Source organism: Corvus hawaiiensis, chromosome 12 (assembly GCF_020740725.1).
Source record: "Corvus hawaiiensis isolate bCorHaw1 chromosome 12, bCorHaw1.pri.cur, whole genome shotgun sequence".
Classification (NCBI taxonomy): domain Eukaryota; kingdom Metazoa; phylum Chordata; class Aves; order Passeriformes; family Corvidae; genus Corvus; species Corvus hawaiiensis.
In genome coordinates, this window is record NC_063224.1 from 5,710,746 (window position 1) to 5,854,924 (window position 144,179).

At 42.9% G+C, this 144,179-nt stretch overlaps 1 protein-coding gene across 2 annotated transcripts; it reads left to right on the forward strand.

Moving 5' to 3' along the window:
- Window positions 1–50,121: 50,121 nt before the first annotated feature.
- On the forward strand, window positions 50,122–112,206 carry MAF (MAF bZIP transcription factor). 2 transcript variants are annotated; one of them, XM_048317081.1, is made up of 3 exons: window positions 50,122–51,727; window positions 62,101–62,167; window positions 111,408–112,206. In XM_048317081.1, exons 1-2 carry the CDS (start codon window positions 50,640–50,642, stop codon window positions 62,132–62,134), a joined length of 1,122 nt encoding a protein of 373 aa, XP_048173038.1. In that variant the 5' UTR covers window positions 50,122–50,639; the 3' UTR covers window positions 62,135–62,167; window positions 111,408–112,206. The 2 variants fall into 2 exon arrangements, with proteins under 2 accessions (XP_048173038.1, XP_048173039.1); XM_048317082.1 differs by having other exon boundaries at window positions 62,101–62,164; window positions 111,406–112,206.
- The last annotated feature ends 31,973 nt before the right edge of the window (window positions 112,207–144,179 follow it).

The window sequence follows — 144,179 nt, forward strand, 5'->3', positions numbered from 1 at the left end:
CTCTCTTGGCTTTTTGCACATCTTGGACTGCACAGAACTGAGTTCAGGGACCTGATTCAAATACAAGAGAGCTAGAGTGAGGAATATTTTAAAGCTCTGATTTCTAAAACCATCAAGTTTGGAAGTTTCACCTCGTGGGTAATGTCCACACAGACACATGCAGATTTCTTTTCTTCCTTTATATGAACCCAAAGACAGTAAGACTCACAAAACTCAAGTCACCTTAAATTCACATGCTGAACAAATTCACATGCTGATTAAACAAAAAAATACAGCCATTCTACTTATCCAAAAGGCTGATGGATCTTGACAAACCTTTCAATGAACTCATTGTGGCTTGTCATTTGTAGGAGCCACAGAAACCAGGTGGATTTTGTTGTAAGAAATTTTCCATAGTTCTGCTTATCAGTCATGTGAGCACGGGTAATTATTTTCACATCATGTTTGCTAGTACTGATTTACTTTGAATTTGACTGGTCTTAAAAAAAGAAAATCTTTAATCTAAACCAAACAATCCTTAATGCAACCAAATGTTTGGGTGAAGAAAGGGCAAATGTCTTTGTGTTTGTGAAAGCAGCACCAATAAAAATAACACAGACACCATCTAAGATTGTAATGCCATCAGGCAATGCAGAATAACTAAAAGGGCCAGTTGTAACTTTGCAAGGTTGAAAGAAGTTCCACTGTCTCTTCAGGATACTGGCTTTAACTGGAGAAGATCTTTACAAACTTTACAAGCAGTTTCTCCAAAAGGTTTGCAAATCTGACTGCTTCTTTTTCTGTCTTCCATTTTTAGAAAGAACAACTTTTTAGAAATTTCTGCATGACAAATGTTTTCTCAGCTGCTAAAGCTAATTAGGAGACACAAGGATTAGTTTTGTTATATTTTCCTCTGAATAGAAGTGAAGTTATTTCATGCAATTTTTTACCCAACTCTGCTGTGTGATGGGCTGCATACAGAGCAGTTTATTTATACCACTTTATCTCACACCTGTTTGGATACTGGCTGTTTTATGGTATTTAAACATACTATTTCTTGCCAATTGCTTTATCTCCACAGTTCCTGCTTTTGCTGCAAATGTTTCTTATTAACTCTAGAAGAAACATCAATTGCTCCCTGCGCATTATTAGTGAGGACAAAAATAACACAATTGTTAGTTACTTCCAACATGTTATCACTGCAAACCTATAAAGCAGACATTCTTTCAAAATACTGTAGGGGCTCTTTTACTCAGTTGAAAATAAATAATACATGCTTTAAGGACTTGTTATTTCACTGGAATTTTGTTTTTAAATGGAAAAAAAAAAAATAGCAATCCAAAATTCACTGAGTTCCACTGCTGTGCAGTGTGCTTTCTGAGGTATTTTATTGAGCACACCTCTCTAGCTGCAAACCTAGAACACAGTGTCAGGCAAAAAAAGGGGGCACACAAGATTATTCATGCAGAAAATGTGTAACTCTTTGGGGATGCCTTCCTCTGGTTTGGATATTTCTCCCTATAGCCTCACTTCGTGGGTTAGTGATTTTCAACCCTGCAAGTAGGAAGGAGGTGGGGGCCACCCCTCTGCACATGCTGCTATGGGGCTGCACTGCTCAGAGCCCTCAGGAGGACTAAAGGACTTCTACTGCCCTAAGCCCCTCTGAGAGGGCCCTGCAGTGTCCAGGCTGCAGAGGCAACGTGAGTCAGGCCGAGTCACTCACCTGGCAGAGATTGCTATTGGCACAGAGGTCACATGAATGCTGGTGCTTCTCCTACCTTCACCCTGGCACATCAGCTCCAGAGCCACGAGCTGAACAAGCCAGGGCAATGGTGCTGTGTTTATCCACACCTGTCCTTTAGGCAGCGTGTCCTGGCATCACCATTCCTGGGACCAAGGCTGCTTCCAGCTTGTACTGACTCCTAACAATAGCCTGGGCTGGAGCTGAACGCTCAACCTCTATTAATTGCCCATAACACCCTATTGTATTGTTGATGTCTAGAGAGATATCAGACAAGGGGAAAAGAAGTGCTGAAGTAGGTGTCCCTGGCTGCAGAGGTCTGGATCTTTACCTCAGCATTTGCAAAGCCTGATTTCAATGCAGTTGTCAGGCAAATATGCCCCGATTGCAGCTGGGACACAACAGGACTGCCTGGAGAGAGGAGTTAACTTTCAAAGCAAACTGCTATAGCCAGGATGCCTCACTTCGTGCCTGCTTTCTGAAGTAGGTTCTTTCATCCACAGCCAGAGCACACACCACCCTCCATCCTTCTTCCTTGGGTGGTGTTTTTACTGGAGGCATTGCTGGATTTGAGCTTCATTTTATCCTGCCTTACTGCTACTGTTTAAAAACCTGTCCAACTTGAAGACACGTGTCAATGTTGCATTTAGGGCTCCAGCTTATCATCTCTTGCTTCTTTCTAACCAAAATAGCACCATTTAAAACAACCTACATGCCTGGTAATGAAGGGAGCCCTACATGAGCTCTTCACAACAAAACTTCCCTTACCAATCCGGCGTTTTATTACAAAAAGCAGAATTTCCAAAGGACAGAATTTCTCACCTGAACCTGCCTTCAGTGATCCTCAAAGGCTGGAGTTTAGTTCTAAAACCACAAACTTAATAGGTTGTTCGTTGGCTGGATATTTTTGTCATTTCCTTTAGGCTTTGCTGTATCAACATGAAACTCAAAAAGCCCAATTTGCATTTACACTCAGGTGCATTTGCACTCCCCTTTGTTAAAACAAACAAACAAACAAGCAAACCAGTTTTTCAAAGCTCATTCCCTACAAGCCTAATGAGAGGTTTCTTCCACTGAAACATCTGGTTTTAGCCACTGCTGGTTGCAGGATACTGACAATTCCTCTGTTCTCAAAGTGCAGGGAAAGCAGTGTTAATCCTGGGCCTGGGGAATGAACACAAGCCCAGCCAAAATAGCTCTTGTGACTATAATCATTCATTGCTCTTAGATATTTTATGGTGCATCAGAAAATGCATTCTATTTATATGAGAATTTCTTAAACTAACAGTGAGACTTTTGTGCAAGTGAGAAGTAGGCTCCAAACATGTGCACATTAAACAGAGATGTGTGACTGATGAATCACACAAGAGCCAACAGCACCTGATTTCATTAACTGTATTCATTTCTGCAACACACACCATTTAATAGAGGCCTCATCTTCAAGGAAAAGTTTTTAAGGATTTAAGGAGAAGAAAATAAAACTCTGTTTGGATGAGAGATGTGCCAAGCTACCTGCAAAGCACAGTATGGCACAGCATCTGCTCAAAAATGCTGTGAGAAGGTTCTCTCGTGCACTGTGTGCTGCTGCTTGTAAGCCTAGACCTGTAAATCACACTTCAGCCATGAATGTTTTCCAAGTGCTTTCCAACAATATATCACCTTGCTCAACAGTTTAAGACTGTCTGACAGGAGAGCATGTATAGTGGTAGCAAATTAAATAGATGTGGACCAGTGACACAGACCCATCATCTTTCCATGGTTCAAATTTAAATTTGTTTTCTCGCACTTTCATGGTGTTTTAATATATTTTTCTTCCTTAACTTTGTTACCATTAGGCAAGAAAGACCTAAAAAATTCTAAAATCTGAACTTGGTTTGGTTTTTTTCTGGTTCTAAGTCACTTCCAAGCCCAGAGGACCGTTTGTATATGTTATATATATAATCTCATGAAAACAGGGATTCTTAGAAGATTTTGGCCAAGAGAATTTAAAGACTGAGATTTCTCTGCAGTTGAGCAGAGCTCTTGTCTTAATTTCTCCACTCAAAACCCAGACTAGCCCTAAACTGAATCCACCTGCAGGCAGGAACATCTTTCTCACCATTCCATATTTTATGCTGTACTTATTTTTGTCATTGGTTAAAACCAGTCTGGTTTCTTTGGTACAGACAATCCTGTCTGATTCTGAGATGTGCACTCAGTTGTTCACCTCTGGTTTAAAAATGTGGCTCAACACACCAAGCAGTATACACTCAGGGAAAGAATTCTCTGTGTAGGAGATCTTGTATATTCTTTGCTATCACACTGAAGATTTAAGTCCTGCCTCAGTGTTTTCATAATTTTACACAGTTGCTGCAATTATTTATCTATAGTCAGAACTATAGCTCTTGTTTTACTGCTTAGTGCTTAAAAATCCTTAACAAGTGTCAAAGCAGAAATGAGTTATGTTTTATCTATTTCAGAACTCGTAATTAAATTGCTTTTTCTTACACTGAGACAAAACCAGAGGAAAAAAGCCAAACTCCTACCAGCAATGCTCACCAATTGCATATTTCAATCAGCACAGTGCAGAAAGAGAGAGCAGTTAATACAAACCTGGGTGTAATTATTTACTGAGCAGTTTGCAGAGTATCCGTGCCCACTCTGTTTGTAAACTGGCCAACGTTTTGACTCACGTAGGAGACACATGTAAAATGCTGGATATCTGTCCTACAGAAGCCTCACTGTAAATAAATAAGACTATGTGTGATGTCTCCCACAGTTTACACCACATCACAGCCCCTCTTACACAAGAGATCTGTAGGCACAGCAGAGATACCAGCGTGCCCATCTGCACTTTCATCATCCCTTTATCACAGGGCTGGTTACAGCTCTCCTCTTTGTAGACAGGTAACGAAGCCAACATGAAATTGTCTGTTCAGCTCAAGCATTGAGGAGACACAAACCATGTATAAACCACCCTCCTCTTCAGCAGGGCAGACAAAGCTCAGCTCAGCTCCCCTGGCACCTCTGGCAGGTTTACAGCCCTGTAGCTCAGTGCTCTGCTCAGGGGCACTGGGGAGATCCTGCAGCACCACCTTTAAAGAGCCACCTCTTCGCAGAGCAGATGGAGACAGGAGAGCCCTGGCTTGTGAAGGAGGTGCCATCTGTACATGTAGCTCAAGAAGCAATGCAAACCAGCAGCTGGTAGTGGGGCCCTGGAAGCTGAGTGCCATGGAGGAGTCCCGTTCACAGCAATAAATCCTGGGAACATCCCACCCAAAAGCCAGCTCTTCTCCTGGGCTAATGCTGCTCAGAGATGAAGAGCTGAAGATGTTCAATTCAACAACCGAAATTCACTTGGGAAAGGGTGTAAGGGCCTGATTCAAAAGCCACTAAAGTGAGCAGTGTGACTTGTCACTGGCCTTTGCCTTGTGGGGCTGGCTCACACTGGTGAGAAATGGCCCCCTCCCTTCCAAACCCCTTTGGCTCACACTTTGTGTCTAATGTTTCAAAAGCTTCACATATTTTTAGAGTGTGTTCTCAACTTTGGGAGGTGAATTGCTGGGAATTTGTTTCTAATATAGGTAATTTAAACCAACTATACAAATATGTGACCTTTTAAAACACTGGAGGATTTTGACATATTTCAGATCGATGATAAGACTGTACCTAAAAAAAAGCAAAACAAGAAAAACAAAACCAAAAAGCTAAGAAAATATCTCCTTCTGTTTCTGTTTATAAACTGCAATTATGAGGCAAAAAACCCCAAACTTGTCTTGTTGCTTCCTTTGTTGACATACCTGTGTTTTTCAGTGAAGGAAAATGGATTTGAAATAAAATCATGACCCTTTTTGTTTCTGAAGGGGGTATTCCCTTGGGAATATTATTTTTCTAGAAGCCTGCTGCAGATAATAGATGTGCTTTATCTCTTTAATGATGGCTTTCGAGAAGCTCATAGAAGAGCAATTGCAAGCTACACTGCAGCTTCAAAAAGTTGTACTTTAACACACCAATTACTATTAATGAAACACTTGGAAAAAGATTTACAAAACCAGGCCATCTCTTTAATTATTAGCTGTGCATTTTTTCATTCAGTAATTTTTTCCCTGACCTCACTGATATTTGGGGAAATCAATTAATTCTCTTGAAATCTGTGGAGCTCCATTGGTTTATATAAAACTGCAAGGAAAAGTTTCTGCAGAAAAAAATTGCCACATTAAAATATATTTTAAAAGCATACTTACCAGAAGAGCTTAATCTCCATTAAAGTCTACTTTTTGGTCCTTTATGATTTTCAAGTCTTTAGTAAGAACCAGATTCTGAAGTAAGATTAGAGCACTGCATCAGTTTCCAATTGATTGCTTTACAGATGTTTAAAAGGAAGTACATTATCAATAAAGATTATTATCTCTATCAAAATATTCAGTGAATGCTAATGTTATTCTTTTCTCATTTAAATATAAAGATCAAGCCAAGACCCTGCTTGCTTGAAATAAAAAAAAAAAAAACCACTATCAGTTGAGCAAACTGCTCCATGAATATTTTTAATAGATTTTTTAAAATTTTTGTTCATATGGAATTCAGATGAGATTTCATGTCCTGTTCTAAGATCAGTACTTGGAATGAGAACATTGCTGTCTCACATACACCTAGACCTGAAAAACTAAAATATCCAGAAAGAGAACTGATTTAAAAATATGTTTCTTGAATGTCTTTAATTAATTAAATAAATAAAAAAAAAAAAAAACAAAAAACTTTTTTTATAGTATTTCTGGCCCAGAAATCTGCTACCCTACAGCAGTTGGGAGAGAGATTGTTAAATAACAATGTATTTAAAAATGAGGTAAACAAAATACTTCTTAAGTCAAAACATTAGTGTTTGGCTACCAACAATTTCAATTAGTGCCAGCTATGTCTGGTGCAGCCGTGAACATTAATCAGAAAAGAGCTACTGAAGACATTTGTCACATTTTCTTATTTTTTGCTCTAATTTCACTGGCTGCTTTTTGTGGCATTTTTCAGGCCACCAATGGTCAATAGACCAGGACTGATTAACACTACTTTAGAAGGTAAAAGTCTAAATGGCAAAACCCAGCTGAGTTCACCACGTATCTGACTTGGCCTTGGAACAAGTCAGCAGGGCCTTATTCCTCTGTTGCTTGTGACTTGTCCACACAATTTTTCTAATAACTACTTCAAAACTGAGCCAGTTTTGAAGGGGAAAAGAGAGGAAATTTGGAATCTTCAGAAAAGAAAATTGGTTGAGTGTTGCTTTAATGGACTGAATCATAAACCTCCCCTTAACCACTCAGATTTTGTCTCTGCAACTTTGCAGAGAGTGACGGCCCAGGAAAACACGGCCCTGGAGCACACCTAGGGAGAGAAAAGGCCAGGATGAAATGAGTAGCCAGAATGTCCTGTACCAAATACAAGCACAACCTTGACCTGTTTCATCCCATGGGATCTGCTCAGCACTGGAGCCAAGGAGAGGAGCTACCAGCTGAAGGCATGTGAGCCCTACAGAGCAGGGAGTGGGCAAAAGGCACCGCTCGTCATTCCATCAAGGACTCCACATGCCAGTCTATGCAATCTGATTTGCAATCAATTGCAAGTGATTACACATTGTTTATCATCGATTGGCACAAGGAATCCTTGAGAGAATAATGAGCTGCAGCTGATGACAATCAGAGACTACTGTCTCATTGCAAGTTTGATTGCACATCCTTCCACTGGTGCAATCGAGCACCCACCACCACCACCACAAAGCAACACTGTAAATAATAAATAAATAAATAAATAAATAATGGCACCAGAAAGCAAAACATCAAAAGCCCTTCTGAAAAATAAAGGCTGAGTGGAAGTTCTTCAGTATAATGCTAGGAAGGTTAACATTGTTAGAATGCTTCAGGCTAGAAATACAACAAAAAGGTTTCAGTAGATCTTCCAGCTTATCTTTGGGCAAAATAAAATCTGAACAGCAGGCAAACACTTCTTTAAACAAGCAGGAGAAATTTTGGACCAAGGCATCTAAAGGCAATCTATTACTTTAAAATGAAGCCTGCAGCCAAGTTGGAAGCTTAGAAGGAAAGATGGAAATTTTAAGACAATCTGCTAATACATCCTGGTTATGAGAAACTCACCTGTTCCTCTCAACATGGGCTGTCTCTCTATCAAAAAATGCACAGAGAGCAAAAGTAAGTTGTTTTATCCTGCTGGAGCTGTGAGCTTTATCAATTCAGTGTACAGCTCTTTACAAGTGAAACACCCAGGTCTGTGTGTTTTAGAAAACAGCAATTAAAATTGCATTAACCAGCAGATCATGGCCAAAGGGAAGATCATCCCTGGTTTTATGTTGTGGTTTAGGGACAGGGCCATTAAGGATTGAGTTTTTATTTTGTGCCTGGCATGGTGTATAGAATGATCAATGCCTGAGACAGATTCCGAAGTTACAAATCTATTTTAAAAGTCGCACCAAATGCAATCATGTCTTGTATCTGTCTCAGTGCCAATGATTGTGATGAAAAATATACAGATCCCTTCATTAGGGATTTAATTTTTGGAAGTTTACATTTAAGTTAAGTCTTGAAAACATTTTTGCTGTCCCAGCAGTGTTAGCAGGAACTTTGCCACTGCCTGTGCTGGAACTGAGATGTTTGCCTTCTGATCTGTAAATCAGCTTTGTGAAAAGGAAACAAAATCATTGCTTTGAGGTCTTTTGTTTCATGTAGCTATCACATAGATCTCACTGCCTCCCTGATGGTCAGCTGTCCACCACCTCCATTGCAGGTTTATTCTCTGTGTATGCCAGTTTGTATGTTCTCCAGGATCTGTGACTCCTATTTTTAGCATTTCAGAAAACATGGATTCCAGCTGGGTTATCTCATTTAGGTGATTATTTGAAAAAGTGTCACTATTGTGCAATATTTTTTGGAGTAACTATCATCTGGTGACTGAATCAGGTGCCCAGAGATCTCAATAAATCTGTGAAAGTGAGGAGATAAAAATTGTTTCATTACATGCCAGAGAAACATCCAAATGGCCAGGTTTCATTTGGACCTTTTCTTCCATGGGTCTCCCCATACCAAGCTCCTTTAGAAACCCTGTTTGCAGCCCTGTGGGCCCTAAATAAAAACCTGACACTCTCATTTAACCTTCACCCACTTGCCCAGGCAGAACAAAGCCAAGTCTGCAGGCTCCCCAGTTCACAGTCTAATGTTTAAATACACCCACAAACTCTGTGCTGTCCAACAAAAGCCACATGACTTAGTCCTCTCCTTCGGTGAGAAGTGTCAGGTAGAGCTGTACCAGCTTGTTAGCACGGAATGCAATGTGCTTGGTCTCAAACTGTTAATCAATATCTGTATCTGAGAGGTGACATTTCAACAGCTGTGGAACGCTGGAGCCTGTTAGGATCACTCTTTTTTTTTTTTTTTTTTAAAGTGTCAGATTATAAACTTCATAAATAACTGATGAGCACACCTCTAACAACACCACGTGTGTTTGTGTCTGCCTGTGTCAGCACCTTTCTGGATGTAAGCACGGTGACCCTGGAAAAATAGAATGTACTGTTTTACACACTTGCCCTGTGCTGTACAGTTTTAATTAAGCATTGACATACCCTGAGCCATTTAAATACCCTCAGATCCCAGAGAGGTAAAAGGATCACAGAAACATAAGGCTGGAAGAGATCTGAAGGGGTTGACTGGTCCATCCTCTTGCCCCAAGGCCAGACTTAGGAAATCCCCAGAACATCTCTGTTGAATTCATTCCTTAAAACCACCCTGAAATGGAACATCCACCACCTCCTCAGGCAATCTGTTTCAGCACTTAGAATGTCCAAACTATCAAGGAGGATCTTCCTAATATTTAACCAGATAAACTTCCTCGAGTTTAAACCATACAGAAAAATAAGGAAGCAGGGCAAGGCAAAAATGGTGGGGAGAAAGGGATTGGTGTGAAAAGGGGAGTTGGATGAAGAAAATAAATCTTTTTAACTGGAAAACGTACTTAAAAGGAAGCGAATGTTCAGAGGAAAGGCCGTGCAGAGGAGGACATGTAGTTCCCTGCAAAAGGCTGCAAGAAAACATTTTCTGGAGGGAAGGAACAGAGTCTCTGAGACCAAGAATTTGCCTTTCAATATTTTTCCCTTTCCCCTTTTGTGTTCTTTATACCTTCTTTCTTTTGCACCTTTCCATGCTTCTTAGTATTCCACTTTTCCACTGTGCTATAGTTTGGTGTTTTTTTCCCTATATTTATAGGCTTTTTTCTTCCATAGGTTTTATTGACCAAACAATGCATTAGATTGTCAGGATGCAATATGCCATGGGAATTTCTGGGGCCAAACCAGCATCAGTGACTGTAGGTGAATGCATACTCCAGTACAAAAAATTTTCACACCTCATTCTCTGCTCGTACATATTAATACCTACTTACACATTGTGAGAAGCCCAAGAATGAAAAATTTTAACCAATCTTGCATATTTCACATACAAACTGGCTTTTGAAAAGCTTTTAAGCATCATTTGCTGAGCCCTCTCAACACCTCCCTGAGGCATTGGCAGTCCTTCTTTACACGAAATGATAAGAGCAACTCAGGTGAATATAAAAGGAAAAAATGAGAAATAAAATTAAATCAAAGAGGAAATGCTGCTAAGAAAATATGTCTCAGTTTGTTGTTATCAGGCTTATGGTGCAAGACAAAAATAAAGTTTGTTTATGATTTTGACCTCTTAGATGTTGCAGGGGCATTGTAATTTAATCATAATCTAATAATTTACCAAATCTCCACTTCTGAGTAACAGAAAACCATTGTGAGAACAGCAGTGAATTTTCAATTCTACTTGTGTCTTCATCAAGGCTATAAAAACTTTTTACAAAAGACCACAAGAAAACCAGTGAGGTGATCACACACAATAGGAGAGCTGAAGTTATCAATAGAGTAATTTACAATAATTGTATTTGCAAATTGAACATCATTACAATAACTATAAAATCCCAGAAAGATACTTGATGCTCTTGAGTAATTACATGCAATTAATTTGTATCTAATTCCAGACTCTGGCACGCTCTAGCCTAGCCTTTCTCAGAAATACTTTCTGGCAATGAAAAAATAAGATGCTGCCCAGGCCACCTCTGCTGGGAAAGCTTTATGTTGTGTGAGAAGGGTTCAGATTTGGCAAAGAGAAACAGTGCATCTGCAGGGAAACCTCTGAAGGATCCCAGTTTGTCCCTTGTGGAAGTGATAACAGCGTTTATGAGATTATTCCAGTTGAGGTCTTTGGCTCCAGCTTCTCACATCCCTTCTGCTGGCTCGTGCTGAGCTGTGCCCCCACAGCAGAGTGGACACAATTATTTGGCAGTGGCCAAACCAAGACAGGGAGGAGAAGACCTTCTGTAATCTTAGCTAATGTTTTCCTTTCCCATGCTGATGAGTGAGGAGCAGGAGAATTTGAGCCTCCTCTTCCCAAACAGCGGAATGTTTGTCACCGAATGGTTTATACTCCCACAGTTTAATTGAAGAAAGGAACTAAGGATTATTTCTGGACCATACCTCTACTTTTGGCTGGTTCTAGGGAGGTTTGTGCAGACCTCCAGAGACAAAGAAAACTAAACAAACAAAACAGAGGGAGAAAGGAAAAGTGTGGGGACTTTAGAGACTGCAAAGATTTTAGAGTCCTAAAGTAAGAACACATCAAAAGGCAAGGGCTTGGTTTCATGAGCATATATTTTCTACAAATCTATATTAGTCCATGTGTCTTGGCCCAAAGTTCTATGTTACAGTTTACTATGGATATTGATTTTCATCTACTTTGCTCTGTACATGTTCAGTCTCAACTTTTAAAGGAAGAAAGGGATTGAGGCAGAGAACAGTGAAATGAGAAAGAGAGTAACAGGCACTTTCACTGCTTTGCTTCATGATACACTGACCTAGTGACACCTGGGATGATCATCCATTAATATACATTGAATATTTTTTTCAAATTCAACCACTACCAGACACAAGGAAAACTTATGTGTCTCTGTGAGCAGACAAACATTCAGGTGTTCAGGTGGACTGGCTTGGTTGGTTTTGGGTCATGGTCTGCTGTACACAGTACCCCAAGCAGTACACTGGGTGGGGAGGAAACCCACACAGCTTGTTCTTAGCCCACCAGAAATGATGTCTTGCAGATAAGTATTCACCAAAAAGCTTCTGGCCAGCATTATGAATTATCTAAAATAATACTGTTGTTTTGGAATACATTAATGATCGGCACACAGCCACCCACCACCTCCAGCCACTACCTGTGCAAGAAGGTGTGATGAAAATCTATACTGACCTACAGAGATGTTGGAAGAGAAGGACTTCTGCCCTAAACTCCTGCAAGCCCGGGTAGGAGGAAAAGGGATTCCCCTGGGGCAGAAACGATGGCACCTCTGCAGGCTGCAGTGCTCGGAGTGTGACAGGGTGCTGGGCAGGGCACTGTGCAGGCAGCTGCCTGTCTTTGCTCCCCGTGTGGATTTCAATATGAAAGGTGTGTGCTGCAAGATTCAAAATCTCTAGCATCAGTTGTTGTTTGCTGTTGTTATAAGCAGCCCTGCACTGCTTTTCCTCTTGGAGTGTGTGTGTGTATTTGTGTGCATACACATATATATAAATACATATATGTACAGGTATGCATATCATATAAATAAAACCAATACCATCTACAAGCTTGGCTTTGATGTTAATGCAGTGAAACAATGCGTTTTATTTGGAGTAGCTCGTGAATAAATATTGTTGCAGGCATCACATAACAAGAGAACTTGAAACTACTCCGTGCTGCAGCGTTGAGGCTCTGTATAATTAGGTCAGTGTTATAGCTAAGGGGAGGAGGAGCCAGTCCTGAGTGATGTGAAATCCTGAACCTTTCAATTAGAAAGCTTTTTCTGTGGGGTAACTTAGCATCACCTCCATCTGACATTAAGGGAGGTCTGTTCAATGTTTAAGGTTTTTCTGGAGGGATCTGTAAAAGACAAAGCTGTGACCTGCTATTCCCTGCTTGCTTGGAGTAAACTATCCAAAAGCACTCCAGATGTAGAAATGACTGCCTGAGTGGGAGAAATGGTGGGTAGAGTGTAAATCTCCCTGAAACAGGGAGCAGTTAACTGCAGCAGAGCCTCAGCTTTCAGGTTTTTACATTTTAGCATATGCATCAGATGCTCCCGGGAAGGGTGACACTCAGAAAAGAAGTTGTAATTATTTGTTTTGGAAATTAAGTTATGTGTTAAAAAACACATGTGCCTTGGGACTTCTAGCTCTAACAGCTACTTAAGTTTCAGTAAACAGAGTGAACAAATGAACCAAGCGAAAATGAGAAGAAAGCTTCTGACTCACATCCTCTCTCTCCTGACTGTAATAAGAAATGTCTTGAAAGCAAAATGTATTATTTTATGTTATCAATAAACTCCCCATAGAGTTTATGACAGAGTTATTTACCTCCATCTGAACGTTAAGGAGGGGTTGAGGACAGAAATACACACTTCTTTTTTGAGATGTTTCAAAAATTTGGTTGTGTGCAAATCAGAATGAAGCTGTACTAAAATGAAACAAAGTATAACCTGAGAGAACATTAATGATAACTGTGTGACTAGGGAACTCATTTGGCAGATCAGAGACCCAGACCAGAATCCCAAACTTCTTGCAAAACCTTTGTCTCAAAATTCATACCTTTTGGCCAAAAGTTGTGATTTTGACAAAGCAGCTCTTTTCAGCAAAGATATTTTAACCAGCTCACCAGCATGCTAAATTCCCCTCTTCTCATCCTCCACTTGACTTCCTCCAGTGTTTTGGGTTGCAATGCCAGAACAGCAGCAATCAATAGCCCAGAAAATTGTAGTATTGCATGTCGCTGTAATAACCTGAATGCTGGTGTCTGTGTTAGCTTCTTTTCTGGCTGTCATGATGCCTACCAACAGAAAAAGAGGGACACTTGCCACAAAGCTCCTCTGAAATTAGCCTCCCAACGTGTGCATGAGGCAGCTGGGAACCTTGTGATAACAAGCAAGTCAATCTTCACTTTCTCATTGTCTTCATTCAGGTGAGTCTATCACCTGCCCAGAGGACTTGGCAGAGGAGCTTTCCTGCTCTTGGCTCTAGAAAAAGGGGTAAGAGGGACAGGGTTCTTCTTCTGTGTTAGGAAACTATTACTCCACATTGTCTGAGGGGTTTTTAAGTCCCATCCATTTATTCCATGAGATGGAAAATATTGAGATGCGATTACCTGGAGATTACATTGAAATGTGAATACGTGTGAAATGCACAAGTACTGTGTTGACTGCGGCTTCTTGTATTTCCTGGCAGGTCTTGCAGATGCAATGGGGTTTATGGTGGAGTTTTACCTCTGAATAAGATCTCTCCATGTCTCTATCTCCTGAACTACTGTGTTCCCTGGTTTCCAGTGCTGTAATATCCAAAAAGTGCAGTAAATTGTGTTGCTATGTTCCCAGAGCTTAGATATCATATAGCTCTTGTGGATGCACTGCACATTGTATTGGGGAATGAGGCTCCAGCTCAGGGGGAAAAAGGGCTGCGTTCAGGAAGGTTGTTTATCAGGAGAAGTGGATTTTCTGTGAGGAAGACAGAGAACTTGATGGGACAAGGAAAATAGTTGGGTTTTGCCTGTGTTTCCAAATTTATATGAGCATACAAAGGACAGCAAATGCACAGAGAAGGCTGTTTAGGGGATTCTTGGTGGAACAGAGTAATTACTGTGGGTTAGTAGAGGACATAACCAGCCTGTTAGCAAAAGGGGCACATATAGTTCAAGGGATTCTTTGCTCTTCCTTTGTCCTTGTTTCCCTCAGGTTTCATGAGTGATGAGAAAGCTATTCTAATAAACTTCTTAATGGGAAGAGAGATAGAAACCTGACTTTTTTGCTTTCTATACTGCTCTGAGAAGTCACTTGTGGTGGTTGAATTGGTTAAATGGTAGAAGTCCTTACAATTACTCTCCTTTGCCTTGTGCTCTCCAAAGTTTTGGGGAAGGAGCTTGGTGCAAATGTGGTGGTTGGCGTCCCTGTCTCTGAAAGTTCTCTGGAGGAAGTGGAGGCAGTCAGTGTAAACCCAGGCCAAGGTTCTGGGCTTCCTTCAGTGGCAGAGATGGAAGATGTCTCTAATCAGACCCCCAAAATGTGTGTATGTGTGTTTTCCCACTCCCAACTAATGTCAAGTTTCTTCTAGAGCTTACAATGGATGCCTGTGGGCTGAGGACATCACGCATGGTGTGATGTCACCAGGGCAACCTTCCGAGAGCTAGAATGAAAATCTGGTGAGATCAGATTAAATCATATGTCGTGCTTTCAATAAAGCACATTTTCTTTCCCCCAAGTTTGTCTCTGGAGATGACAATGAATTCCTTTGATAGAAACGAAGAAGGAGAAACTTCTGCTAAAGACTTTTGTAGGAGCTGTTTTTTCTTCCTCTATTTTATTTTTTTTTAATCTGCAAGAATCCCTCCTATGTATGCTGCTCTCATTACTTACAGAGCTCTTCACCCAGCGTGGTTGAGACACAGCCTTTTAAAGCCTGCAACTGGTGTTTTTTCTCTTCAAGAGGGTGTTAACAGAAGGTTACAATTATACATACATTTTAATATGTAACTCTCTATTGTAAACAATTCACTCTTAGTATGTCTGGCTTTTGTTTGCTATGAAGTTATACATTATATTTGGATAAATGATTCGCTTGGCTGTATAGTAATTTCTCCTTATAGGTACAATCTCAGTCCAGTCATCCTAGATTATTTTTTAACATAATCTAATTTAAAAAAGAAAATCTCCTCCCTGTTTATAAAAATATTATTTGTTCCTGGCTTTCATACATATATTTGGAGGAATGAAATGAGTGATACTGAATAATGTAGCACTCAGTCTCTCTAACCACAAATTATGCACCTCTATTTGCAATTTATTCTAAATGCTTATTGTTGTTGGGCTTTCTCTTTGTGTATTCTCTCATCTTGCTGCGCAGATTCATGCTCATAACTCCCCTGAATCCATATGCAGAAACACAAGTACCTGAGCTGGATTGTGGTATGTGAGCTCCTGTAAAGGCACAGACACTTCTGTGGTTGCTGTGAGATTGGGTTTAGACACAAAAATCAGTGGGTGGAGAAAGACAAAAGCCAACTATTGCACCACCCGAGCACGACCTAGTCCATGTAGGAATGGGGGCGTGAGTATCTGCTGCTGGTATTGGAGCAAAACAGAAATAGGGGGGAATTGTTCCTGTGCTGCCTCAGAATGGAATATCTTCCTCTCTCTTCTTCCTTGGGGTGTGTCCGTGAGATACGATCTAGCTCTGTGAGGGAGAACACACAATCTCATATATAAATAACAAATATTTCTGTAGCATAAACACAGATGCCTATCTGAATAAGATCCCTCTTACAACAATTTTATTATGCAGCAATGTAGCAGAGGAATCTCTGGATGGAAGCACTGGAAAACTCTTCCCACCAGAGGAAAGATCTTGCTCAAGATGCTCTGGATGCCAGGTTGGGTAATGACAGCAAAGGGCTATGGGGGGGTTATCCTACTCAACATAAGCTATATGTGTTTCCTCCGTGTTTGAGGAATACTCTAAAGACAGTACTCTCAGTGTCCCCACAGAAGCAGCAAAGAAATAAACCCTCCCTCTCTTTTGTACTCCTACATTTTTGTCACTGATGGCAGTGAAATGGGAGAATGGAAATCTAGTAGTTGAAGTTTCTTGCTGAGGATCCAGAGACAGGCATTGGGGCCATAGAAATAGGTTTTAGTTTGCTTAGTTAGAGAAGAACACCGTTTCTAATCCCATAGGATTTTCTTTCATGGACTGTAGGAAAAACTGTGCCTTAATATGTCAGCTCCTTGGACATCCCTGGTTGGGATCATGAAGGCAGATGGTCCTGAACAGCTTCACATTCAGGTGTCTGCATTCATGATTTCTTGATTTGTGGAGTAACTGCTCCAGAGAAGGTCCGAGCTGGGTGCCAGGAAGGGGAGCACCACGCAAAATCCTGTCACCACTGAAATCAAGGGCAGCATTCCTCAGATAAAATCTCCCACTAGTCCAACCTCCCACCTGCCCTCTTCCCCCAGAATTAACTATGAAATAAACTATGAAATAAACCAGTTCTGCTTAATGGCATTCTCTGGTCAACCATAGATCTAATGCCTACAGAACCAGGAACTCTGAATACAGAGTTTTATCAGTCACGAAGAGAGAAACGCAAGTCTTTCTTCCCAGGCTGTGCAAAAGACCATTTTTTCAATGTTAATTCCCTATGTCGAGGTTTTGCACAGGTTATAATTAACTTTAATACACACTTCAAACATGGTTACTAATCTACTTTCTGTTCTTTCTAAGCAAGATAAATAATACTTTCCAACTCTAGCCTTTCAGAAGATTGCAGGCCTAAGATAATATTATGAAATGGAGAGGACTGTCTCTATTTTTTACCCAGAAGTAATACATAATATACTGAAGTCCAAAGCCAAGTTTTCTGATGGCATGGAAATGGTAGGCAATACATTTTGTTAATGATCACCACCGGCTCCAGAGTTAAGCAATTCCAGCATGGAAAGACTCCAGGCAGCTCTGGAGTCCAAATGAGGAGTTTGTCAGCTTGGGAAATAAAAGCATGAGAGTTTATGGGACTGAGATGACCTTTCATATGAGCAGAGTGTGGTTAAGAGATGAATGTGCAAGCTCTGGGTTGACTTTATCTTCCATCTGACTTCCCTGCTGAGGAACATCAACCTACTGTGCATAACATAAGCTCTGCCCTCATGGTCCCATGGCTCAAGCTAAAATGCCAAGGTTTCAGCCAATTTGGGACTGTCATAGGTGGATGAGAGGCATGATAAGATGGTACTTATAGTCCAAAAACCAGTGAAAATGAGCCCATACATCTAAACACCTGCAGTTCACAGGCAATAGAGCTGAGCTCACACAGGTGTGCCCAGGCAGAAGGTGTGTGGATGGGGAAACAAATCTCAGAATCAGTGGCTTCAAAGAGACCCAGGGCAGAGAGGTGACTTCAACACAGCCACATAAACATGGACAGAAATGGTGAGTGCAGCTTCCTTGTGTGCTAAACTGAGACAGTTTCCTCATGAGAGTTTTCAAAATATACCGAAGGTTTTCTGTTCTAAAACAAAGGAAAATGTATTACAAACCAAATTGAGAGCTTTGTTCTTTAACTTATATATTAAATACATTAAAAAATGAACCTTTCAGTATTTGTTTTCACTGGGAAAATGGGTGTATCAGGTATGGCTGTGATGGTGAGTGATAAACCAGGAGCACTAACCTGGCTTCTTCCCCTGTCAGTCTGGTTGAGTGAGAGCAATATGGGGCTTTGCATTTCTGAAAGTGAAGCCACTTATTTGAGAGTTTTGAATAAACAAGTTTACCTGCATCTGTACCTCGAGTTCCTCCCTCTAAGGCCCATGCACATTCTTACCCTGCTTTTCATAGCCTCAACAGATAAAATGAGTTGTAATTACACCTCAAAGAGGCATTTTTCCTCTTGTTCATGCTCTGTTAGGCAGCAAGCCCTCACAGCCTGACTCCTCGCCATATTACTCTAGTATTACACTTTGTTATAATCTGTTGGACCTGTGGTCTCAGGAGTTGAAGTGATGGAACAAAATTATTTCATCACTGGATATGAAAATCTTTTCAACTCTCTTATGTTGCCATCAACTGAGTCGTTTCCTCCAGTCTGGTTGTTTCCATTTTCTGAAGACATCCAAAGATTCTCTGAATTATTTTTTTTTTTTTTTTTTTTTGCTTTCAGGCATATTTCATAGAATGGTTTGGGTTGGATGAGACTGTAAAGATCACCTAGTTAAAATCCCCTCTCAGTTTCATTTGTTGAAATTGAGAACATGTCAAAATTGTCTCCCGAGGTGGGAACCCTGAAGTATTCATTTCCTGAAAAGTTCAGCTTTACTAATCACAATCAGACACTACCCAACATAACAGGTCGTCCTGGGCTTGTAACAGCCTTCTCAGAAATCTCACTTCCCATCTCCTATAATAAGATTATCTTGATGGTGGCTTTGAGTCATTTTTGTGGATATTTACATGCTATCTACTGACTTCCCTCCTGCATTTAAGGGCCTCAACCAAAGTCCAGTGAGAGATTTTCCACCGTCTTCAAAAAGAGTAAGATAAGGCACTTGGAAAGATCATTCATTTAGAGAAAATAAGTTCTCTTTGCAAGTACTTACATGCTGCTGGGCTTGAATCTTTGCTAAAGGGATTGCAGGCTCTACAGTGCATGTGTGAGTCATGCTGGTGAATCAGAGTTTTCCCTGTTTTCAAACTGTGGTTCTCTTTGTAATAAAGCATACATTGTATTTTCACAGCCAAAGCTCCACCACCACAACTCTTTCACAGATGTACATGCTAAATGGGAGAAGCTATCCATGGACTTAAGTATCTCACACAAATAAAAGGGGAATTACCAGAATTATGCACTTTTTTTATTTGTTTGTTTCCAAATTTGATCTTTTTTAAGGTGCAACATCGGTTTCTTGCAATAGTTTCAAAATACAGGAACAGTTAAGCTGCTAAGTATTTTGAGCAGGAGTCAGGCATTTCTGTCAGCTAAGTTACCTTCTGTAAATCTAACTTCTCTGGGGAAAAAATGCACCCATTTTTCCAGGGAGTAACTCACGACTAGTCTATGATGAATGTTGAGTTCAACGAAAAACATATGATATACTGCATGGTGCTAATTATCTGGTATTTTGCTGTTTTGTCCTCATCCCTCTACAATATTAATCCTCAAGCCATTTGTGTTGTGGAAATGGTCTTGAAAACATAAAAACAAATGCTGTTTAGGATGTTGGGCTCAGGTCCCTGGTTAGTGTAAATCAGCCCTGACTGAAGTGTTTCTATATTTCTATCTATCTCCTGGAAATCCAGACTGTTACCATCTTCTTTGGCCTTTCACAAGATGACCTCAGACCTGTTCCCAGAGGAAATGTGAAGCCCCTCACCATAGACCCTCACCATGGACTCATGCAATGATGGGACATGAACTAGATGAACCTCTAGGTCCTTTCACTGATGGGCATTGTGATACATCAAGTTGTTAGCAACACAGAATTAGATCACACCAGATTAAAAATTTTAAAAAGAGCCAATTGCCTTAATCATTAGCAAGAAAAAGGAGAACAGAAATAGAGGAGAGAAAGATCTGAAAAGATTTTTGAACAACAGTTTTTAGGGTGTTTGATTTACTATTCAAATGTGCACAGCTGCTGCTCGGGGGGGAAACGGCACCATGCCAAGAAGGAGAGACAAGGGTAGAACAGTAACGAGAGAGGAGAAGATTGTTTGCAGACTGGACTATTAAATGGGCTTGGAAAAAGTCCCCTCATTCCCTCCATAAAATAATCATCTGCTTCAGCATCCCAGTAGCTCACAGATATGCCACTTAAGCATTGTTGTTGCCATGAACTGATGGCAGGACCAGAATCCACACTTCATTCCTCCAGTCTGGTTTTCCTGAAAGGCAACATTAGCTGCAATGAAAGCTCCCTTATTGGTAGCATCTCCCTTGTGCTCTCCCTCTCACATGTTCAATCAGTTTGAGTGGGAAATATATAATTATTCATTTTAGTGAAACAGCAGCAGTCAACACGGCCTGTCCACAAGCAATTCCAGCTCTCGGTGTGGCAGCAGCACCATCACACAGGAAGTCATAAAACTCCAGCACCTGACATCTGATGGGAGCGGTCCAGGTATGGATCAGAAACCGTTGCCAAAACTGATCACAGCAGCCACTTCCTTACTTTTCAACAAGGTGAAGGATGTCTCCCTTTGGACTCTGAGATTTGTCATCATTCTAGCACTGCTATACTTGTACAGACACTGATTGACTCAGGCTTAATAGCATTGATTGCTTCGCTCAGGTGACACTCCCACAACACGGCCGCCCATCCTGCTGCTCCGCCACAGGCACCTGACATTTTTCTCTGCTTCCTTTGATGCTATTTTTGTTGTTCCAATCTCCTTGTCTTTGCTCATGTTTTGCACTGCCGGAAGGTTTCAGCACCACTCTGCTCTTGCTGTAAGGTACAAGGGCACAGGCAGTGGGGGCAGGTGCCTTTCTGTCAGTGAAGGGGGCTTGACCCAGATTTTCCTGTGCTCCACACTGACCAGTACTCAGCAAGGGAGAGGAACTGGGTTTGTGTTACTGGTTTGGATTACTTTGTTTATGAGAATCTTGCTTTTGGTGATTAATGCCTGTGCATTGTACAAGAGTGGCTTCAAATTTCTCTTTGAAACATGGCTCTAGAAATATTGCCAAGATGATATTTCTTCCCAGGCAAATGGTTCCTTTTCTATGGAAAATGGGAATGCTTTGTTGGTTGCAAAAGACCCAAATATGGTACGAATTGTCATCTTATTTACAAACACAGCCTCCTTGTTCCAGTAAGAGGTAAGAATACACTGTTCAAACACTGGACTGTTCAAATTTACCATAAACTAAGCAGGCACTGCCTTCCCAAGTGACCAGTTCAAATGATTCACCAAACCAGCTATTGAATTCCACAGCGAGGGCTCTGGACACAACATCTGCTTCTGCCTAGGCTCTGCTGGTCACAGCCTTCTGATCTTCCAGCACTCACTTGGGAACAGGCTGTGGACGAGCTGGAACTACTTCAGTCTGATTTAACACGATACTTTTTTTTCCCTCCCTGTGGTATGGTCACAATTTCTTTTACCTTTTAGAAATGAAAATATTTTAAGGAGACATTTATTTAATTCCTAGTCCTACTGGATTTTTGAGATTCAATTTATCATGCTCAGTGGTCATGACAAACACACTGTATCCAAGCGCAGGGAGAATTATTTGAATGCAGATTGACATGAAGGAAAATTTTCAGAGGAGCTTATGTGACTAAAGTGTACAAATCCCATTAACTTTGAAGTTTCTACCTAATATCTTTCTAATGATCTTAAGAGTCCAGTTGTCTGGTTTACTAATTATGAATCCAATTTTCAAAAGAGTCTGTCAGACTTTTTCAAATGGGACTTAAATTCTTAAGTCACTAAAGCACTGCAGCTTGTATGTTAGTGGGAGCCTTGGTTTTATTTGAACTTAAAAATACATCAATGTGATTAACAGGCAGGTAAACTGAGAAACTGTGGGTTAGGACCTTGATTTCATCCAGCTGCCTGCTCAGGTGGTGTTGGTGTGTGTCTAGGTGGTGCCTATGGACACACAGCCCAAAACAAGTCACCTATTATCCATCTTACCTCCAAACCACTCTGCTGTAGTCTCATTGTAATCTTTCTCACACTTCTTAGGTTTTTTGTTTAAGTTGCTGCATACTATTTAAAATTAGTTCCTTGCCTATGATAATGTTACCATGTTAAAATTTTGGTTTTCTTTACCACCATTCTACAGGCCCTAGAAGATACTCTTGAGCTTTTATTCCACATAGTTTCTACAGACCCACGTAAAGCAAGGCCCTTTTGCCTCACTTCCTTTTGTAGATCATTGCTCAGTGTAAATTGGCTACCATTTGCAAATTTTACAAATTTTCATGCAGAATATTTTTTATTTAATTTGACTTCATTCTCTGTTTTGCTTTTCTTGAGTGACTCCCTTTTCTTCGAAGCCGTACGAATTAAAATCCCACTTTGTCACTTGCTGAGTGTAGCAGGATGAATGGTTAAGTATGTCCTTGGAATCAAGTCTCTTGAGACTTTTACCCACTAATATTGTTCCTGCAAAGATCCCTCAAATTTGTTGTGATACTCATGCCAACATTGGAGTAGATGCAGTTTTCGGCTGACTCTTTCACCCAAAGCAAAATACCCCTAAAGCCCCAAACTGATTGTTGCTGTGACTGTTCTGGGGCAGTTTGACAACAGATGTTTTACAGCAGGGTAGCTTAGTTTTTTTTGGGCTTATTTAAAAACATTCAGTGTAGATGCATCTGTGTTGCAATCAATGTGCGGTCATTTGGCTGGTTATCCTTTCCGATAGCACAATTCAGTTGGTCTGACTGATCTACTGATTTTAAATAGCCAACATGACATTAAAGGGCAAGTCTCTTTGTGAGGTCATGATTCCGTATTTGGGAAGAAGAAAAGAAACAGTCTTCTTAATACAAATTGTGGTTTTGGACTTGATTTTCTTCCCCTTTCCAGTATGACACATTTTTTTCAGTTCATGTAAATGGTGCACCAGAAGGCAAATTTTGATCCATGTTTTGGTGTTTCATTCAGAAGCACAGGCTGCTGTTCATTATTTTATGTATATAATCCTGAACACACACACATACCCATACCCTTCCCAACATAAACTCCTGACATTTACACGTGGGATTTTCTAGGGTCACAATTGTTTTCCTCAGAAGTTATTCATCATCTTTTTTTATATGCTTACAGGTAATTACAGACAACACTATCCTCTTCGAAAATTCCCTGAATTCTGGGAAATGAACTGATAACCACTATAGCCTTCTCCTTTTCTGTAGCATTGATATCAAATTCATCAGAACAATCCAAACACTGATTAAGACAAAGTATTAGTTGATTTTGGTTGAGTCATCCTTTGTTTGCATCCCTTTCCTATCCGGTATCTCAATCTCATAATTACTTTTAAATGTCCCACATGGTACCAGAACTGAAACACTGTTTGAAGTAAAACATCACCAATTATTTCCTTTTTTACTCCTAAATGAGCATTGTCAAATTAAAATGTTATTTTCCAGTAAAGCTGAAGGGAAAGAAAAGTAAGGAAAATGGTCCAAACTCCTTTTCTGCAGGGATTTATGACCAGAAATAATTTCAAATTATATGAAATAGGCATTTTTTCCAACAAAAGACACAAAGACATTCTATGATGTAGGGAGTGTTGTGAGTACGCAGCAATAGCGCTGAGTATATCCTTTCAATTGTGATTTCTAACTGGTTTAACAGTTCTTTGTTTTGGAACTGGATTACCACCTTGACCTTAACATTCAAAGATTTTCTGCAAAGATTTGGGTTCTTCAGCCTGTGGACTAGCCCCACAGTAGCCTGGTTCTTTTTGTTACGCATGTGGGAAATATTTGGACTAAATAAATGGACTAAATAGTTTATTTGTTCACCACAAAACAGAAAAGGATAGTTGAAACCTAGGTATCTCCCTGAAAGATTTTGGATATAGCTGAAGCTTGAAAATTAAGAAAACAGCCAACAGTCTTGCAAGTTATCAAAATTTTTAATCGCAGTCATGCAGATCCATACTGGGAGCCATGAGCTACCACAACCAGAGTGATCTGCACTGGACTCAGACGAATTTCCCAAATAAAACCACTCCCAAAGGATCACCTTGAAAGGACGAAATTGTGAAAACTTTTTTTAACTACCCAGGCTCAGTGAACCAGTCAGTTGAGCTCTGCTTGGGACCACTGTGAAGCCATAAAACGTACCCCAGAGGCTTCCAGGGGCAGGCAGAATTGCAGTGGGACTTCTTGAAGTGCTTCAATGCATCTGAGCTCACCAATAGCCCTTGTATAAGGAAGCATGAGGTTATTAAAGGGAGTTTAATAGTGTAGAAGTGAAGCCTACATTAAACCAGATAGCAGCCACATATGCCTACTTCATTGTAGCTCGGCTGCACAACCTTCCCTATATAATAGGTATCATTCTCTGTGTAGGAAAACCCTTCCCATAAATGCTGTTAATCTCATTCTAACCATACTTTTGTAAATACAATGACATGGTCAATGGTCCCCCTGAGACCGCATTTCCCAATAATGAGGGAAATGGTATTTACAGGAAGGACTTAAATATTTCTTTTGTACTGGAGCATGCATTTTTGCATGTAGTGTATGAACCCCCTAACACAACTATGACTAATGTACCCATCTAATTAAATTTTTACAGCATTCCAGCATGTCAATGTCAAATGTTTGCATCCAGTTACCCTCCTCATAATACTGTCAAATAAACTTCTGCTTTTTATATTTAGTGTCTGCCTCCCTCCTTCCTCACCATGTGAAATCAGGGCATCATCATCATCTTCATGAAGACAGGAAAACTGCCTCCTGCTTCCTCTTGTCCCAGCAGTGACCCCATAGCTTTTAACTTGCAATTTCAGATCTGCTGTTCTGCAGGAGGATCCCACGCACTGTTATTCAATGCAAAGATTAGAATTTGGAGTTATAAGATTATATGCATTTGCAAACAAAAGAAAACAAAACATATATAAAACTCTATTTGTTTCATTTGCTGTTTTCCCCGCAGAAAAGTGAGGCTTTCCCTCTAACCAGATAGCTGTTTGGAAACAATTCAGGCAAAGATAAAACAGGAAAACAACAAGCTTAAGGCTGGTAACTGTTAGGACATCAAAGCCAGGTGAAAAGGTCCATAAGGCACCTCTAGGTTATATCCCTCTAAATAACAAAAAGGTTTATGTTTGGGGATAAAGTGGGATTACTCCCCCAAATCAGATATCACCAGAAAAATACAGACATTGTTTAGTTCAGTCTGTTTAATCTTTCCTTACAACACAGGCAGGTCATCATGCAATCTCCCTGAATCCCTAGGTAAGCACTCAGTGGTTGCCTTTAATTAGTCTGAAAGTTATAGTTTAAATGCAGTGGCCTGACATCTCAATTAGGTATGCAAGATAAGATCCCAATAAATGATTTCTCAAGTCGAATATTCTTCAGTGGGGCCTTCTGGGGTGCCGACACAATGGGTGTTCTCCTGACCATGCAGCAGATGCAAACAGGGCCATTTGCAGGGCTATGTTGGAAAGGAGCACTGCATAGTGCTTTAATCCCTTAGTTTAAATGCTTTTTATTTGAACAGGTTCTAGAAAAGAACCCTTCATTAATATCATGAGGAACAGACTGGGGCCAAGGCCATTAGCTGCCTCATAGCTGTAGATTATGGTTGAATCTACATGACAAAAAAACATTGTTTGGGGGAGTTTATCAATCAACTGCAAATGACCATTTTGAGTTCAAAAGTTTCTCCAGCATCAGATTTTAATTAATGAGTAAACTAAGAGGAAAACCAGGACTTCTAGTGATGCCCATTCCCTCCTCCTCATGGGGAATATCACGGACCAGGTTTTGGTACAAACTTAAGTTCTATGCCTCAGGGTGTGAGTTTTGTTTTTAGAGAATTTGGGACAATTATTTTTCTCAAAAATTGTTGAGCCTTTGAGAGTTACAAGAAAACCACCAAGCAGTGACAAAGACATCTGTAAATATGATGGGGCTTCTCATAGGAGAAATTGGGAAAAATATAATCCAAGAAATCATTGCAAACAAGTCAAGCTCATTCTAAGGAAACTGAAGTATTTTTTCCCTTGGACTACAAAACAAGGTTTAGGTTATGTGAAAAGAGATTGAGATGCAGTAAAATAGTTCCTAAATTCAGGGTGCTGAATAATCCTGACTTTGTTGCTTAGGTTTCCAGGTGAAGTGTCCGCAAAATGCTCAGAGCCCGGGAATGGGATTCATATAGGTGAGGACAGTCAGCAGGGGACTGCCTAAGCGGCCCTATAGGGAAACCCAAGCGAAAGGGTGTGGATTTCTAAAAGATTTAGGGGCCTTCCTCAGGACCAAGCAGAGAGCTTTCCTTTTTCAAAAAATCCTGGTTGTGCATCTTCCACGGACATTGGAAACCTGAATCCTTCCCCTAAAAGTAGAGAAAGGAAAGCTCTTCTCTGCTCTGTAATGCGGCAGTAGGGAAGGTGGAACCAGCCTGGGATGCTGAGAGCACCACTTTCCTCCTGTCCTCCTCCTGAAGGCATTCAAACCCACAGCTCTTACCTCACTGTGTTGAGATTCCTCCCTACACCATGGTAGGACTCGAGTCATTTACTGCCCTCCCCATGGAAAGTGCTCCCCTTCACACAGAACACTGCAGCCTGCAGAGAGGAGGAACCTGTGCCAGGACCCCAGCAGGTTTTAGCTTGCTCCAAGATAAGGAGGGGGAAGCACAGAGAATCTAAACCAGTGCATGAAAAACCCAAATGCTATCTAAATTTCGCATTTGGTGATTAAGTCGCTGGGAGAGAGAACCCGCATTGCCGTGTCAGTAGGTAAGCAGTAAGCTGGTTCAAACAAACAAGTGCTTTTCAGCAGGGGCTTACTCATAAAAAATTTCATATCTCATTAACCAGTTGATTCTGCAAACCTCCCCCACCCGTTAATTTTTTCCCCCATCTCTTTCCCTTGGCATGCTTCCTATTTCTCACAGCAGCAGCTGTGCACAGTTGAATAGTAAATCAAACACCCTAAAAACTGTTGTTTTAATACAATGTCTAAGATTTCCCAATTCTCTTTTCCCCCCTTATTTTTCTTGATAACCATTCTGGCTCATCTTTGTCTGGTAGTAAAATAACTAAATCTGGTAGCAAAAGCCTGACCTGTATTTTTATTTTTTGTAGAAATTATTGGGTAGGTTAGTAAGTGAAAAGCAAGTAATCCACAAGCAGTTTAGATAAGAGGATATTACAGGCTTGTGTTGTTAAGTGGTATTAAATACATTTTTAAAATTACGTTTCAGTAGCAAATGACTTTTCTCATCAGACTCTCTTGTGGCAGAGCTATTTCTTTCTTCATCGTGGTTATAAGTCTTTGGAGAAATCAGTGTACACATCCCCCGCAGCCTTCATTTCATCCTCTCCCTGGGCCATGCCATCTGGCAGTGTCATCTTTCTCTAAGTCTTCAGGTGCCTCTGTTGGCCTGAAAAACCTTCTGAAAGCAGGCTGAGTTTACCACGTCTGAAGAGACATCCTCTCCAGGACAAAAGCACCTTCAGGAGTTCCTGGAGCTGTTTGGAGGCTTCCCAGCCCATGGTGCAGCATCAGAGGTGGCTTCCTGGCTTGAGGAAGGGTAAATGAATCTGCCCTGGCAAGGCTGCAGCTCTTTGAAGCAGATTGTTCAGAGTAATCAAGTGCTCAATCTGCTGAAGGAGTTATTGAACTTCTGTTATCTCTGTACGACTTGGCTTGTCTAGTGTGGGATGTGCAACTTCTGGGTCGGTGTTCACATCCTGATTACACACAACACTGGGGTTTTTTTCTGTTCTGGTTTTAATCTGGGCTGTGCAGGGGAACGAGCCAATGGCAAATCCATCTCAGTGACATTCTGTCTGTTATGTGTTAGGAGGGGAGCTGTTTTGATTATGCCTGTGATGTGCAAACCGCAGATGACACTCTACTCACTGCCAGTGGTACTACCAGTGCTTTAGTGGGGGAAAATGTCCTTCCCTAAAGAGCAGCCTCTGCGTTCTCCTCTCCTGTGTGAGGGGACTGTGAACACTGCTGAAGGCAGAGGCAGGCCGTGGGGCAGGGATGTACACCCAGCAATCACATCTTGTGCAAGCAACTTTTTCCAATAAGCCTCCAAGAGCAGATTCCTTAATGGAATCTCCACGCTGCTGTCAGTGGAGGCAAAGTCAAGACCACATCCTTGACTCCAGCCATTCTGAGAAAAAAGACAGGTGTCAAGACTGAGAGAGGGAATACCAGCCTTAGAATGCATCCTCACAGATTCTGTTGGCATCCCTCAGAGCTGAACATGGCCATGGCCATGGGGAGAGCAGAACTCCTGCCATTCGTCGTTTTTTTGCCTCTGTAAGACAGCTCTGGTGAGGTTAGAAAGGGGTTCCCAGTACTCACTTGAAGCAAGAATCTTCTGCATGATTACATGGAGTCCTCGTTGTATTTCTGTACTCCCTGGTTGAATCTGAGAACCCTTAAAGGGAGCTGGAGCAGCTCTGGGAAGTGAAAGAAGATGTGGAAGTATATCATAAACCTCCTGGCTGCCCACTTCTCTCTTTTCACAGAAAGGAATCTGGGGAAATCACTACTACTATCTCTCTTTGTGCTCCTGCTCCCTTCTTGTGGGACGTTATGTTTCTTGTGGCTTTTGGCCTTTTGAAGTTAAGTTTGTTATACAGTCTCGGTGAGTGCTTTGTGGCTTGTGGCAGTGTGTAGGCGAAGAAAAAGGACAGAGCTGTGCCGAGGGCAGTTTGGTCTCTGTTGGTAGAACCGGCTGCTAAAATCAAAGCCTGTTTCCTAAGCCATCTTTAAAAACCACTCCAGAAAGCTCTGCTCCCTGCTGCTCGATGCCCCTGCCTTCTGAAAGCCACACCACCCCTGCTTGTTTTGGCAGATCTCTCATTCTCCTCCTTGCTGAAGCCATAGCTCCTAGGCCTCCTCCCATGGTCCCATGCCTTGCACTGGTTTCTGCTGCTCCAGCAGCATGGCCAGCAATAAAAATGGGATTGGGTATGGTCTGCAGACCTCTCTGGGCTAAATATCTGTTATGTGGGACTGGGCTAAATATCTGTTATGTGGGACTGGGCTGACTGACCAGCCCTGAAGTACATGTGTTAACAGTGTTCAGCACTGGAGCCAGCATTAATGATTTGTGGACAGACCGTAGTACTCCAACTAACCAGATTAATGCCTCACCTGGCGCACAAACCCTGTGTAGCTGTACAAGTTGCACACAGTCCCCAAAAGGCTGTAACAACCACTCTAAAGCCATTACCACCTAACTAGCAAATAAATATTTGGGCATGCAGGCTCATTTGGAAATGTGGATTATTTCCTGAGAGGCTGCAATGGCTCTTCTAGGTAAACACTAGCTCAGGGCAGTCTCTACAGCTGAGTTTTGACCCAGGGGACCTTGGCTGGCAGGCAGGAGTGTGTGCTCAGGCAGTGAGCCCCAGGCTGGGAGCAACGTCTGGTTTCATCACATAATGTGTCTTCCCCTTCCCACCCCACTCCTTGTTTCTTTTTCATTTCTCTTCAGAGGAAACAATGATAATTTTCCAAGGAAAAAACAAAATAAGTGTTTTTAAAATGTTTTTGAGTTTAAAATTAGAGTTCGTCAAGTGAAGCCTTAAGAAATTCCATACTGGGGCTCCTTTTCCAGCAATGTTAAATTTTGCTTTTGCATTTAAGGGGTGTGTTTTAGTGGACAACTTCTCCTTCCTCTCTCACAAGACACTTCCATGTTGGCTCTCAAAAGGCTCTTTCTCTGTGCTCCAACTGTTTTTTCACTCAAGTGCCTTCAAACCAGATTTTCAAGGCTGAGGGAAAAATTAGGGGAATAGGGTAAGCATTATGCTCCCATTAGAAAGATGGATTTGGTATTGAAGTTAAGGAAGCAGACAAGCTCAGAGGAATCCGGGCAAGATCTGGGGTTCTGCCTCCCTTAGTGCTCAGCTCCCTCAGTTGTGGCTGTGGTGACTTGTACCCCAATCCCTGCAGATGGTCTGGTGTCTACACTGACATCAGCCAGCTTCAGTCCCCGCTGCTGGGAGGTGTTCATGTTGTAGGATTCTCCACCAAAACAGATTTCTTTCTGCTGAAATACACCTTTAGGCTGAAATCAGAGTCCCTGGCAAATGGCTAAGCACTGTCCTTGTTTCTGTCTGTTCCTGGGGAAGGAATGTTTATGCCAAAAGCACAAAAGAAAAATGTAACCCCAAAACCTGCAGATGGTTTTGTTGGGACAGGTGATGTTCAGACATGCTAAATATTCTATATGGTCAGCACAAACTGTATTTGAGACTCTGAAAATCAAGGCACTAGATTTGTGTCACTAAACATGGAGATTTTAGGGCTTCACTTTGAGAAGAGGTTTCAAAGATACCGAGAAAATCAGGAGCCTATTTTAGGCAATGTCAAGTCCTCACTGCTCTTCTGCAGTTTTTAAAAACTTTCCCCCTCCCCAAATTTGAAAACATTTTCTTCAAATGCTGTCAAGCTAGAGCTACTCAGTAATGCTAAAATCCACTTGAAAGAATGTATTAAAAAATGAATACACTCGAAGATTATGCATGAATTCATATGCATGGATTCAAAGACATTGTCTTATAGACAACAGTGGCAGCATATTGAATCTCTTATTGGGGAATAATTTCACAGCATTTTACTGTGTGTTTTAGCCCTATCTCTTTGCATCTTTATCAGAAGCCCATATATGTCATCATTCATCTCTCTCCTTGAAACAACAGAATTATGGAATTTGCTGAAAAGTGTTAATGTAAACTTTTTTTCTTTTCCCCCAGGTGATCCCTCTGGCTCTGGGAGGAGAAGGGACCCGTGTGGGGATTTGCCCTTCGAGGAAGGTGAAGTGTGCAGCTGGAATTCAAAACCATCTGGATTTGGGTTTTATCAGGTTCTCTGCAGGCCTGTGAAGGCACAAGAAATCTGGTGAATTAATCTGCCGTGGAGGGGGACGCTTTGCCACAGATACCAGATACACAGTTGTGCTCAGGATGTTTTTTGTTATGAGAACTTACTCTCTGCAGGGAAGGGGAAGCAGGGGGAGGGGGGCTTTGAGCAGGAGCGAGCACCAACTCCCCATCAAAAAATTAAAGTCTTTGCAAATATCCTCTGCATCCCTGCACAGAAAGGATTCTTGGGGAGATTTTTAAAAAATCAACAGCAAGATTCTCTTCTCCCCAGCAGTATTTCTTGATGATGACAGAGCCCCTCTTTCCCTTCCCCCCTTGCTATCAGCTGGCTAATCTGCCTGCACATTCTGACACACAGCTGCGAGAGATGAAAACTGTACTGTTGATAGATGAAACTTTGGATAAGATTACATGGTTTTGAATATCTTGATGACATATTTGTCTGAAAAGTCTTTTAGAGGACAGCCTAATATAAATGCACGGAAATGTTTCTAATGACTAGCATTTGTCTACGTACTTGGTTTGGAAGATTAACATTCACGTGTTCTTCGACTGTCATTTGCATTTGTATGTGGAGGCAAACTTTTCAATAATCACTTCTTCATGCCGAGAAGAGTTAACAATTTATTCAAAATACACAAGGCCAAATTAGTCCCTTCTGTGAGGCTGGGAGCTTTGGTGGAGCTGCACCAGTGGTGGGTTTGGCTTCACTGCTCTCGGCAGCAGCCGCAGCTCCGTGCCCAGGAGACTTCGCCTGTGGTAATGACGAAAATCCCTCCCTAAGAAAGCACAGCAAAAGGGTGGAAAAAACCCACCACCCAAGGTCAGGACGATTGCATCTTTCATCTGTTTGGCTGCACTGAGCTCTGGGTTGTTTTCCATTTTGCACTGATAAATGAATGTAGTAAGACTTTTTTTTTTGTTTTTATTCTTACTTTTACAACACCCAGTGGTGTGGTTGGACCTCCAGACTCCCATTTGTCAGCGGGGGAGAGGGCAGAGAGCACCTGATTTTGACACATATTTACACTACCAGTCCGAGTGTGGCAGCTGGGTGCTTTGGAATCCTACCCCTGCCTAAAGTTTTCTGAATCTTAGGATTTTATTGCCTCAATCACTTTAGATAACTGACCTTCAAAACTCTTGAAGAAAGTAAGCATCCATTCCTAAAATATGGAAGTACCTATGAAACCTGGTCCTATTCAGGTCACAGCAAGCTGTACATATTCCTTTGCATCAGTTTTACTCTGATGAACAAATGTTGATGGAGGAACTTCCTTATTGAGGGTCAGAAAGGACTTTGGTGGACCACGTGTTAACAGGCACCTTTACATCGTCCACTAATTAAACAAAAAAATTATTAGAGCTCATCTGTGCTGCAGTAATGTGAACCCTCTGCCTTCCTCCTTCCTGCAGGCAGCATAAAATGAAGATACTTCTCAAATCTGGCCTCTATATGACACATTCCAGATGTCTGGGCTAAAAAAATGTAACTCAACACTGCAGAGCTGCACTCATGAAATGGTGGGGCGCCCTTTCCAAGAGCGTGCAGGGAACAGGGCTATGGGAAGGCTCCCGGTTCACAACACTGGACAGAGCTCGGCACAGCTGGGAGAAGAGGCAGCACGTGGGGAGTTGCAGAGATGGATATTTTATGAAACGTGGTTGGGGTGAGGAAAGACAAACACTTGCAGAGACTGGTGGAGCTGTGCATTCCTGAGGGCTTTGGCCAGTTGCTTAAATATAAATAAACCTTTCAATCTGCCTTCAGTGACTTCAAAGAGTGAAATCAGTGGATAGCACCATGCACCATGAGCATTGTCTCTGCCCTGATGTGGTGAATGTGGTCCCTTGGTTCCAGGAGGAGACTCTTGCCTGGTGTACTAGTTTGAAAACAAACCAGTGAGAGGCACCAAGTAAGAATAACAATTTAATAGGGGGGAAAAAAAAAGGCAGAAAACACTCGTTCAAATTGACAGAGTCAGGATACAACCTGACACCCTGTTAGTCAGGGTGGTGGTAGCAGTCCGATAAACTGGTGGGTGCAGTCCTCCTGAAGTGGTGGATGTGGTTCTGTTGAAGCAGTGATTCTGTAGAAGGGTCTGCTCTTCCTTGGAAGGTCCAGTGGTGGCTATGTAGCTCCTGTCCTCTGGGAATCCAGGGGAAAGGGGGTCTGTGGTGTTCGGAATCTCAGATTATATCCAGGATGGAATGCTTGGTTCCTCCCTCTGGGTGGAGCATCTCACAATGGGATGATGAGTCATGGGGCCAGGCGTTGATGAGCCATTAAGAGAAGATGGTCCAGAGGGAGTTATCTCTGAGTCACGTGGCATGGCATTGATGGGTCGTTAATCAGAAGATTGTCCGCAGGGAAGAGGCAAGGAAACACCACCCCACCTGCTTTCAACAGCTCATGAGGATGGCAGTAGAATACACTGCAACCCAGGACACCTGGCATTGCTGGCTGCGGTTCTGAGCTGCCCACAGGTTGTGCAGACCCTTCAGGAGGATGCTGCACCCTCCACTGACCAGGAAAAGGCAGGAAGGAAACCTCTCAAGGACGGTAATGCACATCCCAAGAGACTGTTCATCTCCCCTCTTCTTAAACACACATGAGTGTGCCACTTCCCAATCCTCTGCTCTCACTACGGTGAGACTTCTTGTTATAGATCAGGTATTTAAAATTTTTTATTTAAATACTCCTTAATGGTTGAAAATATCACAATTACCTGGTTGCTTCCTCTTGAATACTGCACATGCTTCTTCAAAGGCTGCTGGGATGAGCGTGTCTTTGTCCAGCAGTGTTGTGCAGCCACAGATACCATGTCGTTTCTCTTCCCCTCCACACACCACCGTGTCTCTGCAAACTTCACTGACACTCTTTCCCCTTTCAGAATATGTTGACATCTTGATGCCTTCTCCATAGACTCACACTGACACAGTGTTAGGGACTATGTGATGACACCGCAGCCCACGTTAGTGAATGGTGAAATAGCCCTGTCACAAACTATATTATGAAATATCAAAACTGTTTAAAAATGTAGTATTCCAGAAGAAAAAAAAAAGGAAAAAAAGTCCCCAGGGGCTTAAGCTTACCTTGAGGACTGCTATGCTCAGTTAGATACAAATATTGATGCTTAAGTAGAACATTTTAACCTATCACAAATATAAATGTTATATAATATTTATGTATGTATATAATGGCTATACATTATCAAAATTCTCAGTACCTAGGAATGATGTTCATGACTTGTGAGCACACCTCCTGATATTTTTCCAATACAGGTACTTTGAAACTCTGGTTGGACTGATACTTGATAATAAATGTTTTGCTTTTTTCTTTATATGAAGCATAATGACCAAATTTGAACTGCCACAATCTGGGATTTAATTTTCAGTTATGAATACTTTTTATTACAAATACAGAATCAACTATTATTCCTTTTGGAAATGGTGGCATAAATTACTCCAGTGCACTTACTTAATTTCTTCTGAAAATTACTCTAATACAGGGTATTAATTTCTGCTGAAAATTACTTTGAAGCTTGACAGGGTTCTGTCAGAGTTTATCAATGAAGGCCTCACAATGTGTGGCAACAGTTGGTTTCTCTGTTTCTTTTGACAGTTATGAGAATCTAAAATAGGTCAGGTGAAGATGGGCGAGATTGCCCAGGCTTTACTCCTTTGCTACTCTTTTTAACCATTAAAGACTGCCACCAGTACAATGTAAGACTGAAGAAAATAACAGCTTTAAAATAGGTGCAGATGTTACAGAGACTTGTTCCTGTTAATATTTGGGATAGTCATTATATCTGGGATGAGATAATTTGGACAAATCAACAAGTTAAATAGTTTTGATTTCTTTATTTGTTTATGGAAAAAACACACATTTACTTAAGAATGTTGGAGAGGTGATTTTGTCTCTTGATCCAAAAAGTGATTAATAGTGGGGCAGGCAGACATACAGTTGGAATTTTACCACACAGGACAGAGTTCATGAGACAAATTCAATCCCTGCTTTAAATATTACATGGTCTAATGAACCTCAGTATTTAGTTATTTTCTTAAGTGTCTGCCTTGCCGACACCTCAGATCTGGAGTCGGAACATCCAGCTGTGCTCTTGCTGCTTCTCACAACACAGTGTAATTAGAACGTGCTGATAACTCGGTTGATGCATGAGAGATAAAAATCCATTCTACCTCATGCTGGTGGTAAAAACGTGGTTTCATCAGGAAAGAGAGCAAATATGAATTAAAAACACACTGAAGACAACAGTATCATTTTCACCAACACACTCCTCTGACATCACTGACACCAGCATGTGTTGTACTCCGCTGCTTTATCCCTGGCATGGCATTGATCTCAGCCATGAGTCAGGACTCAGTGGTACAAGACACTGCAGAGAATAAAAAATAAAATATTCACAGCCCTGGAAACCTTCACGTCAAGAAACCATCTACCCAGTGGCTCCTGCAGCAGAGCAATTCATGAGGAGCTCCTGCTGCTCCAGAGTCAAGCCTCTAATGGAGCTAATTTTTCTCCTGCATCCTGGGATAAACTTGTCACACGGCTCTGTTTTTATGAGTAGGGGACATGACATCTAGTCAAGTTTTCCATGCTAAGAATTTCATGTTACATATTGTTAAAGACGACTGAAATAGGTTATGTACACATCAAAATGAGTGAACTTTTACCTTTCCTATTGCAAGTTATCCGTGACATCCTTGGAAATCATTGACTTCTCAGCTATTGACATTGTTGGGGGAAGGGGAAAAAGGTTCATCTTGCAAGAAATGCTGACTCACAGATTTCTCAAGAAAATCTACTTTCTCAGCTGAAGAAGGACGATTCATTCTTTGCTCATCTTGGTGAAATCTAATTGTGATATTTATATTCTGTATTAATTTGATTCAGTAAAGGTTTCCAACATAGGCAAAGAAGCCAATCGTAATAATTTGTTCCGAAGCTTTTATTACTATTGTGTTTTGAATGCAGGTATTAAAACAGCAGTGGAGCAGCAGATGCTATCCCCTGCATATTGCTAAAGATGCTACCTATGCAATTCCTAAAAGCATGAGCCCTTCTAATGGGAGGAAGCAGCAAAACACCCATTGACTTCAGCTGATTATAGATTTCATCAAGTAAATATGGGGCAGTGCTACTTGCTGGAGAACAAAGTCATTTGTGAGGAATAGTTTACAGTAGCTTTTACTTCTCCTTTGTACTTTGTACTTTACAAAATAGAGTTGAATTCCATATATAAAAGTGACTGCTTTGCATTAAAAACAAGTTTTCCTTTTAAGTTGTACAAGCCTGCTTAAAAAGAAGAGACATTTGGTACCAGTAGCTGTGATTTAGTGAATATTTCTTCTACTTTTTCAAGTACTCATTACAATTCCTTCTTATTTTATAGCAATATCGCACAATAAACATTTCTCTTCTGATTAAGGGATTGAAGGAGAACTGAATTATAAACAGTATTAATATAAGAGGGAATTTCTATCCTGTGCTCTGTAGGCCTGAGTTTATATGACCTTAAACAATCAGTCTGAAGAAGTGACATCAGCTGCTGTACACATTCCACATTACTGAGGAATTAAATTAAGCAGCTTTAATATCTGTGAAATGGCACAGGCCTGGAAGAGAATCGTTCCAATTTATGGACTTTGTATCTGATTTACTAGTGCATGTCTAACAATTTCAGAGCCACCAATTGCTTTAAGACCACCTCCAAAGTGTTTTTATCACTTACAGTAAATGTGCTAACATAATGTTTTAATTAAACATTTAAAGTGCATCAAACAAATTTATTGATGCTGCCAGAAAAAAAAAAAAAAAAGATGGAAAGAAGAAGAAGAAGAAGAAGAAATTCTTCTCTTTGTAAAATAAACCAATCTCCACTACATTTTGTGACCCAGGCAAGATTGGTCTTAAACATTTCAGCTAGCATCTATAAATTAACAAAAAGATTCCCCTCCCCTCCAGTTCCCTCATTTTCCATCCCCAAGCTCCAAATCATACTTTGTGCATAAAAACATGGTAAGAGCTTTTTGAAAGCTATTCAGCTATAACATCAAATGGTTGTGAACACTGCATTTATTTTTGCTCCTTGAACATAGGCCTGATATTGAAAAGATATAAAAGTCCCAGCAGCACTTTATATTGATGTTGGCATTAAAAATGCTTTTTCTGTTAGTGAGAGAGGAGTTTCCCCTTAAAAAAATAAAAGCCAATACCAGGTCTATCAAAACTTTATCATCCTGTTACCACTTCGGCACCATATTAAAATATTCACAACTGAAGCTTGTTTTCATTAAAAATCCTTTTCCATCCTGCACAGGGGATCACAGTCCTGACACAGATCCAGAATTCCTATAACCCTTTAAAGAGGAGAAAAGCAAGCATTGCATTGACATCACCTGAAAAAACACATTCAGATTTGCTCCCAGTTTGCTCCTAGTTGGGTGCTTGCAGAAATGATGTGTGGTGGCAGGGGCAGAGATCGGTGCCAGGAGCACCGCGGTTCTCCTCACCACCTCCTCCAGCTCTGCCCATCTCCTCCCAGGAAGGTGGACCTCGGGCACTGTGGCACAGCAGCTCAGTGCAGAGAGGCTTTTTGCAGAGGACTAAATCGTGATTTATGCTTTATGGCACCAAAACTACAGGCATGTTATTTGTGTACATAGCACAGCTAAGGTTTTCCTAGCAAGGGGAAGAGTGTTTTGTCTTCTTGAGTAACCATTCATTTTAGAGACAGATAATGATGGCAGGTTTGCTTTCCTACATATCTTTTATTACATACATCTGTTGTGGTATATGAGAGAGCAGCTAAATACAGTGGGTCATAATGTGAATGGAAAGCATCTTTCCATACCGAAGAGACTCAAGGATTCTGGTGCCTGGAGATGGGATTCTAAGCAATCATTGTTAAGGTCAGTACTGCTGCTAACAAGCTGATATGCAAATTCAAAGTACATTTCATGTATATTATTATATTATATTACATGATATTACGTATCATCTGCAATTCAATTTACTCTATTTGTTCAAACATGATAAAAAAATCATGTGGTTGGAAAGGAAATGAGCAAAGAACCCCGTAATGATTGGATCTGCCAGGAAATAAAAGTCAAGGCAAAACGCCATGGCAGAGCTGAGAACTGGCTCTTCCTGGGAGACTAATCTTACCTCTGTGAAGAAAAAAAAAGAAAACACAAGGGAGTTCATCATTTGTGATCAGAACCCTCATTTCTGGTTATCATTCAATCATGGGTTGCATGAAAGCTGTTGTGTCATCTATCATGATGCAGGGTAATTCTTTCAGTGTGGTAACTCAGTGATGCGAGAACCACCACTAACCCTTCGTCCTTTGTTCTCTTTTGTCACGTACTCAGTCACCCCAGCTTTGCTTCACTGCTCCTGGGAAGACAAATCTACTGCAGGCTCATGGTAACTGTGGCTCATGGTTACCTTGTGGTCCACATCTATTTTTGAATCTGTTGTCTCCTGCTTTATATTTAGCTCTTTGGGCATTCTAGAATTTAGCATAATGGAGTCCAATCAATGATGTGAGCCACTGAGCAGCGACACAGTGTGACTATGAAGAAATAATAATTGTGGCTTTCAGCATCAAGGTGGAGACATTTTTCTAGAGAAAAGAAATAAAGACCTCAGAAGAAGGGTGCAGCATTTCTCTTCATATCACTTCATCGTGCATGATTTACCATTGTGTTCTAGGAGACTGATTTTCAAAAAGAATGAATTTTGCATTAAATTCTGAGTATGGTTGCTGCAGAAGATATGATATTTGCCTATTCAGATGATGAGCTGGATGCATAAGTGATCACATCAATGGGTAATATGCACATTCAGTCATGAGAAAAAATTTGCATGCCCTTTAAAGACCTAAAAGTTGAACATCTGGCCTTTTCTGTGGCACCTCAATTTTTTATCAATGTCTTCTCTTCTTTGAAAGGTTTATTCCTAAAACAGTCAGATCATCACAGGCTTGATACAACATTTACTGCACCCTGTTCACAAATGAGCCAGGCTCAGCTGTGGTGAGAATGACTTTAATTATTTTACATTACAGAGGTGGTGTTTACGACAAAGTCCTTGAATTGCACATGACTGGACACTCGTGAGTGCTGTACTTGGGACAGTCTGTGTTCTGTCCAAATGAAGTTTCATTAAACCTCTGTAACACATGCTTTAGGTAGGGTTGACAGCCAAAGGGAATCAGATGACAACTTTTTCCTCCTCACCTGCTCTTATGTTTTCCAGAAATACGTAGTTAATTGTCAGTATGAACTGTGAGGAAAGAACACTTAAAATGAGATAAAATTATGTACCAGGTGCCACTCATTTCCTCTCAGTTTTGTCCTGCTCCCCTAACTGATGTCCCATCCCTGAGCTTTCTGCTGGGTTTTCCAGTGAGACCGATAGCTTCACCTCTCCAGGACACCGTATATTTTTTTCATATCTTACTAATTTGGACACATGGTGATGAAAATTGCTCCTAACCAGAAAGTCTGATGTATGAAGCACCTTTCTTGTATCTGTTTACAACTACCTGGCTGGTGATGCTGAAGAGCATTACCATGCTATGGGTGTTCCCTCTTCAGAGTGAGTCTCACACATGTCATCTTCATTTTTGTAATTTTGCCCTTGCCTCAACCGCTCCAAGCCTCTAAAGAAGTTTGGATTTGCACTTTGAAGCTCTGGCTACAAGTCATGGCAATACTTTCACACCTCCCAGTATATTAGTTAGGGGACTTGTGAAACAAAGGAAGGACAGAGTGTTATTAGCTGAAATTCCCAAAAGAAGGGCCAAACATTGAAAAACTTCCTCTGCTTTTATCCAGTCTCAGATGAGGCAAAATTCTTATGCAGCATCAATAAAGAGTCACCTGCTAAGCAATGAAAGATAGTTTTCTACTACATTCTATTCATCAGACTTTCAGTCTGGGTGGCAATGTCGGGGCTCATGGCTTTCAGGTGCCCTGCCTTTGTTTTCAGGACTAATATCCAGGACATTTAAGCCCATTTTTATGCTTCAAATTATGAAGATAAGGAAGCCCTGATTCCACTCCTGCCAGCTGCTGTTCCAGTCCAAAATAAAGGAGGGTGACCCTCTCCAAACATGGGTATTGTTAAAGCAGGTGATAGGGAAGATAACGAGGGGGGTTACGTGTCATTCTCGCTTAGGCAGATTTTGCATGCTTGTACTTCTGACCCCAAGATCAAGTTCCAGATAGTGATGTATGCAAAGTTTAGTTATCTTTCAGAGAAGCCACCAGAAGCCTAAAACTGAACAGTTTTTTTCTTTCCATGAGGAAATCCTGTAGCAGCCCTCCTCTGCTCATATAACTGCAGCTTTGCAGCACCTTTGCTGTGAACAGGCATCAGAGGAATTCCTGCTGGTGTCTGGCCAGCAGGCAGAATGAAACTTCTATGAAAACAGAAAAATCAAGTAAAGGGGTCTGGGAATGAAAGGACGAACACTCGGGAACTGTCACCTCCACTGAGCTAACAACAGTTTGCCCAGCTGAGGCTTGGCGTGAAGTGTTTACTCATCTGCCTTAGCCCTGGAAAATGAAAAGGAGGTTAAAAATTAATCTGTGCAGCTGGCAACTGCTGGAGTGGGTTGACATGGTGGTGCAAATTTTTTCTAATACCAGGAATGCTATGGAGCAGCAGAGTGACCAGGCATCAGGGTTCACATGTGGTAGCTTGTCCCTTGCAACACAAGGCACTACATGACCTTTGTGGAGTGAAGTGCCCCTTTTTGTACTGACCTGTTTAATTTTGGTGATATGAAGGTGTGGGTATCCCGATTCTTCTGAGACAGTGCCCACCCAGCCACAGCCAGCCTTTCATTCCCAGCTGTACTTCCAGAATAATGTGGCACGATGCATATTTTTCCTTTAAATTTGCAAGGCTAGATTTACTAATGGAAGGCTATTTGAGTCATCTAGAAAACTACAGAAACCTTATGGTATATCAACTCTTTTATTAGTGGCTCCTAGAGCTTGATTTTGGATCATATCTTGCAAAATAACTTTGCCAGGTGCTGCTGGAATCATCTTTAGGCTGAACCTTGAATTTCAGGCAGATAAAAAAATGAATCCCTGTTAGAAGAGACTGCAGGGGATGGAATCTAAACCTGCTGGGACTAAACTAACACCAGAAAGTGCTAGCCTGCCACTGCACGAGGCCAGTCTCTAAGTAGTTTGGTAGTTACCTTAACAGCTATAAAAGGTGTAAATCTGTAGAGAGGACAGAAAGAATAAAGAGAGAAACTGCCCTACCTGTCTCCTACTCCACAGGGAATAACATAAGCTACATTCACAGTAACTGATCCTAGTAACTGCTCTAAATGGAGAGGAAAAAGCTGTGGCTGAAATGTCTGTACAAATTACAGGGAGACAAGCCTGTATCTCCAACTCTCTCTCTAATTCTTGTGCTGCACCACTGCTAAAGAACTTTAAGCCCCTTTGTATGACACAATAAATATGCAACTAAACAACTTCAGGTACAGGAAGACCTCTTCAGCAGCACCACAAGATTATTGCTGTCTCCCAGAACAATACAGGCAGTGCTGAGTGATAGGTGTGTACTGCCTTAAAAAAACATATCAGACTTTACATTTAGAAGTGGAAAGAGACCACCTTCTTTGTGTTACAAATATAGGTAGTTGTAGAAATGTGCTCACACCCTGAGCAGATGGTTCCTGGGGCACAGGGAACAGTTTTTTGCTTTTCACAAGCCAAGCTGGTCTTGAGAGCAGAGGAGAATAAAGCTGAAACATTTCAGACACTCAGAGCATATCACGTGTGGCCATTAGGGCAGGATTAAACAAACATAATTAGAGAAAGTCCTTCTGAAAGATGGTTCTGCTAAAGGATTCGAGTGCACACCTATTCTGTGCCCTGCTTGAAGTCCTAATGCTGCTCCGCTGCTAGAAGCAAATGCCTTTTGAAGGCAGCTCAGAGCCACCGAGCAGTCACTTAGCTTTATAGTTTGCTAGCTGCATGTCATCTTTGAAGGCTGGGAAATTGCAGAGGCAGTACCGTGATTCCCAGCCTAGTGAAGCAGACACTTGACACATTTCATCCCTTGCAATTAAGGGAGAAAAGCAGAATCAGGGGAAAATTCAAGCAGCATTTTAGCAATAGACCACTCCCTTATCAAGATGAAGTACAAGCATCACCCACAGATATATGCAGGATGGATGCTAAGCACAGACAGTAATAAATGCATGTGAACTTTACATGAGAAAGCCTCACACTTAGAAGACTTCGTTTATTGCTCTTAGTCATTTACACACATCCTTCTAAAGCAAGGAAGCTCAAACATAATCAAACTCTGTGTGGAAATTACCAAGTCAAATGCTGTTGTTCTCTTCCGTTGTCTTTTAATATCAGAGCGCAAACTTCCCAGTGCAAAAATACAATCTTGTGATAAAATGACTAATACATGACTAAAGCCAGTTTCCATTGTGCAGGCATAGCTCTGGGGATCATTTGTTTTTCATGGTAGATCCCTCAGACAGTGAATTCCTCTGGTGGTTGGGATTATATTAATGACCAAGACTGTTAGTCACCTCAAAGGAGCTGAAATAGGATGTCACTCTGGATGCCATTATTAATTCCAACTGCAGGTGTGAAAATTAATTTCATGGGAATTTTTATCATTTCCTTTTAGTTAAGGATTAGAGTTTCCGAATGACCCAGACTCCGGATGGAGACAAATCTGAACCGGGTCTGCCCAGCAGTCCTGTAACAGTGAACCAATTCTGATGGAGTAGGAGGAAAAAAAATGGGGTATAAGGCTTTCCATCCCTCTCTTGAAGACAATTAATGGCGCTGAAAGATATCAGATGTCATAATGACATACACTTCTTTGCACCGAGACTCTGTAAAGCAATCCAGCAAATTGCAGGTTGTTTTCATTTCAGTGGAAGAATAACACATTTGCCAATCATGGGAGAAAAAAAAAAAGTTAAATATATAAAACCAAATCAAATGTGGCTGATTAGAAAGCTACAGTTTCCATTTGCTGGCACTGGTACTGTTTTCACATAGATTTTCTGACAGATGCTGCTGTATCTCCGTAGTCAAGACAGTTCCAGCAGCCAAGCTCCTGTCTAGTGTCTTTAACCATAGGGTGGAGCTGGGCTATTGAATTTGGAGGAGAATGGCTGGGAGGGGAGCTGGCTCACCTTGGATGGAGAGGGCAGGAGTTGGAGTCAGCTGGATCCGTTAAGGAGAGACAGACTGGGAAGGAGGAAAACCCCCCCTCTCACCCCCCTCCCCATGATTAAGCCTCAATTCCTGCCAGTTCAACTGGCAAAGGTGTTGGCTCCAAAGCTGTCCTGTATTCACCCACACCTCCTCCTGCCAGAGCCCCGTGAGCAATGCTCAGAAGATAAGCAGGTTAGGCCAGATTCAGTCAGATAATTAAGCCTTGGAGGTAATGTGAGATCCTTAGGTGCTCTTATATACATACAACTCATCCGGGGTTTGGATTTATAACTCGCTGTGCTCACAACCACCTTCCATTCGACAGCTTTCCTCGTGTCTGGGGCATCTTTGCCGTGTGGGCAGGCACACCCAGAGATGGACAGACAGACAGAAGCCGCGCCCGGGGGTGCAGGGCTCGGAGCTCCCTCGCCGTCTGTGTCGCAGCCATCAGCCCTCCATCTCTCTCGAAGTGTCTCTTCTTATTGCAGCCATGCGAGGTTTTTCTGGCCTGATCCCTGTCCCCTTGCCCCTCCCGGAGCCTTTTCTATCAGCGCCATCCCAGCGCACAGCGGGGAGAAGCTGCCGCTTGGAATTGGCTTCGCTCTACCCCTCCCTCCCCGCGCCGGGTGACCCTCCCCGCACGGAGCTGCCAGAGCCGCGGGGCTCGACGCCAGCCCTCCTCTGTTATAATGAACCTTTTTAGGTCATGTAAGCCAAGAACCTTTTGTTGCTAAAGACCCCATCAGTTACTTTAAGCAGTTATCGTATTTTACTGTTTACAGGGAGTAAGTCCAGAGCATGGCGCTCAGCCCATCGCATGCAGCACAGTTTATCACCAAAAATTAATGAGTTTGTGCCGTTTCGCACTTCAAGACATTAAATCATGGATTTGTTTAAAATTTACTGAAGTTCGCAACTTTTAATAAAGACCATCTCAACCTTCACAGTTACACGTCAAAACATCATGTCAGAATCATGCCCTCCTCACCATTTACTGACGGCTGACTCTAAGAAAGAGATAGCATATAAAATTCACTTATTTTTTCATGCTGCCACTGCAACCGTTCTTACTGTTGAAAAAGCTTAATGCAGAGCAGAAGGGAAAAAAGCAGTAATAATTTTTCTGAGCTAAAATAGATACAAATGCAGTGTGCATATTGCAGGACATTATCAGGACAGCTCAGATATATAACATTAATGTAATCGCTTTATTCTCTCCCCTTAACTAATGCTAGTTTTCTGCTTCTGTAGAGTTTTCAGTTTAATTTGTGCAGGAGCTTTTACCAGGTTCTCCATTTACTGACTTTGGCTAATTTCAGAGAAAACACCATACTGTATAGCTGAACATGATCACCCAGGTTATAAATGAAAAATTCCACCATAAAGCTTTATAAAAATCTTTATTGCAATTTAAGTCTTTATTTCTTTTAAATGAATAGATTTTTTTTTAGCATCCAAATGTCTTCATTGATTTTTACATTTAGGTGAAAGCTGTTCATGAAAATTAGTAAAGTAGGACATGCATCATGGAACAAGCACAGTGCAAATCTGGTGACACCAACCTTTAGCCACGTCTCAGTGTAACTTGCAGCTTTCCTGTCACACCTCTGTGCTGTCTTCCCTTCAGAGAGAGAAATTGCTTCTGGATCATACAAAGTTATTTGGAATATTTCTGTCATTTTATGAATGTTATAAGTGAGCAATGAAAATATCCTTATTGCTAAAAAGCCATCACTTAATTTGGACTCAGAGTAGACAGAGCAAACTCATGCACTCAGGTGTAGCACCGATGCTGCATCATCTGTGACTGTCGGGCACTTCCAGGGGAATAAAATCAAAGCAGCTGCTAAAATCTCACAAATCCTCGAGCTAAAACACAAGCCCTCTTGGACGTGACACAAAAGCAACCAAATTGTGTGTTTAAGCCTGTCTTTTCAAGCTACTTTTTTTCTAATTTAGTGTCAGAAACTTTACAGACAAATGAATAGAGGTTGTGTGCTCATGATCTGGGCAGAACGGCCAAATAGGGGACTGTATGGGGAAATAAATATTTTTTTTATTTTCTCTCCTTCTGCAGCTTTGAAATGCAGCAAGTCTGGTGGATTCAGTAATGCTAATACAAAACTGGAAAGTGGAGAGTGAGGAGAAGCAAGTTCCATTAACAGGGAGAATTCTACATAAAATATACTGGAGCTGATGGAGGAAAGGAAGAGACAGCCAAGATGTTCAGCTGCAAGTGGAGTCCAATTTGATGCTCAGCGTGAGTTTAAAGGGAAGATTTTCTCAGCCTTAAAATAAAAGAGCAGTATTGGATGCGTACGGGGCAGAAAACTGTCGTCACAGAAATGGATTGTGCCGGGCTTGGGAAAAGCGAGAGTGGCAAAAGTAGCTCATTTCGCTGTGCTACATTTATAGATGTGCTCATTTGAATGCTCCCAGGAGGACCAGCTTTCTGCGTCCAGACAAAATTATACAGGCATCCCACCCCACCTTATCCCAGTGCTTAAAACCTCAGCGTAAAGGAGATCCACCACAGCTTAGCTGGGAATTCTGCCTTTGGATTTTGGGGAGCAGATCTGATTTCCTGCCAGCAGATCTGCTGCTGTCTTTCATTTCTTGTAGGATCAGCCCTCTGACATAAACAAACTGCTAACATCAAGGACCTGATCCTGCTTCTGCTGAAATCAATACAAGTTTTGTCATTGGTTTCAATGGGATCAAGGATTCAATCCCACCGTTTTTGAAGTCAATAGGATTGGGGTTTTCTCTGAATAAGCAAAGTTGTGTTAATACTGCAGAATGGGCCTAAATTATATTGATTATTTGGATGTAAACCCAAGCATAAAAACAAGATTAGGGGGGAAAAGTGAAATGTATGAAAAAGTGAATGTAGAGCAGCATTCATTCCTGGCATGCAGTGGGTCAGCAGGAGCTCTGCCGGAGCAAAGGCTGCAGTGGCACAGCACCAGGGAGCCAAGTCTAATGGAAAATATTGGGGGGGAAGAGGGAGAAGAAATTCATCCTGGAGATCCTTTTTCATCTGCTCCTTCTAAAGAAAACCTTTGAGTCACTCATCCTTTATTAAAAATAAACAAAACATTGACAGAAGAAATTATTGTCACATATACACACACGGTAATTGGTTCTGCTTCTTCACTGCTCCTTCTTTTCTCTCTTCTCTGATACAGGGTTGTTCTGGGTTTCTGTAACAACTACTGGCAAATCAGAATTTATTGTACATATGTTTGTGTTCCACTTAATAAAAAATATACTTATATTTTCAGATAAACTTTGTTAGTAATTCATGAGGTAAGTGACTATTTATGCTAATAAGGGAGAAATATATTCTCAAGCATAATGCATTACATAAATTTGAATGCAAAATGTTCAATTATGAAGTAAATACAGGTAATGCAAATAGTAAATTACATCCAATAAAAATATATAAAGAATGTGTCTTCAAAGAGAGACAGGCTTTTATTTGCGTCTGTGAGTTGTTTAAAGAGAAAAGAATTAATAAATACTGAATTACTCTTATGATGATTTAGCTCATAATTCAGCAATCCATAACGACTCCCAGTAATCAGACTGTTGTTTCATACCCTCCAATATAAGGCAGGACTGTTTCCTCAGCAATTTTATCCCTACCAGATTATCTCGTCTGATTCTATTAATTCTCTCCCATAAATCTGCTAACAGTGATATGTGATTTACTTACCCTGTTAACTGATCTGAAGACTGTTAAAAGGATTTATCTAGCACTGCACCTAGGAGCAGTTTATGCCTTATCACTCTGTTACTCCGAAGAAGTCTTTCTGAAATCAATTTGGCTGGTTTCATACTTAAATTCAGCGGACACTGTTTAGTTCTGCACCATAAAATAAGACACTAGATAAACAAAAGGAGCAGTAACTGTACTTAATGTGTTGGTCTTGATATGTGTTTAAGTTATAACAAATTACTCTCTGAGTCCATATAACACGAAAGCTGCACGTTCGCTCCTGCTGGATGTGGTGTGTGGGACAGGCACACATGTTCCAGCGGTGCAAGTTCTGCCTCTGCTGCTGGCGTGCTCCATGCAGGCCGACCCCAGAGGCTTTGGAGTTAATGTTTCACGTCCCCCTGCACGGTCTGTCAGAAAACTCTCCCACAATAAATACACATTAGTGTGGAGGTTCATGAACCAGGTCAGCAGTGCACAGGGAGCGAGCAGGGCTCCACGGGTACATCGTCAAGCGGAGATGCTTAAAAACAAACCGGAGCAAGCGGCTGTGAGGGGGACAGTGGAGTTTTCCCTCTGCCTGGCTCGGGGCAGGATTGTTACAAACATTGCTGAGAAAAGGGAGCAGTCTGAGGGAATTGGCCTGCGATAATTGTGGAAAAACTGGAGACTGAATAGCTCTAATTGAAATGAAAGTGTGTGATTGTTATGGAAGAAACACTGTTAATAGAGGACTGTAAATGTTTAGACACCCATTGTGAATAGCCAAATAATAAAGAAAAATACTACTAAAACGAGAATTATATACTGTAGGGAGGAGAATGTTGATTCTGAAGGTTATCCAAAAATTGCTAATAATCTTTTTTTCTCTGCTGCACTGAACAGTAGAGACATTTTGGTGCAGTAGTTCTGTGTAACAATCACACAAGAACAATACTGTACAACTAATAATTTTACTCCCTGTTCTGGTAGGTCAGAGCTTCAATTAATTTGCAGTACTTGCTTACATTGGTATCAATTAAGAGATGGTCCCCATTAGCTCACACAATTTCATACTCTTTGTCTAGAGTTCAGAGTTTACTCAGGAAATTTACTCGTTTGCAAATGTAGCACTTTGAATCTTCACATCCAAACAAACTATTTTATGGGGCTGGAGCCACATTTCCATAGCCATCTACCACACAGGCTAGGGAAATACTACAACTGTACATTCTGAAACGCAATAACCTTTTCATTTAAAAATGTTAGCACCCACTTTATGTCTCTCATAGGTAAGCACGTTAAGGGATATATAGTGCCACATTCATCTTGCTCAGAAGAAAAAAAAAATAATACAGGGAATTGGCCTATCCTGGCGGGATTTATGCTGTGAGCCTGGAAGTTTTGTTGATTCCAACAAAGTGAAGAAATAGGAAAGTCAGCCCAAGCAGTTAACTTGCATTAACTTCGTCATGGATCACAATCTGTAAGATAAAGCTGCAGATGTGCACGGCTCTGTGTGTGCGGGTGTGCTGCGGGACGGTGCAGAACTGTATTTTAATTTTGTTAGAAATGTTGGTAACAATTTTTGTCTTTACAGAATTGTCACTATGATCCTTTCTAGATGTAGTTATCTTCCTAAAATCGCAGTATGCCCTACCCCTTTCAGCTGCCAGGAACAGTACATGCTGTATGAATTTCAGATGTTAGTACTGGCACTCACGCTGATAATGGCATAGTCAGAAGATGTTATCCATTCGTAAATCCACTCGCCAAGTGCTATTTCCTAAGCAAAGATTCTTTGGCTATTGCAAATGATGACTTTCACAGTCGGTGAAAAATCACCCAGAGCCTTGCCCGCACCTACAGAATGATACCCTGAGCAGGGTTATAAATAGCGAGCTCCGGGGGGGAAGGGACCGGGCTAGGGGAGAAGGGAGGATTTGAAGTACAATGTTCAAGAAGCAGGTTTAATATATGACCAAGTGTCAGAAGTCAGGTTTCTGAGAATTACTTTTCAGATAAACAACTTTATAGCGCTGCACTTAATCTTACTTACTAGAGACATCTCATTTATCACGGAATTACAAGTAACTTTAATTCTATCGATATTCCCATAAAGCCCGGTCGGAAAATCGAGCCTGGCAGCCCCGAAGGCTGCGGATCTCCCCGGCCCGCGGCGGGTGCAGCCGGGGCCGGGCGAGACCGCGGTGGCTGCGGGGGCGGGCGGGACACGACGCGGGGGCCCGTCCTGTCCTGTCCCGTCCTGTCCCATCCCGTCCCGTGGCTCGGCACTGACCTGTGGACGAGAGATGGCGCTGTCGAGGTTCGAACCGAGCCGCTCCGCCGCTCCGCTCCAGCCGCCGCCGCTCCTCGGCCCCCGGACCGGCCCCAGCTCCCTCCCGGAGGTGAAGGGGGGCTGGGGGGGACGCGAAAGTAAATACAATTAGTTCTAAATGTATTAAATTAATTAGTCCTGGCCGACACGCCGAGTGCGGCGACAGGGGAGGGTGGGGGGAGAGCGGGGTTTGCAAACTTGCGGGGCTCTCGCACCTCCGGGCGGGAGTGGGGGATGGAGGGATCGATGCCCCGTCCCCGTAACAAAATAATCAATAAGTGACCGGGGCGCTGCGGGGGAGCGGAGCGATGACCCGCGGCCGGCACAGGGGAAGGGCCGCCCGCCCGCCCGCCCGCAGGTACCCGCGCCGGGCACGGCGGAGCCCCGCGCTGCCTCCGCGCTGCCCGCTCCCACCCGGGCGCTGCCGGGTCCCCCCGCGGTACCGCGCCCGCCGCTCCCCCTCCCTGGTCGCGGCCGCACGGAGTTTCCCCGCGCCCCCGGGTGCCGGGCCGGGCTCAGGGCAGCTCCGGGGCAGCCGGCCCCGAGGCAGGGCGCTCGTCCGCGGGCGCGCACGGCGCGGTGCGGCCGGGCGGAGCGGGCCGGCGGTGGCCGAGCCGAGCCGAGCCGAGCCGGGGCGCGGTGCCGGCGGCCAGGAGGGGGTTAAGCGGGCGCTGACAGTCAGCTGAGCCCTGACTGACAGCCCGCAAAGTTTCCCTGTCGCTATACTCTTATGCTAATGAGGCCGGGCGGCGCGCGCCCATTGGCCCGGCCCCGAGCCTGTGTCCCGCCTGACGTCACGGGCGCTATAAAACTCCGCAATGCTTTAAACTCTCCTGCCGGATCAAACCTTTAAATATTTTTCATCTTCTTGCTGTAGCTTTGAGGCCGAGGTTTTTTTCCCTCTCTCTCTCTCTCCTTTTTTTTTTTAACTCTTATTATTATTTTGGTTGCGATACAGACTTTTTTTTTCTTTTTTTTTTTTTTTGCCTTCGCTCTCTTTCCCTGCTCCCTCCCCCGATGAACCTCTCTCCTCGCTCTGCACTTTGCACGAGAGAGCCCAGAGGAAAGGCACCATGAAGTGTTAAAAATAACAAAACAAAACAACAACAACAACAAATTTACTCGCAACAACACCAGCTAACACTTCCAGCTGCGGTTCGCGAGCTGCGAAAGAGAGCGAGAGAGAGAGAGAAGGGAGGGAGAGAGGAGGAAAAAAAAAAAACCTCTATGCAAAAGGCGAATAGCGAGAGCCCCGCGCTCTGATGCATCAGCGGAGCCTCTGCGAGGGATAACGCGGAGCGGGAGAGGAGCCGCCGGGGCGGACCGGAGCGGAGGCAGAGCAGGAGAGCGGAGCGGAGCTCGCCAAAAATCAAGCTGGCTCACCCGGTGGCGACTCAGAGCAGCCCCCTCGCTCCCGGAGCGCACCCTTTCTGGAGGACTCTCGGCAGCAAAAGGATGGCATCAGAGCTGGCGATGAGCAGCTCCGACCTGCCCACCAGTCCCCTGGCCATGGAATATGTTAATGACTTCGATCTGATGAAGTTTGAAGTGAAAAAGGAGCCGGTGGAGACCGATCGCATTATCAGCCAGTGCGGCCGCCTGATCGCCGGGGGATCGCTCTCCTCCACCCCGATGAGCACGCCCTGCAGCTCCGTGCCCCCGTCCCCCAGCTTCTCGGCGCCCAGCCCCGGCTCCGGCTCCGACCAGAAGACCCACCTGGAAGACTACTACTGGATGACGGGGTACCCGCAGCAGCTCAACCCGGAGGCGCTGGGCTTCAGCCCCGAGGACGCGGTGGAGGCGCTGATCAACAGCAGCCACCACCCGCTGCCCGGCGCCTTCGATGGCTATGCTAGAGGGCAGCAGCTGGCCGCGGCCGCCGGCGGCTCCGTGCCGGCCGAGGAGATGGGCTCGGCGGCCGCCGTGGTGTCGGCGGTGATCGCCGCGGCGGCGGCGCAGGGCGGCGCGCCCCACTACCACCACCACCACCACCACCCGCATCACGGCGGCGGCGGCGGCGGCGGCGGCGGCGGCGGGCACCCCCACGCCGCGGCGCCGGGCAGCGCGCCGCCCTCCTCCGCCTCCTCGGCCGCCGGCTCCGGCACCGGCAGCGGCGGCGGCGGCGGCGGCGGCGCCGGGGGGCTGCACCACCCGCACCACGGCGGCGGCGGCGGCGGCGGCGGCGGCCTCCACTTCGACGACCGCTTCTCCGACGAGCAGCTGGTGACCATGTCGGTGCGGGAGCTGAACCGGCAGCTGCGGGGCGTCAGCAAGGAAGAGGTGATCCGGCTGAAGCAGAAGAGGAGGACCCTCAAAAACAGGGGCTATGCCCAGTCCTGCCGCTTCAAGAGGGTCCAGCAGCGGCACGTCCTGGAGTCGGAGAAGAACCAGCTGCTGCAGCAAGTGGAGCACCTAAAGCAGGAGATCTCCAGGCTGGTCCGGGAGAGGGACGCCTACAAGGAAAAGTACGAGAAGCTGGTCAGCAATGGCTTCAGAGAAAACGGATCCAGCAGCGACAACCCTTCCTCTCCAGAGTTTTTCATGTGAGTTCCCACAGCCTTGCCACCTTAACTAAAAGTTCTCCGTGTGAGTTGTTGTTGGGGGCTTTGCTAGAGCCACAACCCCGCTTGCCACCTTCTATTACCTTTTTTTTTTAAAAAAAAAAAAAAAAAACAACAAAAAACTCAAAACAATTTTAAAACAAAGTTGTTTTTTGGGTTGGTTTTTGGTTTTTTTTTTCTTTTTAAGGTGGGCTGGCTCCGTGTTGGCCAACCTAAAGTTCTACATGAGTTTCCTTTCTGTTTATTATTATTATTATTATTATTATTTTTATTTTTTGTGGGGGCTTGCTGTTGTGTTATTTTTTTTTAATTTGAAAGATCCAACTCGCCACCAACTCAGTTCTTCATATGAAGCTTGCTCTTCTTTGAAACCTGCCATCCACATTATATATATATTTTTAAGTTCATGAGGTTTTTTCTTTTGAGCTTGCTGTGTCCAAAAAGTCAGATTTTTTTTTTTGCCATCCTGAGTTCTTCATATGAGATTTGAGCTTTGCAAAAAGAAAAATAAAATAAAAAAATAAAAAAACTAAACAAAACAAAAAAATACAAAAAAAAGGTGAAAATTTTAGACTCCAGCTTGCTGAGTTCCATCAGTTTTTAGCGTTGTTGTGCAAAACTAGAGATATGCCTAGATCAATCTGCCAAAATCAAGCCTGCATCAACCTTCGGTGTGTTCATGTGAGTTTTGGCCTTAATCTGCCAAATGTGAGACTTTAGTCTGCCATTAGAATCCCATACTCATCTCATGCATTACGCTTGCTATTTTGTCTTAGCAACAATGAACTATAACTGTTTCGAAAGACTATGAAAAAGAGACATTATATTAATAAAAAGCCCTGCATGCTGGTCATGTACGGTATAATTATTTTTTTTTTCTTTTGCTTGGAAATGGACTTTTGGAGACTATTATGGCATGGCATTCATCCTTTTGTTTTATTGCCTCATCACTTTTTTGGGTTGAAAGCAAAAAAGTGCAACCTTTGATCTTCCTCCTCCTCTTCCTCCCATTAAAGTTTGCATCTGCTCTAAAACTGCTTTGAGTTACTCAAAACTTCAGACTTCCTTTTAAATGCACTGAAGCATTCCCTCTCAAAAAACCTGCCAGAATGGATTTTGGTAACCTAATGTGGCAAAAAAAAATTAAAAAAATAAAACAAAGCATAGAAGGAACTTTGGAAAGATGTTCAAAACCAAAATTCACATCCCACTTGGGGGGGACATTGAAACCATGCTGTTGCCTAAAAACAGTCTAAAATTAATTTCAAGTGATCTGCCCCATTTTTTTTTTTCTTTTGCATTTGGTCATTGTCAAATGTGGAATGCTCTGGGTTCCTAGTATATAATTTAATTCTAGTTTCTGTCATCTGTTAGCCCAGTTAAAATGTATGCTACAGATAAAGGAATGTTATAGATAAATTCGAAAGAGTTAGGTCTGTTTAGATGTAGATTTTTTTTTTAAAGATTGATGCACTAAATTGTTTACTGTCGTGATGTAAAGGGGGGTAGAATTTGCAACGGGACTGTTTTAAAAAGTAGTTTATGCAGCATGTGCTTGCAACTTAAATATAAGTTGGGTATATGTAGTCCTTGCTATACCACTGACTGTATTTGAAAACCAAAGTATTAAAAGGGGGAGGCACCCCTGTTTATATCTATAGGGGTATTTTACATTAAAAATGTATGGGTTGTTTTTGTTTTTGTTTTTTTTTTTCAAAATTGAAGTATTTGGGACTGAATTGCACTAAGATATAACCTGCAAGCATATAATACAAAAACAACAAAAAAAATTACGAACCTGTTTAGAACGCTAATACAATTTATGCAGTTATAAAGATGGCATTACTGCACAGTTTTAAAATGATGCAGATTTTTTTACAGTTGTATTGTGGTGCAGAACTGGATTTTCTGTAACTTCAAAAATTCCACAGTTTTAAAGGCAATAATCAGTAAATTTTATTTTCAGGGACTGATATCCTGTCTTTTAAAAAAAAATGGAAAGTAAATCTTACCACAATAAATATAAAAAAATCTTGTCAGTTACTTTTTCTTTTACATATTTTGCTGTGCAAAATTGTTTTATATCTTGAGTTACTAACTAACCACGTGTGATGTTCTTATGTGCTTTTCTTTCATTTTCAACTCTATGGTTATATCAAAAGAGAGAATAATCTACAATAATAAACTGCATTTTTTTGATTCCGTACTCAGTTTCTTAGTCTGTAGTTTAAAGTTCCATAACTCCCAGCGCAGTATTTCAGCGTGCTGCCTGCCGAAGGGGCAATGCTGACCCAAGAGCTGGACTCGATAATGTTCAGGAGGGAAGAAGGACAAGGGTAGCTTCGTGTAAAATGGAAAATTGTCACCCACTAGAACTCAAGTTCTCTCTCAGGTAGATGAAAAACGTGAGCTCTCAGGTGCTGCTTCTGACTTCTCAGTAGTGCAGGGAGGGCAGTTTCAGTGACTCAGATCATCCCACCAAGTTCTAGGAGATCTCAAAGGGGAGGTCTGCTTAAAAACCTGATGACACGATATGGCCCTGTATTTTGGTTGTTTAATGATGGAGTGAAGTGAAAGAGAAGACTTCACATCCTCTTATCATCTGATCCCAGCTAAGCATGCCTGTCTCTAGTAAGAGATGACACTGCATCAGGCTTGGCTTGTCACAGAGCCACTTAACGCTAGATCAAAAGATTTCTTACCATTTTGGTCCATACTGCCTCCTTTTTTTTTTCCTTTGCTTTTTTACCCCTCTTTTTTCTTTTGTTTACCCTGTGGATTTTTTTTGTTGATGTTTTGGGGTTTTTTTGGGGTTTTTTTTGTTGCTTTTTCTTTTGCTACAGGCCTTAGAAAGTCCAGAGAGAGCTGAGGAGTGGAGAAAAAAAAAAGCCAAAGGACTTCCTCCAACTTTTGAGAATTATTTGTTCTAAACAATCAATCCCAAAGGTTAATGTGCTAAAAACATTCAGGTCTCTGAGCCCTTCTTCACTGCAGTTCTCCATGTCAAAGGGCATTTCAACTTTGAAAGGCTCCTCAAACCCTCGACCCAGTGCGTTTAAAGCCACCTTTCCCTGAGAGCCTCCAGTGTCTGTTGGCAGAGTGCTGTCCTGCTCCCTGAATGGGATTATCTGCCCGGTTTATGTGAGAGGCAGAGGCCTCTCCGAAGGATGCTCCAGCCTCTCCAGGATGGGAGGTTTATCTCCAGACCCAGGCTCATAAACCAAACACTTTTTTCTTTTCCTTTGTGTTTTTCCCCCCTGCTGCTGGTGCCACTTATTCCCAGCAGTAAGGTCATCCATCCCGGGTGCTGGTGGCCTTGAAGGGAGAGGATCTGTGTCATCCCTCTGCCCAGCTGGTCCAGCCCCTGTCAAGGGCTGAGCTGCAAGGTCAAGGTGTGTCTCTGAGTCCCCCTGCAGCACCTGTACCCACGAGAGCCTGTGTCAATGGGGAGTGGCTGGTGCTGGAGCTCACTCTGCTCCTGCTGAGGTCCCTTTGGCAGGGATGGACACCAGCCTCTCTGTTGGTGACAGCAGTGGCTTGGTCTCCGGAGCCGATACTGTGTCTCACCCCTCCCCAGTGCCGGGGCACCAACCTGCCCTTTGGCATCTGACCTGCTGTTTCACCAGGGTTTGAGTAATGGTTCAAGCTCCAGATTCTGGTTAATTTGAGTTCCATTTTCTGGTTAATGTGTAATCTGTGGGTAAACTGGTTGCTATTGGCCAAGCTGGGAATTATCTCCTCTCATAAAGACAAGGCTGCTTGTTATTTTGTCTCCCACCTTCCCTTCCCTGACTGAGCCTTTACCAATGCCCAGGTGTTTTTGCTTTGTTAGAAGCCTTGCTGCTGCCTGTGCTGAGAGCAAGGAATGGAAGGGACAAGGCCTGTCATCAGCAGAACCCCCGCTGAAGTGGTACTGCAACCCCCAAGGGAGCACAGAACCCCAAGCTGCCCGGAGCAGGACCACTTCTGGTCCAGCCTCATCCTCACACCCCGCTGTCGCTTCAGGCTTCCTTGCAGGCAAAGTTAGGAGTAGGCAATAGGATTTTAAAAGTGCTGTGAATTGACTGAGTAGTGAAGAGCAAGGAGAGCACTGCACTGCCGCCTCCCTGAAGTACCTTCTTTCTCAGAGGAAAAATAACAAACATCCTATTTGAATGATTTGAGAGATAAGAGAAAACCTTCCTAGAAATAGACTTCCTAGAATAGAGTGACAAAGGGAAAATTCCCGTCACACCCCCAACCTGAGAGGGGAAAAAAGCTTTCTTCCAGTTTGGCATTGTAATTACAATCTTGCTTTGCAAATTAAGAAAAAACAACGCAGCCTTCCTTAGACTGCACTTGAATTTCAGCCTGAAACACGCCAACTGGCCAACAGAAGGGGAAAAAAATTAGGTACACATTTTAATATTCACTAAAGCAAAGTGATTATTGGGGTTCTCTGTATGAGTCATTGCAGGGGAGCGCCCACCTTTGCCGCAGGACTGCTTGCTGAAGACTAATTGGAACCGCTCTGCTCTGAATAACCTACATTCATTAATCACCCCTTGCTTGACTCTGGCCTCAATCCTGCTCCCACTGAACTCAGAGGTGCAATCCCTGGGGATTTCAAAGGGGAGCAGGATCCCACTGTTCTCCCCCAGGTAAAAAACAGGGGGAATGCTGCCTGAGCCAGGCACTCAGGTGTCAAATGGTGTGCGTGGTCTTAATCTGCCCATCACTAACAACATCCTATTTTTCCCATAGTCCTGTAGTGCTTTCCCATTTATTAACTACATTACAAAGAACTTTCATGTGACAGCAGATACGTGCACAGACAGCGGCCCTTTGCTGGCTGGGAAATGGTGTGCACTGGGGCTTAGCCTCCTCCTCCCTCCCCAGCCCACCTTGCCCCTAAGCCTTTTATATTTCCACCCCCTAAAATGAAACACAATCCTCTCCTGCCCAGCCTCCAGGCTTCTGCTGAGCAGAGTCCAAGAGTATTTTTTGGTTTTGCTGCAGCATTTTCCCTGCCTGAGAATTGTCATCCTGGACTGCATCCTAAAAAAAAGACGGGAGAAGGGAGGGAAATATCCCGGTCACACCAGTGCATATTTATTTCCTGAACAATTTCTCCCAAGGCATGCGGCGAGAAGTGCACGTTTGCAAACTGAGCGGGGAGAGCTTCTATTTATTAGAAAGTCTTCTTCACCCTTTTAAAATAAAAACGCCAGCGCTGAATCAAAATGTCACTTGAAAACTCCCCCCACGCGAAACATGGCAGCAAATCTTTAGTTTAAAAAATGAACTTTCCCAGGTCTTTCTTTTCTTTTCCCCGTCTGAAAGCTTTTCTGCAGCTGTTTCCTCCCCCTTCCTCTGCGTAGTGTGTAGGAAGTTCTTGATCTAGAATCATTCATAATTTTAATACCAATTTCTATTTGACATAATATACTAATATCAGATAGAGAGTGTAGCTGCTTCCTGGATTTAGGGAGGAAATGATGCATATATCAGAATTATCTGCTCAGATGCCAGAACTACATTGGTGTCATTTCAGCATGTGCTCTGTTGAAAGGAAATCCTCTATATTTATTACTCCGATCATCAGAGGAGCTAAATGGACCCACTGTTTCTGACACCTGTTCATATGGCTGAATTTAAAATCCCATGCAGGAAAAAAATCCTACATACTTCAATGTTAGGAATTAAGATTTTTTTTAATACACTTTTCCCCCTCCCTCTTTCCAAATCACTCTGTTGTGAGGGGCTGCCATGAGGCTTGGGCATTCCGGGGGTAGCTATGGAGAGTGGGATAGATTTTGTTTGCTCAGCTCTGACAAAAACCAATCCTGCTCATACACACACACACACACAGAGTCTGTAACCAAATGCTTCAGATGTCTGTTTTAAGTGCAGGTCTCGGTATGAATAACACGATATAGCACACCCCAGAACGTGGCAGAGGTGAGCGGCCAAGAAAGAACTCATCTTTTTGGGAGGGAGCTGAGCACCGAACCACTTCATAATTTTAAGGCTCCTCTAATGAATTTTTTTGGGCATAACAGGTACAAATCAATAGATTAAAATACTGTACACTCTGCTGCATCTAATTCTTGACTGCCTGAAATTGCGGGGGAGGACCGAGAATAACATTTGTCACTCTGAGGGCTGAGTGCATTTAGATTTGTGAGCTCTAAGCCAACACAATGCAAAAATAGTCCAGGATGTTACTTAACTTTTCAAGTGAAAAGCAAAAGGCCAGGGATCTGTGAGGCTGTAGTTGGCAGACAGGCAGTTCCATCCCGAGCTATCTATCACCTTATCGGGCTGACCCGGCACAGTGTGACAACATCGCCGTGTCCTCAATGCTCGCTGCCTGTATTTCAGCACTCTCTGAAATGATCATTTTCGTTCACTATTGCTGTACCCATTTTTTTCCCTCCAAATTCTGGCTTTTAAAACTCTGTCACTTCCGACGCACAGCAAAGTGTGCAGGCCTATAATCATGGTGCAGTGAGTGATGAGGACGGAGCTTGCCCTGCCTCTCTCCTTGCTTAGTTTGAAGCCCTGTGGACTTTGTGACATTATTTTCTTTTTTTTTTTTTAATTAATAAATGTCATTGTTTTGTAATGCATCTCTATTCGACATCTTACATGGAAGAAATCAAAGCGAGACCAGAAGTTTGCTAGAAGTGGTGTTTCTCCACTGTGCAGAAAAAAAATACCCAGTAAATGACAAATCGAGCAGTGTCCTCAAGTTTCCAGCGGGGGTAGAGGATGGAGTGTCCCTGGGTGCTGCTCTCAATTGTTAATTCATGAAGACCCACGGTCCTGAGCAATGTTCCCTTAGCTTGTCCTGATACAGCAGAGATGCCGATGGCTGCGGACGGAGGCGTTGAGCCTCAATGCCCTGTTCCAGTGAAGGCTCTGGCGTCTCCCTGACCCACAGGCCTTTGGGTTTGCGCTAAATCTGGGTGTCCCCGAAAGGCTGCAGGGTGTGGGGACAGCAGGGTGTCGGCAGAGCTAAGTGCCCACACGCCTTTGCCTCCCTGCCGCCAGCGCGGCATCTGCCTCGGCCGGGGGAGCAGCAGCACTGGGGAGGGTTCTGGCACGGATTTTCACATCCCTGCTTCCAGCAGCTCCAGAACGCCCCGGTCCGGGACAATCTGTGCAGGGATGCAGCCCCTCCTCGTCCCTCACGGTACCGGGGCCGCGGCCGGCGGGGTAGCTCGGGGGGCGGCCGGGCCCCCTCGGGAGCTGCCCTGAGCCCGGCCCGGCCGGGCGGCCACGTCCAGGGGCACAGCCGGCCCCAGCCCCTGGCCCCGGGCACAGCCCCCGCAGCCTGCACAGCTCTGCCCCCGGGCAGAGCCCTGTCCCGGCCCAGCCCTGTCCCATGCACAGCCCTGCCCCGGGCATAGCCCCAGATCCCAGGCACAGCCCCCGGCCCGGGCACAGCCCCCGGCCCCTGTACAGCCCCCGGCCCCGGGCAGAGCCCCTGGCCCCGGCCCCGTGGGCTGCAGAGGCCGCCCGGCCGCGGGTCCCACCTCAGCTAGGTACGGGGGGCAGGCCCGGCCGCCCGGGGGAAGGCGGAAAGGTGAGGACCGCATCCGCCGTTTGTTTGTTTCTTGTTTGTTTTTCTCTAAATCCCATCCCTGCAACAAAAAGGGTGTCTGGGCGGAACTATGGATCCGTCTGTCCGCGCATCCAGAGCGGAGCTCCGGTTGTCAGCCGGCGGCTCCCGCGGGCCGCCCGGTCCTAGGTATGTCCACAGAGCACTTCCCTCGGGTTTGTCAGTGTTTGGTCAGTGTTTCCAATTTCTTTTTTCCCTTTTCCTTTTCCTTTTCTTTTTCCTTTTCCTTCCCTTTTTTCTTTTCCTTTCCCATTTTGTTTTCCTTTTTCCTCTTCATTCTTATCTCTTTCTTTTTCCTTTTCCTCTCTCTCTCTCGTTCTTTTTCTTTTTTATTTTTTCTTTTTTTTTCTTTTCTAATTCTTGAATTGTCCCCCTTTCCTTCCTTCCTTTCTTTTTCCTTTGTACCTGTGCTCACACAGAGACAAATCTAAACCCGGCTGCAATCAAAGGGAGCTTTTTAAATGACTTTTTTGGATCAGACCTTGAGTTCTCTGCAGGGAGCAAGAATGGGAGCAGGCAGGATTTACATTTCATGGCTTTTAAAGAATCTGAAGTACGGGGAATGGCGTTTGCCGAGGCTGTTTCACAAGTCTATGTGGATGTACCTCGGAATGTGTATATGATTAAGCTTAAAGCCCTCTTCTGTAAGAAAGCAGGCAGATTCCCTTTCCTGCAGCCTGAACCCTGCTTCTCCAATTTTGATACAAAAGTTCTTGCCAAGGCCTTGGCAGTGGGATGTCACTGCTGAAGGGGATGGAATCAGAGTGTTTGTTGGTATTGTCTTCCAAAGCTGAGGTGTGTCCACTGCAAACAGCCCCTGCTCCCTCAAGCACTGAGAGCCGTGACAGTGAAACATTAGTGACAATAAAAATGAGCCCAAAATTGAACCAAACAAGACCTAATATTTTTTTTTCCTTTCCCACCCCTTCCCCCCAACTTAACTGCTTCCAAATTCCCTGATGAAAGCATTTTAATATGTAGGAAGGGCTGCTGGAGTCTGCAAAGCGATTCAGTGTTCTGTGGTGTGGGATGAACAGATTTTCCTTTCCATAGGGTTTCCTCCTGCAAAGTCATTGTAGAGGAGGGAATACTGTAAGATTAAATCTGGTTAAAATACTATATTCATGTCACACCAGATATGGTCTCCAGACTGTGCACAGTCTTTCAGCTTCCTTTATTGTGAAATCCTTTTAAAATAGCACAGTGTAGTGTAGAGAACTTATTGAAGTATAACTGTCTTACACTAACTCTGTCAGATAAAATGAAGGAAAGTGATCAGCCTTCTTAAATTAATAAATCTGCTTCGTGTCTCTGGCTGCCTTCACTCTCTCTTGCTGTCTCTGACTCTTTCCTTATTAATAAACTGATAGTTAAATAAAGCTGCTAAGTGAAGCAATGCACCTTGTCCGTGGAAGAGGGCTGGTGCCTCCTGTTCCTGGTCTGCTGTGCTGGGAATGGCTGTGGGCTTAGGGCAGGGATGGCCACAGCAAAGGCTAAAAGCAGGCCTGAACAGTAAGAAACTGACCACATCAGTTTCTAGATGCTCCTCAGGTGTGAGGCTTGAGTACCTGTTCCCCTCAACCTCCTGCATTAATAACAGGATGAATTAACCGATTGGCATGAAAGGAGAGGTCGTCCTGAGGAAAATGACACCAAAGGTCCACAGGAGTCATTTGCTTTTAGAGATCCCGGGCCAGGTGCCAAGTATTGCATTTATGGAAGCACTGTCCCCTTTCTCAAAAAAAAAAAAAAATTAAAAAAATCCTGAAAAACAAAACAAAACAAAAAGGCAACATCTTTTTCAGTGGCATGTGGGGTCCTTTCAATGAGGGGGTTCTTTCAAGTGGGGACCTTTGGGTGGGATGTGGGACAGGGATCATTCCGCTGGCTCTAAACATGCCGCCCACTTTTGTTTTCAGATCTGCAGAGCTAATGTGGAATCAAAATGCTGGAAAAGCACCTATAGGTTGTCTTGCCTTTTTTCTTTTTTATTCAAGTTGATCAGACTTGCTCTGATTATGCTGCACAGTTACAATAAATGGATGGAGCTCAAGCATTCCTGCAGGTGCTTCATAGGAAATATATGTGTATGCCTGCGTGTGCACACTCAGGGAGAGAAAGTTGACTGTAAGGGACACAACAAAATATCCATATTTAAGGAATGTGGATTGACTCACTGACTTATCTCACTTATTGTACAAAGATTCACTCAATGTTGAATTTTTTTTTTTTTTAAATTAGATTTTAAATATGTGTTGACAGGATGAATTTGTACAGTGTGAGTAACTGCAGGGGGAAATGACAGCTCTGCTTTTGTTATTAAACTACTGTCTTGAAAATAATGGAGTGTGTACAAAAATTGATTATTATTTTGCCAATTACATTAGTGCAGCTAATAACGATCGCTAAGAAAGAAATACAGAAAGCTACATGCTTTCAGATCTTAGAAACTGATATTCACTGGTGAGGCAAAAATATGTGTTTTTAAGGTAATTTGTCAGTAAGAATCTCCTGTTACTAATGTGAAGTAAATACTAGATGTGTGAGCTAGAAATGTTTCACTTCAAACTGTGTTCATTTCTTCTTCACTCAGTCAGAGTTAATAAACAGTACAAGAGACTTTCTAAATTTAATTTAGGATTTGCATATAAAAGGTCCTATTCTGTACCATAGTGGCACAACAGACAGGCTTTACAACGTTAAATATTCCTTTTAATAATAGTTTATTTTAATATATTTACTAAATTAGGTACCCGAGAGAATCATCTACAACGGTGATGTGAAAATCCCTGTTACCCGAGGTCAAAAAAAAAAAGGTACGTTTTCCTCTTCATTAGCAATTTGACATATTTCAGCAGGGGTGGTAATTTCACTGCTTTGTTTTCTGCTGCTAAGATGGTGCTTTTTGCTCAGCCCCGGGGAGCCGGTGACAGGCTGTGGTGCAGTTTCCTGGGCTTTTGGGTGAGGCTGACTTTCAGGTGCCTACAAGAACCACTTGCAATGATGGGGCTTTGTACTTTTGTCAGCCAGGCAGCTCTCCTGTGTCCCACAACTCATATATAATCCTTTGCAAATGTTTTCTTTCTTTTCCTTCAAATGATAGCGTTCAGACACCAGCTACAGGGATTAAGGATGGGTCTTCTGAAGATCTCCCTCAGATCTTGATGAAAATCATGAGTCTGTGTTAGATGACTTCAGTACTTACAAGTTACAATAGAGTTTAATTCACAGCACTGCTTTCCTCTGGAAATTCATGTTCATTCAATCTGTCAACATTGACTAAAAAATATGCTGCTAATGAAAATGTAGGAATTAAAACTTTCAATCCCTTCCCCTGCTAGACTCAAACAGGCACTTTATTTTTTTTCCCATGGAATCTGATTTTTATTGACCTTGACTATAAAAATACTAAGTGGGTTAAATGAGCACCAAGGTTGCAATGACAGATTCCTGTGTGAATTTTTTTTATAAAACCTCCTATTTTAGTTAAGAACACAGGCTGCTGTACAGCCTGCCACACTTTGATCAACGGTTAAGTGCTGTTAGAAACAGCTGAATTTTATTAGCTCATTGAATTAAGCTTGTTTAAATAATAGATTTATTTTTTTTATCTTTTAAAAGAAATGTAAATAATAAATTAAAAAAAACAGATATATTTGCTAATTTTGCAAATAAATTCAAGTAACAGATTTGTTATTTAAAATTTAAATGAGGGTGAGGAAAATGTAATTGGTGCTCTAGCCTGTACATTAAATGAAACTGAGAGGAGTTTTTGATGGTGTATGGGCTGTAGGAATAGTTTTCTCAAGGAGCACTACAGGACCTTCATTTTAAGCCTGATACTCCTCTTACTTCCCTGAGGAACACCCTGGATAGGGTTTTGCCTGCATTGCTTTTTTTGGTTTTTTTTCACCACTGTAAAGGAGAGGGAAACTGGACCACTTGTTTGGGTTTTTTTTGTGAAAACTTAGAGTGCAATATGCTTTTTTTGAAGAATAGAGCCAAGCTGTTATTCAGCTGAAGTAAATACATGAAGTGTGTATTCTAATTGCAAAAGGTGCAGCGCATTTCATCAACTTGTTCCTAGGGAAACACTTCTAATTTCAATAATCCCATAGGAAAACTTGCCATGCTTCCTGTAATTCATATATGTGACTATTAGATTTATATAAATAAGTGATATAATAAGTGATAACACATTTTATCCATATAGTAAAAAAGGAAATCTTTTTCCCTTATCAGCACTTGTGATCTCGAGACTTGCTTAGCCTGCTGTTCTCTGGGAAAATTCCTTGTGTCTTCCTTCAGTATTTTGTGGTTATATTTTCACATATTATAGACAAAACAAAACCCCAAAACAACCAGCAGCAAAATCTGTTACTTTTAAGCAAATAAAAAAAATCTTGGGTCTTGGAAGTGTTAACAAACTTTTATGGCAAGGTTCAGATGGTTCTGACCCCTATGGTAATATTTCATCTAAGGTTACTTGTGGGAGAGAAATCAAATTTCAGCTGTGAACATGATTGACAGGTGAAAGCAAGAGAGAGAAAGACATCTGGTCAGATGGGGAATTTGGGCAGGAGAAGGACAATTCAGGGAAGTGTCTCTGTGATATTAGGAATAATAAGCTTAGATATGAAAACTCCGATCCTCCACGCTGTCTGGAGGAGAGCTCACTTGATATTCATGGAGGTGGCTTGGCTGGGGGAATTTAAGGCTGTACATTTATCGTAGTGGACAGTAGCCTCCATGGTCTGACTTACTAACTTGGCTCCTTTGAAGAAATGATGTTATTTCTGGCAAACTTTTAGGATTTCAAGGCCACTCATTCCATGAGTGTGACTGGAATATTTGGTGGTTGCTGGTTAAGAGGTTCACACCATAATGTCTCTGGCAGTTCAGGCAGCAGCAGGGGTGGTGGAGGTCAGTGGTGGTGTCACTCCATGTCCTCCATCCTAGTGGGACTGCTGAGAGTTTTCAGAGCAAGTGCTGCAGGATGAATTTTGTGTTTATGATATGCACTGTTATACCAGCAACAAAATCAGTTTCTACCCCATAAAATACCACGAAGGGTCCATTGTGGTGTTTTACAAAGCAACTGTTATTTTCCAAGGGCTGTGTTGTGTCTTATTCCAGATCCCAGCAGCACCAGATAACATCCCTTACAATACATGCATAACCCCAGGTGTATTTCACTGTGCCTCAGTGTATTTTATTTGGTGCAGAAGAGCTTTTTCATCCTCCAGTGTCACAGAACCAACAGGAATAAAATATCCCTCTATTTCCTGATCAGCATGATGATGTTGGATAGTAGAATTTGCTTCTGACATAAAAAACTGTAGCCAGGCTTTCTCTTAAAAAGGGCAAAAAAAAAATCTGTTGGTTTTTTATCACTGTGTGTAACAATGTTTCAGTTTTGAAAGAGGCTCTGAAGGACATTTTAGAGCTCCAAGGGCAGGATGAGGCAACGATGGACCCTGGGATCTAAACTGCATCCTACCTACATCCCAGGTGAGAGGAGAGATCCTGGGTGGGCTTCTAGCCCCACTGCAGGCTTTGGAAAAATCTCCCTTGAATTCCTGGGACCTGCACTTCCACCACACTGGGAATATCTACAGGGGAGGTTGTACTAATAAAAGGCAAAATCTGAACTCATACAGAGGTAGCTGAGCTGTGAATTCCCTGGATGGATGTTCTTATTTGGGAGTAAGGGTGTTTTCCCCCCTCTCCAGTACAGCTAAACTGCTTTAAAAAAAAAAAATAGATTAACCAGGAAAATCTACTCTTATTCTAGAGTAGGAATGTCCATCCAGGCAATGAATAGCACTGCAGTATAGTTTACTTCCTAATTTCCCCATATGGGTGAGACCTAAACTAAGGGGAGAATAAGGAGCAGTAAAGAGCAGAAATGTATTTTCCGTTCCTTTTCCAGTTTGCTTCTAAGACCTTTCACACAGGGGAAATCATGGCACTCTGAAAATACACATTTACTTACTTTTCACTGCTACTCCTGCATTTGCACATGCATTTTTAAAAGAGATTTGTGTTTTGTGCAGCACCTTTTGCATTCTCATACTATTCACGCATATTTTTGATGTGCAGTTGAGTCTGTCTGTTGTTCATGACATAATTTCTTTTTTCATGGCCATGGCCTGTGATATCAAACTGTCCAACTTCACTGCAAATTAGATCTTGTTTTTATTCCTAGACTTTACAGCTGATAAAACTGAAAATTAAAGCTAAGAACTATAAAAACAATCAAATTTCTTTGTGCATGAGAGAGTTATTTTTAATTTTAGGTTGTTGAATTAACACTCTCTGTAAAATGTCTTTATTTTTTGAGGCTGATATCAAGATAACTTCCATGAAATATTATTGGCAAACTTCCCGCAGCAGTCAATGGGAGCCTTGTATGTATTTTTCAAGCAGATGTGCTGTATTAAGCCTAAATGAGAATATTTTTTTATCAAATGGGATGCAATATGTTATTCTTGATTAAAAAATTCATAGTAACCTCTCTCCCTCCTTTTCCTCTCCCCAAACATATTTCATACAATTTACAGATCATTTTACATAGGTAAAAAAAAAAAAAAAGTCCTCAAGTGTTTAAAAAAAGCAGGACTTTATAATGCCCCAAATGTCTTTCTAGCTCATTCCTATGAATTTGAAGTATGAAAATGTCTAGAATCTTTATGAGTGAAGAGAAAGTATATGCCATGTGTAACAGCTTTTACTCCCCTAAAATTCTCAGGAAAGTCAATGTAATACCTTTCCCTGTGTTTAGAGTAAGCTCTAAAGTATTTTCTGTAATGTCGTTCTTGCTGTTGTTTAGTTCTAATAAAGGATTTTAAGCATTAAAAAAAAAAAAAAGTAATATTTTTAACATCTCTCCTGAGTTTTCTAATTTGTGCCACTTACCAAATGATTCGCAGTGTACCAAAATACAGGAGATTGATGAGACAGGAAAAGTACTGATTTAACATCCCACATATAAAATTACTTCTCAGGCTCCACATATAGTCACAATGTTTAGAGAGTGAAGAAACCAGGAGCTGGGAGTCACAGTCTGACTCACTTGTGAGACTTTGACCCACTTATTTGATTCTAGATTCAGCAAAATACTGAAGCACTTCAAACTTGTTATCTCAGGTTTCTTCTAAAGGTCTGTTACTGTTGATCTCTTTATATCTCAGTTTACACAGTTACAAACCTAGATAATTAATTCTTACCTTCTAGGCTTTTGTGGGAGTTAAAAAATAGCTGTAATGCTCCTTGAAGCCCTTTAATGAAAACTGGTTTATTGAAGTACTTGTCATTTACCTTACTTCATACTCTGGGATGAGAAATCACTGGTGTTGCCCAAGTCCCACGCACCATTTCTACTGGGATGGGAATTTAGTCTCCTGAGTGCACCGGGCCAGGATTACAAAGATCAGATGCTTTGGGAGGTGCCAATTTTCTGAATTGCACATAACTTCACCCTGATTTTGAATTTGCCAAAATGTAGGCAAAATCAGTTATGTGCCCCCTCTCTCTCTTAAAGACAATATATCTTTAGTACCTCTATGTACACACACATATGTAGAATAGCTCCTGTGCACCTGCAAGACAAGCAGAGGTCACACTGTCCTTGTAATTCCTCCCCTTCCTGCCATTACCTTTTTTTTCCCAAGGTTTGAGCCATTATCATTCAGCAGTTGTGCAGCTTTTCTTTTCTTCCATCCCCAAATTATTATTGTTTCCCTGCTACCTTCTACCCCTCCTGAACCATAATGGAGTCCTCAGCTGTAAATTTGCTAACTATAAAGATTTTTGCTTGAAATGTTTTGAAAATGCTGTGAGAAAAAAGAAAAAGGAAAGAAAGCCTATGAACAACACGCTGTGCCATGCTCCAGCATTGCACTTCTATGGGAAAGATAATAAAGATATTAGCACTCATATAATTTCAGATAGGAAATGAAACCAGACATGAAAGAAACACTAGCTCCATCTGTTGAGTGGGAATCAAACTAGCTATGGGAATTACAGGTATTGTCACCGGAGACAGCCTGACTTCTGAGAAATGACCTCAGGTGTAGGAGCTTGCTGTGGCCCCTTGCAGATATTAACACCTAATTAACAATCTGTGAGAGCATCCTACATCTTAATCATCAGTGAGGTGAGAATGACAATCACAAGGAGGAGAAGGAGAAGGGAAATGGTAATTTTTCCTCTGCACACATCATCTAATAACCATGGTTATTCAGATGCAGCTAAATGCGATTTCCTTTTAGTCATTTCTGTCTATTGGAAGGCACAGTAAGTTCATTTGCTAGCAGGTAGGCAGCGGAGGTGAGAATTGAACTGATCTGAGATACTCTGAAAAATTGACCCTGAGGTCATTCCTGGTTTAAATTGGGAAGTAAGGCTGAGCTCATGTCTTCCCTTTCTTCTCTCCCCTCTCCCTACTCCCCCTCTTTTTGTGTTTTCAGGCATATTAGTCTGTACTGCGTAATTACTTAGGCACACTCTGATGGTGGGGAACCTTGTTCCCTCAAAGTTAATCAAAATAAAGAGAGCTTTTGTTAGCGGTGATAGGTAATTAAATCGCGGCTCGGCGTTGTGCAGGGCCTTTGTGCCAGGTTATTGACAGCAGGGCCAGGCTGCCCAGCCCTTCTGCGGCGGCACAGCCCAGAGAAGGCACCAAGATTCAGGCCCAGGCTAAATTTAGGAAAGGGGAGGTGAAGGTCTGGCAATCTTAACGGGGCCAGGCTGTAAAGGAGAGGGGTGCACGGCAGCACATCCGGAGTCTCCCAGAGGAAGGGCAATTTCCCAGTGGAGAGGTGCGCATTTTAAAGAGGAAACCAGAGGTGGCATTTCTCTTGCCTGTCTACAATTTTCTGGCTGTGGTTTTAGCCAGCAACAGCTGTAAGTGTGGATGGTAACAACCTACTAACCCAATTTCAGCTCCAGTGTAGATATTTAGGGCCAAATTCTGCTTCCTATTATCTGGTGTAAATTCTCAGGAGCATAGGGGAGCTGATGGAGAGGCTCTGGGTTTAGTCCCATGCCAGAGGGCTGGTGCTAGTAAAAAGCAAACAAGAAAATAAAACAAAGACCAGATTTACTTGATGCCATCAAAGCCGAGGCAGGAGTAACTTCCCTGGGATCTGTGGTGATGTTCCAACTTGCCTCTGTATCACTGGGGCAGGATCCAATGGAGTTTTAATGTAATGCCTTTTAATGGATGCTTTTATGTATGCTTCTAAACAGCTTCCACTTTCAAATGTCTTTGCAAGAGAGTTAAAATGAGAGGCAGGCAGGGAATGAGGAATAAGCACGTAAGTACATCTTGTAGTCCTCATTCTGCAGTGGCTCTACCCACGGCACTCCCTTGCTGTGCTCAGGAACAATCTCTTCCCATATTACTTGGGCCCAAATGATATTCTAATAAGGAGAGAATGGCAAAGTGAAGACAGCATTATATTAACCACTCAGCTTCCGTGGAAATTCCCATCATTTTATTTCCCATGACAAGAGATAATCTCTGTGGTTTTTTGTTATGCTCACTTCTTCAACTGCTTTAGCTTTGTTTTCATGTGTTGGCCTTGCATTAAAAAATATAACTTGACATCTTGTGTCTTCTCAGCTAAAAAGGTATCAGTTCCTGGACTTAATGTCAGCTGTACCCAGATCAAAGGCAAGAAACATAAAAGTTGACATATATTATTTATTTCATGGTTTACATCAATGATGCTTCTCTCTATCTTTTTTTGTTATTATTGCTGATGTTTTGCCCATAATGTTGCACTCAATTCTCAAAAGTGTTTGTCCCCTACAGACAAATATTCATATTAATGTAATCTATCAGCAGCTAACAAATACCAGCTCACTTCAGCATTTCCCGCACATCCAAAAATCCCATTGTTTTTGGAGGACTTGGGTGTGCAAAGAATGCAGGATCGGGCCCCGGGGTGGAATTTCAGAGCTGGAGACTTTCTCCCTCAGCCCCAGCAATGCCCGGGGCTGGCTGGAGCAGCAGCCTGGGGTGCTGGAGCAGGGAGTGGGAGACACTACATTCCCTCCCTGCATTGTGAGCTGCTGCAGAGGCGAGATGAATGTCAGGCTTTGAGGGGAGCAAAAGCTCTAAACAGACTTTTTTTTCAGTAATTTGGTTTTTTTGATCTCCACCTTCCCCTGTCTTTCTTGCCTGACTTTGGAGTCCTGAGTGAGTAATATGGGGTCTGTCTTACAACTGTGTCCAGAAAACCATCTGAGATCAGTCAAAAAATGCTGCTCCAATCTGTGCTTCCCTCTGATTGCTCCATTTAGCATTAAACTTTCCTTTCCTTTTTTTTTCTCTCTTTGTCAACAACTGTGGCAGGTTTTACTTCCTGAGTTACAGAACCAGCTGAAATGCTGAGTCTGATCTTGCCCCCTACCCTCCCATGAGCTATTTTTTTCCGCAATGAAAATAATAATGCTTGAGAACCATCCTTGGGATTTTTTTTTTGTTGTTGTTTTGTTTTCTTTTGTTTAGTTTGGTTTTATTTTAAAGCTTGCTGACAATTGTCAAATGTTCATTCTAGCAAAGAAGTCCTGGGAGGGTATAGCCCCTCTGCACAGCCGGCAGGAGTAATTTGCAGTGCTCCTTGGAGCTCAGCTATTCAGCCAATGTGTGTCGCTTTACTATTTCTTTAAAATTTAATTGGGATCAGGCAATCAAGTGTCTCCAAATTTTTTGCCTCTTCAGGCTGCAATAAAGCCACTTATAATTTATAATCAAAGTTTGGTATCGTTAAACTGAACTGTAAAACCTACTTCAGGGCTTCAGTCGTAAAATAAGTATACGATAAATATTGCAATGGGGCTTGAGTAGCACAGCTCTAACAACAGCACAGTGAATGAATACATACACACACATATTTCACACTTCTTTCTTTTTTGTGAGTGTGAGTGCATACGTTTAGTTCCAGAGGTAAGAAAGATGTAAATAATAGATAACTGACATGTATTCTTTCTTGGAAGGATTGAAGCTAAGATAGATTTATAGCCCAAGTAGTTAATTTAAATGCAAAATGAAGTGTTAATTCATTAAAGTCATTTATGCATCAACATTATTTTTATGTCTTTATTTATATTTTCCTGTAATATGCAGCAATGTAGTATTCATCCTGGGGTTTTTCTGTCTGTTGACTGTACTGCTCCTTTGCTTAGATTTTTTTCTAACAAGGCAGCTCATTTAGAAAGAAATGTTTATGTGAAGTGCTTGTCAGTTGGCATTTTTACTGGTGTGCTAACCCAAAGGTAAAATATAAAGGCACGTCTTTTCCTTGCTGGCTTGTTGCTACTAGAAGGGTTCCTCCCTTGTTAGCTTGATAAATAATTTTACTAGTGGGAATCTGCTGAATTTTTATGCTTGCTGTCTATTTTCTGCTTGCTGCAAATAAATTCCAGCACTCAGAGGGCACTAAAACTCCAAACACATGGTATTTTCCCATTTTGTTGCTAGTTGCCTAAAACATTTATTTCATCTAGTGTTTTTAATTAAATCATTTTTATAAAAGAATAGGAAAAAATCCCTCAAGTTATACAATTATTTCCAAATGAATTTTTTTGTCTGAATTGTATCTAATATAAACTCTTGAGTTTAAATAACACATTATCACAGGTACTCTAAATGGGTAGTGTTAAATCAGTCATCACTCCAACTACCTAATGGTTTTCAAATTAAGTGCAAGGATTATTTATTGATATATTATCCCTTTAAGCATTTCCTGCAATTTATTATATATTTTTAGTTTTCCCAGTTTGCAATCAAGGAAGTCAATTTAATTTGCCATATGAAAATTCAAGTTTGGTGAGAGAATGCACCAAGAAGCTTTAGATTACGGGTTGTCATGGCATGTATGACAGAAAAAAGTTTGCAAGGAAATGAACTGGGAAGGCTAAAGTGGAAGAGCAATTGATTCACTTTTTTTACTATTTAAAAAAAAATATTTATTAAAATAATTTAATTCAAGGAAACAAGACTCAAACCCAAAAATCTCCTCTTCCTCCACCACAGCAAACTCTGCCTGTCAGAGAGTGTTTGTCACCATCACGCATCTGGAGACTCACTGCTCCTTGGCAGCACATCCCCACTCAGTCCCCTGTGCCTCATTTTGGGGGGCTTTGCAGCCTTGCATGGATTTAGGAGCTGCCTTTTGCAAGGCTTTCCTTCAGCAGCGCCGGTGTTTAGATCTGCCCGGGGTCGGGTCCTCCTGCGATGCCCATGGGTGCTGCTACCAGGGGAACAGATTATTTTGCTTCCAACAGGATCCCTCGCTGTGGCCTCTGTGGAGCAGTCCCAGCTCTTCCCAAAGCTGCAGGGATGTGGCTAGCATAGATTCCTTACACACCTGCAGTTCAGGGAGTGAGCAGGGAAAGGACCTGGATGCAGGATGTTTACACTGCTGCCCGTCCCATGCCCACCGCATCCCTTCCAAGAGCAGGGATGTAGGGAAGCCAAGCAGCAGGCCCTGTCCAGACTTTCCCTCAAACAGCAGAAAGACAAATATCTTTGAAGATGGCAGGCATATCCACACAAAACTTTAGAATATTTGCATATTATTAGAAAAATTTATCTAAAAGCAACCCTCAAACTTTGGCCCAAATTCTTGCATTCCTACACCAGCCACCCTTTGCTTATTTCCATAAGAATTAGGTGATGGATCTCAGCCGTGTAAGCACATGCTGCTGCCTGGCTGCCCTGCAAACATCAGCCTTTTCTCTTACATGAGCAGATCCCAAATCAAGTAATTGGCTGGTGAGAAGAACCACCAGCCCTGAGCAGATAAGGGAAAAGCTTGGGCAGTGGGGCAAATTACCCTTGGGGGCTTGACCATATAAAATCATAAGTGAAACAGGGTTACAAGGAATCTCAGGAGGTGATGTAATCCATCCCTTCACCATTGAGGCAGGGTCAGGCACGCTTACATTATCCCCGATGGATATTTGCATAACTTGTTGTCGAAGCCCCCCATGGAGAGCGTGACACCTTCACAGAGCCTCCCTGGCAGACCTTCACCACCGCCCCTTCTCAAAAGCATCTCTCCTTGTCTAACACACAGCTCAGGTCCCTCGTGTCCCGACATCGAGGACAGCCCATTCCTTTCCTCTTTGCTCTGACCCTTTGCATATTTGAAGGCTGTTGTTATGGCTTGCAGCAGCGTCCTTTTCTCTAGACCAAACAGCTCCACGTTTTCTAGTCTTTCTTTATAGGTTATGGTCATGACATTGTTATTTAATATCTTGTCTGAAGAGTCTGCATACAGTAAACTTGCTGGAATTCAATTTACCTGTGTTGAAAAGGACTGTGAGGATGCTGCCTGGAGGCTTTACAGCATCTGAAAGGGGAATAATTTAATTCTCACTCTGATATTCTGTCTTTTGCAGGATGGAGGGTACAGAGCATTTCTTTACCTGGGAGTGTTAACTGCAGCCTCCCTGTGAATTTACCCTGGTAAAAGGAATACTGTAGTGCAATGTGCAGCCAGAGTGTAATGACAGGCTTTAGGAAATATGTTTTAACATTTTATAATTTTGTATATGAAAGTAAGAATGGGAGATAGGATTCAGCCTCTGTGGTTGTAGGTAACACCTTGGGGTGTACCTTCAAGGTGCTGTGTGCATAATCTGTCCCACAGGTTTCATGAATTTCAATAGCAGCTGAGCAGCTACAGCCATCTGCACACCACTTTTCCCTGTGCTGGTATTGCTGCTCAGCTCCAGTTTGGGTAAATCCAGATTTTCCATTTTAACAGAAGGAAGTTTGCCCCAAAATGCCACAGGTGAACAACCATCTTCAGTGATCTGCACGGACTTTGCTCTTGGCTCTAAGTTGCTTTTTTAGAAGTTGAAAAATACGTTTTGCACTCTTTCAATGAAGATTCTCTTTGCTCCTTAGAAAAAAAACTGAGGGGAAACAGAACCTTATAATTCTGTTTCTCTCGTTGACTTCCACTGTCTTGCCTGGGAGGTTGGTGGGAAGATATGCTGGAGCAAACCAAAAGTATTTACTTGTGAGTAAATATTCCCCAGGGACTTTTCTTTTCAGATGTGCTGGCACAAATTGCTCTGCAGTGGGATTAATCTGCATGGCAGAATACCAGGCAGCATCTCCTGGAGGTGGATTTAAATTTTATAGGATTTTGGCTTCCTAACAGAAGTCTTAACCAAACCCTGTCTTGAAAGGTGCTATTGGATGTGCACGCACTGCCACCTCACTCAGACAGACCAGGTACCAGTTCTGGAGGTAAAATGTGACAGATTTTGAAGGGTGATTGTTGGGGTGTTCATACTCATAATATACTTATTTGAGGGGAAGATAGGAATGTCCCTTTATGACACAAATATCTCTTTCTTCTTCGAGGTTCTACCTCTGCTTTGCATTGTGTACACCCCCTTTATTATAAAACTGGTTTGGACATCCATATGCCCACAGTGATCCACCTCATCAACTTAAAAAGTTGTCTCATCTAAAAGGATTAACCTTCTGTACATAATGAGAGTGTATGCAGAATCAGGGAAAGCAGCAAACAAGTCAAGTAGATATTTTACCCCATGTATTTTCTAGCTCTAAAGGAAGATCTTGTTAAGAAATATTCACAGAACTCTGTTATGTAGAAAGCAAAATGAGAGTGACCTTGCTGAGCCTTTGGCTCAAGTCATAGAGGTAGCAGCAGAAGAGAAAATATATGCTTCCCTCCTTAAAGAACAGAGTTAGGGACCAGTTCCTACCATGAGAAAGAAGAGAGAGGGAAGTGTATTGTCTTCCTTTCAGTAGATCATTTTTCTTCGCAAAGTGATTAATGCATTACTATAGCGAATTTATTGTATAGCCTGATTACCATTGCATAATAAATCTAAACAACTGTGACTGTCATGGTGATAAGGCTGGCATGATTTTGTCTCTCTTAAAAAAGGTTTATAAGTTAAGCTTAACTTTTAGCTTTCTGTATTTCTGGATAAAATTTATTTTGGCCATTACAGCTCTATCTGTTTGAAACTGCACCAAAAGGAAATAAGTTTTTCAAAAGGATGGTATATTATAGGAAGAGTTTTACCTTCACTCGATTTGCAAAAGAAAGTGAACATCAGCATTAAAATGGAAATGAAGTTCAGGAGAAAATAATAACTCAGTTGTTTAAAAAAGGTTTTAACATTTAAAAGGGACTTTGCAAATATCAAGGATGGACAACCCAATTAAATTAACTGCATTATAGTCACAGCCGTTAACACCTTGGGCTCAGCTTTTCTCAGGCTACTGGAGTTTGCTGAGGGCTTGTCTGTGCCTGGATGAGAGACTTCCAGGGAGCTGCAGGGAGAAGGGCTTGTGATAATGAGAGCCGTTTTCTTTGAATCCCAGGGAAAGTGGTGCTCCAGTATTGGTGCAGTGGCTGTGCTGAACCAGAGCCTGGGCAAGTGCTGCTGTTGGGAAGGATCTTGGCCACATGGGCACTTCCCACTGCCCACGCTCCACTCCACTCTGTCACTTCAAACATGGATCAGTTGTTTCTTTCTTTATCCTTCCCTCTCTCCCTGAACATATGTGAAAGGGCTCTGCACCTCTGTGCTACAGTAGCTCACATCTGTTCTAGCTGAATGCTGTGGTGAGGGTCACTCTTGTGAAAGCACCCAACCTGTGGAGGGTGTGATGTGGAAAGAGATTAGGTTCCCAAGTGCGTGGATGTCCATTTAAGCCCTGCTTTTCCCATCAGCCATAAGGCACCAGTGCAGGACAATAGCAGGATGTGTTAGTGGCAGCAGAGCTTCCATGCCCTGGGTTTTCTACTCTTTCCCTCTCCCAGGGCTCCTGCCCACCACCAGGTCTCACAGTCTCTTCCTCAGAGCAGCACCAGCTGCTTTTGTAGAAGAAGAGATCACTCAGGCATCTCTGTACATCTTGGTCCACCATTACTTTGTCTTCCTCCAGGTCTTCTGTACAAAACTAGGGAGCAAGGCAGAGAATGTGGCCTATTTAGCTGGTAGAAAACTCAGCTGTCACTTGAGCTGTAAGTCATAAACTGCAAATTGCTTCCAAAAAGGTGGAATTGAAATTTCTTGCATAGTTTTATGAATTTTGTAGTATAAAGAAAGACTGGGAAAAAGTCATGAACCTTCATACAGCCTTCAACTGGGGCCCGTTGCAGCCAGACTCTGGGAACATATTTGGATTAGGAGATACAGAGTAAATTTTCTTTTTGTAGTGAGGACATATGAAGGTGATAAGGGCAACAGTCTGTTCTCTAGCCTCTGAAAACTCTGTATTATCTCTTTGTGGAGGAGATATTTTCATTTGCCATCCCTGAAGACCTCCTGCCTCACAGGCTGGCTGCTTCCATGGGTGAATTCATGACTGTGGTGGGAAGGGATCCTCTGTGCAGGTTGTGAGGTGACTGGAAGACCTTTCCTTTTCCAGTACCAGGAGACACCATTCCCATTGACATTCATCAGTGATGTTTGATTTGGACTGGCAATACTGGAGTTTGGGTCTGGGGACATGAATTTAATCTCTCAAAAACATCACAGCTTTCACGCAGGAGTGGCAGTAGCTGGTAGTTTATATTAAAAAAAGTTGAAGGTCTTTGCCTGATTTTAAGTCCCTGAACTCTTGGCATTTTTTCCTTCTTTCACATTTTTCCTCAGTTACATTGTAGATTATCTTGAAGCCAGTAGAGTTCAAAAGGTCTCTATTTAGATATGAATTACTTCATTCAGGAATAAAGAAGAAGAAAAAAAAGGAAATTATTTGGTACAATCTGGTACAATCAAGTATCATGAAGGGGGAAAAAGAATGCTTAAGCTTTTGCATAGGCTTTCAAGGGCTCAAAGGCTTCTTTTTTTTCCCTGGGTATGTTGAACATCTTGAAAATAAAACAGGGTGTTTCAAAAGAGAAGATAGATGTGTCTGTTCAAATAGGCATTGCATTTGGAATTGGTGCCTCTGGTTGTTAAACAGAATCCTTGTTTAACGTCCTCATTAAGAACTGTGACTTGCCACCAGTTTTATGAAGATCAAGTCATTTACTTTTAAAGTAAATTAAAGCAAATTTCTCTATGGTGACAAGTCAATAAAACAATGGAAGGCTCAAGTTTTTCAATCACCCAACATCTGTTCCTTGTTTTCCTCTAGATCTAGATGCCCTGTGTGCAGCAATAGGTGAACAGAGCGAGAAACAAAAGCTGCAATGGTGGGGGGGTTGTTTGGATATTTTTGTGGGTGGTGTGGGTTGGATTTGGTATTTTTTGTTTGTTTGTTTGTTTGTTTGTTTTTTCCAAGCAACACGGTAAGCTATGTCCACTTTTGGAAAGGGTAATTTTGTAGTTTCCCGTGGCAGCATGTTCAGAGCTCCACTGACATGTGGGTGGGGACAGTCGATGGCTCTGATGCTGCATTTTTCTGCTGGAAGCACAGTAAGCTATTGCAGTGCAGTGTAAGTGGTGAACCACTTCTTGGAAGCCCAGTCAGCACAAATGAGATCCTGTCTTTTGTCCGAGCCACCCACACCAGCACCAGACACCTCTAAAGCTGAAGGATGTTCTCCAAGCCGTGGTGGGAACCGGGTTGTACAGAAACCTCACTGAAACCACTTCCACGCTGTAGCCACATGTAACCTGTTTGTCTTGAAACGTTGTCTCAGAGAGAAGCCAGCAGATGAAACCCAAGGTATCAGGTCCATTTCACATTTCAACAAGTGCAGGATGCAAACAGCGCCGTGTTTGTTTGAAGGGCTCTGGAGGGTTTGGCATTTACTGGTGTGACAACTGGCTCTCTGCTGTGTGAATTGTTCACATGTGGATTTCTGCTGCGTGGGAAACGCTGGCAGAGTGGAAAAGAGAGGGGAAGCTCTGCTGGGAAAGTAAGAGGGGGCTGAATATAAGTCACTTGGGGCACAAGTCTTTTCCTAATTCCTCTTGAGAGGGTAGTTTGTCTTGGACAGCGTAACATTGACTTTTGGAGTGGTTGAGGAGGACAGGAAGTCATTACTGGATTCATATGAAAATTAGGGAGATCAAGATCATTTTAGACATATGAAAAAAGGTCAGTGAATATCCAGAGGCCTTTGCTGCTGAAACTACCCCTCCCTTTGAAATCTGCCTGCTCTCTCACACGTGGTTACGGACCCCATCTTCTGAGGCGTAGGACTGTCTTTTATCTCATGGTGTCTTCTGAGCCCTCAGGTTGAAAACCTTTGGTGGGAGTGGTTTGCCTTCACTCAGACCTTTATGGGGCCAGGAAATGGGCTGCTCTACTTTATGGGAAATGAGTAATTAGGTCTCACCAAATTCAAGGTACCTGGCTGTGGGAAGTAGGCAACTTCTCCTTTGAGTTTTTCTAGAAAAGAACTGACAAATTCTTTGCATGCTTTTGTGGTGCTACACTAGATTTTAATATACAGAAGCACATAGATTTATTGAGCTATTCTGAAATCTCTGTTTTGTCCAAAGGATGAGTAATATAATTGTATTACTGTATTTCAAAACACACAAAAAACCCCAGCCAACCAACAACCAAAAAGAACGGAAATCAAACACTCGATGAGTTTTGGATGATAAAAGAAATGGTAACATTTTGTCCATCCCAAGAATGTTTTGGTAATTGCTGCCTATTTGCAGCTTAATAACTGAATATGGGAAAGTATAAATTTAAATAGCTTTCTCTGCTTTCTCATTGTCCATGAAGTGATGCTGCACTCAGTCACACGAGGAAGCAGATGAGTAACCAGCCAAGATGCAGCTTTCTGGGGTATGATCTGTCACGTCATAAGAGTTCCTGCTCAACCCTTCTTTTCCATGGTTTCCATGGGCTTTGGAAGGATCTGTGATCATCATGCTTGGACTCATGATATCCAGGAGATGTACATCCAAAGGCAATGCATATATGCACAGATGCACAGATGCATTTTTGTAGGAAAAGTGCTTCCTGGGAGCACTGACCCACAGTGATCTGCAGCCAGCACAGGGAAGGACCCAACTGTGGGAAGGGTCATGGACCACTACAGGAACAGCCATGCCCAATGGGGACATCCTGGCACCTTCTTGCACCAGGCTCTGGCAGCCCTGAGGTCAGATCTTTTTAAGGAAGCTCATTAAAAACGGAGAGCCTGCATTTTATTTTTTAAGTGTCAAGGTGGTTTTTCAATATCAAGAGAAACCAAGGGGATGAGGCCATCCAAGGCCAGCTTCCTTCCTTGTGTTGATGGTTGATAGAGATGAAATGTCAAGTGCAGCACAGATTGACCTTAGTGGAGAGCTCTGTCTTATATGTAAGACTAATTGTTCCTGCCAGAAAATGTCCTGGGAGAGGTCAGAAAGGACATCTCCCTACATTGTAACAGCAAGGTGTTGTAGCAACTGTCAGGTTTTTACTCCTTACTGCCAGTTTTATTATTACTATTTTATTTATTTGGCAGGGCCAGAGGTAGGGACATACATCCTCACTTTGATCCTGGCATCTCCAGGTCATATTCTCGTCTCTCTCTTCCCTTCTTCTTACTTTTAGCCTTGTAGATAGAAGGAAACTGCGTAAGACCTCAGAGTCAGTCCTGCCCGCTGCACAATGCTCCTTCCATTTCTCCTTTCAGAATTAAATCAAACTTTCAACAAACCCAGTAGAAAATCTTCTTCTGACTTTGGTGGTGGTTGTCATGAGCTCCTAGCAAAAACGTAGAAGTGTCTTAAGGCACAAATGAATATCTCTCAAAAGCAACCCTGTTTTGTGAGCATCTCCTGGTGCATGAGGAGCACTCTCCATTTCTCTGGGGTTCAGGGGGGGTGTTGGTGCTCAGCTCCTCCTGGGAGTTGCTCAGCCCTGGGCAGGATGGGACCATTTGCAGGGCTAATTCTGAAATCCACTCATGGAACTCTTTGAATTCCCAGGTCGTACAGTTTATCTAGAGATCTGCTCAGAGGTGAGTGTGAAATAATAGTGCTTTGCACTTCCTGGGTGTCTTTCATCTTTCCAAATATTTATTAAATAGCCCTCACAACAGCCTTGTGAGGCAGATAAGATATGGATGGATATGGTGCCTTTCATGCACGAGTGGAACCCAGCAGCTGTCTGGCTGTCTAAAACAACCCTGCCCCCAGGTTGGGGCAGATTAGGAAGTGGATAACAAACATGAGGGTGCAGAGAGAATTTAGTTAGGTAAAATTTATTTACCTGTGCTGGAGCTTGGCCAGAAAGTCCAGGCCCACTTCCCTGCTTTCATTGCTTTCACTGTAGAGTCTGTAACTCCATCAGGTTCTTGTCCTGTTTGAAGTTTGATCTTGCACCTGGTTCTGGCTTGAGTGGGTGTTGAACTCAGACCAGGGACCTCTTTCTGGAGCTCTGCATCTGTCTTTTTCCCACTAAGATTTGTCTCTGTGCCTTTTTTCCTGACAAACAAAGTTTTTACATTGAAATTCCCTCTCTGGTATCCCCAGGGCATTCGGAGATGCACAGCACGAATTCTCTTTTGTTTGCCTTTGCAGCATGTAACTCTAGAGCATAAAAATGTTGAAACTAGAACTCAAATTTTCCCTATTTTGTGTTAATGCTTTCTATTAAATCTCCGGACTCTCTTTAAAGCTTCACAGAGAGCAATTTATTGTAAAGCTACATTTACTGTATTTTATGTCCACTGTAATTGCTTGTTTCATCTAATTCAGATTATACTGGCATATAAGAAAGACTATCCCAAGATAGGAAGAGATGAATTATTAATCAAGAAAGTTTTGGAATTAAGATTTTAAATGTACATTTCAGATGTATGTATAATATTTAGAAACAAAACTGAAAGGACTTGTGTGATGTACTTTAATCAAATTTTGAAAAGAAAATGACCAATACATCAAACGTTAAAAAGGAGTTGACCAATAAGTCAAATCTGGAAATGGAAGTGATGGATAAATCAGGTATAAAAAAGCAGGCAACCAATATGTCAAGTGCACAGTGTGTTTATTGAAGTAAAGAATTGCTTGGATATGACTGAATCTGTGTGCTTCAATCATGCAATTAAATACTTGAAATCCTTCAATAGCAAATTATATGTGCAGGTGTACACAGACACATATGCCTCTATACATGTACACAAAATAAACACAAGTATTCCTTTGCAGTGCTTTAGCCACACTAATAGCATATGATATTTGCTGAAGTCTCCTAGGTGTATCCAGGATTTCAGTTTGAAATGTCTCCATTTCAATATTCTCATGTTACTGGACCTGAACAGCTCATGTTTCCAGCTCTTTTATAAATAGTAATTGTTAGTATAGCCCAGATCTTAAAAATGATGGGACATGCCTCATTCTGAAAGCTTTCTGCTTTTGTTTTCTGATTCTAATTGTACACTAGCAGCAACACAAACTCCTTTGGCTAATTCAAAGGATTTTGATAGACAGCTTGGGCCCAAAGCATATTTTCAAGATCAAGACTATAAAAATCTCACTATGGAAAAATCATCACTTGCCTCACTGACTTTGATTTACATCTATGTTACAGAGCCATGAAATTTAAAATAAGATGATCTAAATTGTCCTATAATAATGTGGGCATGAACGTATACTCCTGGTGGCAGAGTTTCCCTGTCACCATACCAAATGAAATCTAGTTTTTAGTGCCAATCAGTTAGGCATCATTAACCCTTTAAGAATGTTATTAGCATTCTCACAAAGCTTTTCATCATGTAACAAATGTTTTCAGACTAAACTTCTCGAGGTCAAAGAATCCAAGCCAGAAAGATTTAGGACCTTTTTGTCCTCTGCAATATTAAGTGTACACTCTCCATCACACCAAATATAAATTATTAGCAGTGGTTTTTAAAAGCTTGCAAAAATGTAGTATTTGAGTTAAAAAGCAGTCCTTCATAAGCAGTCCCCATGTGCTCCTCCCCCTCATCCCTTTTTTGCTGTATAGTAGAAAAATTGCTCTGTACATGCATCCTCCAGGATCCAGGAATGAAAATTGCTTTGCATTTGCTATTACATTATGGTGCTCTCCATTCTGTTTGGGTTTTTTTTTTTTTCTCAGTTCATGTTGTTCTTTTTGCAATAAGTGTATGTTTGAATTGAATTGAAGAGTAGCATATTAAAGAACTGGTTTTCATAGCTGTTTATGTCCTTTCATCCAAAGAAGTGTGAGAAAAGCAATCAAGGTTTCAGATTGACATGCTAAAGCAAGAACTATCAGAAAAAGCATCTTGCCGTTGGAGTGTGGAATATTTGCATACCCAGTGTGTTTGTATTAGATCAGACCAAACCGAGGTATTTATAGAACCAGCTTCAGCCTGTGGTCAGACCTATAATGAACAACTGATTTAGTTTTAGGTAAAGTAATTATTAATCTGTTCCCCCCAACTTTATGCCTCTGAATGTGTCAAAATGTAGCATCTATAACCCCGACTCAGTGTATTATTCAGACTTTCCATCACTCTGTTTTTCAGCAGATGGCATCTAGGTGACTTGCAGTCTTACGAGTGGGATTTATGAAGTGAAATAGAGAAGCTTAAAAAGTAATTGCAGAGACAGGAGGAAAAATTAGAAATTAATATCACTGTAGGAAATGGAAGCAGCCTCACACGGAAGTGAAATTCTCAATTGGTAGCTTTTACATCAAAAGTGGTGTTTGATTTGTATTTATTGCAGTATAAATAATGTGGAACAGGCAGTAGTATTGTAGTCAGTAATTTCTCTTGCAGGCCTTTGGGATGAACTTCCCATGAAAGACAAGTGAGAAAGGAGCTGCATGACTGCTAGTCCTCTGCTCACAGGCAGCGCTGCATCTTTCAGCTGGGGTTTTGGGAAAGATGCTGCTTGTGCAGTTCAAGTAAAACATCCTGTGTTTTTTGGCTCAAAATAGCTCACTTTAAGGTTTTGCTGATGAATCGATGTGGCCCACGGAACAACCTGAATTACTCACTGAGACACTCAGTGTGAATGTGTGTGAATTCAGGCTGGGTAAACACTCAGTTTTAAGGGAAGGAGGAGAACTTAGAAAATCAAGAGTACGGTTCACATGACTGGCTGAAAAATATGTTTGAATGCTATTGATGAGTTTAAGCAGTATTTATAATGGATTTGCACAGTAGCAATAGTACAGAGAGTAATCTTCTCTGCAAAAGGGGCAGTGGCAATGTTAGTGTAAGGGATCAGTGTCATAGGCTACGTCATCTCCACTGCTGAAAGTCAGCAGAAATAAGTTGCCACATTTTGGTTAGGACACAGCTTAAAGCACCACTTTCCTTCTCTGAGGTGCCTACTCTGTATGAAACCTGTGTCACCAGTGAATAGAGATTCATAGCCAACTCCAGGTAATATGTGCTTAGATCCCTACAGAAATTCCCATGGGAATATGTTAATCTGGACTTGCTGCATGTGTGTTGGCACTGTGGTGCAGTCATGATTTTGAAAGAAAGCATGGATATGATGGATGATTTGTTCTTTCAGTGCTAGCTCTGTAGGTTTTTTGGACCAGAATCCCCATGTAAATGCAAAACTAACTTGATCTCCAGCCTCTATGATTTAAGATTCAGCTGTATGTGCCTAAGTATGGACTTAACACATTAATGAATCAAGATCTAAATTCACATCTTTGTAAGACTAATGCTCAAGAATGAAGAGGTTATTTGTCTGTCCTAGTGGAATCCTTTTTGGGATAACATATTTGACAGCTCTATGTAAATTCACAGTGGTGTATGAAATACTTTTGCCCATCATACACTCTTTGTCACTACCTTCTCTTAACATTTATGTCAGTAGAAAAGAATATTTAGAAAAGCATACTTGAAAAATGGGCACTAAAAACTTACTGCCTGAAAATGCAGAAATTGTTTTAAATAAACCTTTTTGAGGCTTAAGGAACTTCAAAAAGAAGTTGGGAATCATAAAAAATACTGAAGGTATTCCTTTTTGTTGTTGTTGCTTGAAAAATGAAAGTAACAGCCTCAAAATATGTGCACTGAGGAGAGGAGGCTTTTGTTCTGACAGCTTGTACATCAAGTTTCAGCATTAGGGAGTTTGAAATGGTAAAAGTTAGAATTTGATAAAGCAAGTTTTTGGGGGTCCTTTCCCTAAAAGATTCTTACATGAAACATGAATCCAGAAAAAAATCATGGAAATGCAGTGGATGTTTTTAACTGTATGGAAATGTTAAGAAAATAATAGTGCAAGATGTGCTTTGAGATAATATAATGGCAGGAATTTTGCAGTTGTATTGTCACTGTCAAAATCAGCCTGTTTGCTGCAGTTGTGTAGTGCTTAGGCATAAGGAAACATAGAATTTCAACCCTTTCCCAGCACAGAAAAGAATGTTTTTGAAGTTTGATTAGTTTCTTTTTTCCTCAGATTTCCATTTTTGTACTCCTTCTACATTTCCTAAACACTGTGACAGTGCCTGATAAAATGTAAAAGGTTTCTTAAAGTGTTTTTGGAAGTTTTCTGTGATATTTAACATCGGTGGGATGAAATACATTGCCACCAAAAAGCAGAACTGAAAGATACTTTTCCTGTATTAGCTGATATCGTGAGGTCCTGTGTCCCAGGGGTCAGGACAGCGGAGCCATGAGACTCCAGCCAGAGAAGCAGGTTTGGATTTGCACATGAGCGGTTCCTCATGAAGAAGCAGTGCCTGAACACGGCTGAGGAGAGTGTGGATGAGGTTTGAACATTTTGGGGCAGGTATTTTGGGGCAGGTATCGTGCTCAGCAGGAGTGTGGGGCTGGAGCAGGGATGAGGGGCAGCCCTGCTGTGAGCTGGGAAAGCTCCCTCATCTGACTGGTGCTGAACACCTGGGTGGGACAAAGGTCAGGGGATGTCCACCGTCCTCACCTCAGGCTGAAAAGAAGGTGGAAAGAAAGTAAACCTGCTCTCCTTTCTGGGATGGCCCAATCTGATGGGTTGGGTCCTTCCCAAAGAGGGAAAGAGCAGAGCCTGAATTTCAGGGAGGAGATGCAAGGGGCTAGAGCCATCGAGGCGATATCCATATCCCCTTCTTCTCAAAGAGCTTAGCAAAACAAAATAGAGAAAGAAAAGCCTCCAGCAGCAGGGAGCGAACGGCTGGAATTTCCTTAATATTAGCTGAGCTTTAGGCAGTAAGCCTTAACGTGGAGAATTATTTTTAATTAATAGCTTTTCCCCTACTTTGGAGCTCAGCGGGAGGATCTTCTTTGCGTCGCACAAGGAGGGGAGATAGGAGCAGTCCCGGTTTTGTAACTGATAACTATTTCAGGCCAGCTGCATTGCCCGGAATAACTTTGTATTCAGAAAAAGAACAAAATGTTGCATCAAAAGATACCTCCTTCTGGTTCTTGGATTTAATTTGCCTGTCTCGATAAACCCACAGCCTGACCAGAAATGAGTTGATGGATTTTCACGAGTCTCCCGGCCAAATGATTCCCTCTCTTCTTTTCCTTCTCCCTCTCTCTCATCTCTATGTTATCAGCATGGCATTTGTCCCTATGAGGGGACCTTCCAAGGATGCTGAGCAATCACAGCTCTGCCAGGGTTTGAGGCTCCGGAGCTTGTGCCGGGTGGCAGGGTCCTTTACCCAAACTAGCCCAGATCCAGATGGAAAAAGAGGCAGGAAGGTGTTGTGAATTTGTATTACTTTAACACAATGGGTTTGTTCAGAGACAGTTTTCAGGCAATAAATGGCTCCTTTGTGTTCCTTCCCTCCCCATGGTAGCTTTCGGAGCTGTATATGTGCATATCATTTTGCCTGTGTATTAACAAGCAAGAAGGCTCCCTGGCCCCAGGCTCCCTCCTTCTCTTCCTCTCCCTCTCCTTCTCCCCAGCTTACAACACCCTCTGCTCCAGCACACAATTAAAACAAAATTAGCAAAATAAGTACAAGTTTATGGTGGGGGAAAAAAAATTTTAAAAAAAGAGAATCCTTTCTTTTCGCTTCTCTTATTTGGAGCACTGTAAGAGGCTGTAGTGCCTCTTTTTATGAGCGGCTTCCTGGGAGTCGGGACATTTGCTTGTTATACTGTGGCACTGTAAGAGGGTGATCGTCATGGACTATAAAGTAACGGGAAGTCTCACAGCCCCTCCAGCTCTGTAACACAGTAGCTTGGCTCACACAGGAGAGAGGGATTTATAGCACTGCCTTGTATTTTTTAACATATTTTGTCTGCTTTTTATTTACAACCTAGCCCAACAGTTCTTACTTTGTCCCCTGTCTCCCTCTCCTCCTATCTTAATTCTGCTTGTTCCTTGTGGTGTGTTGGAGCCCCAGAATGGCACAAAAAAATGTCACTTTAGGTGGAGAAGCAGCACAGATAAAGGTTGAACTTTGAGGTGAACACAACCCCCTTCAGGCACTAAGTGCAGGATAAATATCTGCTTTTCTAGGCTGTGGGGAAGGCAAGGAGAGGATGGAGCTGGGAGGAAGAAGAGAATGAAAAAGAGTGTTTTCCTTGTTATCAAACTTGCCAAGCTATTTTCCTTATGAGCTTTTGTTGAAGCCCAGTGTCTTTCTCTTATTTAAATAAGTCTAATCTCTGAAGGAGTTCTGAGTTGCTGCTTTTCAAAGCAGTGGGGTGTAGTTCCGTTTTATTAGCTGTCATTGAAGATCTGATGCAGTCATGTTGGAGGCTGTAAATGCCTTGATGCTGTCAAGCCAAAGCAGTTGTGAGCAAGGGTGGGTGCCTGCCGTCCCTGGCACTGCCTTCAGAGTCAGCATCTTCCAGCTGCTGGGGTTCACAAGCAGCATTTCCCAAATTTTGGCCTGGATTTGGCAGCATTCATGGGTGGCCATGCCCTGGTAGGGTTGGATCATTAGTAAATGCAGGGTTAGTATTTACGAGAAGAAGGGGGAAGACTGTGAACGATGCAGGCATTGCCTTAATAATTAAGCAGCTTTTGGGAGACCTTGTCTCTCTGTTAGCATTGGATCCTGGTCCCAGATCCCTTCCATTTGCTCTGATAAAGCAGCGGGGCATCACACTGCTGACCACAGCTCAGTTTTGGGATTATCTGCTCTCATTGAAACAATTCCCCCAGAAGCTGCAGTGATGAGTTAACTATCCAGGGTCAAGAAGAGGACATTAAATACAATCAGCAGCTCCCTTAATCTTAGGAGGAGAATCCTCATTTGCTTGAACGTGTGTGCTGATCAAAGCATGATAGGAGCCAGGATGTGATACAAGAACAGCTATTTCCCAGGAAGGATTTTTTTTTCTCTTCTTTTTAAGGGCAGAGGGGAAAAGCACCAGGAATTTTGAATCATTGGAACTTTTTCTCTTGTGGTTCAACTAGTGTAGCATCTGGAATCAGCTGCACTTGACCAGTGCTTATACATGTTAACTATCAGCTAACATAATCTGAAGCCCTAGGAAAATAGGTTGTAGCACAGATGTAAGACACTGAAGGAAGACAGTAATTTTTTCCTGTAGATGGGAAATGCATATGTTGCCTCACTCACTTGTCATTACTGAAACTATAGGTAGGGACAAAAATAGAAACTACTGACAGCTTGATTTCTTCATGCTGGCACTGAGCTACAGCAGAGCTCTACAAGACCCTATAAATATGCAAGCGAAGGGAAATCCTACACAAGTGCTATCATACTGCTATAGGACTGAATAGAATTAGCTTTATTGCAACCAAACAGTATGGACAGAGTCTGCTTTTCAGAGCTCCCCTATCTCATAAACAATGTAAAATGTGAACCAAAGGCAGCTAATCTGGCCTGTTTACTGGGAACAGTTCCAAAATATATTGTTGGAAATGACTAGAAAAAGCTTTGCACTGCACAGCCCTTATGGAGCAGCCCTTTCTTCCTTTTAAAGTGAAATGTCCTTGCAGAAATTAAACACTGTTCAAAAAAAAAAAAAAAAAGAAGAAGGGGGAGGGGGAAGGGATCACTGTGGTTTAAACCACTTATTAAAATTTGTGAAGGATGCAGCGTGCATTGAAAATGCTCCCCCTCCCCCCAAACCTAAACCAACAAAAACAAGCCAACCCCATGAATAGCTCTTCCTAGCTTCCTGCACATTGAATATGTATGTTAAAGGACAAGGAGCCAAGAGTCGCTCTGTTTTGCTTTGCTTGGAATATTTTTTCTATGAAAATATTTCATATTTAATTTTCATATTGCTATTTTTGATCTGTCAAAGTCAGGGGCTATGCCAAGGAGAGGCTGGCAAGCTGGCAGTGGAGGAGATTTCTGCCATGGTACACAGTGGTGTGCAGCAGCAATATGTACCCCACTGTGTAAGTGATGCTCTCTGCACCTACGAGCAGGGTTCAAAAGGTTTTACATGGCAAGAGCAGAAAACACTGCTGCTGGCTCTGGGAGGGGAGTAGCTGGGGTGAAACAAGACCTAAGCAGAATTCAGGGTAAAGGGACCCCCAGAATTGGAAAGTACTCATTAGGCATGAAATCCTGTAACTTTTCATTGTTCTCAACAGAAGATATTACTTGTGCCATCTTGTGAGCCCTGCCAAGTATGTCTCCCCTCAAGAGGACTCCATAATCCTCTTACTTTCATTCACATCTCTAAAGCGACTCCATCTCCCTCATTTTTCTAAGCTCTTGTAAGTTTTCGTCGTGATTTAGCTGCTCTCGCTTCTTTTTTTTGGAGGTGGCAACTGATTCTTCCTCATTAGAACTGAGCAATGTATACAGCTACAGAGTAAACATTTCTATCTTCCTCCTGGTTCAAGCAAAAAACCTTGACCCCCATGCCAGTAGAAGCAAAACTTTTCCAAAACACGCAGGCAACTGGAGATGTGACTGTGTTTAAAAGCCTCCAATTTAAACACAGTCCTCTAGGAAACCATGACCAGGAGAAGATGACTTGTCCCTGATGAGAGGTTTGACTCTGTAACAATTTGTTGGCCCACTTGTACATTGTTGTTTTATTGTCTGGACCATGGAGCACTTCTTAATACATTTGATAATAAAAATCCCACAGAAGTTTAAATTAGAGTAAGGCTCAGTGATCAGGCTTAGCTGTGATCTGGGGTCATTGACTCTCATATCAAATCATGTCACCTTCATTAACAACTGAACCACTGACCCTGACACTCAGGGAGCTTTCCTATGATTTCCTAAAATCTGGAGTTTTCATCCTGTCAGCTACAAACTCTTACGAGGCAATGAGATTCCTACTGGCTGGTACTGTCCTCCTCCCAGGTTCTCAGCTTTTCTGCTCTAACCTGGTTCCTGGTATTTTCCACGTTGGTGTATTCTGCCCCAAATTGTGTCATGTAGTGGGTACTGTACAACTGCCATGGGCTGAGGCTGTGCAGGGGTGAGCTCCAAGCAGGCTCCTGCCTGCCCAGGTGTGGGGTGTGCAAGGAGGGGCTGCACATTTTCTTTTTTAGAGATCTAACCTTCTAAACTGGTCTGATTGCTGCCAGTATTCATAGCAGGGAGAAAAAAGATGGACCTGTAATTTCATTGTCCTGTCCCACACACTGAAATCTCCTCCATCCCTCCCCCAAAATCTCTCCAGAGTTGCTAGATGTGAAGAGTTCAGTGGTTTAATTTTCTGTTGTCTTGCCAAGTTAGAATGGGATTAAATGCTCTCAAGGTCTCTGGACTATCACTTTACCCAAAACATCCATCCCAAGCATTCAAAGAGGCATAGAGGCTCTGCATAGCTATTTATTTTAAATGCCTGATTAAAATTTCATGAAAACAGGAAGTCAGGGGAAAAGAATAGATTGCAAGAACGAAGAAATCCAGGGCTTTGTCATTTTTAGCTCTACAACACACAACATTGAAGAGAAACCCCCAACACCCAGCACATTCAGTTGTAACTGAGGGGTGTTTTCACAATAGTACTGAGGCCACTAACGACATATTTTTTCACTGGCAGGGGAGTTTATGAACTAAGAATGAAATTGATTTTTTTCACTTATTACACAATTTTGATTCTGTTTGTAAATTGTCACCTTAAGGTAACCTAAAATTACTGTACTTAAACCCTGCAAATATTAAGATTTTTTTGGACACTACATTGTTTTTTTCCTATTTCAGCAGCAATAAATATTGAGATATCACATCCTTAACAGTGCAGTAACTCTTCTGCCCTGGTGTCTTTCTGCTTCTCCATTCTTAAGCATATCTAATCATCCATAGATGAAATAAATGATGGGGGCAGAGACAAAAGACTGATTTTTCTGTATATTAGTCACATGCAGAAGACCTTCATGGTTTTTCTGGCTTCTAGAGCTCATTTTTCCTGTATGTAATTTGTATGTTTGTATTTTTCCTGTATGTCCTTGTTTTACAAGGAAATATCCTTTTTGCTGAATACATATGAATCAGAAGCAATGATTAGCCAGGCTGCATTACAGAAGGATTTAGAGTCTGTCAAAGTCTTCTTGCCTTTTTAGGCTGCGGGAAGCAGGACCCCCATTAAGAGGCTGCAAATGCCTCTCAGCCACTTTCCAGTACCGCCGTCACCTTGACTACCCATAGGTAGTCGTGGGGTACTTACGAGCCATCAGTGTCCCAATCTGTTCTCATGTACCAACCCCATCAAAAATAGATGGATGTTAAAATTCTGTATTAGCCTCTCACTGCAAAGGCAGCATATGTAGGGTTCTCAGCTAGGGCATCCGGTGGCTCTGGGTATGGTATAATTGTGATAGCTTAATGACAAAATAAGTTTTCACTTGCCAGTGTCAAATTAATCCTGTCAGTACATACGTCACTGCAAGTGCATTGCTCGGTGTACCCTTACAATATGCATAATACCATGTCTCCTTGCTTCTGCTTCTCATCATGTGGTCTTCTTGGTGCAGATGCTGTTCAGCCACTTAAAGAGCTGTAACACTACCAGGGGAAAGAAGAAAAAAAACCCAGTACGTTACACTGGAATGAATATAATGAGCCTAAAACCTTGGAAGCCTTCCTTTGCTCATCATTCTTGCTGCAAACAGTCACAGCCTTGTGGATTTCTCTATTATTTCAGCTGTAAAAATCGTATTGAAATTTGATGGGAATTATTTCTAGAGGTAGTTAATTGGCTGACTAGGTGTATATGTGAGGAGAGGTAGCAGGGAGCCCATAAATGACCTTTTCCCTTGTTAGATTGCTCCCTGGCCAGCTGGACATTTGGTATCCTAAGGTGAAGAGTTTTTTAAATTATAGTTTCATGGCTTTGCCCCTTTACAAGACCACAATTTCTCGGTGTTAATTCACCATATCAAGAGGAGGAAAGAAAGTCAGCTGCTGCAGAATATCCCTTCTGCTTTAAGAAAGCACGGCACTAATTGCTGGGAGACTTTTGCAAAACAAAATTCTGTGTGGCTCGGTCCACGCCTGCACACTCTGGTCGTCCCCGCTCCGTGCCAGCATGTCACAGGTGCACGCCACAAGGGACAATGCAGCAAATGTAATTGGGAGGCAGGTGGCAATAGCTTGGACTCCGTAACACATTCATCCCAAGGTGTACTCGTGCATCTGTTAGAAAGTGAAGTCATTTTTTTTTTTTTTAAATTCAGTTGGTCTAACAGAGATTTGAGCAATAGGAAAATATTTCCCATCTCCTAAGCACAACAGCAAGAAAGTTACTAAAAGTCCTCGGAGACCGCAAGCAAGGTGGGGTGGAGGCTGCTGATCTTAGGGAAAAATCAAGGGGTTGTCAGTTTACATAGAAGTGGGTCAAGTGTTTTTAAGACACTTGAGAGGGCTTTTTCCTCCTTTTCTATCGCTGTAATATCAGTGCAAACTTTTCCTCTCCAGATATGAGCCTTTTGTAATTGCATTAGTGCTGCGTGCTCTGGCCAGGCTGGTCACTCGCCCGTGCTCAACCGTTCCTGCATCTTTCCAAGAGCCAGAGCAGAGCCTCTCGGTATGGGAACCTTTGCTCCAAATCCTAACAGAGGGTGTTTATTCCCTCTCTAAAACACAGAAAGGACCCCAAATGCTTGTACTCTTACAGGGAGCCTGAAAGCAAACCTTGCCAAGCCGAACTGCAGCAATCTCTGGGGCGGAGTATAACAGCTATAGCGCAGCACACAGAATCCCTCTGTAGGGGAGGGAGGCTGGTGCCAAATCCAGGAGAAACTATGGGGAATGGGATTCAAATGAGCACAGATGTGATGTTGCCCACGGACAAAAACAAACAGCACAGTACTGCAAAAATGCATGTAGGTTTTAGCCTTTGGTGGACAAAATATTGCTTTTATATGAAGGATACATAAACAAGGCAAACAACATAAAAATGATATCACACATTTTGAATGCCACATGATTCCTAATCCCTGGGGGAGTATTTTCCCCATCTGTCTCAGTTCCTAACTCCACTACTCAACTCTCCTTTTAATCTGAAGTTGAGTTCAGCCGTAATCCAGAGCTCTTTGGGGAGATTTGCATGTGAAGCTGCTGGGAGGGTCCCTTTGCTCCTTTCCCATGGTCTGCTCCAGCCTATCCTGGCAGTTTGCAGACTTTGTCCTCTTGCTGCATCTCCGGCTCTTGGCCGGTGGCAGGGCCAGGTTAACTGAAAGTGTGAGGCTTTGATAACCTGCTGCAAGTGTTTTCCGTCTCTCAGGAGAGAGCCGCGCTGGAAAACAATTTGCAGAAGACAGGAGCAGAGATCTGGTGTCATTTTTGGTGCAGCTGTGAGCCCTTATCAGTGGAGTCCTTGTAGGGCTGCTCATCAGCAGAGTTCCTGCAGGCGAGCGCAGCGTTATTGCTTTGTCCCATGTGGCTTTTTTTATCAGTGCTGTTCTGGTTTCTAAACCTTCTGGAGACGCTGTAATTGGGTACTTTGGGGTGGCTTGGCTTTTTTTATAGCATAAGTTAAGTTTTTAGACTGGGCTTTAGAAACAAAATAAAAATAAAATAAAGTAAAGTAAAAGAAAGCAAAATAAAAGCAAGTAAAGTAAACGAAAGAAAAAGAAAGTGACAGGAACTAAAACAAAAGAATGTGAAATAAAATCAAATGAAAAAGAAAAGTAAGCCTCTGTAGTTAGAAAAAAAGAAATGAAGTTCCAAATAAATAAATTCTACTTCTGTTTCTTGGAGTGATCTAGGAGAGCTGATGGAGATTGACACTCTTAAGTTACATGGATGTTTTGAACATGTAGAGAATCCTTCATAAATTCAGCTTGGTTTGCTGTGATACACTTTCCAAATTAAGATACTGCAGAACAGATTGTGAAATGGTGATTTACATGACTTGAGGATTTTGCTCCTTGTGATTAATCACAATAGTACTTCCTTTGGTTCCCTTTAGAATGCATTTTAAAAAAAATGTATTTAAATGTATGTAGAAATGTATTTAAAATGCAGGTTATTTCCACAAGTATAAAAATATCAGGCAAAAAGTGCATTATTGAGTGCTGTGTAAAGTACAGCTGTGCATCTCTAGAATCGCAGCATTCTAAAGGAGGAAATAAAATTACAACTAAGAAAAATATTCAAAGTACTGTTGGTTTTTTTTCTGGCAGGAAAGTGAAAACATGGAGTTTTGTTGGCTCATTCTTCCTTTTGCAAAGGATTTAGTGCTGAGCTTTTACCTTGCTACATGATATACTGCAGTGAAATGCACAGAAATTTGGGATTAGATATGAGTTGTAACATCGAGTAAATTTTGTGTTGAAAAATTTAGAGCGTGCCAAGCGGCCAGCTCCTCGGACAAAAGACTAACATGAATAGGTTAGAGAATTATTAGCCTCTAATAATAGATGATATACTATATATCAAGTAAGGACTACTTACTATCCTGCATTTATCTGTTACATCAAGTCCTTTTTAATTACCTATCCTGCCGCCACAGGGGCCAGCAGCTGGTGCAAGAAATGCTGCAAAGCTCATGACTTCCTCCCTCGTAAAATGGAAATGTCCTCCCAATCTGTGCCCTTGCAGTTGTTAGACATGGGTTTCCCAGGAAATAAAAAGGTATCCAAAGCACATCTTTTTCGGACAGTAGTTTTTAAGGAAGGTTGTGTTACTGAAATTGTTTTTCAGCATAGTTACATCCAGTGGAGAGCAGAACTCCACCGACTGGCCTGACTGTGGCTCTTCCCTTCAGACTTTAATTCCTTCTGCTGCTTGTCTAGGTGAGGAATGGATAAAAATAGATTGTTAGATGAGGCTGTTGCTTTTAATTATATTCATAATGAGCATTCACCATCCTTAATTCAATAGTGCAGTATAACAGGGGAGGGCAGGGTTGTTTAACCTCGTTTCCTAAGGAAATGAGGCATATAACATCCCACCACCCACCCACCTGGACCCAGAGACCCAGGCCTCCCCTAATAACATGTGAATGCCTTGTAACTGGGCTTCAAAGGGGACAGACATCTGAAATGTTACATTTTCTCATGGAAATTGGGGTGAGTGCAAGAAAAAGCTCCACATCGGTGTCTGTGCCAGGCAGGTAAGTTCAGTCTTTATCCCTGCTGACAGCAGCCCATGGCCAGTGACGTCCCCTGCCTGCTGGGGAACAACAGGGCTGGAAGAGTTGGGCATCAGGCTTGCTGCTGGGGCTGAACTTTGGGATGGGCAGCATGGGGCAAAACCAGAGGAAATCACTTCTGCTCACAATTTGGTTTCTGGTAGGAGCATAAATTCTAGGAACCTCATTTTGCACTAATTCTCCCCGGTGTAACGTCAGTGCAGGCAGCCTCCTGGCTTTGGTGAAATCAGGGCAGAGTGAGGAGCTGGCTTGCTTTCTGGGAGCAGGACAAAGCTCAGTGAAAATTGGCTGTTGTGCTTTTGGACCTGCAGTGTTGCAGGGGACCTTTCCCCTGCTGTGCCCCCAAAAGAGCAGTTCTCCCCCCTGCTTCCCTCCCTCCATCCGCTCCCACACCGACTGCTCTTGGAGCCGGCAGCACATTAATAAAAAAATGTAAGTTTTATGGGACAAAGTAAATAAGGCAATTCATATATCATTCCTAAGACACACAGAAAGGAGGCAGAGAAAAATAACCATCCGATATTTTATATGAGAATATTTCCATGAGTCAGCTCATTTTCAGGTTTCTGGGCTTCCAGCTGCAAGCTCTGCTGTGTTGGCTTATCTTCTACTTGAGGCCTGGCATGTGCCAGAAGTAGCTTATAATTGGCTGTGTTTCCCCTTTGTAAATGGTAATAATAGAGCCTTTATCAGCAGAGAATGGCCAAAAATTTGGATGTCTTTAATTTCATCACAACTTGTAATTTTTTTCAGGTCTAATATTACACAAATAGATCTCAGAGCTCCTTGTTCAGGTTGCAGGGCTGACAGCAGAGGGGTTGATTTTTGTAGGTGGGATATTGAACTGCCCTTCAAATGTTCCCTAAGCAATGGCCATAGAGCTGACTTTAACCCTTATGGCAGGGGTTTCATTAACTCCTTGGCTTAAGAAAAGTCACAGTTGTTGTGGCTCAGCCTGGTTGGGAGAGGCTGATGCACTTCTTGTGGCAGCCTTGGTATTTATTGCAGGGCAAAAATGCAAGGTATTTTCAATGTATTTTAATTCATTTGAGGTTTTCAATGAACTCACCTCAGCCTTCTACACTCCTCCTGAGATTGCTTCCTGTGGATTTCAAAATGACTAAATTTAACTGGGGGGGGGGGGGGGGGGGGGCTGGGGGGAAGCAGCTCATTCAGTACTATTTCTAAAGACAACTATGCAAGCTTTATAGAAAATGAATTTTAAATTTCTACATGGCAGAAGAATTTGGTTGATCACAGGCATAGGAAGGATGTTGCAAGATTTATTTGGCCAGTCACAACCTGAATTTTGAATAAATTCTGTCAAGCTGTTAAAAAAAAAAGTATGGAAATACATCACTTGACACATTCAAATCACAAATATGTTGGAGGGGAACTGCAATCTGCTCAGAGATGTCCTGCAAATAAAAAAGATTTCACATGTGTTTAATGTATTCCTTTTTGGGGAATTAATTGTCCACCAGCACTGACAAGCATGGGGGATAGAGGAGCGGAATGGGAGCGATTTGCAGTTCTTAGTGGGAATTAGTGGCACGACTATATTATAACAATCATAATTAAGCTTTGTACTTGAACAGTGCCTTTCCTTGGGGAATCTCAAGGCACTCTGTCAAATTTATGGGGAAATCCCGGGGAAATAAGTGATTTCCCTACAGATCCGCAAAAATTCAGTGGCAGAGCTGCGAGCAGACCCCAGGTCTCCAGTCTCCTGGACTCTGGCTCCAGCTCACAGCAGGAGCTGCCTGATTTCTTTGTCACAGCCCGGGCAGGACTGAGGGGCTCCGGGAGCACAGCCCTGGGGGTGCAGGTGGGTGCTGGATATGCTGGGGGTGCCTCCCTCACCTGGGGCTGTGCAGGGAGCAGGGACACGGGCTGGGCGCAGTGGGGAGGTGACAGCAGGGACAGGCAGCTCACACCAGACAGCCCTTTGAGCAGCAACCTGAGCCTAAATGCACCAAAAATAACAACGGGGAAACACATTTAGGTGTGGTGTAACTTTGGGAAAGTCCTGAGTCCTCCATGCCTCAGTTTACTCACCTCTACAGTTAATATGGTGGCACTGTGAGAGGACTTGTGGTGGTGGATTTTTTATGGCAAAAAAAATTGAAAAATCAGGGGAACTTATGTGGTGCTTTGAGCATCATTTGAAGTTTTTCATCAAGGCTGAAGTCCTTACCAGAAAAATGTGCCCCACTTTATCTCAAAATTCAGGGTTTGTGCAAGAAATACACAGGGAAATTATTTATGTGTCATGAAGAAGACGCTGATGAGATGATCACAGGGGTCTTTTCTGTTTAAAATCCCTAAGGTTAAAAATCTGTACAACTTAGTGTTTCTAACATGCTTTGAGACCTTCAGAGGCAAGGTCCCTTTGGATTCAGTAGGATGAATTGGCCTCCTTGAGTAAGTTGAGTTGAATTTTGGGTGTAAGACAAGGAACATGTTACATTACGAGTTTGTTTGCTCCACTGGCTGGTTTCACCAGTTTGTGCAGCCTGGTAAAAAACCAAACAAATCCACTTGACTGCACAGACAGAGCAAAGCCGACCATAAGTTTTTCATCTGAATGCCTGCAGAGGATGACAAAGTGTTCAAAAGACAACTGGACTTATGTTATTGAGAATGTTTAAAGTAAGCAGTAAAACCTTAAACATTGATTTGGTGTTTTACTAGAACAAATAGAGAGATTTAAAAATAGTGGTTAGATGCTGAAAAGCACAGCTACAGTGAAAATAGCCATATTTTCTCTGAATAAATCCTCTCCCTCCAGGGAGCAGGCTGAGTGTGGAGGGGAACAGAGTTATCAGCCTCTCTTGTTAGGCCCAGGCTGTGCATTTGGCTTGATGATGGGCAAAAGGATGTTTATGGGTCTGTGTGAAGGAGCCAGTCCAGAAGCAATGGGCAGTGCTCTTCTGGATGGGAGCACGTGGCATTTTAGAGGGAGCTGAGTTGTTGATGCCATGCAGAGAAGTCCCTCTCCTCTGCCCTGGGACCCGGGGTCATGGCAGTGGCCTGGCAAGGGGCACTGCTCTCCCATGGCACTGCTGGCATCTCTGCAAGCCTCGGGTCAGAGGACCAAGGGTATCCCCCCAGAACTGGGACAGTTGGCAATCCTTGTTCTTGTGCAGACTGCGTGAAATGCACACCATTCCCCAGAGCTTACAGGCACAGCTACAAACAAAGCAAAGATGGCAGGAATGACATTCCCTTGCTAATTATAGTGTGGTCCCATCTGTATATTTGGTGTTATGTCACCAACTCCAGCCTGCTTTTTTCTAGCAGGGAAATACTGCTGTAGGTCGAAGCTCAGCACAAAAGGCTCCAGACCTCTAGTAATGTTATAGTTGCTTGTTTAACGGGGACGAAACTCTATTTTTGAGGGCTATCAGTTGGAAATCTGAGAGTGTGTTGGCTCAGGTGCTTTTTGGGTAACTCAACAGTCTGTGTTTAAAAAGCCCTTGGGTGTGGATAAACATAACAGAGTTCAGTGGCTGCACCTTTCATTGAACCCCGCTGGCTCCATTGGCACGTTGTGCATGGCAGCAAAGCTGTGAGCTCAGATCCATCCCTCCTGCATGGAGAAGGTGGGAGAGCAGCTATCTCCCTGGCCACCAACGTTCCTCTTGGCTGCAGACTTTTTGGTTAGTGGATAGTCTGTGAAGAGTTTGGGCTGCAGGACATGTGCATCACTCTCCAGGAATTCCCTCTGAGAGATATGAGGACAGAAACCACCCTTCTGGATCACCCCCTGGGGTGTTTCCTTTCAATCCTCTTGAGGATCTCATGTGTCCTCCTAGAGGCCCAGATATAGTCTTGGAGTCCACATCCCTGTTTCTGTTGGTGGAGTTTCCTGACTCCTGCTTGTAAAATGGTCGCAATTTAGGACATTAAATTCACTCATGTAAGATGCCATTTGTCCCTCCAAAAGAGCCCATGGGGTGCTTCATTCTTGCACATAGTACTTATTGAGCAGTATTGGTGAGCCTCATGCTAAATCATATAGGACTGAGATTTTTAATTAGGGTAGAGATGGGAGCCTCCAAATCTCATGTGATTAGAGAGTTCTCGTAACTTTTACATTTATTATATAGTCCAATTAGCATATTTCTTACTTTAATGTCTCTATTGCCCTGTTCAGTGTTGAAAATCCAAAAATAAGAGCACTTTGCTAAAACCTGAAAGCCATGGAGTGAAAATAGTCAAGAAACAAAAGTAAAAATGGGTATTCCTAATTTAATTCACTGTTTGGGCCAAAAACAATGAATGAAACTTTGGCAAAACAGGGAAACATCATAAAAACAAGGAAACTAAAATCTGAAAACCATCCACTTCACTAGTTGCGGCAGAGGCAAAAGGAATTTTAAAAAGTCAAATAAGTCTTTAAGATATCCTAAAATTAGGCTTGTGTGGGGACTTACAGAAGCACTGTGCAAAGATTAATCTCTCAGGACTTGCACCTGGATCTGTCCCCTGAGCTTAAAACCCCTCTCTGCCTATGGTTTTCTGATACATCCCAAGGGTATTTGGTGGAACTCATGTGCAGGAGGGGAAGCAGATCCTCAAACAGCTTTATGGGTGAGGAGCTGCCACATGAAGGCCACGGTGTCTCTGAAAGTCAAGGCGAATTCGTACCAGCAGAAATAAGCTCTGGTTTCTTGTCATGCAGGAAGCCGTTGGTGGAGCAGGAATTTAACAAGTTCACAACTTAACAAGTCCCAGCCTAGTGTCTGGACTACCAGAATAGATTTTTTTCTCAAATAACCCCAATCGCTCAATGCTTTTGTCAAATTTCTGTCTCTCTGTACCCAGTGTCAGCCTCAGCTTAACAATGAAGGTAGTCCCAGAAAACTTCTCACAAATAAGCAACCTATGCTCCCTGTTATGAAAGCAGCCTCCTACTGTCTGGTACATTAATTCTGTTCTTGTGGGGCACTGAAGAAGTAGAGTTTTCTTTGCCTGGCATGGTAACTTTCATTGCTTTCATTTTTTTAGGAGCTTCATGATTCTGAAAGGCTTAGTGTGAGCTATAAAGGCTCCACCTCTTTCTTGGCCCTGTAACCCATGAGCAGTTCAGCTGAGGCTAGGGGATTTGTGTATAATGATTTGGGAAAGTTGTGAGTATAAATAGTAAGGAATTTGAGATGTTTCTCCCCTCTGTAATTCAACACTCAATAGCTTCCCCTTCCACCCTGCACATAAGGTGCTGTACCAAAACCATGGAAAGAATCTGTAGAGCTTCAGATCAAGGAAGTTCATAAGCTAGCAGGCTTTTTTCCTGCCTGCTCTTTTTAAAAATCTTATAATATAATCTCATCTGGGGAATAGCATGGCCAGAGAGCTTTACAAATTTTCACCAGATCCTCTCACCAGGAGCATTTGCCCCAGGGGCAGAGGCAGGACAGCGCTCTGATCTCTTACGCACAGTGTGGTAAGGGCAGGAACTTGGAAAAAATGTTCAGCCCCAGCTTTTTCCTTTCTTTCTTCTTTCTCTTGTTGGTAGCAGCTACTTCTGAGAGAATGTTTTCAACCTGCTCTAAGCTCCAACCTCACTCTTCCTTCCCCTTCCACATCTCACTGGTGTGCAGGTCCGAGGTACTGGGTTACATCACATAGAATAGCAGAATCATTTAGGTTGAAAAAGACCTCTCAGATCATCAAGTCCAAGCTCAAATGATCAGAGCCATCTTGGCCCCAGGTCTGTGACGATATGCCCATCAGCCTGGAGCCCCAGAACAAGGCATTCCTGAGCACAGAGGTTGCCATTGCATCTGACAGCAGTGCTTGGAGCTGGGGGGGCCCTGGCCCAGGCATCTCTGTAGTGACGGGTTTGCTTTTAAGTTCTCCTCAGGTTTCTTTTGTCTCCATAGTCATCTTGGTCTTAATTTCTCCTGTTCTTTAAACCCTGCACACAAAATGCAATGTAAACCTCAAAACACCCTCACTTATTCCAACAGAAATGTCATCTCTGAGCAGTGTCAATGCAAATTCTCTGTAGCCCCTGTGATTTCAGCCCAGAGATGAGTCTCAGCTCTGCGCTCCATCCCCAAAGCCTGATTGAAAACTGCTCGTACAGCTCTCCAATAACACTGACTCGGGCACAGATGACGGGCAATCACAGCATGTATTCGTGTACATACATTGCCAGGCATTTGATGTATGGTTTCATTTTTGAATCTTGACTTCATTTTGCTCCATAATATTTGAACATGCAGATTTACAAATCAGGCCCCAGCATTATTGTTTAAAGAACCCTCAATGCTTTTGGTAAAAACCTGAGTAAGTATTTGTTATATTTAGAGGCAATTCTACTTATTGTCTCTTCATACCATAAGCTTTTCGCTGACCTAGATTTTGCTATTTCATTTTCCATTTGCTGTCCCACAGTACCTTTGCATGGAAAGAAAGTCTTTTGTCTTTTAGTGTTCTCTTGCACTTGCTACTTCATTCACCAGCCAAAATCACGCTCTCTGCCCTGTGATGGTGTAAAGAGCTTCACTGGGAGTGATTGTATGGCTGAAGATCCTGGCTTCAAACTAGAGGTAAAAAGCTATTGCAGCTTTTAGCTTTGTAGAATCCTTGGGCTGAAGAGTGCTGGAGGACCAGCCAGAAGCAGAATAGCATGCAAAGAGGAATGGTTTGTGTGTTTTCCAGCAGTAGCTATTTACAGAAAGAAAAGTGGACAGAGTCAGAAACTGACTTCCTTTCAGTCAGAGGGAGTAGTCCTCTCCCTGGATGTATATTACAACTATAGCTAAAGACACAAAACAACATCTTGATTTTAATTCTGGTTTCAGTTTTAGCATGTCATTAAAGAGATACCTGTATTGACAGGAAGAGTTGTAATGCTTTTGGGGAGTTGTTATTATCGTATTACACGATTATGGTGTTTATTGCAGTGGCGCCTTAGGCCTGAATTTACAAATGCTACGGATGGATTACATGGTATTATGCTGCACACAGACATTTTGCTGCATGTTCATGTTGAAATCCTGTGAACTGGACAATATAAACAAATTAACATTATCAGGGAAAACCTGTTTTTTAATTTAAGTTTCCCTGGAGACTGTATTTGGCCAAAGGACACTTGCTCTTGCTCTCACATCTTCTGCATCTCAACCATGTTCAAAAATGTTTTTACTAGCACATGTTAACCAAAACCTCATCCTCTTAAAAAAAAAAAAAAGCAGGCATGTTTTAAAATGCATTTGATCCAACCAGCTAGTATATTTTTAAACACGACAGTGTTATGTTTAACAGTGTGTTAGCATATGTCAATTAACTTGTTTCCACAGAGTGCTGACAGAAGTACCCCCATCACCACCAGCCCTGAGGGGCCCTGGGGCTCAGTCAAATCAGCAGAAGGGAGCCTGTGCCCACAACTCCAGCCCACTGAAACTCAGCACTGGCTCTTCTGGACAGTATTAGGGTGCTGGAAGAGGGCACAGTGCATTCGAAGTTATTCCTTCCTTTGCCTGCTGTGGTCTGCAGGTAACCCCCATGGCTGAGGGGATGCACCAGGGCTCCTCTGTCAGCACCCCAAATGAAGTCTCCTGCGAGCACACACGTGAGCTGAGATGCTCTCACTGCACACAACGCCCTTCCAGACAGAATAAATAGAGACTTTTTCTCACACTGTCAGGAGATCACACCCCTTCCCTGTGCCAGATATAGATGAGATGGAGGAGAAAAGATGCACGTGCACGTGCATGTAGCCCCTAAGTCTCCCCTGTGCCCAGAGCAGGTGGAGGGGATGGCTGTGTGTGTCTGGGGTGCTTCGTGTGACGAGTCATGGCCATGGCCATGTGGGCTGCTCACCTCCACACTGCTCTGGACCACGCTGGCCAGTGCAGAGGGAGCCCTTTAATCCATTGTTGGAAACAGCAGAGATCCTTTTGTCCAGAGACTGGCATGTGCTGCTGGATAAAGCCCTGGGAGTGTGTGAACTAACCAGGCGTATCCTGGCAGGACCTTCCTGTGCATCCCAGCCCTGAAATTGTGCATGATGAGAAGTAAATGGAGTGGGAAGCACACAGGTCAGGTCTCAGCAGCAAAGCAGGGATGCACACTGCTTTCCCACATGGATGTGCAAGTGCCTGTCCATGCGTGGCAGCTGCAGAGACCCAGGCAGGTGTTTGACAGGGCTCATCTGTTACTGCCCATGCAGAGGGTGTGGGAAGGGTGTATATGTGGGCATGCAGCAGGCTGAGGAGGTGTCCAGGGTCTGCATGGTGTATCCACATCCCAGCCAGACTCTGTGCACAGGAGCAGTCTCCAAGCAGACAGACTCACCTCTGCTGCTGTTCCTCACCCAGGGAATTTGGGCAACTTCCATTTCTCATTTCAAGATTAGTAAATGCATGAATGATTCCCACGTGTTCTGGGACAGTGTTAATGGGAATGGTAGAAATACCTAGAATAGGCAGTGTCCAAAAATAGGTCTCTTGTCCTGCCAATGTCTTGCACATGTTCTTAACTTTCCTGCCCTGGGAAGCAACTCCTGGCACCCTGCAGGGCAGGAGAGTTTTTCCATTCACTTCAGTGGGTGCGGGATTTCTTTCTGCCTTAGGGACCTGTGGATTTTAAAGGCACTGTCCATAAGGCACACTCAGGCTACTCTGCAGGGTCAAAGTGTTTTATATTTTTAGCATTGACATGATGGTCATGAGGGAAAAGCACGTTTTTGCCCCGCTCGAAGGGCATGGTCAGACGTGCTGCTCTGCTGGGGCTGCTCAGGGTCAAGTCATTACTGGCCCTGGACCATTTCTTCGGGTGCTGCACCTTCCTGCTACACAGCTTGGCTGCCATAATTGGAGCTGTGGAGCTGACCTACACCAGCCGAAACATGTTGGAAGTGGGGTTTTATAAATAGACTGTGTGGACAAAGGGTGTCTGCTCCGGGGTGTTTATGGGGCTGGGGAGAGGAGCTTGGGGAAAGGGATGGAGCCTGACAGCTCCCAGTGAAGCAGCACAGCCCTCTTTGCAAAACAGGGATCGTGGTGCTGGCAGAGCCTGCAGCAAGCCCTCGGCACAGGGAAGGACGGAGAGGCCACGACCCGGGGTGTGGGTGCTCAGCTATTTTCTCCCTGTGAGACTGGCTCCCAGGCCTTTGCTCATGCAAACCCTGACAGATCCCATCTAAATGAGTTGTTAGAAATTATGTGCTCCCTCCCTGGTCTGGGCTGGAGCTGAATTTTGCCTACCAGTCTCAGGGAGTAGGTTTTGCTACTGAATACAATTAAAAGAAGCAGAACTTGGCGCTGTGGGATCATGCCCAGTGCTGGTAGTCAGGGTGATTGACACTGAATCCCTTGATTTCTCCAGGGGCATCATAATATTTTAAACTTATTATTAATTACAAGTGTATTAATCTCCAAATAGTATTAACACTATTTCAAAATATAATTTTATCCTATCCAACCGACTGGGGAAAAAAAAGCAGTTTTGGATGAACTGAACAACTTTATAGACACTGTTCTTTATAACCAGATAGATTTTCCCTAGTTAGTTCCACTTCTATCTAATATTGGTGGAAGATTAAAGATACTGAATCAATGGCTGTAAAAGCTTACATTAAAAATTTTCAGTAAATGAGAAGAGGAAAATTTCATTAGAAACATAAATTGTAACAACTGGAATGCCTGCAACTTATTTTTAGTATTCTACTGACAGTCACACTTGAAAGCCTTTTTTTTTTCCAAATGTTTTCTTTTCTCAGATTAAAAAAAAAAAAGAAGAAAATGACCTCTAATATTTTGAAATATAGAACTAATTACAGTAGAGAGTGATCCTGATCCCACAGAAGTCAACTGCGGCATTCTTTATGACATTGCAGGATAGTGCCTCTATTAAGAAATAGTAAGGAAATGAGATACTTTAAAGAGAAGGGTTTAAAATGAACTGGCTCTGTTGGCCTCTTTTGTAAAAATACCTTAGAGCCACTTTTATCAAGTCAAAAGGTTCATTGAAAAGAGAGAAATGAAAAGATGCTGCTCATGGAGCCTGGCAAAACATGAAGTTCTCAACAAATATCTCTCCAATCCAATTATAACATTTAAATCAAGGAGGAAAAAAAATTATGAAATATAATGAAAGCTTGCTTTCTACTGAAAAAGTCTACTTGGAGATGTCCAGACCTAAGGGAATTACCAAGTCAGCCTTATAGTGGAGAAAAAATGTAATGTAAATGAGAGTAAATAATCAAATTTTTCTGGTGAAAATAAGTGCAGTTGTTTAATGTAATTTTGACACACAGCATAATTTCAGCATCAACAGTGAAGTTTAAAGAATCAGTCAGTGTGTCTTCATGAGATTTCTGTACAGAAAAGCCATTCAATGGGGAAATCTAAATCAAACTTCAGTTTGCACATTGACCCCTCTACGAGAGAAAGCCCTGAATTATTTTAGTTGCAAATAGAAAAATAGAGATGACCCCATTTCATTAATTTCTAGGTACCTTTTCCACTCAAAAATCCAACATGATTGTGGAACATAAATCACAAGAATTGTGATGTGTGACTGTTTTTGTGCTCATAAAAATCGAACTTCGGTTTATATCTCTAACACCAGCTCAGCCATTTACAATTGCACAGTTTTCCACAGTGAGCTACACTGGACTCACGTCACTGTGTTTCTTGCAGATGTAATTTTTCAATATCATGGGGATATAGTCCAAACAATTAAAACAATTAAAGCAGGGCATGTCTTCAGTATTTTACTCAATCTCATAGTCTGTATGAAATATATTTGTAATTTCATGTTCATTTCCAAATGGAGACAGATTCACACACCCTCACAGCCAAACTCAGGACAAGAACCAACAATTAAATGAAGCCTGAGATCCAGTCCAAAGCACGCATATACTCAATTTAATTTTTAAATAGCTTAATTAATAGTTTCAGTTAAAGCAAAGAAGTGAAAATGGGTCAAACTATGTAAACATTGGTTAGAAAAACACACTGTCCAGCCAAAGCATTGTAGAAGTGCTTTTAAGAAGAATGGTTTTTAAATTTAATTTAAACATGGTTTTCCAGCTTAGGTAAAAGCCCAGTTCAGACAAGGCCCAAGCCACTTTTTGTGCCACAAAGAATTACCGAGGTATGCTGAGAGTTTATTTAGTCTTTGCTTGTTCTGAGGCTGTGTTTCACTGTGCAGTCATCATTTTCTCCTTGCTGTCAGCACGTTGTTACCTCTCAGCAGCTCGGAGCCCACCGTGGGGAAGCTGCGCTGAGTCGCTGCCGGGACCTGCGCGAAGGCTGCACAACATCCTCCGCAAATATTTACTGGAATTTTGAAATGGGCTGGGAGACACTGCTATTGCACACTGAGTGTTTGCTCTCTGCAAACATGCAGGTTCAAGTTCTTATTGACACGGCTGTGATGGATGATGGGGCCCCTTACATATGGCTCAAGGCCAGGAGAGTGATTTTGCTCCGGAGTAGTCAGGGAGTAGAAGCAACACCACATGTCTTATCTGACCAGTCATTGCTCAGCAGCCCTCACTTCATGGGAAGATACACTTGTTAACTTCTTGGTAGTTCCTGGATTACAGAGGGGCAAAATCATAAAATTCAAGCAATTTCTCTCAATCCAGAGAACTACTGTATCGAGAGAAAACTGTGTTCTTTACTCTAAAAAAAATTTTGGCAAAATTTTTCTAAGATACTTTAATTTCAGTTTAAATTACACCAGGGTGTCATTTCAAAGTGGTTAAGAATTCTGCTTTTAAAAATCCTTTTTAAATTATACAGTAGCACTTACATGACTCTATGTATTTGTAGTTTGAAGTTTCTGCTACAGTGAGTTCTTTGCAGATTTGCTGATTTGCAGTTAACTTCCAGGTTCCTAACTTTTTGGCTAGAATAACTGAAAAGTTTCTATTTGCTTGTAGGTTGGGTTTTTCCCTGACTTTTTTTTTAAACTTTAATTTGATTAAGTTAATAAAACCAAAAAAGAAGAATTAAAAAAAAAAATCAGATGATAAGTACCGAGAGCGGCTCAGGTGCACTGCTTTAGGAAGATGTCACTGCCATCCCCTTCATCAGCACTTCTTACTGGTATGATAAATTTGGGAGTTTGAGCCTAAACTTTGACTAAGTTTTATCACATGAGAATTTTCCCCCAATTCCTATGTTGCACCTTGATTTGTGCAGAGCAGGTCATGCAGCACAAGTTGGCAATGTCTGAAGGTGTCACTGCTCTTTGCCAGCCATCCCCTTTGGAGTGTGAAGTCAGGTTTGGGGGAGGGAACATGCTGTTGGTGGCTTTTTATGGAGTACATGGCTGGCGGGTGAGACTGTTTTGGCCTTCCAGATCTGAACACCTTTGTTTCCATTGTAAAGGACAACACAATCTGTGCAGGGAACAAAAACCAGCTGCTTCTTCTCTCCACCTGCAGAACATCTGCAGAAGGAGGGAAACGTATCAAAGATCCTTATAATGAAGGACAGTTTTTACTGTTCATGTTCAAAAGCAAAACCACAACAGGAGACAGCGTCCCTTTCATGAGAACCAAACAGACATTTTGGGCTGGAGAGCAGGCTGGATGAGCTGACCTACTCCAGCTTGTCTGAAAACTTAAATGTGTCAAAGGTTCTCTTCCAGGCAAAGGGAAGATGTAGGAGAGGTTTTTATAAATGGCAGTTGGGCAATTAATGTTAACCATCAATATCAGAATGGCTTAGATTGCATGATTAACTAGTAAGAGTTTTGAGTTGGCTGGTAATTTTACATTAAATAGTCAGGCAGCCAGTGACTTGAATATTGATGAATTTCCTGTGTTTTATTAATATGCATTCTCTATAAATTAGAGGCTTAGTACACAAAGAAGAATCCTAATGCTCTTGCTATTTTTCATTGCCACAGGTAGAGCTGAATAATTCATAGCAATTAATTTATTTCACTGATTTAGCCTTTTGGGGCGGGGGGGAGGTAAGGGGGAAGTTGAGCACAAGTAGTCTGCAGGTAATTTTTCCATGTTTATTTATGATAAATAACTCACCAAACACATTTGAAGACTAATTCTTAGTTTTGGGGATTTTTCGTATCTTAAATTGGAGAAATTGAGAGGAATATGGGCAGAAGTGCAAGCAACCCACCAGTTGTTATAAGAACACAAATGAATTTTAAATTTTAAAAAAAGCCCAGCTAGTTGCAAAGACAACACATATAGGGTCAGGCTCATGTTGATTTGTATTGATCCGTGTAATGCTGTTTACATTGCATATTTCTGCTCCTCATTTAATTGATTGTAATTCTTCAGGACCAAGACTTTCTTACAAATATTTCTGTGGGCAGAATTCCTTGTCTGTATTTAATCCCTAATGCAAAGGTGAAATGCTGCCCCTTTTGCAGCCAAAGGAAGTTTTACCCTTCATTCTGAAAGATCCAGGATTCCACCTGCTGATGGCAACACTCTTGTTGTAAATAAACACAACTTGAAAGCTGTATCTGGTGCACACATAGCAATAATGCATCCAACATGGATGATATTTTATATTTGTGTGAAGTTTCAGAATATCCATAAGCAGATTTTTAAATTTATTTTTTAGTCAGTGGGAGATGGTGCCTTAAATATGAGACAAAATGTTGCAGCACAAAGATCATTTGCCAATCCTGCAGCTCAGGGAGGCTGCAGCCCTTTCTCAGTGTCACACTCATATCCTGAGCAGGTAATATCCAGAAACACACGAGGAGGAGGAGGCTGGATGATTACTGCCTCTCCCTTATGCTGGTTCTTACAACACGCTCACAGCAGTGAGACTTGCATAGCACGCAATAAATCATTGCCTCATTATGCTCCTTCTGTAGGTTTGTTTAGGGCACCTACTCTAGTACTGGCTATGGAGGATTATTTGTTCTTCCCAGAAATTCCTCTCAGATACAGAGTTCTGGTTTGATTTGCACAGAAGGAAAAAATCTCTGTGTCTTATTTTAAAAATAATTTCTTAGTGTGCACAACAATTTACAGAACTGCCTAAGAAAGTAATTTCAGCAATGTCTGGATGGGATTTTAATTTGTAGGTGGGTGATTTTGTTGAGAACAGATAAAGGTTAAAGAGGGTTTCTGTGGTTTTGTCTTTTTGTGACTTGTCAATATGAAGTATTAATAAATGAAACAGAGGGTCTTCATACCCTACTTTCTTCCTTCAGCCCTTCTTTCCTGCCTTCCTTTTTGCTTCCCTTCTTCCGTTCTTTCTTTCTCGTGTACATAAAAGCTGCTGATCCCTCACCTAGCCAGATTTTGTTGAATTATTGTAAAAGAAGCCCAAGTTCCTCATTAAAAAACATGTTAAGGTCTTCATTCACTTTTTCCATACGTCTTTAGCCAGTCCTAGTTCACAGCCGGTGCAGGAGGGCACCGGTCTGATTGACAGAATAGGGATTTTGACACTCGGTTTTGATTTAAGGAGACAAAATGTCCTAATAAAAAGCGTGCATTAGTTGGCCTAATTTACTAACGAGGAGCAGTATTGCTGATTTTGATAAAACAGTATTTATTTAGCATTGCACCAAGTAAATGCTGGAATAACCTACATTGTACCTGCAATGGATTTGAACAGCTAGAGCTGCAACTTTGGAGAGCAGGTGGGTACACTGCAACACGGCTGGGTTTTGCTGCAGTGTGACAATGTGATCTAGGATCCAATCCAGGCTCCTCAGAAATCAATGGAAATTCTACCCTTGACTTTACTGAGCTTTGGATCCTGCTCCAGTAGTGCCAGGATGGAAATGAAATTACTCCAACTTGGGGGAAGAATTTTCTGGCTTAACAGATTCAGTGTTTTGTATTGATGGGTGTGTTTGTGTAAGGGGTCCTGACTTCAAGTTCAAGTGTTTTTGACACATACCTTGCCATGATTCTCCCTCCTAGTCACAGTTCCCTGAAATGCAATAGATTTCTGTTTTGTGACCACTCACAGACATCCCAGATGAACAATGACATTTCATAGATGATTGTAATGTGAAACTCAAAATCATTGTAAGCTTGCTCAAAATGTGAACTGCCTTCACACAAAAGCTCCCTAAGCTTTCTGAACCTTACAGCAAAGCTGCATGTGTTCACAGCCATAAAGAAACACAGAGATAAGTCACTTTGGTGTATTTTGGGGTTTCACTACACATACTCCTGCATCATTTTGTCTCAGAGTCCTGGGTATAATCTTCATTTGATCTTAAACTCTTACAAAGAGCCTAGGAATAGAAGATGGGCTGAGGTCAGGACCAGAAAAGACTTTTTCCAACACCCACTGCAACGTGCATCCCCCACAAACAATCAAGACTCAGCAAGAGTTGTACCCAACTCTTTTTTGATGGAAGTGCAGTGGTGACCTTCTAGATTGATTAAAGATGTGACATTGATTGACTTTGAAGGGAGCCACATCCACCCTTCTTCTGCCAAAAAGGCAATGTGAAGCCTCAAGAATGGGGCATTGCTCTTCCAAGTACGTGGAAGACATCCAAGGGTAACGAGATAATGCAGATATTGGGATAGGGTTTCTCCCCTCCTCTCCCTCAAATACCATATAGCTAGATTTTGGCTGTACAGCCTCAGGCCTTAGAAGGCTTTTCTCTGATAGCTACTTAAAAGATGAAATAGCTGAGGAAATGAGCTCTTTTTATAGGTTATGTAGGATGTTTGGTGGTTGAGAATGTCAAAAAGGACTGGTGATGTTGACTCTGCAGGAACATTTAATGGTGATGAGAGTATGATGCTGTGAGGACCAGAGTCAGAAGAAGGAATGGCGTGATGGGGAAAAGCTTTATTCCTCTGGCAAACCCACCCCTGAGGATTTTTCACACTGTCGCTTTGGGGTGCCAAGTTTGGAAGATGCTAAAATGGCCCTATTTACCAAAGACACACAGTATCTTAACAATATCTGGTCTCTTTAAGGCACCTTGAGTTGGCACTGAGGAATACTGGCCTCCAAAATTACCACTTTTGAAAATCTAGGCCACTGAACCTGATATGAACTATCAGAAAGCAGAGACAAGGGAGCATTTATGTCAGAGAACGTATAGTGGCTTGAAAACTACAAATCAAAATAATTCACCCTTTTATGTGTAAATCTCCTTCTCTTTGATACACAAATTGAAAAGCTGTCTGGTTTCCTTGTAGTTTCCGTAAGCAAGCAGCATGTGACTGCACCCTCTAGAATGCTATTTAAGTGTTTTTTAAAGTGCAGACCTGTTAAGGTCAAGCAAGCTCATCTGTATGCTAAAACTGAGCCCACCAAACCTTACACCTAAAACCAGCAGGCAAGGGGGTCTGGAGTTCCATGGCTGCCCCGTGACAAGGGCATGGTGTGACAAATGGTGAAGCAGCAAAAGATCAAAGCACTTTTTCAGGGATAACAATAAAATCAGAGTCAGAAAAACACCAGGTCCTGGTGCAGGTGTCTGCTCTTCCAAAGCAGCCTTTGTCAGGTTTGACACAGCCAGCCCATCGCAAGGGGATGCAGGCAGGAGCTGGAAACTGGCAGTAAATAAACATCAGCAAATGAACGTCCTTTGAGGTGCATTTCTGAGCTGGTAGAAAGGCTGGAGAGTCCCTGCACGGAGGCCATGTGGAAGGGATCACTGGGACACACTGAACTTACTCTGAGTTTATTGGAAAGGAACTTTTGAATGCAAGCATGGAAGCGATGTGTTTTGCTCATATTCCACAGTTGTTTTCCCTGGTTGAGCACCTCAGTGCAGGTCCTGTGGAAGTCAATAGCTGTCTTGCCTTTCAGAAGGATTATGCCCCTAAATAGCTTCTTTAGGAAGTGTTCTTTGCTTGGTGATAACACAAAGCAGAGGGTGGATGATTAACACCAATTAGGATTATTTACAAGAACCTAGAAAACAATAGGCCCATAAATCATTGTCTTATCAATTGTAGTTCCTCCTGAGTCATTCAGTCATCGCTGGGCACCCTGCATGTTTCACTGTTCGTTAAGTACAGATCACACTGATGTTAGCTGAAGTGTGTGCAAGTGTTGAAGGTACAATATGACCTAAAATAGCAGCATGTTACAAAAAATTCTTATAGTTTTCAACATTTCTATGTTCTAAATCCCCTACAGTTTTCCCGCAGGTATATTGAGTGAATTTAAGGCAAGTGACAGTAGCCTTGTTTCTCTTGGGTTATGCTTCAGCTCTGTCTACACTTGTGTCTCTGTTTGGGATGGTTTTGCAGTAATGCCCTGGCTGTCTTCATTTGTTGGGCACTGGTCCAGCTGCAGAACAGCTTCAGTGCACACACATTCCTTCCAGAGGAGAGTCAGCGGGGGGTTCTCTCCAAAAGCAAGCCAGGGCTTGGTGGGACACACTGCTCTGATCCAAGGGGCAGCCACACCACCACAAAGTCCTTCAGGGTGTCTGTAACCCTGCTTTGCAAGGGGAAGGATGTCAAACCTCCCAGAGCTCCCATAACAGCCTGGAGAGGAGTTTGTGCTTTAGAGAGGGTCAACTGCTTTATGTGACACCCTTCTTGCTTGTGACTGGCAGCTCTTGAACCACTACTCCTCTTTCTTCCACCAAGACTCCTCCTGGCTCATTATCCTTTTTGTTTAGTAACTGCCCAGTCTTCTGTAGCTGTTCCTCCTTGCTGCTGATCTTTTTTACTTCTACTTTTATCACTTTTTGTGATCCCTTTTCCAATTTCCAACCTTAGTCTCCCAGAAGATCCGGAGTGGTGATGCCTGGATGCAGAGGAGATCACACTGCTTATAAATCTGCACCATGAGGAGGCCAAAAGTTTCTGCAGCAGCAGGAGGTAAGCCAGGACTGCTGGTGGGTGTAAGGAGCAGAGAGCAAAGCCACATGAGTTTGAAAAGAAGGCAGCAGCACCCCTGAGGATGGAGACTTTGGGGCCGTGTCATGATCCTGTACAGAAAACTGAAGAGACACTGAAAACTTCAGGTGGGAACACACCACCCAGCCGTCTGCTTGTGTGGTTTGGTCCATGGACCTTTGGGGTCTGCACGCCAGAGACTGAAAACTCTTGACTAACCCTAAATTTCCTCTTTGTGGACTTCTGAGGTGATAGGAATGGCACAAAAAAATCCAATATATCTTCTTCGCCATAATGTTTCCAGCCTGCTAACTTTCCCAGGACTACATTCTGCTCAAATTACTGGAACTTAATTACATGAGCTTTAATTTCAGTTGCTTGGCCAGCTTTAAAAACATATATTCAAATTTGAACCACAAGGACAGAATTTTTGGAGCCTCTTTGTCCTCTCACTTTGTGTTAATTTAAATGAGGAAACTGTGCCTGTGAATTTCTGCTTTACTTCACCTATTCCAAACCAGTCTCACTTCTGGAGAGATTTCCCTGACTCCCAGCAGTTTAAGGGGGAGCACAAAAACCTCCTTATGTGATAGTTTATGTTTTTGAAACTGCACAAACAATAGATATTTGTCTCCTGCTTATGCATTTTCTTGTAAATAAAATGTATTGAGACCAGCAATGGAGTTACATTACATGACTTTACACCAGATAATGTATTGACATTTTTCAAGGGAGTGTTGTATTATCCATAAATTTCACAAGTAGATCTTACAATGTTTAATTAAAATGAAAAAAGTGGAAGGAGAATCAAGGGAGGGACATGGAGAGAGAACATGAAAGGACATGAATGGAAAGTGGTGGAGTTGCAGGATAACATCACCTATCAAGGCATTATCTGAGAATTCCTATGATTAGGACTTATCTTTCTTGCTTCATTATTTCATTATAATCTGCTGCTTACCTGATAAGTAATACATGACCTCCAAATTTTATTGCATTTACTCACTTTCTTTAGATTTTGCATCAGTTTGTTGCCCTCTTAAGATCTTATTTCTGTTAAGGAATGAAGTTTTTATGTTTTTGCTGAGGTTGACTTGTTCCTCTGGTATTTCAGTGTTGTTATTCAGCTAGTGAGTGTCCCACAACAATTTCTTGGATAACACTTCTATCTATTACATTGGGATGATCAAGGATACAACTGCAGCTGATGTTCAAACACTGATGTGTATTGGGGTTGGACACCCACCTCCAACTCAGCAGACACAAAACTCTCCAAAAAGCCAATAAAAGAGGGCTTTTTTTAAACACTCCAACCCGCTAGTGGATTATCCTTAATGGGTTGGCAGCATGCCCCTTCCTTCTTCTGCAGGAATGCTGGCCTGGCTTTGCAGCCCTGGGTTTGGGTTTTTGGTGGTCTTGTTTTATTTTTTTTCCATGTTACAGCATGCAAAAGAAATAAAGTGTAAGACTGATTTGTGATAGTTCATGATGTTTTTTTTTCCTCTGCAGCTGGGATTAACTTATTTACCTGCAAGGAGGCAAATGTAGTGACCAGCACTCCTCTTTGGGGAGTGACCCTGCCTTGTCAGCATGGCCCTGCAGGAGAGAGCTCCTTGCATGGGCTGGCTGTTGTTTCTGGGAGCTCATGGACACACCTTCAAAGGTTGAGGGTTCAGCTTCTTCTGCGTGAGAGAGGAGAGGAAATGACCTTCACCCAGCTGAGCAGGGAACAACAGGAAACCCTCACAGTCCTGCCATTTCCCACCCCCCAGGATCCGGCACTCAGGGACCTTTTTGACAAACTGTCAGGGTTTTTGTCAGGGTTTAGCTGCTGCAAATATATTACCTAAGTATGCTGATGATTCATGGGGAAGTGGTGTACGCTGATTTAAGTGATGGACTAGCCATTCTGTAATGGGTTTGAGAATTCCCAATCAGATTGTACTTAGTTTTATCAAGCAGGAAGCTGGCAGGCTGTGTTTTAATCAACTGATAGCATCTCCTGGCAATTGGCATCCAGCTAGTGGACAGAGTACTTCTCAAAGACCAGCTGCTAAGTTACAAACAGTCACAGCCACTCAGATCACTCAGCCTAACCTCCTATTTTCTGTTTAGCCTGTTTCTTTCCCAAATGAAAGTTTCAGCTGGAAGTGCAGGATATCTGCAGCATACTTGCTTCTCTTTCACTGATGTTTTAGGGGGAATGGATGAGGCAGAACACATTTGCTTCATCCTCCAGAAAGCTATGCTCAAACCTCCTAGATGTAGCATAAAATCCCAGAATCGTGCAAATTCTAGGATTTGGTGCTGGCATAAGTTTTTGGTGTGCTCACATTGCATAAGTGTAGTAAATCTACAATGTGGGGCCACAGCAGGCAAGATGTGGAGTCTCCCCCTTTGATTAGGCCTCATTATTCCATGACTCATTATCTATTGTGTCACCAAAGACATGCTTGGTGTTCTGACCTGTACCAGCAGACATCAAGAATGGTTCCCTTCCCTGATAAAACTCATCACTCTATTTATTACTTCTGGGAGAGACCGGCTCCTGCAGAGCATCTTCACAGCATAAACCTTCAGGTGCCACAGCTACCTTAAATAATTCCCTACTCAGGATTTATATTTGTCACAATTATTGAGGTCTGGAGCCATTCACACTCATGGAGCTGTGCTCAAGCACAGCATCAAACCTGAGGAGCTGGTTTGTTGTGCCTGGCTCCTGTAGAGTAGTTACTGTACTTAGCAACCCACCACCAATATATCTGCTACTCTGAAAACAGGCTTTGAAAAGCACCAGAAGGGATCACTCCCCCATAAAGATTTTTTCCAACATTGCAGAGCTGTTGGGACTTTCAGAGAGAAATTCTTCTCCCAGTTAAGCATCCCAGCCAGAGGGGTGAAGATTTCACCACAGGCTGACAAAGCTCTGGTGCAACCTTCTGCAATGGGCCATGAACCCCCATTTAAAGCTGGGTCCTAGCTGAGATGCTCTTGAGCCATGCAGTCATGGAGGGAGGTGGAGAGCAGCCATCCATGCCGTTGGGATTTGGGAGCCATCTGTGATGTCTTTGCACAGGGGTCCCACAGCACCATGTGGGAAAACAGCACCCTGGTCTGAGAGCTGAGCACTAAAACCACGTAGGTTTAAAACTTGTTAAACATTTGGAACCCTCAGAAGAGGCTGATGATGGAAGGCTGTAAAATAATCATGCTTCCAAAAAATAATAAACATGAAAGTGAGGCGTAAGGAACAGAGAGGAGTGATTCATCAGGAAATTGTACTCTTGAAATTGTGTGACAAATCCTGGACAAGGGAGGAGCTGTGTGTAAGCATTTAAGGGCCAGATACTGGCTTGTCCAGAGGAGTTGAAGATACAATGAAGGTTGACAATGAACCCCATGACTGAAAGGAAAATTTTAACTTCCATCTTAGATATTTTCTGTTGACCATTACATGAAAATCAGAGAAACCAGGACCCTGTTTTCAGTGTCATGTCCCATGAGTGTTTCAGCACACAATGACCCCCACTGCAAGAACTGAATTTTCCAATGCCAGAACCACCAAAAGGACACGTGAAAAAAAAGCTGAAAAAGTCTTCTCTGTCCAGGATGGAAATATACAATTTCCACAGGGTCATTTTCTGTGTAAACATTCCTATTTGTATGTTTTACAGATTAAAACAAAAATGTATCTTGCAAACATATTCAATAAGTCAATTTTAAAGCAAGTTAATTAATGTATCTAAGCTTTATCACAGAGCATAAGTGAAAAAAATCCCCCAGCCAAATGTGAAGAGTCTAATCTTGATTTTCTCACTCTTTGAGTTCATTTATTACAATGTTTGCTCAATTTTATAAAAGCCATGCCCATGTAATAATCTAATTTCTGAGAGCATCTCCGGGGACAGGAGATCACATTACAATATCTCACATTATGTGTCATTCAGGCAGTATCTCCCAGATCATAAAACCTATGGAAAAGGAATGACACTTGAATAGCAGGTTCCTCCTCCTTTCCTTTTTTCCTTTTTTCTTTTTCTGACCATTTTTTTTCCAGCCCAGGGCTCTCTTCCTTTTACTGTCTGACCTCATGCACCCAGGCTGCTCATCTTCATTCTGCAGAGAAACAGGCTGTGGTGCACATCTCTCCTTGCTCTACCTGACCACCTCATCCTGTCTCACACTGTCTTTCATATAGTTTGGGATTTTCCCTGCTGTTCTGGGCTGTCATTTGTGTTGCCTCACAGTCCATGTTTTGTGCCTATAGGTGCTGCTTTGTGAACTGATGAACTGGAGCAGAGAACCAGCCCTGCTGACAAAAATCTGAAAAAAGCCCAAGTTTCAGGTCAATAATTCCCCATGTCTGAATCACTGTAATTCTATCCAAAACTGTCCTAACAGGACAAGTACAGAGAGACAGGACCTCTCCAGCTACCTCTGGTGCCAGCTCACAGACCCATTGCCCTGCTATCTCCATTTCTTTCAGCAGTTTCAGGGATGTTGATAAAGACCTCAAGGGAGGGTTATATGGTCTTAAAACAGATCCATTCATGTCCACACAGTCCAGGGCTTCCATTTTTAAGATTCCTTCCCTATTATCATGGAAACTGGCTAATTACCATAGAAGCCTGTTAGAAACCTGCTTAAGACACTAGTGTTGGTGTAGCAAAGCACTTGCAGCTTGCCCAAATCTCAGTGTGCAAATCTATGGGGTCCTTTGAGTGAAAATAGGTTTTCTAGGAGATGATCCTGTTGCTCTAGATATTATTTTAACATTCAAATCTAAGGTCACAACCTCAATCCTAGCTCATCCAGTTGACCACAAAGACCATAATCAATTTTAATTTTTATGACACATCCATTCCAAACTACCACTCCTATTGCCCATTTCTTCATGTAGAAGTTGTGCACCAAATTTTCTGGTCTGATTAATACCAGGTTACTGTGCCTACTAGTGCACTTACAACACAACTTTGCAATGGAAAAATAAACCCAGCCTTTTTAAACACTGAGGAGAGCAGAAAAAAATCACAGCATCAGGACTAAACCAGTTCTGACAATTTCTCATTTCCATTTATTCAGAAAAAAAGTCATAATTGAGACTTAAGGAAAAAAGAAAAGCCCTCCATGCCTTTAAGTGTAAAATCCATTTTAGTAGCAGGAAGCTGTTATATGGTTAGAGCAGTTATTTTTATTGTCTGTCTGGGTATAGTTTTTAACTGCAGGCACAGAATAAATCAATAGTGTCATAAAGCTACTCTCACCCTCTGCCCTTTCTAAAGGGACATTGTTCAGTGTCTGTGCTGGATGTGACACAGACTGTGCTTTGATGCACAGAATTATGCCTCTACTAATGTTCTGGGGGAGAGATGTGTGTGACACATATTTACCTGTATCTCTTTGTCCATACCATCTCAGAGGCATCAGATTAAAAGCAAAATAAAACACAGATACACACATAAAAATGTGCAGAAGTTTTTCATCAGAAAAGAGGGGCTTATTCTGGTTATTCTCTTGGAAATGATATTTTCAATTAATTTATGCATTCATAAATATTCTCAGGTGATGTATTTTCAATACTGTCTGAAAAATATGCAGTCCTTCATAGGACAGTCCACACAACTTAGACCTGACTGTAACCCGCTCTTTAAAACAGTGAGGAAGGACATAGCAGGATGTGACTGCATGAAGCTGGTGCTAGATAAAATTGCCCTGAAAGTGTGCCTTTTTAATAGCAAGAGTAGTTAATGGCTGGAACATTTGGCTTAGGAATGCAGTGGATTGAGCATTGCTTTCAGTCTCTAAATCAAGAGTGAGTGTCTTTCTAAAGCTATGCAATAGCTTCAGCAGAAGTTATGGCTTTGATGCTGAAATGAGTGGGTGAAGTTCTTCAGCTGTGTTACATAGGAAGCAAAACCAGATGACTGTGATGGTCCTTTTCAGCCTTACTAATCCATTAAGTCCTGGTTTGGGGCCTTTCACACGCTGGGGTTTAAAGCAGCCTCTTAGGTCATCCGGATGGTTTCTGCAGGCAGTACACGTTCCAGAGCTGGATCTGACAAACTCCATATGAATGGGTGTCCGGAATTGACACACTTTATAATTTATATATAAATCACTGCCTCTAAATGCAGTTCCAGATCCATTTCCCCATACAGCTGAGCTCACTTTGTCTGTTCTGTGCAGTGGGAATTTTCCTTTGCAAAGCAGATATGCATCTGAGCTGAAACACACACTACCACGTGCTGCTGGAGATCCCAAAAACAGCCACCCCTAACATGGACCACAGAGAAATAAACCTTTATGGATCAAATTCTTAAGATATTTATCAGCAGCGATTCCTGTTGTCAAGTTAATTCATTGCTCCTCTCCTTGCTTGCTCGTTGCAACTTCCCCAGGTTGGCACTTCTGACAGAGGCATGAAAATTGTACTTGTGCTGCAAGTGGGAGGTGGAGACAGCAAAAATCTGTGCCCTGTCTGTGGGACTCCATGCTGAGACAGCTCTATTTTCACATCTAGTCACAAGCCAATTGGTATTACCTCAGTATTTTTTTGAGAACGGCTCTCAAGAAATGGAATTGAAGTTTGGATTTGGTAAGATTAGAGGATGTAAACCCTGAAATAATTCAAGTGGTTTCTGAAGGCAGCACCACTCACATGTAGCTTGGTGCTGGATGAACAGAAAGGCAGAGAGCCCACAGGAGTCTGCACACTCTGTGGTGAGCGTGGTGGATACCATTCACCTGGGTAAATGAATATTTGTTTTCCTTCTCGCTGCAAAATGCTTAGTGCTGGATTTTTATGTCTATAAATACTGATCTGGATTTCCCTTCCTTCCCTCCCCACGCTCCATTGAAGCAAAGACATCTCACCCAGCACCATTTGCTGACTCCTTCCCTTCTGCTCTTCCCCGTCCCCCAGTACGTGAGCACGGTCGCATGCGGCCCCTTGGTTTCCCCTCAGGACACTGGCACTTGGGAAGGAGAATAACAGATGTTGGGGAAAAAACAACTCCCTGTCAGGTAGAAAAAACACTTTAGCAAAAAAAAGCCATATGAACTCCCCAGCTTCTCAAACTTTCTCATGAGTAGCCAGTGGCCGCCAGAATAGCAGTGAGCAGCAACAGTAATAATAAATTACAGTAAATATCATCCTGTCATAAGTGACAGCAAGCCAAACCCACTGCTGTTCAGAAATGAACTGGAGAAAATATTTCTTAATCTCTTTTTGTGTTATTCAGCCAGCTGTAATGATTTATAGTACTCTGAAGAAGTTGTGGTACAGAGTTGTTTCTTAATCATCCATTTCAGCACCTTGCCATTACCCACATGTGTCTGTGCTTTGGTGGGGACTCTGGCACTGCTGGATGCTGCAAAATGCTCTCCCCAGGAATAAACTGATTTAATGCAAGGGGCCTCTCAGACTTTCTCTGGGACCCTCCTGCCTTTGGGGACAAATCTGCTACAAGGAGGAGCACTGCTAAGTTAAGGGCAGTGCCTTGAATGAAGGTTGTTTCCCCAGAGCTGTCTGGTTTGAGCCTATTCAGCTGTAAATAACCCCCATCCAGTGGACATGGAGGGATCTGGTGCTGGAGTGCATCAGATGGACACCCTGCAGATGAGGCTGTCCCCCTGTGAGTCTGTGAGCACACTCAGGATCAGTGGGAAAATAAAATGGTGGGGGATAAATTGAGCTGGGAACATGGTATCAATTGCTGCTGTCTTTGTCTACTTATTTCCAAAGATTTATACGTGACAGTGTGAGGACTGCTCAGTGACACATTTTAATTTAATTAAATTTCCTGTTGGATTAATGTCTGATCAATCAATAATGTTAATGTTTTTGCAATTTAGAGATTAAAGCTTGGATGAGCGGATATTGAAATACTCTCGCATCCAGCTGCCTGGGAATAGCTTTTTCTGCTTCCATTCCTCAGAAAACCAGTTTTGGGTGAGAATGCTTCCTAAGAGTTGCCATGTACATATACCAAGGCTGACAACTTTGCCCCAGCCTAGCAGAGGGTGAGTGAGTCATGCAGGAGCAGTGTCACTTCTTGAAGAGACAGACTTGTGTGCAGCTAAGACGTGGATTTGTGCAAGATCTGTGTGGCTCTGTATATTTTCCCTCTGATGTTCAATATAGGAGAAAGTTTGAAGAACAGGGCATTGCAGGTGTGACAGTTCCCTTTGCTATGTGCTTGCTCCTTGCTCAGGAAGTCATCAGTGCTGAGGTTGCACCTGGGGATTTGAATCTGATCACAACCAGGGCATCGATTCTCCATGTGTCCTTAGTCCCCTCTGGATCCCACTCATTCCTCTGGCCACCACAGCCTCCTGCAGCAATGAGTTCCCAGCTTAACTGCTGCTTTCCAAGGTGCCATCTATGGGACAGCAGGATCCTGGTCTGGAGCTGAATTTAATTCTTCTTGAAGTTTCTCCCCTGCCCAAATTTCTCACAGATGAGCTAATTGCGCTCCACCCTCTTCAGGCTCTGAAGATAAAGGGATGCTGTAGCATGTCAACAGAACCTTTTTTTTTCCTCTTATGCCTTGTTTCATTTAGTGTCTCAAATATTTTAGTAGTGAGGTCAGGAGAGGCTTTAACTTATTCAGGGGAGTTATTCTGCACTGAATTTTCCGTGAGGCCTTGGAGTCTTACACAGTCCTTTAAAAACTTAAGACTCAAGAAAAAAGTAATCTGCATTTTCAAACTTGCAGAAATGTGAACCCAAATTTCCTCTGAGTCTCAATAAGTCAAACTAATTTGTCAGATCTTAGCACTATCAAAACTTGTACAGTGAAAAATCCCCCCTGAGTGAGGTCTGCAGACTCCAGTATCCGTCTCTGGTCTCCAGGTCTGTCTCCTGAGCTGCTTCTGTTCTATTTGGGGTGCTTGCATGCTTGTTGTATTTAGGGGAGCCTTAAAAGGGCCAATTTCTTGCCCAGCTGTATTTTAAAATCTGTAAAATTTGTATGTTCTGTCCCTTGAGGATGTTCTGTGTACCTGTCCCTCAGACAACCCCAAAGTTGCACACAGAGGGAGGAAGACAGAGAGAGAGGAGGAGGGGGAAAGAAAGAGCAGCTCATTTTCCACTTTAGCACAGACACCTGAGGGGTAGAAGTCAGCAGTTTTTTTGACAGTACAAGAACTTGGTAACTTAAAACAGGAAGCAAAAGAAAAACCACGACCAAATAACTTTGCCTTGACCTCCTCCTAAGAGAGTCAATGACTTTAAAGTAAACTGGAACTTCTTGCTGGAATTTATTTGGACGTTGGCTGCTCCTTACCTCATTAGCACAGCAATATTCAGAAATGTGCCAGAAGGTTTAGGCAGGCTGGAGGATGCAATGAAGCTAATTTTTTTTTTTTTTTTGTAAGGGAAGGCTTCACATATTTGTGTCTCACTATCAAAATCCTCTGTAGGAAAGACTTTCTTCCACTGAGATCTACTGTGTGCAGCAGGTTTTGTTTTATCCTCTGCTGTAGACTCCACCAGACCCCCACCACTCCAGGTGAAAGGGCAGCCTGCCCAGGGTACCCACCCGTGGCTGGGGTGGGGATGGTTGAAGGGTAAGAGAATGTCAATGTCTCTCTGTGTGTGCAAGTGTGTGGGGAAGGCAAAGGAAAGAGGCAAATTTGTTCCTTGGTAGGGATGGAAGTAACCTACTGCTAACAGGTGATTTTTCTGGTAGGTCAACATTTTTATGCTTAGTCCCTGGTGCAACATGTCCTTCAAGGCTGGCATTCATAGGTAGGACTGCAGTAAGTTGGTTCACCTGGATTAGTGGTTATTCCCTCCCTTCCTCCCTTCCTCCCTTCCTGCCTTCCTCCCTTCCTCCCTTCCTCCCTTCCTCCCTTCCTCCCTTCCTCCCTTCCTCCCTTCCTCCCTTCCTTCCTTCCTTCCTTCCTTCCTTCCTTCCTTCCTTCCTTCCCAACCACCTGCACAGGGAAAAGCACCGCAAGACATTGTTAGAATAGGCACTCCTGGCTGTTTGGAGTTTGCTGTACCCTCCTCATAAATAAAAGGGGGTTTAATGCAGGAGTTTTGTCTGAAGGAGCCGAGGCTGCTCACTCCATCTCCCAGGTTCAAGCTTGGCCAGCTCATGTCTTTGCTGGTCCCACCTAAGCTGTTTCACAATCAATAAGCACGAAAAGCCCTGAGAAAATGGTGTCCCAGGGAGTAGCCCAAGTTTTGCTGTGTTTAACCATTGAGTGTTTGGGATCTAGAATTCCCATTATTTTCACCACACCACCTTGCTCACTAGAGCAGGCTGGAGCAGGCTCTGGCCAGGTGGCTACTTTGGTGATTTGACCTGTGAGGAATGTGGGAGTACAGAACAAAGCCACACCATAAGTCCCATAATCCTCATCCTGCAATTAAATTCATTTGGACAGCATTGTCAGACTACTTTTTGAGTTGTTCATCTTACCCTGAACAGTAAATTCCTATAGGAAAGTAATTTATGAGCTGGGAGGGCTGTTACTTACAAGCTAGTAAAATAACTTTTGCTGGACTTTTACTACCTTCAGCAGCAAGCATCCATGCTGCAGCCAGGAATGAGCCTTTTCTTCCTAGCTGTGATACAGTGTGATCTATCACGGAGCCACATGGGTTTTTGGCTTGCATTCATCTTGTTTCCATGCAGTGTGTTTAAAAAGAAATCCCTGATTTCTGCATGCAGCGTGTTTAAAAAGAAATCACTGATTTCTGCATGCAACGTTTACAGCCAAGTCACGTTATTTCAGCAACTGCACAAGCTTTCAGTGATTTGTGCATGAGTAGGATCAGGGTGGCTTCTAGCATAGCTTGGGCACCCTGCTTGAGACCTGTTCAGAAATCAGCAATCTCCTGCATCCAACTCATTCAGGATGCCTCCATCTTTGCCTCTACCTTTTGAGGTAGTTTGTTCTTCTTGTTGACTGCAAGTGAAATTGGACTTGGTGCTTAATCTTTAGATAATCAAAAAATGTCATCACAAGTGTGTTGTATTAGAACCATCACAGTTTCTCTGCTCCCTTCTCTGCAGGGGCTCCCAGCTGACTGCTCCTCAGGCACTGAATGCTGTGGGTATCAGCTCCAGCATGGAAATAGGCGTAACAGGTGGCTGGTTCTGGATCTCATCACACATTTTCCACAAATAAGTAAAACCACAGAAGCACAGAAACACAGCCCCAAGCCTTCTGTAAGGATGATGCAAATAAAAAATTACTGAAGTATATGCTCGTGCCACTCAGATAGCAGGGCAGAATCAGGCCCATTTCACCCCTTATAAAACATTCCTCAGGGATTCTGAGCAAGCCTTGGCTACAAGTTTCTGATCAAACTGAATCTTTCTAACCCTTAGAGGAAGAAAGCTCCTGTACCCTTTACCAGCATGAAAAAGAACCTCCTCCAGTTCAAATATTCATGTGCTAGTCAACAATTAGAGAATCCAGATTATTACTTTTATGCTATGATTTACCTGCTCTGTTTCAGGCCACAGCATGTGTGGGGGAGTATACAGCAACATTTAGCACGTGAATGCTGGCCATGAGTAGCCAAAGCATTTGGGATTTGAATTATGTGCAAAGCAAAGCAGGTCAAAACCCTTGCAAGCATCTGTCCTATCTGCAGGAAAAGCCCATGGTTTTAGTCTTTGTGTTCAGGAGTTGCCAGCTGTGCCCCAAAAGTCACTGCTTTTGTGATTATACCCTCAAAAATAAAGTTTTGAGGACCTGTGTGCCCTCCACTGCCATGTAAACCGTGCTGGCACCTCTGAGCTGCCTGCCAAGGCTTGTGTTGGGCTGTGAGCAGGTTTTGCTCATTTTGCCTTCAAAAAGTGGGAGAGATAAAAGCAAAAATGAAGCTGCAGAGAAAGGCCCAGCAAAGTGGGCTTCAGGTCCTATACTCAAAAGACAAAAGATTAGGGATTAGGTTCAGATCAGGAACCTCAAAAAGCAGTGTGAATGTTGGAGAAAAATGGCTAATTTCTCCAAGGGAAAGAAATGCTCCAATTTTTACACTAATGCAAGAGGTCTGGACTTCCTAGGTGGAAGAGAAATAGAGAAGACCAGATACATGTGGGTTGAGGTTTCCATGTATATTTTTAATTATGGCACATCTATCATTCTTAGCACTGCCTTGAGCAAAGAAAGATAAAACAGCAAAGCAATAGCAAGGTTTCCACACATGTAGCCAGTCTCAAAATCAATGGGAGTTTGGTATCTAAATACCTTTAAAAACCTGATCAGTTGTTCCCTGAGCCCCTCCCCCCCCCCCCCCCCCCCAAATATCACAACCTTAAATCCTGGAGGATGTACTGGCATTGCTCAGCTCGTGCAAAGCAGGGGGGGCACTCAGGACAGCATTTGGTTTGTCATGTGAAGGGATGAAAAATTGCTCATTTAAGGTTGGCTGGTGATAAGAGCCACACACTCTTATCCTTCAGCATCTCTTTGCTTTCAGGCAGTGTTTGACTGGGAACCAACAGCCAGTGACAGGAATCTGGTGGCTGTCCCCAGATGCTTTTTAGGAAATGTTTGTTACCCCCACTACTTTTAAATAATTTACAGAGACAATGCAAACCTTCACTAACTGTTTCTAGGAGAGGAGGAGCAAAGGATGTTTACCTTATTCTTCTACATAGAAATAGAACCAATAAATATTCAGGCAAATTTAAAAAAAAAGAAAAACTGTTTCCAGTAAAGATGAGGGAATCTGCTGAGGTCTTGCCATGTGGTTGGATCTGAATGGGAATTCTGGCTGTGCCTCCCGTTGCCTCCTGCCACGCTGGCACCACAGCAAGTGCTCTTCTTGCTGCTGCTCACCCAAGGTTAAGCTACAGGAGAGACTTGCTCAGCCAAGGTGACTCCTCTCGTCTGTTACATATCCCAGGGTTATAAATAACAGTGCAACTTCTGTTTGAGGGGGGGGATGCTGACAACCCCCTCCGTCCTTCGGGATGCTGAAGCAATTATAGGCAGGAGGAAGCCACAGAGCTCTTGTGTTGTTGCAGCAAACAGAAGCTTTGGGTCAGTTTTTGCTCATCTTTAATTAGAGTTTATCAGTAAAGCAACCCCATTTTTCTGTTCCTGGAAAATCGGGGCTGTCAAGGCCTGATTCCTTGGGCCTATCAAGTGTGAGATATGTTTACCAAGTCTCTCCAGGATTAGCTGGGTTGCTATCAAAACTGAGGAGTGTATTTCTATCAATGAAAACCGCTATGACAAGGTCTGTCCCCTGAGACAAACGGCCTGTTCCATGGAGGCTTTAAATAGGAGCAATAATGGTAGTGAGCAGCACTGAGTTGAATAATTAGATTGTTCTTCATAAATCCTCAAGTGAAGACTTCCAAGCAGGTCCATTATGTGTGTCGTATGTTAGCACTGAGCTTTATGTGGTGTGGACACCACTCTGTGCCGGGCTGCTGTGATGGGTGAGTAAATCACCAAAGATTGGGACAGGAGGAGTACAGCTCCTTCCTCTGCTGCCTTTTCCCCCATGGAGATCATCTGCTCTGAACTGCAAACACCCGTATTATTTATCTCATTGCTCAAAGAGTTTTTGAGAGGACTAACTGGAGTAATTTCTGAATATTTATGCTTTGTTTGTTTATATTCAGAGACTGGAAAACACACATATTTTGTTCACGTCCCCAGACTGGTTCATTTACTGATTCACTTAAAACCTCCTTTCAGATCTATTGAGAGATAACTTTTTCCTCAGGGGGATGCAGTGGTATAATAGCAGCTCAGTATTATCTCCACACATTCTTGGTAGGTTTTCCTCTTGCCAACTGAGAACTGATCTTTTCTTAAAAAAAAAAGTCTTTCTCCATCCTCCCCTTTCAATTATTCAGGTTTTCTCTCTCTTTCTTGCTCTCTGTGCCAGTTACAGAAAGAAATCTCAGATGAGCAAAATGTCATTTAACCCTAACCCTGATTGGTGACTTTTAGACACTTTGTAGGAAATCCTGGGAGGCAGCAGCATCTGCAGGCAGGGATGTACACCCAGCCAGTGCACGATGCAGGTGCCTACTCAGCCAAGCACTTGTGCCCGACCCAGCTGAACTCCATTGCCTTAGAAACACATTTGTCAGACCTGGTTAAACAATGCTGGTCAAAAGAACAAGAAGTCACATTATTCCCCCGAGAACTCTGTATACACCTAACTATTTTGCCTGCCAGTAAGAATCTTGTGTCACTGTAAGGTTTACAGGAGCTGACTGGCAAAGGATGCCCTGGTGATAAATAAAATACCCCTATCCCATGTGCCATGACTGTGCAGCTGAGCAGCTGCAGTGTTCTTTTCACTTACCTTGGTACAAAGATGTGGCATCTGCCTTTGGACCCGTTGTTATGGGCAGCTGATGGGGTCCCACGAGGGGACACATCATACAATGGGGCCAGGAGGAAGCACCAGCTGTGAGCCACCTTCTGATAAAGCTCTAGGCCTGCTGTCAAATTCTTCAGCTTGCACACAAGCGCTGGGACGAGGTCTGGGATTGGTGCGATCCAGCAGCTCCACTGTGATCCACCATTCTCTGGGACCAGCTGCTTTGCTGCCAGGTCATCCCTCACTTGGCCCTGGTGGAAAAAGTTCTCCAGTGTCAAAACACTGCCAGGATAAAGTGTTAAACATTTTACAAGGCAATTTAGGTGATAGTCATCAGGGTAATAGAAAAATATTATCCATATTCATTTAAAGGTGTGCTGCGCTTCCCTTCCCAATTCACGTACAAAACTCTTTGCCAGGCTATGAAAATAAAGTGACTGTGAGGATTTTTAAGGCACATTCCTCCTTGCATCATAAGAGCATGAATTCCAGGAATTTCCTATCCACAAGAAGTTTGCATTCCTGGGATGAAGTGATTGCACCCTTGCACACAAACTGCCCTGATGCTGCAGCAGACACTAGCCCTACTCCTTTCTGCTCTGCCTGGGCAGCCAGAGGGGCAGGAGCAGAGTTTCTTAGCTTGACCTGAGCTTCAAGTGCTGAGTGTGACCAAGGGTCAGTCACATCCATCTGAAGATGATTTTCAGTGGGATGCCTGGGAATTCATGTATGATTTTATTTCCTAAGGTGTGGCCTTTCATTTGGCTTGTTCTGCTTTGAGCAGAGCTGCTCCGAGTCTGGTGGGCTTTGTGCCCAGCAGGCAGAGCCAGCAGGGAGGGTTTCTTCCAGTGGGTTTGTCCATATCTACTCTGACACGGGACCAAGTGGCATTTGATCCTCGGGCACAGTAGTGATTCAGGTGATAATAACAGTTTGTGAATTGATTCATTAGGTGAGAAACTGCCTGTAAACTTCCCCTGAAAAAAAGCAGTTTGAGATATTTTAATGTCACAGGTTCTGATTTGTACATTGGTGAGAAGCCATCGAGCAGAGCTCTGGACAGATCTGGGGACTCCTGTCGCATCCAGGGCAGGCCAGAGCACACAGTGCAACCCAAGAATCCTGCACCAAAACAAATGTTCTACAGAAGTGGAGTTAGGCCTTCTCAACAGGGTCTGGTCAGGTAAAACTGGTCCCAGTTTGGAGACAGGACTGAGTCAGCAGTCCCTACTGAGCCCTTTGCTCCTGGCACGGAGCTGCTGATCTGTAATGCAGCCGGACGGAGGCACCCAGGACACTCAGAGGAAATGGGAAATGTGTCTGGACAGTAGATGATTCACAGTTGTTGGCAGCTGAACAGAAGTTTTCTGGATTTCAATTTTGAAGTCAGGCACCTTTATTCCACCCTGTTCCCACAGTGGGCACCTCCATCCTCTTATGAGCCTGGGCTCAGGGCTGTGTTAGTGCACAGCACCAGTGGCACTGCCTGCCTCAGAGGCATTCTGAGGAGTCAGAGAGTCTTGAAATCCGGACACTTCAGTCACAGGACTGTGAGAGCCTTAGATACACTGATTCCATCTTCCAGAAGGTAAGGTCCAGTTTTCAGAGGGTCCTGGGAAATCGCTGCCTAAGCCAAAATCTGGTTTGACCACCACTCAATTTCACTCTTCCTTCATGCATCTGCTGGCTGGTGCAGTACTGTTACCACTCCTGAAAATAATGGCAGTTTTTTATGCATCAAATACCCCCTCTTTTAAGATCAGGAAATATTTGCTACAAAACCACAAGGTGTTCTTTGTTCTCTGAAGATTACTTTATAAGGCTACAACATCAGGCCCCAAAATGTTTGTAGATTGATTGAATTTCCTAAAGTAGGTTTAATAAATAAAGACTCACGACTGAAAACACTGTCTGTTTGCAGTAGGATTTCTCATTATATTTCATGTCTATTGCAGCTTTATGAGGATATGCTGGTTTAACTCCTTTCTGATGCAGTTTCTTAATACAACCAGATTTTCTAGATTAGTAAAGGTATAGGAAGCAAAAACCTGGAATTAGATTTGCAGAAAGTCTGTTATTTATACTAGATAATGGGCGTTAAACCAAGACAAAAGAAATTCACTGTCACAATAATAAATCCATTTTAAAATCCATTTTCAAAGCAATCAAATCACTGCAGAAACCCAATGACAAGTGTATAACAATAATGTATATTTATGTAGCAACTTTCACCCCAAGGAATCCTGGACCTATGGAAGCACCAGTGTGGGAGGTGGCTCTGGGGTGGACAGATCCCAGTGAGTGCCACAGGGGTTCCGGAGCAGCCCTCACAAGGTCACTGGAACAAACTTGCCTTCATCTAAAAGACCCCCCCATCTCAGGAAATGTGAGTTATGCTTCCAGTTGAACTGCTGTGCCTGTGGTCAGCACACACGTGAATGAGGGCTGAACTTTGCCTCTTTTTGCAAAGAGCTGAACAACAAAAAGAGAGCAGTTTCCCCTTTTAAGGTCATAAACAGGATGAAAGTGCTGCTTCAGCCTGTGGTTGTCCTGCTGCGTGAGGCTGCCCTGGCTTTGGGTGCACAAGCAGAGTAGTTCTGTGAGAGGATTTTTACAGCCCTTTGAAAAACACCAATATTTTTGCTAAATGTTAATGGAAGCTTGACTTGAAGTCAGCTCAAGTCGCAGAACAGAGCTTATAGTAATGATTTATGTATTAAATGCGGCTGATCTGTTATTTTTATTATCTTGATGTGTTTTTGATGTTCAGTTTCCTGAAGAACAGCAGCCAAGTGCCACTGAAACCAGCTTTGAACATGTGCATGTGAGCATGCCTTAGCAAACACAACTCAAGTATGATGTTCCAGTCAGGGCTCTGAATAATCAGGTGCCAGGAACGAGCAGTTCTTGGTGGGATGGTGTCACTCCATCGGCCTCAGTGTGACAGAGTCATCTGTAGTCAGGAGGGTTTGTGTATTATCTGCTGGAGCTTTCCTGTCTTATCTGTGGAAAATTGATCCATACAGTCTCTTTAGAGACCTACATCAAATATTAATTTTGCCTATTTGTTCGATGTAATTAGCAGGTGTGATTAATCAATTAATCAATCTGCGATTCCTATCTGCAGAGCAAACAGCTGTGCTCGGAGGGGACACTGGGAGCAGAGACCCCCCCAAAACACCTCCCCATTGCAGGGGCACCCCCTGGCCTCACATCAAAGTCTGCAGCCACTGAGAGCTGGTGCCTCTGGTGAGTCTTGGAGTGCAAAGTGCCCAGAGAGCACAGACAAACCCCATGAAAGGGGACATTGCTGTCCTTGTCCCCTAAAGAGTTGGGATGGCAGTGCCTTGCTGTGGGGCTGGGGGCAGGAGGATGCCCCTAGGTGGGGTGTGGTGGCCCCAACGGGCCCCCTGGGCAAATGGACTGGTGGGGCCAGGGCTGTGCTGGTCCCCTCAGCAGTTGTGCTCCAGGCAATGGCTCATTTTGCCTGTGCCTGGAGGGGGCACAACAGGAAAGGGTTGCCAAAAGTGGGTGAACTTTTTATGGCAGGCTTTTGGTGGCATTCCCAACTCGATTTTGCTGGTTCAAAGGATGCAGGTGAGTCGTGTGAAGTTCAGGTAGAAATAAGTTCTTTTAGAAATGCCAGACTTGCTGAGTGGGCAGCAAAATCCCAGCCCTGTGCTCAGGGACTCAATAACTTTTTTAAGCTCCTGAGCTGGTGCTGAAATTCACAGAGGGTGGGGATCTGGATCCTGTTTCATGAGGGATTGAGCACCTTTGGGTGTTCCCACTGCCTGGGGCCCTTATTTGGGGGCAGAGGGAGGGCTATGACCATGGGTATTACAGGCAAAGCAGGGAGACATGTCACTGTGCTAAATTGCCAGGTATGAGACTGCATTTCCTGGTGTCAGGAGGTGAGGACCTGGCAGAGTAGCACAGCAGGACCACGGGCTCTAGCTGGGGGTGGGAGTTGGAGCTAGTGCAGGTACAGGAGCCTCCAGCATAGGATGGGCATTTTCAGAGGGTCCAGAGTTTATAGGGGACATACTGAGGGACTTTAGCCCAGTCTCCAGCTTGCACAGGGTTTCTTCCAACACTATGGTAGCTGGTGCTCTGCATTTTAGTAAATGTGGCACGAAGGTGCTGAATCACACAGCTGAAGCCTGTCTGAGTGCCCTCTGAAGTGCTACCCCTTGCTCAGTGACATCTTCTGGATCACCACATTCTATCCTTCCTGGTTTCCTCTGCTTCCCTCCTGCTATTGGGAGTTCTCCTCTGTTGCACCTTGCTCACCATCACCCTGGAGAACCAGGACCAAACTGCACAAATGCTGAGATAAGGTAGGAATATAATCTGGGAGTACCCCGGGATGCCAAGGGTTGACAGTCCCATTCAAGGTCTGCCTTAAGTTCTTTTCCTGTTCTGTGATCTTTTAGCTCAGCAACTCTTTTGCTGTAATAAAAATCCCTCTGGACAACCTGACCTTAGCCTGGCCTGGGGTGGGGTGGGGTCCTTTTTTCTCATTTATTGGGCTCATTGGGCCTGATTTCATTCCTGTACACTGAATGCTTTGCTGACCCAGGAAGATTTGATCTTCCACAAAGGCTGCCCCCCAGAAGATGAACTGGTCTTGGTTTCAGTGTGATTTTTGGATTAGAACTGCCCAGAGTAGCACTTTCCTCAGAACAGTTTTTCTACAGAGTAAAAAGTATGTCTCCATCTGATGCCTTGAACTGTCATCATAATAACCTCAAATATAGCTGTCTTCACCACATCACCGTCCTCCTCTCTGACCCATAAAGTTTTACCATTACAACCTGCCCTTAATCACCTAACCATTTCCTTAGTCTTTCAAGGACAATGGTTTTTATGCCATACTTGCTAACCTTACGTATTAGTCTACCATCCTGGGCTGCGTTTAAATGACTTTTCTGAAATCTATGTGGATTAGCTCCACTGCTTCAATCCTGCATGTTTTCCACGTTAGCTCCTAAAACAAAGTCTGCCAGATTTGTCAGACAAGATTTACCCTTTATGGAGCTGGGCAGATATGTTTTTATCAGTTCATATTTCTCCAGATGTTGGGTGATCTCATTCCTGTTAACATCTCTAAAATCCTGCCTCTGATTGGAAAAAAAATTAAAAAATCACATTTGGCAGATTTGGGGCCAGACTTTCAGCTGGTGGGAGTGAGTTTGAGAGAGAGAGTGTGTGTGTGTGTGTGTGTGTGTGCACCAGATTTCTTGAGCATCTGTATTGGCTGATATCTATTGCAAATATGTCTTGGTTTCTACCTGTCTCTTCTCATAGATGCTCAAAGATCTTTGCTTTATATCAGTTTCTCTTTAACCACTTTTTAACTCCTAAAAATGGCTCAAACCCCCTGTTATTGGGCACTTAATGTCTCCTGCTGTTCCATTAAGCAGTGTGGGCTAAAAGTACACTCTGCACTCAGCCCTGCCTCCTTCCCCACGGTATGAGTTTGCTTTGGTGATTATTCATGCTCTCAGCATCTCCCTGCTCGGCTGTCACAGGAAACTTTGCTTCTCAGTCCGTCTCCCTGTGTTATTAAGTTCTCCTGACCACCTCTCAGTGGTCTGGAGGCCTCCCCGTTAATCTTGTCTCCTTTACCTGTTTAAAAGAAATCTTTTATTGTTTTTATTCACCCCACAGGCCATTCTTTCTCTGTCGTATTTGGTTTCCTAATCAGCTTTTTACATCTTTTCAGCTTTGCTTTATAATACCTTTCATCCCCTTAATATTTGCCTTCTTACCCATGTCAGCTGCCTCTCTCATCCCTCCAATAGCTTTTATTACTTCCTCAGTGATCAGCCTCCATCAGAAACAGGCTCACCCAGCTCTGCCTGACAGAAGTCGTTGTTTCCAAGTGCTGCACTTATTTCCTGAGCACAGTTGCTGTGTATGTAAACGAGGGCTGGGTGAATAGGCACTGGTGCCTCTTATATTGACTTTTTATTTCTTTCTCGCTGCTGTTTGCTCATGAGCAAATGGCAGTATTCTCACGTGCACTCGTTGCTCCAGTTTGCTTCTGAGGAGCTCAGTGATTTTACCTTTTTTCCTTTTCAAATGGGAGCCACCCCAAGCAGAGAGTCACCCATACAGGCTGCCATGGATCTGAGAAATGTGTAATAACATTCTTAGAGGGAGTTTAAATACTGTGGGACTGTAGCTGGGCCGTTCTGTTCCTCTCAGAATAGCACTAAAATCCCCTTTTGCCATTGACAAAACTCAAAACTCTTACAAAGAAAGTCAGAGGTGGTGGATGGAGCACAGGAAGGGAAGCAGTGAGAGTTAAATGACTTGCCTAAAGCCATCCAGCAGGTAAGCGGCAGAGACAAAAACAGACTCCGCTCATCTGCCCGGGACTGTGTCCACTGAGCCAGGATAATTCCTGGCACAGCAGCAACAGTGAGGCCACAGACTCAGATCATTAGTCATTTGGTTTTATTTGTTCCAGCACTAGGTGATGAAATGCAAATGGTACAGGCAGATGCGCAATTTCAAATCCTCTGTGTGTCACGACTCCAATATCGGAGCGGGCTTTCTCTCCCTCTGCAGATCTGTGCTTTTAAAGCTGCATGGGGGCATGGAAAAGGGAGTTCAATGGGTTCATGTGCTCAGGGAAACCTGAATTTGCAGAAATGTCTTTCTCAAACAGATCCACTCAATTGTAGTGTGAAAAAATGTGTAGTTACACACACACACACACATTTTTTAATGTGTGTTTTAAGCAGTCCAGGTTCCAGTCCCTATTATAGTCTCTTAATCTTCAGGCTGAGGAACTGGGAGAAGGGAAGAGGCAGAACAAGGGGAGGACCCAGGGAGATCTGCCCCACACCCAGTCCAGATGTACACATCTGGCAGCCCCAAAGCAGGGTGAGGGCTGCAGGGAGGGGGGGAGAGGGGCACACCTGGTGTGTGGTCAGCACTTAGCAGGGGAGTCCCCTCCCTCACCAAAACCCTTGGGCCAGTGTCTAGCAGTGGGCTCAGCAGTGGTGCTCGGGCAGCAAGTGGGTTTTTAATATATATTTAAAAGAAAGAGTTGGCACAAAGAGAGGTAGGAATGAGCTGCAAGTGTGAGAGTGAAACCACACCTTTGTTCTCTTAATGCTCTTTCCTCTGCTTCGTGATGATTAGGGCTGGTCAAAAACTTCTTCATGCTATTTACATTTTTGACAGATAGTTTTTTTGCTTTCTTGCCAGGTTTTCAGGCTTTTTCACAAAAAGTAAAACTCCCAAGTCTATAGAGCCTTAAGATTTAATAAACTGTTCTGTTTGTTGGGGGTTTTTTAACTTTTTTTTCAGTTCTTCAGCAGAATCGTGTTGCAATCAGGAGGAAGATTGTTCAAGAAAAGGTGCTAATTAACATTTTATTGTTATAATTATTTCCATCATATTCCCTCTGCTGTACAGGTCCTCTCTTTCATCATTTATTACAGCGATGTAGCTATACAACAGGGCTTGTGTACAAGACAAAGACAAAGCTGAAGGCTTAATTCAGCATCGCAAGCATGATGAAAGGAACAAAGGATGATGCAGCTATGCCCTGATCCGGCAAATACTTATGCACATGGATAACTTCACTGCCAGGAGTATTTCTGCTCACAGTAACTGTGCACTAAAGTGTCAGCAGACTTTAAGTCATAGGCCCTGATTTAAGCTCTGCCCGAGTCGCTGCACAAACTCTGACATGTTTCAGCAGGGACTTTGCCAGTACTTACTTAGGGAAGCATTTTAGCACTGCCGAGTTTACTTGCAACCTAATCCCGAGCACGCACAGGCTTTTCCGGGCTCCGAGCACACGCTCCAGCCACCAGACGTGACAGTGATTGATGATTTGATTCATCACTATTCTGTAAAATTACCTCTAGCGGGCACTGCCAGGTGGAGCAGCACAGCTCGGCTCGGCAGTGCCAGCAGCAGGGCCGGGCGAGCAGCCGGGCATCACAGCGGCCCCGGGGCAGGGATGCTCAGGGATGCTGCTACAGAGCCGGCTGCCTCCCCTGCTTTTGTCCTGGTCTTCTCCAGAAATGTTGTCTCTGGTGAAAGAAACTTCCAGGGACGACACTCCCATGCCAGATAGGCATTTTTCAACCCTGCGGGGGACATTTCTACACTTCAATTAGTCCCTTAATTGAGCCATTTGCAGGGGAAGGCTCAAGGGAGCTGAACACCTATTTCCTCACAGTTTAACTACCACCAAATCTTAAATAGGAATAAGTATATAGTGTCTCCAGAAACTTTGTCACAGTGAACTGCTGAATATTTTCCTCCCACAGTAACACTAGTATCATCAAACTGTGAAGAATATTCAATTATAATTGAGTTTTGATTTCACGATTTTTTAAAAAAATGTATTTTTAGACAAAATGGTGTGCATTCCCTCCAACTACTTCTAAAGGAAAGAGCTAGTTCAGTTTCCAGGCCAAACATTATAGACCCAATTCTCTCTTTGTGTCAAGTTTAAAAATAGTACCATCACAATGTTTCAGTGGTATAAATTTAGGGGGGAATGAGGAGAACAACATTAAATATATCTTTAAAACTAAAACAAGATGTTTACCTCACTTAAAAGTAAACACATCAAGGGAATATCTGAAAGGTTTAGGCCAAAATTCAACTGGACTTTGCAACCAGAGCTGTTGCAGGGCTGAGTGCAGCCCTCAGCCCAGCCTGTCCTCCAGTCTCTCTTGCAGAGAAGGTCATGGATGTGCAGGAGGCAACAACCTTACATGGAATTATAGGCTGTTTGGGGTTGGAAAGGACCTTAAAGATCACCCAGTTCCAGCTCCCTGCCACGGGCAGGGATGCCTCCCGCCAGACCAGGTTTCTCAAGCAAAACCTCTCCTTCAGAGCCAGAACCCCAACTTACACCAAACAAACTACACAGAGCAAATCAGGTGATTAAAACCAACCCTCCACAAATGTGACTGCTTCATCAAGAGCCCTGTGCTGAGGCCCCCGGGTGTAACATTTCTTCATGGTCCTTCCCATAGCAGTGGGACTGTGACTGTAACCCTCAACCTGAGCTGTGACTCTTACGTCGAGCTTTTCTATAGAATCATTCCAGCAAGTGGTGTCAAAGCCAAAATTTGCACAGCTATGGGGCCTCTGCAAGTGGCTGCCACAGCGAAGCTGAGAGGCTTTTTTATGATTCTTCAGTAAACCAGACCAACCATGCATTGAAAGTCATCCCAAAGGCAAATTATCTTTACGATCAAGGGACTTCAGTTGTTCTGGGCAGTTTTCCATCAGGGCCTTACAGGGAAAGCTGCTGCAACCTCTCACTTCTCTGTGGGATGACTGGACACAAGTAATAAACACCCGAGACTGGTGTTTGGCCTGATTTTCATCTCCTGGCTCCTGGTTGAAATAAATGTGCTGTCACATGATAGGAGTAGCCCATGAGACTTATGTATTATTATATCCAACTTGAAAATTAACTCTAATGCGAGTTGCACACAACACCAATGAAAGTAACCATTAATTGTTAATATAAACTATTAATGAAACACCAGGATGAAGGTCAAAGTGCATGACTGAAACCTCCCAGCAAATGAAAATATTATTTTGCCTCTTACTGAGCATAATTATCATCTGAATTTCATCGACTTTCTGATCAAACCACTTCCCTCTGCACTGACCTGTTCCACCACTGCGGTAAATCCGCTCCCCAGAACTGGTAGTTGCTTTTCCTTGTCCACCAAGGTTTTTATTAGCACAGTGGATGTCTGTGAGAGCAGAGAGCCAGCACCCTTTCACCTTTGTTCCTATGGGAGCTTTTTCCCCCTCTTCCATTGTCCATTACTCACAATAAATTTGCATTGATCTCGCTCCCCATAAATTATCCTGTCCCCTGCTGGTGTGTCCTTTAAGTGTCCTGGTTCACATGTCACAGGGCCATGACGTGGTGGACACACCTGAGGGCAAACAGCCCGGAGCGAGAGCAGGCCCCTTCCCACTTTATCCAGGTCAAAACATCAGGGAGATGACAAGCTGGGGGGATGTTTTGGAATGACTGTCAGTTTTTCCTTCCTTCTGAGCATGACAGTGTGATCAGTCTCCCCCAGCAGTTTTACCTCAGTATTTTTTCATACAGGCTTGGACTGCTCAGGTACTTTCTGCTCGATTTTTGTTTATTTATTTCCACACACAAACACGCACATGAAGTCTTTCCCCAGAAAACAGTTTATACACTTCCTTTTTCCAGAAGAAACAGAAATCCTAGCAAGGAAAAAAAGACTGGATCTGAGGGTAGAAATATCCTGGTGGGTTTTGTTTCTGACAAACCCTAAAAAAGTTTATAGGTGTGCAAGAAAGCATCTCTGTAAACATTCATTACTTTGAGGAAATCTCAGAAGTGCTGATCTGACCCAAGATTACTTAGCAGTAACATCTCTGCCTCAAAGGTTTGCTGCTACCATCCTTGTTGCTGCAAGTTGTCTTGGGGGTGCACTCCTGGGACATCGACTTTACCCTGCCTACCTGCTCCATGCCCTGCTGGGCAGAGGCTCTTTGGCAGAAGTAGAGCATTTGTCTCTGTGACCACCCAACGGTGCTTGCCAGGGGTGTGAGGGTTGCAGGGGACAGGGGTGAGGCCATGCTGGGTGGGCTGAGCCCGGGTGGGCCGCCCACCACCCCTGCCAAGCCAGGCTACGATAGCAGCTGCTGGGACTCAGAGCTCTGAGTTACAGCCAGTGCTAAACCCATTCCTGGATTTGGATACATTTTAGTCCTCTTTTTGAGTTTTCTAAGGCAGAGGAAGTGCTGGGATAAGTCAGTCCCCACAGCAGGGATGGGTGTTGCTCTTGAACTGTGCCGCAGCTGTTGGTGGGTAGAGGTAGACCTGTGCTGGATGGGAGTTGCGTGAAGTCCAAAGGCTCAATAAATAGAAGTTCCCGTGGCTGAGATTTATTGAACCAGTTGGTTATGGTGGCTATGCTGATGGTTATGTTGGTGAGGACTTCAGCAGGGCCTGCTGACCCAATTAATACATGATATTATGCCAGTGGATCACTCAGAGTCTTACTCAAGTTTCTGTTTGCAGGTTATCTGTAGAGTTACCTGATTTTCCATGAAGAGCATGACCCATCTGCATGGATCTTTCTTGGTTTGCTTTCTTTTCATTTTTACTCTGTATGCTTTCTTTCTTTTTTTTTTTTTTTAAGGAGGCAAGAGTACACCCCTTGGGTTGCCTTTACCAGGGGAAAATACTGCACTGTTTTTGTTAGCATGGGCATGTGTAAGTTGCTCCTTTGAAGAGAAGGTCCTAATATGTTAAGGTATGCCAGGCTGTGACAAGCTGAAATCTCAGCTGAAGAGCCCTGTCAGATCTGTTCTCTCATCCATGCCCTCCCTCCGTTCAGACCCTGACCTTCCCCATCAGATAAGCAGCACGGATCTCGGCCCTGTTCCCTCTGCAGTCTCAGCTCATTAAAAATTCATTGCCTAAAGTGAATCTATTCTGTTGCTGCTGAAGTGTTATTTACCTCGGCCCGGATTTCCTCAGGTTCTGACAATTAAAGAGGGTCCAAGGAGAGGGCTGAGTCACGGGATTAAGGCTTGGGCAATAATTCTCTTGTAGCAAGAGATGATCATGTAAAGCCATAATTTCCCAGCTGCGTTTTGGTTCCCCTTCAGTGCTTCATTAAAGGTGGTGACTCAACAGAAAGGACTGAGGCACAGGTTAACAAGAATCCCTCCTTTTGTAGGATTAGAGCCTAGCATAGCCAGGCTCTTTCAAAGGCAGGAGATGTTGTCAAGCATCATTAGGAAGCTGTTTTAAAGAAGAGTCATAAAGCACCCTTGGCGGTCAAACGAATTTATTAGAGAGGCGAATGAGTGGAGCAAACAGGGTAGGAGAGAAACAGATGAACAATTTGCATGGCATTGATAACAAAGCAGTTCACCAGATCCAGAGCTGCTACCATTAGAACAACTTAAAAGGATTTTGTAAAAATCCCAGGGTGTTTTTCGTTCTGGATGAAAGCAGAGACTTTGTGGATGGTGCTGGCAGACAACAGCACATCTTGAAATCAAGGTTTGTGTGCAGGTTAACTGTTTCCCAGCCTCATGGTTATTCCTTCCAACAAGTGAGAGTGGGAAGAAACTGGCCTCTTGTTGTGCCCCAGTGATCCTGAAAAACCCCATGAACTCCAGCTTGGATTGCCCTTCACAAAAGCTGAGCAGCTGAGGGATGAATCTGGGGCTTTTTCACAGGGAGCCCTGGGGTAGGAGCGTAACCTGGCTTCCTTTGGGAAGGTGAAGTACTTGCAGTAATTTCGCAGACAACTTCTGGAAATATTCTCCAGCAACATGCAGTTTGAAGGGCTGTTGGAGAGACTTCAGACATTACTGGATCTTTGATAGGGTCTGGTTTTGGAAAGAAAGCAAATGCTCTTCTTGGGTTTGATATGAGGGAGAAAAGAGGGAAAGAGGGAAATGAAAGGAAGAGATGAATAAAAGCTACTTGTTTGGAAGTAGGTAAGCGGCTTTATTATACAGCTAGCATGATGGACTATGTACTGTGTTTGTTTATTGAACCAACGGCATAAATCTAAAAGAACCAGTAGCTCAAATCTAAACCAGCTGTGGCTGAAGGTAGAGGAATGCCAGATACTAATCATTCAGACAGCACCAGGCCATGGGGTTCCCCCCCACCCTCATCATTGTTGAGAAATGTGCAGTAAAATCCCATTTTCTTTGAGTGATGCTTGGGCCACACAAGCCCTGGCTTTGGCAGGCTGATATGAGCCCCACGGAGAGCCCCATGGCTCCTGTGTGTATAAATGCTCTGCTGCCCAGGGGAAGGACAGAGGCTGGCAGTGGGACAGATGGAGCAGGAGTTTGGATGGACTGTTGTTTTTGGAGTGGTTCCTTCCACTCTGTTTGGAGGGTTCTTGCTAGAGCAAGTTTGGAAAGAAGCAATGCTAATGTTGCAGAGACACGGACGAAGGAGCAGGGTAATCGCGCTGTCTCTTTAGAGACTGAAGGGTAGCTGTTCATCAGGAGGGAGGTTCTTTGGAGTGGAAAACAGTGGTCAAAAGTACATCTCCTGGCTAGGAAGGGGTTTTTATTTTGTATTCAATTATTCATATGTGTTAGCTGGTTTGCAGATGAAGCTGCATCTCCTCCTTCCCTCCCTCCTTCCCTCCTGCCAGTGTACACCAGGAGTCTGCAGTGTGGGGTCAGGAGCTGGGAGTGCCCTGGCTGCTGTTGTATGCTGGGATGCTCTTGGACGAACAGGATGTTGAAACTGAGGTATCCGATTTTGGGATCCTTAATTCCCTTCAGGGTTCTCACTCTTCACATTCTTCCACTGCATTTACATTTCTCCACCAGAAATCTTTCTTCCCCTCCTCACTCCACAGTTCTTTGCAGGGAATTCCTGGGTGGGTGCTCACAAATGCCAATGGCCCCTTTTCCTGGGTGGCAGCAGAAGGGAGCTGCACACAGCTTTGCACAGGGGGCCCTGGCAGAACCAGGGAGAGGACCAGGAGCATTGTCTGGATATAATTCAGGCACTATAAACAGAGGCAGCAAGGGGTCACGCTTTCTATTCTCATTGTACCCCCTGCAATGTCTCTGCTAACTGGTGCATACAACTTGAACTCTTGTAAAAATTAGCAGAGAGCACAGTACCGGTGACAGAAAGCTGAACTTTTCCAACAGCAGGCTCTCAATTCGCTGTGTGCGCTGAATCCACTTAAACTTTAAAGAGACAGCCTGCTTCCTATTCTTTCCACCGCTTAGTTTGGAAATGACTGCGGTACTAATTAAAAGCAAATTGTTTAATCTTGTTGCGTCAGGAAGGGAGTCTCTCTTCAGAGAGGATGCCTCCTGCGAAGGGCCCGGCAGCGCGGGACCCCCGCGGGGCGGCAGAGCCGAGCGAGCGCCGCTCCATCAATTACCCCGCGCCGGGCCGGCCGCGGATCGCAGCGCTGCCTCTGCCAGCAGGTACCGCAGCCGCGATAATGATATTTGTGTTGACTCATTATACAATAATCCGAATTTCCTTTGCGAGGGAGCTGCCGGATGCCGGGGCTGCGGCGGCAGAGATGTATTCCTCGCCTCGGCGTTACCAAGGAACGCCGGCACAGCGTTCACCCATTCCAGCCCGGCTCAGCGAGGAGCGAGAGTGGCAGCCAGGAGCATCGGCGGATTTCATGCTCAAACCCCAAAGCTTGTCTGAAATCCACCGTGCGCAACAACTGCTTCATCCCCAAATATCCCATCCGTCCTAGGGCTGAACAGAGCAAACTTCTCGCCCCTTCACCCACCAAAACTCTAGTCGATGCACTTTTCCTCACATGGAGGAGCATTATTTACTTTTTTTTTTTTCTGATGTTCATATCAGCCTGCACTAATGATTTCATATGACCTCAGCATAATAGAATAGGGCTTTTTTTTTTTCGTTTTCCCCAAGTTTACATTTGCACGCAAGGTTGTGTAACAACACAGAGAATTGATTTCTTCCCCTGTATTATCTTTGGATAACATGCATACCATCTTTGCTGTATAACAAAGAAATAGGAAACCTCTCTTCTTTTGCTTCAGGATACCCATATGACACCCTGTTCCTGTATTTACTCTAAAGCAGCTGGACATTGATAGCAAATTAACTAAAAGCCATAGAAGAAGTCCATACCCATTTTCCTCCCTACCATGTGTAAGGAGAATGAGTACAATGCACCTTTTTTTAGCAAGATTTTTATTGAGTTAGATAATATGTCAATGGTTTTAAATTTAAGTCAATTGCGGCAAGGCCACATTTTTCCTGTAGCAGGCCGGAAAAGAACAGTGAATAGAGAAAATTTAAGTCACTGCGGGTTGGAATGGGGTTTGCTGTGTTCAGCTAAAGTCCAGCATAAACTGATGACATTTTGCATCAATTAAGAAAGTATTTCATTAAGGCAGGGAACTAGTATGGGTAGGTAGGGTGGTTGGATGCAGGTATTGCCTCTTCTCCATCAGCTCCCTATAGGGAGGTACCTTCAGGTCAGTTGGTACTGTCCCTGTAAATTCCTGATTTTGAGGGATCTGGGTGTTTTTGAGTTTGGGTGACAGCTGAGCCTTGGCACACTATGCCCTCAATACCTTTGTGTCATCAGCTCAAGGACTGGGAGAACTTTGTAGTTCCCCAGTGGCAAACAGGACAGCAGTACTTCTGGATTTTAATGCTGTATGAAGAGCACTCGAAGTTTCCATTCCATCTCTGTGGAAGATGGGGTACCCCAGGGTATGCTCAGCACAGAACTTGGTGGGACTCCCCTGGAGGTTCAGGATCAGCAGCTTCCCAGCCCAGATGGCCCAGGAAGGATAGATGGCACTGGGAATCACACCTCTAAGGTAGGAGGCTGCAGGAATACCAAAGCTGATGGTCTGACACTTAAAACCTGCACTACAAGACTCTTCTAGAGAAGGGTCCCAAATGCAAAACAGAAGAAGATGGCTTCCCAACAGTTCCTTGGTAAAAAAGCTTTGTTGACTCCCAGTGTAGTGTGGCACACTGCAGCAGGTCTGGCATGGCTATAAAGGCAGGGCTGGTGCTCTCAAAGCAGGTGTCGTGTGTGGTAGGGCAGGTCTGCAGAGCTGCTGTGGTGGCCAGGTTCCTACATGCTCTGTGCCAAGACACTGCTGGGTAAGACCAATTTTTGGCTGCTTCTTTTGCTGTAAAAGGATGAAGACAACTAAACTGCTTTGTACTGTGACCAGCTTTGCAAAATGGTATTATGGCTGTGACAAGGGGTCTCCAGGGCACAGCCCACGTGGGTGTCGCTCCAGTGGAGGGACTGACACGGTCTGAGCTGGATCCTGCACCAGCTTCGTGCTGATGGGATTCCCTCCACCTCGCTGTTACTTTAATTTACAACAGTATAAATTCAAGCCTGATCTCACTTACTGGCTCGGTGTGTTTTTCTCATTCCCTGTGTAAAATGGAGATCTTTTCAGGAATTTCGTGGCTGTAAGTCTGGTGTCCAGCTGTTTCACACAATAACTCTGGTAGAAAGGCTGAGCATCATGGATTTTGCTGTCTGCACCTCTTAGCAGAGGAAGTATTAGTTTTTATGGGTAGCAGCCTATGAAATAATAACTATGTCTTCATTTATTCGAGTGCTGCAGCATCCTAATTAAGCTTAACAATATTATAAAGCATGTAACGTGAACCAAATCAGATATTTTGCCAATTTCAATACTTCTCCTTAATAAACCCGAAGCCTTTCCTGTTTGAATGTCTATCCAGGAAGGCTGAAGTCAAAGCAATATTAAAAACATTGTAACAGGGAGGGAGGGAAACTAGGATTATATATAGACTCCCTAGAATTGAGTCCTTGGTTATTACATTTTGTGTTATTTATGCTCCCCTCTTATAATTCTGTTTTACACTCCTCTTTTAGTATCCATGCTCCCACTTTGTGGGTCACTGTATATCCATTGCATAGTACCCCATGAGCACTTGTAAATGTATTGACTCCCACAATTATAATTTTTTCATTCTGAAGGAATCCACAGCAGAGATAATGATTTTTCTTATTTTTCTGCATTTCGCATCTTTAAACAGCATCTTGGTGACAGTATCTGCTTCAAACTCTCCAGAACTCTGCCATAAAGTGAAGATAGTCTATTACTGTTATAGATTTTATGTTCACTCTGTTTGCTTTGAAAGGGTGTGCGGACATGTATGCACAATGTGTGATTATTAGAAATTCTCTCCTACGTTTGTAAAGCCCCAGACTTTTGTCTGTTTAGTGATAGATCATGGAAACAGAGCAAGCCAATGCCTCATGCATGAATGACCCTGTAGTGTTTGTGCTGATCTTTATATGTTTTTTCAACATGTGAAAAGAGAAGGCTGTGAAGTGATATTTTTCATTTCCTGATAATTGTAGTAGGCAGTTACCCAGAGTGAATGAAGTGAGCTGTGCTTCAAATGTGCATTTTCTGTTCAGATACAATCTTTCATAGCATTAGAATGGGGCATTGCTGCATTAAATGTTCCTGTTGTAGATGGCAAATGTAGAGTCCTCAGTGCTGATAAAGAGCAGGGAGCCCATGAAGTGCACAATGCAGTGACTGGAGAGGAAAAAACAGATGCATGTGAACAGAGGAGTTATTGCACTGCTTTGTGGGGATACAGAGTAAGCAAACATCATGGAGGGACTACTTGAGACTGTCCTGTGTAGCAGGTGACATGATTGGTACTTCTGAGTTTCTCTATTTTTGTTCAAATACCTCTGATTCCCAGACCCAAAAGGAAACAGAGTTGAGGCAGTGTAGGTGACCAGAAATCTTCATTACTAAAATACTGCTTTTTGAGCTTAGGTCTGACTAAAGACAAATCAAGAAGTCACCCAGGAACTGCATCACAAGGTCCACAAGTGAGGATCTTATATGGGGAAGGTGGGACAATCTCTGCCTTGATTCACTAGAGATAAAATATAATATTAAAAAAGGTGGGTAAGACCCTCAGTGGGTACAGGCTAGCTTAACTCATCTCAAAGTCTGTGCATCAGTTTATATCAGCTAAATACTGTGGTTTCAACAAAGGTTAGGTTGAGAACTTCCTGAAAGACCCTCCTCTGAGAGTTAGAGTATCAATTCCTACATTTATTAAAGGACCCAGACCTTGAGTTTTCTCTTAATCTGACAAGTTTAACACTAATGCTCAGGATTTTTACTACCAGGGCCTGACACAGCCTTTCACACCAAGAGCTCCCCTGGCAGGAGCAGTCTCCATTTCATTGCCCATTTCTTTCTGCAGGAAGCTTGCTGCAGTGCCATGCTCCCATGGCTGGCTGGAACATCCTGCTGCTCATCCTAGGCTCTCTTCCACCCCAGCTTCCCAAGTGCACTCTTTGTGCCCTTGTGCCATTTTTATTTTTCACATACTTTTATGTAAAAATAACACTGCCATCCCAGAACTCTGATCCACATCTATAGATGGTGCAGCTGACTGATCAATTTTATTGATTTCTTTCAAGTGCCTCTGTCAAAATGATCACACAGTGCTAGACTGTTTTCCAAACCTGCAGGTGCACTACTGGACTAATACATTATTTTGGTAACCCTACATATCTCCTCCTTTTTAAATTTTCTTTTTAATGGTGTCACCTGCATGTATTTTATTTTTTTTAGGGAAAGGAACAAATCTTTTTGGCTAGCAAATAATTGATTGTATATGTCAAATGGGCTGATTTGTTTGTACATAACAGAAGTCGATGTAATGTGATCTTTTAAAATAGTTGTTCAGGTGCCTAAGTCAGGGGGTGGCTGTCATGAGGTGTAAATCAGTGGTGGATTCAGTGGGTCTTAGAAGG

Bases quoted from the DNA above. Each gene is read 5' to 3' on its own strand.
- MAF (XM_048317081.1), top strand. From the start codon at position 50,640: ATGGCATCAGAGCTGGCGATGAGCAGCTCCGACCTGCCCACCAGTCCC. The intron at 51,728-62,100 runs GTGAGTTCCCAC...TTACTAAATTAG, and splicing joins TCCTCTCCAGAGTTTTTCAT to GTACCCGAGAGAATCATCTA.